The 127003-nt window shown below is 50.2% G+C and overlaps 9 protein-coding genes across 12 annotated transcripts in view; 4 read left to right on the top strand and 5 right to left on the bottom strand.

Annotated features, from left to right (window-relative positions):
- SCNN1A (sodium channel epithelial 1 subunit alpha) overlaps window positions 1-4079 on the top strand; it is a 6572-nt gene extending 2493 nt beyond the window's left edge. The window contains 9 exon segments of the mRNA XM_082485414.1: window positions 173-363; window positions 1014-1177; window positions 1297-1395; window positions 1565-1682; window positions 1932-2010; window positions 2324-2381; window positions 2502-2557; window positions 3102-3177; window positions 3395-4079. Coding sequence (XP_082341540.1) covers window positions 173-363; window positions 1014-1177; window positions 1297-1395; window positions 1565-1682; window positions 1932-2010; window positions 2324-2381; window positions 2502-2557; window positions 3102-3177; window positions 3395-3721 — 1168 coding nt within the window. The 3' untranslated portion in view covers window positions 3722-4079.
- Window positions 4080-12538: 8459 nt separating this feature from the next.
- VAMP1 (vesicle associated membrane protein 1) lies at window positions 12539-15190 on the bottom strand (the record flags this gene model as incomplete). Its single annotated transcript, XM_082485293.1, has 5 exons — window positions 12539-12622; window positions 12871-13029; window positions 13856-13985; window positions 14693-14866; window positions 15099-15190. 5 exons carry the CDS (start codon window positions 15188-15190, stop codon window positions 12539-12541), a joined length of 639 nt encoding a protein of 212 aa, XP_082341419.1.
- A 1995-nt stretch (window positions 15191-17185) lies between these two features.
- MRPL51 (mitochondrial ribosomal protein L51) lies at window positions 17186-18026 on the bottom strand. Its single transcript, XM_082487613.1, has 2 exons — window positions 17671-18026; window positions 17186-17481 (listed from the first exon to the last, which is right to left on the bottom strand). Exons 1-2 carry the CDS (start codon window positions 17924-17926, stop codon window positions 17285-17287), a joined length of 453 nt encoding a protein of 150 aa, XP_082343739.1. The 5' UTR covers window positions 17927-18026; the 3' UTR covers window positions 17186-17284.
- Window positions 18027-18252: 226 nt separating this feature from the next.
- Window positions 18253-44103, top strand: NCAPD2 (non-SMC condensin I complex subunit D2; the record flags this gene model as incomplete). The annotated part of the gene is made up of 31 exons (XM_082485646.1): window positions 18253-18376; window positions 18515-18590; window positions 18739-18797; window positions 19256-19437; window positions 19912-20051; window positions 21360-21487; window positions 21572-21695; window positions 21777-21924; window positions 22481-22678; window positions 23130-23264; window positions 23819-23903; window positions 24520-24694; window positions 24958-25079; window positions 26057-26266; window positions 28227-28401; window positions 30115-30199; window positions 30352-30485; window positions 31852-31984; window positions 33552-33636; window positions 33740-33901; window positions 34147-34364; window positions 35553-35664; window positions 35970-36093; window positions 36309-36464; window positions 36670-36847; window positions 37893-37987; window positions 40825-40905; window positions 42973-43159; window positions 43358-43484; window positions 43631-43789; window positions 43970-44103. 31 exons carry the CDS (start codon window positions 18253-18255, stop codon window positions 44047-44049), a joined length of 4197 nt encoding a protein of 1398 aa, XP_082341772.1. The 3' UTR covers window positions 44050-44103.
- A 5184-nt stretch (window positions 44104-49287) lies between these two features.
- LOC309686063 (C-type natriuretic peptide 2-like) lies at window positions 49288-51130 on the top strand (the record flags this gene model as incomplete). The annotated part of the gene is made up of 2 exons (XM_082498591.1): window positions 49288-49386; window positions 50858-51130. 2 exons carry the CDS (start codon window positions 49288-49290, stop codon window positions 51128-51130), a joined length of 372 nt encoding a protein of 123 aa, XP_082354717.1.
- A 2425-nt stretch (window positions 51131-53555) lies between these two features.
- GAPDH (glyceraldehyde-3-phosphate dehydrogenase) lies at window positions 53556-57614 on the top strand. 2 transcript variants are annotated; one of them, XM_082479402.1, is made up of 12 exons: window positions 53556-53605; window positions 54113-54156; window positions 54732-54831; window positions 55083-55189; window positions 55275-55365; window positions 55546-55661; window positions 55779-55860; window positions 56020-56171; window positions 56305-56383; window positions 56621-56704; window positions 56838-56935; window positions 57309-57614. In XM_082479402.1, exons 2-12 carry the CDS (start codon window positions 54134-54136, stop codon window positions 57376-57378), a joined length of 1002 nt encoding a protein of 333 aa, XP_082335528.1. In that variant the 5' UTR covers window positions 53556-53605; window positions 54113-54133; the 3' UTR covers window positions 57379-57614. The 2 variants fall into 2 exon arrangements, with proteins under 2 accessions (XP_082335528.1, XP_082335527.1); XM_082479401.1 differs by lacking the exon at window positions 53556-53605 and having other exon boundaries at window positions 54003-54156.
- Window positions 57615-69616: 12002 nt separating this feature from the next.
- IFFO1 (intermediate filament family orphan 1) lies at window positions 69617-80193 on the bottom strand (the record flags this gene model as incomplete). Of its 3 annotated transcripts, none has more annotated exons than XM_082483967.1 (9): window positions 69617-70363; window positions 70997-71127; window positions 71322-71411; window positions 72137-72263; window positions 72749-72933; window positions 73835-73975; window positions 74228-74323; window positions 74412-74472; window positions 79466-80193. In XM_082483967.1, 9 exons carry the CDS (start codon window positions 80191-80193, stop codon window positions 70261-70263), a joined length of 1662 nt encoding a protein of 553 aa, XP_082340093.1. In that variant the 3' UTR covers window positions 69617-70260. The 3 variants fall into 3 exon arrangements, with proteins under 3 accessions (XP_082340093.1, XP_082340092.1, XP_082340094.1); XM_082483966.1 differs by having other exon boundaries at window positions 71322-71414; window positions 72143-72263; XM_082483968.1 differs by having other exon boundaries at window positions 71322-71414; window positions 72143-72263; window positions 72749-72909.
- Window positions 80194-88753: 8560 nt separating this feature from the next.
- Window positions 88754-94942, bottom strand: NOP2 (NOP2 nucleolar protein). Its single transcript, XM_082497234.1, has 16 exons — window positions 94781-94942; window positions 94651-94696; window positions 94488-94573; window positions 93584-93849; window positions 93246-93289; window positions 92421-92602; window positions 91437-91636; window positions 91243-91332; window positions 91076-91163; window positions 90839-90979; window positions 90509-90648; window positions 90141-90230; window positions 89736-89858; window positions 89554-89651; window positions 89326-89456; window positions 88754-89215 (listed from the first exon to the last, which is right to left on the bottom strand). Exons 1-16 carry the CDS (start codon window positions 94884-94886, stop codon window positions 88962-88964), a joined length of 2085 nt encoding a protein of 694 aa, XP_082353360.1. The 5' UTR covers window positions 94887-94942; the 3' UTR covers window positions 88754-88961.
- A 396-nt stretch (window positions 94943-95338) lies between these two features.
- On the bottom strand, window positions 95339-117443 carry CHD4 (chromodomain helicase DNA binding protein 4). The gene is made up of 40 exons (XM_082480943.1): window positions 117292-117443; window positions 116054-116224; window positions 113915-114042; window positions 113536-113727; window positions 113018-113136; window positions 112336-112577; window positions 112122-112249; window positions 111853-111988; window positions 111227-111408; window positions 110853-111092; window positions 109706-109909; window positions 109394-109599; window positions 109020-109151; window positions 108620-108716; window positions 108044-108235; window positions 107755-107955; window positions 106644-106781; window positions 104437-104558; window positions 104152-104325; window positions 103688-103829; window positions 103068-103199; window positions 102838-102955; window positions 102506-102630; window positions 101978-102215; window positions 101636-101808; window positions 101297-101477; window positions 101110-101196; window positions 100851-100939; window positions 100631-100764; window positions 99996-100140; window positions 99640-99805; window positions 99143-99252; window positions 98776-98911; window positions 98442-98519; window positions 98193-98330; window positions 97988-98096; window positions 97530-97662; window positions 96352-96547; window positions 96072-96247; window positions 95339-95955 (listed from the first exon to the last, which is right to left on the bottom strand). The coding sequence occupies exons 2-40, from the start codon at window positions 116148-116150 to the stop codon at window positions 95938-95940; spliced, it is 5754 nt and encodes a 1917-aa protein (XP_082337069.1). The 5' UTR covers window positions 116151-116224; window positions 117292-117443; the 3' UTR covers window positions 95339-95937.
- Window positions 117444-127003: the final 9560 nt, after the last annotated feature.

Here is a 127003-nt window from a genome sequence, read left to right as displayed (position 1 = left end):
GGTACTGGCAAAAACCCATTTGGGCTCTCAAGAGTTAGCAGGATGAAAACCTGGTGTAAAAACCTGTCCAGCACCAGGACATTTTTTACAGCACATTTTAATTGCTTTTCCCTGTTCAAGCAAGTTTACATAACAAATACTGCCCATCTGCTTTAAGCCTCTCTCCCTGAAGGTGGAAAACAGAGTTGTTCCTTTCAGAAAGCCCTTCCCTTGGTCTCACAGCCCTTCTCACCCCATGTGAATGTTTCTGTTCCCATCTCAGGAATTATACCCACTTCCACCATCCATTGTATGGGAACTGCTATACCTTTAATGACAACAGCAGCAGCCTGTGGACCTCCTCACTGCCTGGGATCAATAATGGTGGGTGAGAGGCACTCTGGTGAGTAAGGAGGACAGCTCTGCTCTGTTTTCCTAGGAGGAGTTATGGGCATGCTGCTGTGCTGGCAGGTTGCTGCCCTGCTCTGTCTTGCCCAAGCTCTGTTTTCACCCATGTGGAGATGGCTGTCTCACAGACATGGCTGTCCCTCACTGCTGCCCCACTGAACTCTCTCTCTCCCATCAGTGCTTGATCCTTATGTTTGTTGCTACCTCTGGACCAGTGCTGGCCCTTCCTGAAGTCCCCTGTTGAGCTCCAGTGCTGTGCTCCTCCTTCCTGTTTCCAGCAACTGACCTGCTTGTGTTCCCAAACCTCCTGGAACCTCTCTACGCCCAATCTTCTGGCTTTTCTTCTATCTTCTATCCGGCTCCAAGTGTCTCCAGGAAATCTCTCTCAATTCCTATTTCTGCTTTTTCTAAGCCACACGGAAGAAATCCAGTTTTCTCCTGGAGCCTCCAGCTTTGTTTCTGGCCTCTCTCCAGCCACCCTCAATTACTGCCCAGCTTTGGTGCAGCCCTTGGTGATGTGTCTCTTCCTTTGTCTCTTACGGACTCACTTCTTAACCATTCTGGATGCCCTCTTCTCCCGCACGATGGCCGGCCATGACATCCCTTGCTCTGTGACGTTCCCTCAGGTCTCTCTCTGGTGGTGCGCACCGAACAGAATGATTTCATCCCTCTGTTATCCACGGTGACAGGAGCCAGGGTCATGGTCCATGATCAGAATGAGCCAGCCTTCATGGATGATGGGGGTTTCAATGTGCGTCCGGGTATTGAGACCTCCATCAGCATGAGAAAGGTGAGGAAGCAGCAGGGGTAAGCAGCGGGAATATGAACTTCAAGCAGCGACTGGCGTGAAGCATAGAAGGAAGACAGCAAAGTGCCAATTGTTGTGTGTAATGACTATTTGTATTCTAGGAGATGACTGTGCGCCTTGGGGGCAGTTACAGTGATTGCACAGAGGATGGCAGTGACGTGCCAGTTCAAAATCTGTACTCATCCCGCTACACTGAACAGGTAACTCATTATCACCGGTTCTGTGTCGGCTTTTTTCTTTACTTTTCTGAAATGCTTCAGTCCCCTAACAGCCACGCGTGTCTGTGGGCACTGTTAATAATATGATGTGATACAGGCTGCAGTGGGTTTGGTTCCCTTGTTCAACTTTTTCTAACTTGTATGCCTCCAGGTCTGCATTCGCTCCTGCTTTCAGCTCAACATGGTAGAGCGCTGTGGCTGTGCGTATTACTTCTATCCCTTACCCGCTGGAGCAGAGTACTGTGACTACACAAAGCATGTGGCCTGGGGTAAGTGGACAGGAGGAATAGTAAAGCTCATGCCCACCTGAACCTTTCTGGTCCACCTCATGTACATCTATCTCCTCATTGTCTTCAATGAGCTTCCTGGTGTGGGACATCCAAAAGACACTGTTGTCTGGGATGGTTAGTCCCTCTGAGCTTGTGGAAGGAAACCTTCTCTGGATTTTGCTTGCTGTTGCACATCATTTTTTGTATACAGATACTGTATTTACTGGATTTACTTTCTCTGCTGCTCAGGCTACTGCTATTACAAACTCCTAGCTGAATTCAAAGCTGATGTGCTGGGCTGTTTCCACAAATGTCGGAAACCTTGCAAGTAAGTTTGATCGTCAATCAGGTAGACTGGGAACTCTTTATTCCTAGAGATGTTGGAAAGCATTAATTGACCAGGGCAAAAGCTTGAGTCAATAGTGGAGCTGCAACCCAAAATGATATTTCTCCCATCAGGAAGCCAAAATGGCTGAGGAGCATCAGTGTCAGCTTGGGGGTGAGCTCCTGAGGACTGTGCAGAAGCTCACTGGGAAGTAGGCAGAACTTCAGCATGGGAGGGAGTTTCCAGGTGTCCCTGGGGATTGAGAAACCTGGCATTCCTACAGCTTCAACAGCTAACACGGCTTCTTGTCTTCCAGAATGACTGAATACCAGCTGTCAGCTGGATACTCCCGATGGCCTTCTGCTGTCTCAGAGGTAAGGAGAGGGTTTCCCCAGTACTGCTCCGAACTCCCATTTAGTCTTTCTTTAACTGGTACTAAACCTACAGGAGGTGACTGTGGTCATGTAACGCAATTTATTGCACTTTCATTTCAGGACTGGGTTTTTTACATGCTTTCACAACAGAACAAATACAATATCACATCTAAGAGGTGAGCGCCCCTTAACAGAGGTTGCATCTGAACCAGAAATCATCCCAGTGGAGTGTGTACGTTGGGGGGTCATAGTTCAGATTAAATCACTTACGGGAAGAGATTATGCATGGGACCCATGGACAAGGCCAGTGGATTTGAGACAGAGTAGAGATAAACTAAGACTTCAACAAGGACTGGGAATCCAAGTGAAGAGTCTGAAAAGGGTCAGCTGCTAGTATGAAAATAAGAAGCCCCAGGCTGCTGGTCTGGAGTCATGGTAAGGGCTAGTGGAAGAGTGGGAAGGAGAGCCATGCATGACCTTGTACTTAGCCAATGTAACCCACAAACATTTGGTTTCACAGCACAGTCTCAGAAGTGCACTGTAAGTACCAAAGATTGTATTTAGTGCACAATGAGGTAACTGTGGAGATGGGGAAGCCTCTGGGTAGTATACATAGGAGGAGGACAGGGGGCAGAAGGGGACAGAGAAGTCAATTAAGCTTGGTGAAGAAATGCAGGGATTGCAGATTTGGGGTTACTGAGCCCCATCTTTCATTTACAGGAACGGAGTTGCCAAAGTGAATATCTTTTTTGAGGAGTGGAACTACAAGACCAATGGGGAGTCGCCAGCCTTCACGGTACACACTTTACTGCCACGTCCTCTCTAGCCACCCATTCCCCTACGATGTCCCTCTGTATTGGCAGGCATTCATTCCAGCAGCATTGCTGGCTATCCAGTCTCTTTTCCCGTGGCAGGGTGGGAGGAACCCCACACACACTGCAAGTGGGAGCAGGCAGGGAGGCAAAAGGCTGGAATGAGGGCTGTCTTCACTGCCCTTTCTCTGTTTCTTGCAGGTAGTGACTCTGCTGTCCCAGCTTGGGAACCAGTGGAGTCTCTGGTTTGGATCCTCTGTCCTATCTGTGATGGAGCTTGCAGAGCTGATTCTGGATTTCATCGCCATCACCTTTATCTTGGGCTTCCGCTGGTTCCGCTCCCGGCAGCAGCTCTCCCCACCAGGACCCCCTCCGAACAGTCACGATAACACTGCTTTCCAAGACGAGGCACCAGGTCTCAGTGCTCCACACCGCTTCACTGTTGAGGCTGTAGTGACCATGCTGCCATCTTACAACAGCCTGGAACCCCGTGGGCTGAGCAGGGACGGTGAAGTGGCACATGAGTGAGGCATGGCTTATTCCACAGTTCCGATGGGTGGCAATTGGAGCAAAAGTTGCACGCTTTCTCTGCGGGACCTGCATTTCCTTATTCCTGGGGTGCCCTACCTGGACCACAGCGAAGACTGCACTGTGGTTGGTCTGGGTTCATTGCTTTCACTACTGTAGGTGAATTCTTCGGTCTCATAAAATACTATCACTCTGGGGATCACCAGGGATGAGAGTTGATCTAATGTATATATTGGGGAGATGTCAACTTGGTTTCCTTACACTCCTTGCACGTGCACACTACGTGTGCGTGCGTGCTTTCTTTTCCCTGCAACAAGGATGCTGCCACAGTTCTGGTCTGTTGTTAATTAAAGAGGTTTGGCAGGTGTGACTGGCCTCCTGTGTGGTATGACAAGGGACAGGAATGGCGTTTCAGCTGGGGTACAAGTCTCTCCACAGGCTGAGTTTGTTAAGCTTTTCCTAAGGTTGGAAACTGGTTGCTCTTTCCTAGTTCTTAATGTCCACCTTTGATCCAAAGACCAGGCCACCCACCCTCCCCTCCCAGAGAGGAGAGGCTACTTGTATAGCCCTGAGAGATGACAGCCATTGACATAAGCTCAATTTATATTATGGACAATACTCTGGGGAGGTGGTTGGTGCTTGCTGCCACTCTTAGGTCAGGACAAAACACCCCTGGCAGAATAAGGTCTCCCTTTATTAAGCTGCCTGTGTGGCACTGGTGGATCTTAGCTGTATAGCAGTGTCCTTCCTTGTGATAAACCATACACATGTACGTCCAGCTCTTTGATCATTTGCCAGAGTATTCGGGATAAACTGATCTCTACATAGGAGCTATGGAACCAAAGTGCATATGCACACCCTCGGAAACATCCCAAACAACATCTCTGCTGCCATGAGATCCTGCAAAAGAGGCTCAGAATAGCATAGGTTATGCAGTGCCTGCTCTGCTCCACTCATCCCTTCTCTGGTTCACCCACAGAGGCTCTGCTGAGGACTGTGAAGCACAGAAGTGCTGCAGGCTTTAATCTAAGATCCTTTCAGAGAAAGCTTTAGTCTATTGGAATGGACTGCATAGGTAATCAAGGCTGGGACAAAGATGGTCCTATTCTCAGGAACTAATTTAGGGATCTTCGCATAAAAGCACACATCTTATTTCTTGCGGTAAGCTTGCCATTCTATTTTTTACAAATACGCAGACTTCTGCTGCAATGCTGTTTACACAGCACTTTGTGTGGTATCAAGAGAGCAAGGGTGATGTCCTTAACAAACAGGATTATCTGCTTGACCAGAAACAAACACAGATACCAGAATTTAAGCATATAGCTTAGGCAAAGACCTGTGATAGCAAGTATCCAGTCACATTACAAACAGCCTCTTTTAAATTTAAAAACTAGTTAATCATAACAAAAGAAGAACTTCAGATATTTTAAAAATGAAGGTAGATGCACTGCTGGAGGATTTTACTGCAGTATATAAACTGTTGCCTAATTCTTCCCTTTGAGATGTTAAACACATGCTTGTTGTACTGCTCTTGCCTTGATTACCTAAATGCACTTTTCACTTCCCAGCAGAGAGGTGATTTTCTTCCTCCTCACGGACTTGAACACTATATTCTTCATTACACAAATATGCATGTTTTTTCAAACTTTATCCCAGTGCTCAGCTGATGACCTTTGTCTGAAAGTGAATGAGGTCTCTGCTGGAAATAGAAGCGATTCAGGTAGTGTCCTTCAGCAAGAGGGGCTGTCAGGCGGGAAGGAGAAGCCTGCAACCACAGGCACTTAGAGGTGTGGGAACCTGTGTTCCCCCTGGGAGGCCCCCACTTGAAAAAGTCAGGACTTCCACAAACATGGGAGGAAAAAAAAAAATCCACTTGCTGTGTTTATGGGTGATTTTAAATGAAGTAAATGAGGGTGAGTAATGAAAGAATGAAATCTCAAAGTTGCCGTAATGAAGGGACTTTCATGTTCTGTAAAAACACTGCCCAAGAGGCAGAGTTAAAAGCTAGGTTTAGTGGCTAAAACAAAAAAGTAAGTTTGGTCACAATAAAAACAAGGTAAATAGAAGAGTAACTGCGCCCATAGCCCAGCGCTTGGTCATGAATTCAGTACTACAGACTGCCACCTTGGGTAGTTTCTAGGACGTGAATGAGCAAAAACCTGATGTTGGACACAAAGCTGTTAGCTTCTCAAAACCACCTCCAAATCAAGAAAGGACAAAGAGCAGGTGCAACACCTAAAACAGTCTCTGTATATCATAAACGTATGATGATTCATACATTGAGCATGATCTTTCCAGAATAGCCAAAGAGTAAGACACGATTCTTCACATCACACGGTACCTTGTGATAAAATTGATGTGACCCACTGCATCACGCATATTAAAGTGGGTAATTAAGGAAGATTAATCAGAGGCATAACTACTTGAAACATTAAATTCTCTTCAACATCATAAAGAAATAGAGCTGTAGAAGAACGTGATGTAGTCCCCAGGGGAAGCTTACACCATAATATCTCTGCTCTGTAAAAGTGTTAAAATGCAAAAAATGGGCTTTGACTGATGAACTCAAACTAATGGCCCCATTCTGGGTAGCTGTAAATCCAGAGTTAAAAGCCTGTACAAACATGAAGTCATTATACAAGTTGGTAAATAGATTAGCCCTTCCTGTCCTAAGGATCAGTGCAAAAATTGCCATCTTGGGAGAAATCCGGTGATCCTCCCAGGAACATCCCTATACTTCTTGTAGGCTGACAGGACCACAAATTATTGGCTCAACAGATGTATAGTGAGCTTGGTCTGGCTGAAAACAAGAGGCAAGTCCAGCTGTCCTGGAGTGAGAGTGTGGAAAATGGAGTGTTTTGCTGAGAATGTGAAGTACTACAGGAAAGGGGAGAAAGTATGCATCTAGAGATTTGTCAGTCAGCAAAAGGTAAATTAAAGGCCTGAGATGGGGTGAATTTGTACAAGAGGAGAAAGTTGAGGGTATGTAAATGCTCAGTAGTCATAGGTATGTTAGAAGCATAGCACAGTTATTTGAAGGACATAGAAAAGACGCAAGGAACAACTGTAGGTCATACAACACTGAAGAAAAGCAAGTTTTGTCTTTTTGGACTGGAAGCATCTGTCATGCAGGAGGAAGGCACGGAAGTAGGAATAAAAGTGCTTGAAGGGGGAAGGGAAGTGCAGGAGGAGAAAAATAATTTTGTGGGTAAGTTGAGAGTATTAAAGTGGTTTGGTTTGCAGGAGTAAGCAGCATGGAAGTGAGTAGTTCCATGTGCTTAAGAGGAATGAGGATGAGAAAAAGGAAAGTTTACACGATGGGGAAATTACAGAGGGAGAAGAGGGATGAGATCAGGAGCTTAAAAACAATAGCAGAGGAACTGTGGAAGTGTTTGTTGCTGCTGAAACACAAGGAGAAATGTGAACTCTTTCGGGTTGTGGAACAACCCACAGAGATGGGGTATAAAGGGCCTGTGGGACCAGGGTGGTGGCAGACATTTGCCAGTTGATTGAGGGCTAAAAGCATTTGGAAATCACGTGCTAGCAGAGAAAAGGCATACAGACAGTCTGGGCAATGCAGGGATGCTGAAGTCTGAGGGCTCCAGTTGTGAGATCAGATGAATTTGGGGGATCTGAGAACTCTAAAAAAACTTGGAGTGTAGTGGGAGTGGAGGAACGGAAAGAAGTACTGGAAGAAAGGGAAGAATGGGCCAGCCCCTCCAGCAAGGAGAAAAACTAAGCAGAGGATGGTTGAGAAGGCAGGGAACACAGGGACAGAGAGCCACAGGCAGGCATGCCCTGCTATCTGCTGAAAACTTGTTTCTTAACAGTGTGGCAGTCACAGTTTGACAGATACCTTAATTCTTATTAAAGAAAAAAAAAAGGTAATACTGGAAATGCATGGAAGTACAGCATAAGTGTAAGTGTCTAGAGAAGCTAGAAAGTGACAAAACAACCACTTCAGAAAATAAACAATACCTTTAGAAGAACTAAACTCTGCTTGCTGGAGTGCTTGGAGAAGCCGGACAGATAAATGCGAGGTTGGCCTGCACGGATTGAGGTCAAACCTAGAAGGAATTTGAGGAGAGGGTTACCAGTTTCTTGGGACAGGTTCAGTAAAAGCTAAGGGGTGGAGATGTGCTACGTCAAGAAATTAAGAGCAGCAGCGCTGCTGGTGAAAGGACAGAGGGAACCCACAGAGATCAGGAACACACCAGAGGCATGGCTGTGTTCAGTCCTGCAGTTCTTTACACTTACCAATGTGCAATATTTAAAAGGGTCTTGTGAGCATAAGAGACAAAAGCGCCTTCAGATTCCAAGTATATCCTTAAAGGCAACGAACTAAAAAAAGCTTAGTATTTGGAGATTATGGCAAATTTATATTAAAAAAAAAAAATAGCGCTTTTGGAAAAGAAGCCTGGCAGGAGAGAATGTGAAAAGTTATTTTGGCCTCTGCAAGAATCATTTAGCAGGTCTATGCACTGAAAGGACGTTATAGGGCTGTTTATATTGGAAAACCGGGGAGCAAATAAGGGTGTTCTGAACAACTCTCTCTGGCAAAAAAATAGGTCAAAGATTACCAGAAGCATGGCAGCTGAAGTGCAACTTTATTCTGGGCTGTAAACAGGGGAAGTTTTGTGAAGGCACCCACTTACATGTCCCTAGAGGGAGCATTGTAGGGAACCTGGAAGAAACACTGGGCTGAACTCACATATCCAACAGGCACAGCTGAGTTGCCTACTTTGTAAAACCTATATCCTCATCTCTTACATGTTTCAGAAAGTAATTATTTGCTTAGAGGTCAGAACAAAGATAAAACCTCTATACTTCCCCGTTATTGCCTCTTTCGCCAAGTTAAGGCTTCCAACCCCAGTGGATACTTCAGAGCAGGAACCTCTGTCGCTTCACAGGGAAACCAGGTCTGTTTAACAAGTGTTGATGCTGCATTCCTACTCTGAAGAAAAATGTTGTGTCTTCCCCACTATCATTTGGTTATTCTCCAGCTGAGCCAAGAAACCAACAGCCCACAGGCTGATGAGAGCATACGTCCTTCTTCAATCAGTACATAGAAACCTCAAGAAAGACCAGAACAAGGCTCAGGGCATCTAGAAACATGAAGGTTTAAGACACGTCCATTTAAGAGCAGTAAAGTTGAGGCCCCACCAAATCAGAAGGTGTCAGGATGAAGCAGTTGATATGGGAGTTGTATATGTTTAAAGGCAGGGCCTGAATTTCTAATTATACTTTTAAAGAACTACAACACACACTTGGCAGGAATTGTAGCGTGACTAGTTCATTCAGGTTGTGCAGGCCTGATCTGTGCTGAAGTTTAGACTGTACATGCTGCTTTAATCCACCAGCCAGTCCAGTCTCCCTCCTTTCCCAGGAAGGCTTTCATCTTTTGAAGAATTAGCCTAGCTGCACTGCTCCAAATTCACAATGGCCATGCCTTGTTCTGGTATGATTTTGGTGATGTTTAAGACTGGACAAAGATTGGTTGTAAGGGAACCACAAGTCACAGGGACTACTGTTTTACAACCTGAAGTTTGTAACAGCAGGAGCAGATATGAGGGCAGAAGTACTTTGTTTTAAAATAAGTCCGCACTGGACAAAGCTCTGTCAAGTCTTTTTAATGAGTTTCAAGTATACAGTGAAGCAAAACAAGGGGGCATTTACCTTTATTCCAGTCATGCTCCAAGATACACTGTGAACAGCATCCTACTCTTAGATCGTGAACACGTGTCATAACACCAATGGAGAATTGTTTTTTCTGGGTTTAAGGATCTGAGGACAGGCTGCTGAAATGCAAAAGCAGCAGAGCCCAAGGAACTACAGCTACCAGCAACACACCCTCCCATTCAGCGAGGTGCCCCCCAGACACCTCCCCATGCATTACTCAGTGTCTGGACACTTGGTGAACAGAAGTAGAGTTGGATTGGGCAGCCTCTTTCCCCAGCGCTGCTGGTCCATACATCTTGTTACAGACTTACCACGAAGTCAGTCCAGCACACGGTTGCAGTACAACTGGAACTACCACCATTGCAATGGAAGACCACCTGCTGTTTTGAGGGCCAGAACTTCAGGTGTGTGTAGAGTATGGAAGTGACAAAAAAAAAAAAAAGAGTTCCAAAACAAGTTTGGTATCCCAGCCCTTCCCCATCCACTGACAGACCAGACAGACTCAATAAGGTGGTGAATTGTGTTTCTTAGAGACCATTTAAAGTACATGAGCTGATTACTATAACATGCCAGAGATTACAGTTGTGTTTATAGAGGAAGGAAATAAACTGCACGTGCGTGAGTGGCTATAATGCTGTGGACAGCAGAGTCCCTTGCTTTTACTCAGAGGGCCTTGGTGATTTTTCTTGCCCATGCAGAGACACAAAGGAGGGGAAAGGGAACAGAAGAAGAGGCAACATACAACATCTAAGAGAAAGAAATGGAAGAGACAGCCTAGGGGGACCTTAGCCCCCAGAGGAACAGGAGGAATGGGGCACCAAAGGCTTGTTTAGAAGAGTTCAAGAGAATTGCTGGTCTGGGGGCCTCAAGCTTGTATGCCCACCCCCTAAAATGATAGCAGTAAGTAGTAAAAGCAGGCCCTGGCTCCTCTTCAGTAGATGCACTTCTGACCGTCCATCACATCTCAGTTCCACAGGGAATTAGGGAAGTGCTCAGGGGACGAGGGCTGCTTCACTCCAGATCTTCATCTCTGCCCTCACCCAAGGTGGAGAGGGATGGAATTGCAGGGAGATGAACTCAGCGCAAATGAAATGCTGGGGCATGGAAGTGAGCATGCAAAACCTAGCCCCTTCCCAGATGCCCTGTGAGGAGGAAAGGGGCTTCCCTGGCACACCCAACAAAACTAAAAGCTTTTGGTCCTCCCAGCTTTTGTACTTCACTCCCATCCGGGAACTCCAGTGATGTTCTCCCCTGCCTCCCTGCATCTTCTTAAGCTTAGACAGATCCCAGTGTATTCTAGAACAGAGGTAGAGCTTCCTAAATTAAAGGAGTGCCCTCTTTCCAGTCTAGATTACAGGCTACAGCTCAGCTTATAAAAAAAGACAAGATGCACTTTCCTCAGAAGACTCTGCAGAAACTGAGGAATGAGGCGGCTCATTTAACCCCAGGTTTGACAACACACAAGCAACTCGCATCTCTTGTTATTTTTTTAAGGAGAACAAGGGTATTGCTTACAGCAAGCTGCAGCATTCCATGCTGTAAGTTTTACTTCCAGCAGAGACCATCTTGGATCTCAATTCAAGAGAACCCATAGCAAGTAGGAGGATTTCAGTTTGATAGGCAAGATCCCTAGAGATCTAAGCTGCCAAACTGGGACATCTGATGTCACTTTGCAATACCCATGCCCAGAGCAGCATTTTCCTTTGAATCCCTAGCTAACCATTCCAAGTATTTTCTAACTCCTGCTGCAAGTTAGGACTTTGTAGTAGCAGAAACAGAACAGGTATTCATAATCAGAAAGCTGTGTGGCTCCTTCAGTCTCATCTGGAATACCTCCAGTCTCCTTCACCTCTATCTGCTATATAGTGAACTTCCTTTGACATTCCACCCAGTAGCACAAAAGCAAAACATTCCCACTCTGCCACTACCCCAAGGTCTTCCAGAAGGCTACAATATAGTAGAAAACCACTGGGTCCTTGCTTGTGTCTGCACAGATGAAAGGAATATTTGACACCCCCCACCAGACTCCTTACTGTTGTTCTTTTGTTCCTTCTGGTAGGAGATTTTACTCCTACACATGCCTTCTAGATAGTAACAAAACTCCTTAGTCTGTTGCACTTGACTGAGGTAATCATGTAGGCTCTCCTTTATAATAACCGAAATGGCCATGTTCAGACAGCAAGTCATCTGAAAATAAGGACAGGCAGAATAAATCATTTAAGTACTCATCTCTCCACGGCTAGAGAAATCTAGATGACTATCTAGCTCAGTCAGATGGCTCACAGTCACTGACCAACACAAACTAGCCTTTATTTCAGAAGCTCAATGAAAAGCTTAAGTCATGCTGCCGCTCTATTTAGGCAGAATACTGAATCTCACATGCTGAAGTCCTTCATCCCCAAAGGCACTGCATTAAGGCATTCTTATTTTGCTAGAGTCCACACAGGCACTATTTGACAAGCTCACACCCAAAAACAAGCCACAAAAATTCCCTGCAGAAGAGCAGGAGCATTAGCTACCCGCTCCTCCTCTACTTCCCTTTCCTCTACACTCAGATGACCCTCCCTAAAGCTGCAGCAGCTGTTGAAGAGTCTAACCATGTTCAGTAGAGCGCTTCAGAGTCCCATACAGAAGACAAATTAAAACCAAGAAAGAAATCAATGAAGAAGCTAGGTGGAAGGGAAGGGAAGGAAAGATTCAGGGGCAAGAAGAGACAGGCAAGGTGACAGGGGACAGTAGGCTGCAGACTGAAGGAGCTACATTCAAGTAAAAAAGTAGACTGGAGACAAAGCAATAGGGAAAAAAAAAAAAAGAGGAAAGAACAAAAGGGCAAGTTACACCAAAGGTCCCTCAGAGACTTCCAAATCCCCCACCAGGGAAGGGACTTGCCAACCCACCCACTCCAGGGTAAACGCCCCTCATACTCACAGGTTTACCTGACCTGGCAGACAGCGTTTCCCATTTCTACAACAATGGCCACCCCCAGTTCCTTCCATTATTATGTAAAGCGTACCATTTCCACAATAATCGTGGGAGTTCCAGCACCACCACCTCCCTTCCCCAAGGACTGAAGTTAACACTTATGCAACCAAGACCCTCCAGATCTCAAACCAGAAAGAGTTTAGAGTTGGTGCTTCTTCACCTTTGATCCTGGACTTTTCGGTACTTACTTACAATCACCACCACCACAATGGCACAAATCACTCCCATCATGATCATCATCTGGAGAGAGAGATTGTCAAAGAGAAATACTCAGAACAGTTTGACAAGTCCACATCTTCCCTGACAGACAGGGAACATAAGACAGACCCTGAAAGTAGGACAGCCAAGGCCTCAAAGTCTTTCCACAGTGAAAGAATTCTAAGCATTTGAAATAGTTATTAAGCCCCAACTATCCTCTCAAAGCCCTGCGGGAGAAGACTATCCCAATTTCCTTCTGATTATGGAGATCATGGCACTAGGAAACTCACCTTGCAGTTCTTCCACCAGTACTTCCTTTTCAGTTTTGCCGCGCTACTTTCAAATTGTGAGGCACCGGCCTGAAGTGCATCTGCCCGGTCATCTAGCTCTGACAGTTTCTGGTCTCGTTGCAGCACTTTGTCTACATTTACACGCATTATATCAACCACCTGCAGAAGGAAGAACAGTAGCAGCAGTTATATTGGCAAGCTGAAAAAGTAAGAACAGTAACTTGGCCAATAACTAACACTGAGATACTAACAAGTGAAAGCCCCAAACAACGCAAAATAGTCAGGATGTGAAACAGCTTTCAAGTCATTGTCCACTTTTAAGAGGGGAAAAATTCCTCGACACCCTGCTAAAGTATTAGTTCAAGTACCCTTAAACCAGGTCCTCGGCCCCACATTATCACCTGCTTTTAAAAGCTCTCAAATCCAGCAACCCTACGCCGCCACCCCTCCCCCCCCCAAACATAATCATATGCTCACCCCCTGATAACAGCAAGGATAACTTAGAGCTACATGTTGCTGCCACAGTGAGGCATAAAGTCGTTACTGCACGACAGCAGCCACGCCACAGATACTGACCCTGGAAAGTCAGGCAACGTTCGTTCCCCGCACATCACACGTTGAGCCCGCACACAGAGGGTTCCCTTGAAGCAGCGGGCAGGGATTAAGAGCTGTTCTGAATGCTGTATAGCTTTATTTCTATAACAGATGCACGATGCAAAGTACCAAAAATTTAACAGGCTTGCTCCTTAGAAGTCATATCTGGAATTAAGCAGCTTTCAAACATAAAGCAATTTCATCTCTGCTCCAGCCTCTTTATAGGTGTGCCACCATGCTTTTGAGTATTGACTATTTTCTGACATCAGCGTGACAAGAGCATCCACCCCCTCGGCAACAGACGCCTGTCAAGAACACCGCTGCTGCAGAGCAGTAGGAGAAGAGTCCAGGCAGGCTTCGGGAAGGCAGGGCGGCTGGCAGAGCTACTCACCTCCTCCACTTGGGCCTGCGTCTGCTGCAGCCGGCGGTTACTGCTCAGATTTGGGGGTGGCCCGGGGGGACCCCCACCAGGGGCTCCCCCTTCGGGAGCCCCGGGAGCAGGCTGTTGAGCTGGGTCAGACCTAGGGAACACACATACGGGCAAACAGAAAACCCAGTCAGCCGCTCAGGAGAGAAGAACCCCCACACACACACCCCCAAATCTACCTGAACCCCAGTGTCCCCAGGCTGGGACAGTGCTGGCAGCAGCCCTGAGTGCCTCCATCCTCCCCGGGTGCCCCCCGGACCAAGAGCAAGCGCAGGCCCAGGAGGGCAGCGGGGAGGGCCAGCACCGGGGGGGTGGGGGGGGGAGGGCTTTGCGGGTGCGGCCGTGCCCGGGGTGACAGCCGCCTGGCCGCGGGGAGGTGACCGGGAGGCGGCCCGCAGCGTGCCGCAAGCGCTGGGCGGAGGGAGGGGGGACGGGGCCACACCGACAGCAAGACAACGCGGGGGCGCTCCGGCGAAGGGGGAGGGGACGGGACGGCAGCCCCCGGGCGGTTGGTCGCAGCGGTGGCCACCAGCCAGGTTGGCGGCGGCTGGAAGGGGGCGCGGCGGCCCGGAGCTCCCGCGCATCACCGGTGGGGGGATGGCCCACGCACGCACCCCCTTTCCCAGGCGGGGGGGGCGCCGGGTGGGCGAGCAGGACCACCCGGGGCGGGGGTGGGGGGGAGCGCGGTGCGGGCAGCCCTGCCTGCGGCTGCTGCAATGCGCCACTCGGCCCCACCGCCGGGCAGGACACAGGCTCCGCACTAGCCCGTTCCCTGCTGCTCCACACCCCCCCGCCCAACACATCCGCGCCCGCCGCAGGCCGCCCACGATCGGGCGGGCACTCACATTGCCGAGCCGGACCAGGACACCCGGGCACACCGCAGCGAGAGAATCCCGCACCGGCAACCTCACGGCTCCGCGCCGGCACAGCAGCAGCTGCCGGGGCCGCAAATTTATAGGCGACGAGTCCCCGCCCCTAGAGCCGACAGCCAGTCAGAAGTAGACATAGGAAGGACTCTCCAGGAACGGCAAATCAGCACCGCCTGTGGGTTCCTCCTCAGCCAATCAGCGCTCCTCAGCCCTGCGGGAGCGAGGCGCCCCGTGAAGACGGCGATTTAGCCGAGCCCCGCCCCCCTTCCTCTCTCCGGACTACGGAGGGGACAAGCTCCTCCCCGCCTTTGGGAACGCCCAATGGGAGCAGAGCCCACCTCCCCCTTCCCCCCCTCGGCGTGTGCGAGTCGGGCGGTGCCCGCCCCTGCGGAGGGGCCGGTGGGCGGCGGGGTCGGGCGCGTCCCGGCATCTCTCCCGGTCCCAAAAGGGCCTTGGGCGGCCGCCGGGTCCCTCCCGCTGCCAGGTGCTGAGCCCGCCGGCCCCGGTAAACGGTCACCCGCCCCGTCGGGTATTTCCCCTTGGACCCCAGCCCGGTGCTGGTGCCGGTTACAGGCCCGGGCTGCGGAGGGCCTCCCTAACCCCCGCCTCTGCAGCGCGTTTGTTGGCTCCGGTGAAGCCGCTGTCCCTGCAATTAAAATATGGCGTGGCTGGCCCACTTCCAGCGTACGGCGCGGCATCACGCTGCCGGAGCAGCTGACGGAGGAGTCCCTGAAGCAGCTGCTGCCTGCTGGGGGAAGGGGGGCTCCGGCGGCAGCCCCTGGGAACAGGCACCTGTTTGGGGCTGTTGAGAAGCCTGCTGGAACCGAAGGGAGGATTCTTCAATTCGGGGCAAAAAGGGAAGCAGGAAGGTGCTGGAAGAAGTCCCTCCTCCATACAGCATTTGGCATGGTGAGTAGGGTGGCAAGCGACTGGTTTACAGTGAACTTCAGTGGCCTTTCATGAGGTGGTACAGGCCATCATTAAAAGCTTTTAGTGTCCAACATGATAAACTAGTAGATGGACAAGATTTTGGCCTAGGAACCAAAAAAACACGACTACAAGGAAGGTGAAGACTTAATACAGCGCTGTGACTAGAGCCAGATGATGTGCAGATAGGGCTGTTGAGGGTTAAGGAGTAACCTAGCACCAGCCTCGGTGGAACCGAAGGTTTTTAAGCTGTGAAGGGACAAGTAATGGATAAAGCTTCTGTAGCTTGGCGACCTTCCCACCGCAGTTTGAGGACTGTTCCAATAACCATTGCAAATAGCAGAAGGTGGAGCTTGTGGAACTACTGGCCCACAGAGCCCTTGCCAAGTTGGTGCTTAGGGACTAAGAGCTGACAAAGGATCCAAGATACTTTCCTCTGGAACTTCTCCAGTTTCTGACATACTTTCAGCCAAGGATTTGCTACACTTGTGGTTTACATATGTAATAACCCCCTGCTACTCTCTTCCAGGTGCCTGCTCAGTCTCCACTTGAATCTGTGCACATTTCCTGAATCCACACCACCTTTTGGCGAGAGTCCCACAGGTTTGCCACCCTGCTCCTGAGAAACATGGACTTCAGCTGCTAGAACAGAGACTTTGGCTTCACCTTCCTGAGTCATAGGCCAAAAGGAAGCTCTTTTCAATCCCTGCAACTTCCAACCAAGTGCTTTTAAAGACAAAGTAGCCTTGCTCTGTAACAGGATACATCAAGTCAGCAGATAACTCCCCAGTTACCTAGCAGTCAAATTAACAACTAAGGGAGAAAAGATAGCTAAATACCTGCTCACCTTACAGATTTTTCTGAAGTATATAATAGTCTTTGTGATACTGGACTAGAGGGATGCCAGCTTTGACTCACCGTACCTTCTCCTCTAAAGGAATCAACAACAGTTATGGAAAACTAGAAACTAGAGTTTTTAAAAACAGTTAAGTGCCTGAATGACTTTTGCAAATCCTGACTAAATTATAAACAAAAGGCCACTTGTCGTTAGTACGGGGTTATGTCATCATCAGCATGAAATAGACACAAATTCTGTTCTTAAGACAGGTTTTGATACATTTCAACTAACATTTGGATCATTCATGTTTAACATTAATCACAGATAAATGGAGGACAAGGGAGCAAACAGTGACCAGGAAGATGTATTGGCTGGCACTCTTAGCACTAACTTGAGAACTTGGCTATGAGGAAAAACCTAAGCTGGAGTCTACTGAAGTTGTGAAGTACAATGTGAGAACCTAGGGCTCACAGAGACCGAAAGGATGCTTGAAGGCTGGCCAAGAAACAGAGGACTCTCAAGTCAAGTTTAGGGATGCAGGCTGGAACAGATGCCTGTGAGAAGTATGTCAGAAGTGATTGAGGGGGCAGAACGTGCACAAAGGAGCTCAGGCCTGGTGCAGCAGGACCTTGGGACTGGGCCAGAAACGCACAGCAAAGGCTGCAGAAAGCACTTGGAACCCAATTGTGTGAAAGCTGGTTTTATTCTGATCGCAATGCCACAAAACCACAGCTCCATGTGCTGAACCCACGGTTGCTCTTAGCGGTGCTTCCCAGTACGATTGAAGCGCCTATACAAGTACCGGATCCTCTTGTTGAGTTTGTGGTAGTCGTCTACAAACATCCTATCTCCCACAACCTGCTTCTTGCGGATGCACCTCTGCAGCTCATTCCCCCGCCAGCCTCGCAGCCACTTGGGCCCCACGATGAGGTTCTTCGGGTGGATCTGGAAGTCGCCTGAGAACAGAAGGGCAGAACAGAGAGGATGAAGCCAGGTCTTAGAAGAGGCTGTTCACAGGGCAGCTGGCCCCAATTTCCCCCCAGACCTCTCGCTGTTGGAGGAGCCGCTTGCCCACAGGTGGGTTCAGCCTTCCTCTCCTCCGGCCCTGGGGCTGCCGCGGGGAAGGGACGGGGGGGGATTCTTACCCAGGATTCCGACGTTGTCGTAGACCCCGAACAAGGCCCGTTTTTTCGTCCACCGATCCACCTGCTTGGGCTTCGGGGGCTCCTTGATGCGGAAGGCCCGGGTAAGCCCCGCCAGGGGCGAGGAGAGGGGCACGGGGAGACCGGGCCGCACGGGCCCCCAGCGCGCTCCGCCGGCGCTAATGCTCCGCTCGGCCTGGAGCAGGGGCGCGGCCCGGCCTAGCAGGGCTCGCCCCGCCGCCCGTACCAGCGCCTCCATTGGGGTGACCCCGCGGGCGGTCCCCCCGCCGCCGATGGGGGAGGAGTAGCAGCCGTTTCTGTCGGGCCGCCCGGCTGCGCTTTAGCCCCGCCCCTTCCGGTTGCTGTGGCCGTCGGGAAGCGGGAAGACGAGAAGGTGACGTCGCGCTAAACGGTCGAAGAGGGAAGGGAGCTGGTGATTGGGCGAAGCGCTGCCGCGCGGCTGCGCTGCTGGGCGCTGATAGGCCGGGGAAGGGGGCGGGGCGAGCGCAGCCCGCGCGCGCTGTTTTGAGTGCCCGGGACTGAGGAGGAGGAGAAGGCGGCGGCCTGTGGGGCTGTTCTGGGGTTATGGCGGCGGCCTGGGAGTTCAACTTGCCCTTAGCCCCCGCCGACCTGCTGCGGGACGGTGGCCCTGGGCACTACGTGGTGCAGGAGGTGCTGACCATCCGCGAGCTGCCGCCCGCCCTCACAGGTATGCGCCCCGCCTCTCCCGGCCTGGCCCGCTCCCACCGCTGGCTCACGGCCGTGACCGCGTGTGTCCCCATGTCGCGTTCCCCACCCCTCGTCGTCCCGTCCCTCTCTCCTCACCCCTCTCCGTGTTTTCCTGCAGCTTTCCGGACCGCCTTCCGGGCGCGGGGCGCGCTGGCAGTGCTGCAGCACTTCGACTCCCTCTACAGCTTGCTCCAGTGAGTACAGAGCTACGAGCATAGAGCCGGGGACGCTGGGAGCGGAGGGGGTGGAGGAGGGTTGCAGAGAGGCTGGGGCGCCCAGGCGCACACGCCTCTCCCTGGTGGCGTTTACTTGCTGCTCTTACACACTGTGCTTGCCCTGCAGCCACTTCCAAGCTGTGGGGACTGCTGTCAGGGAGGATGCCCTGGAGCTGATGATGCACGGTGAGTATCTGCTGTTTCCATCTGAAGCAGGAGTAATAGGTTGCTCTCCTTCGGCAGCTCGATGATGATATAAAGGCTAATGTGACTTGACCAGCAGGGTTGTACCCTCAGCCCATTCCATTAATACTGGTCTGTAATCTTGGTGGACAATGCAGAGCTGTGCGTGTTCGCTGTAAGGGCAGACCGACATGAAATCCCCTTCCCTGTGTCCCTGGAAAGTACATCTTTGGGATGCATCAGCTCTGAGTGAGTGTTTCTATGAGTTGACAGGGGGCTGTGGGGATAGGATAGGACAGGACAGTGTTTCCAAGGTTTGGGTTGCAGGGGGCAGCCCATATTACAGCTGGTGAGATGTGAGCACACATCTTTGGTAATCTGATGACTGCTCTAAGTCTCCAAAAGAGAGGATGGCTGAAGGGCCTGGTAAGGAGTGCTCATGACTTTCTGCCTCTCTTCAGTGGTGTCTCAACATTCCAAAGAACTTTCTGCCATCTTGGGTGATTCTGGGCTGATCCGTGCAGACCGCACTGCTCACCTCAATGCTCTCAAGATGAACTGCTATTTGCTGACTGGCCTGGTGGATGCCTTTGAAACGGAAACCTACAAGAATGGTCTGTTGGAGGCAGATCCTGGTGGGAAGGTAGGTGAGGGGACTGGGAGGAAAACAAGGTGATTAAAGTAGGAAACGCTTAAGCTTGCTGAACTCTGTAGTATCTGTCAGATGTTATAGCTGGGTTTGTTTAAACATCATGCTGTCGAGCAATGCGTAATGGAGAGTACTGGGATTTTTGTGAAACTGTACATGGAAAACAGCCACAGGGACAATATGTGTCTAAACATCAGCAGGGACTCAGATGCCTAGGCCGCCTCTCTGTTTCAGTTTTCAGTGTACTGGCTTAGTGTGCCAGTAATTTATCAAAAGTTCTCTTGTGTGGTCAAAGATGACAGCAACAGCCATTTGATGTGTGCTTATAAGCTTCTCGTACATCTCACTGTATTTCTCTTAATGCTGTAGAATTTGACAGCCATCTTTTTTTGAGCAAAGCAGGGTAGAGAGAGTGGTTTTTTTGTTGTCAAGCTTCTGGTGTATCATATCATGTAATCTCCTTTCTAGAACAAGAAGAATCGTACCAAGTCGTCTCAATCCTCATGGGAAGAGGAGAGGGAGCCGCTTTTACGACTGCTTATGCAGCTGCTGCAGCTGGATCTCCGTCAGCTTTGGGCTGGTTTGACGGTGGAAGAAGAGTTTGTCAGGTATGGGACGGAGTAGATGCAGAATCAGAGAATATTTTGGATTGGAAAGGACTTTTAAGGGTCATCTAGTCCAACGACCCTGCAATGAGCAGGGACATCTTCAACTAGATAAGGTTGCTCAGACGCCTGTCCAAACTGACCTTGAATGTTTCCAGAAATGGGGCATCTACCATCTCTCTGGGAAACTTGCTCCAGTGTTTCACCACCCTCATTGTAAAAAATATCTTCCTCATACCTAGTCTAAATCTACCTTCTTTTAGTTTAAAGCCATTACCCCTTGTCCTATCGTAACAGGTCCTGCTAAAAAGTTTGTCACCATCTTTCCTGTAGGCCCCCTTTAAGTACTGAAAGGCTGCAGTAAGGTCTCCATGGAGTCTTCTCTTCTCCAGGCTGAACAACCCCAACTCTCTCAGCCTGTCTTCATAGGAGAGGTTTTCCATCCCTCTCATCTTTTTTGTGGCCTTCCTCTGGACCTGCTTCAACGGGTCCATGTCTTTCCTGTGCTTACAGCTTCAGAGCTGGACACAGTACTCCAGGTGGGGTCTCACCAGAGCAGAGTAGAGGCGCAGAATCACCTCCTTTGACCTGCTGGCTACACCACTTTTGATACAGCCCAGGATACAATTGGCCTTCTGGGCTGCAAGAGCACATTGTCTGCTCATGTGCAGCTTTTTATCCACTAGTACTCACAAGTCCTCCGCAGGGCTGTTCTCAATCCCTTCATCCCCCAGCCTGTATTGATACTGGGGTTTGCATGTCCCTCTGGATGGCATCCTGTCCCTCAGGCATGTCAACTGCACCACTCAGCTTGGTGTCATCCACAAACTTGCTGAGGGTGAACTCAATCCCACTGTCTGTGTCGTTGATGAAGATATTAAACAGTACTAGTACCAATATGGACACCTGTGGGACACCACTTGTCACTAATCTCCATCTGGACATTGAGCTGTTGACCACTACCTTCTGGATGTGACCATCCAACCAGTGTAGAGGTGGAATGGGTGACAGTGGTTTTCTGGAAGGGAGGGTTAAGTGTTAAATCTCCCAGTGATGTGGTATTACAGCCCTCTGCAGGGTGCAGGTTGCTGGGAAACTGAGGAAATCATCTTCAGGCAAAAGCAATGTGTTTAGGAACCACTTCCTTTCCTCATGTAGGCCTCTCAAATTCAGGTGTTCTTTGATAATTTTTTTAAGGATACTGGAGAATCTTTCTGGTTTGAGAGAAACGTTTGTCTAGTGCAGTGTGCTCGAATGATGTGGGATGAACTTGTGATACTGAGGTTGACTGTCTCTGTTCTGTGGCTTTAGCTTAATGACAGGAAGCTGCTACCGTATCCTGGAGAATCCAGGTATTGGTCTTCAGAAGTACCGGGCCACACGGGAGACTGTGACACATCTGCTTGCTGCAGCTCTGATTCACTATGATCACATGTTCAGTGAGTTCCTGCTCTTCTGCCTTCTTCCTGAAGCCATTCCCAGTTACTTTCCCTGACCTCTTTCTTCCTCCTCGAATGCAAAAGGTGCTACTCTGAAGATCACGCAGATGCTGCAGCACTTTGAACATGTAGCCACAGTGTTTGCGCAGGCTGTGAGCCTCTGGGCTACAGAATATGGTCTGAAAAGCCTGGTGGGTGAATTGCTAAGGTGAGAAAAATACCCTGAGACTTGTCCTTCTATCCCTAGCAACTTGAGGCACCCCATTCCCTGTTTCATCTTTCTGTGCAGGGAAATCGGACAGAAATGTCTGCAGGATCTGACTCGTGATGCTTCTGGAATCAAGGGGTATGCTACCTTTATAACTGAACTGGCTGAACAGATTCCAGCTCTGGTGCTATCCAACATGAGCGTTCTCCTGCGTCACTTGGATGGAGAGGTACATTTCCACAGTATTACCTGTCTGGAGAATTCAAGTGGTGGAGGTGCTGCTATCCAGTTTTTCTGTCTGAAAACAGATCATTTTTCACAGAGATAAAGTAGCCAAAACCTGCCCTTTGGAATAGGTTCTGCCTTTACCTAAAAGATGCAAAGGAAACTGAAACCATGATGTCTAATGTCTGGTTGTCGCTCCCAGATATCAGAGAATGGGAGGCTGCTTACTGGTCTGAGATCCCAGCTGTTGTCCCTTGTTCTTCAGTACTTAATGAGTTTGTCATTGTGTTACATTTTCTTAAAGTGCCCTTAAAAGCTGTAAGTGTTTCTCATATCAGTTCTTGACTTCTGTGGACTTAGCTGGATAGCAGGGTTGGATTACTCTGTCTTGCAGGCACAGCCATGCTCACCCAAGGTTAATACAAAGTCCATAATAGAGAAATTCACTTAAGGCTGGAGCCCGGAACTTAGAAGGCCCAAACTCTGGGCCACCCTTCCCCTTGGCATATCAAGTCATGTCTTCTTGTCTGTTCCTGGTTCAACGACTCTTCTTTTTGCAGAGTTACACGATGCGAAATGCCATTCTGGCAGCTATGGCAGAAGTGCTGGTGCAGGTGCTGAATGGCGACCAGCTGGAAGAAACTGCCCGTGATACTCGAGACCAGTTCCTGAATATGCTGCAGGCCCATGTCTGTGATATCAGTGGCTTTGTGCGTAGCCGTGTGCTGCAGCTTTTCACTCGAATCGTTCAGCACAAGGTAAGTCTGTGCTGGGGAAACAGCATTGCCTCAGTCACACCTTCCACTGTTGTGTTTTCTAAGGGAGTTTCTGTCACCCTGCTCTTTGATTGCAGAGACTAAAGTTTAACAGAGAAAGGTATTGTCCCTGTGTACTGTGGTGTCTGCCATTCCTTTTTGCCAAGAGACCAAAGATGTAGGGGCAAGGCAACTGGGGAAGAGAAATTAAATGCTGCTCTTTATTACCGGGACAGATTAGAAGGAAGAGTGCGGTATACAAGCTCTTTTTGGACATTGGTATGGGAAAACAGAGATTGAACCAGAAGATATCCAGAAGTCACTTCAGATCTAGACTTCTCTATCAATCTATAATGTGTGCCTTTTAGTACATTAATATGTCTGCAGTAAAATAACTTTTCATGAGTCCCTAGGCCTTCCTGATAACTTTGTCTATGCTCTCATTGTGTGCTAGGCCCTGCCTTTGACTCAATTTCAATCTGTGGTATCACTGGCTGTTGGGCGTCTCAAGGACAAATCTGTGCTAGTAGTTAAAAATGCGATCCAGCTGCTGGCTGCCTTTTTGTCCAACAATCCCTTCTCCTGCAAGGTAATTTTGACTGGTATGATGGATACGCTAGATGTCTGTTTGCCGGCTGAATATCTGCAGTGTGCTATAGCCAGGGCAGCAGCCTTTCTGTGTCTTGTGGGAGGGACAATGTAGCCTTTGACTCTGCAGGTGGTTTTCCCAAATTAAAATCTTGCTTTCTCTGGCTTTTCCCTGTTTTGGTGTAATTGGTAGGTATGCTGAAGGCCAGGGGCAATGTGTTTGACTGTGGAAAAACCTGCAGCAGTTTGATTTGAATCTGCTGTGGGATTTCATTCCTTAGGATCAGAATTAGTCTTTTAGAACATTCTGCACAGAGCTGCAGCTCTTTGTGTTTAGGCGCACCTCCTCCTGAGCTTCTGAGTCTTAGACTGGCAATTTACAGCAGTTCCCATTCTAGGATGGTGGCCAGAGTCTACGATTCCAGTTTCCAAAACCAGGGTTATCTGAGGGGACTGGCATCTTAAAGCGGGGAGTGGGAGAGAAAGGAGAATTCTAGCATTTCAGAAAAAGGAGGATAAGTAACATATTTCTTCTTCTCTTCCTGGCATGTTCAGTTAAGCTGTGCTGACTTGGCCAAGCCGCTGAAGAAAGAGCTGCAGAAGCTGCAAGAAATGAGGGACCGTGGCAGATCCACAGCAGGCAATTTCCCTTCTTCCTCTTTCCCCTTCCCAGGGCATACCAAGGCTTATTTTTCTTCATCTTAAATTTGCTCCCAGGTTGTGGTGGCTTTTGTCTCAGATCTTAGGGTGAGACAGTGAGGCCAGATAACTGGAATTAAACTCAAAATGTTTTTTCATACAGTGGCATTATAAAAAGGACTGTATGAATGTCCTTATCTACATCAACAGTCCATTTAGCTGAATATCCTGTTTTCAGGATAAGAACTGAAAATACCTATGAACGCCTCCTAGGTTTACATTTTCAACCATTCAAGGGCTGCTTGAGCTGTAATTTTGGTCAGGTATTAGTTTCAACTTGATTAGCCTTGGACCTGGTGATGCCTACAAAACAATAAATAGCAAATTATGGTTCTCTCTTACCCGTCGCTTTTTTATCCTCAATGCTTTCTTTATGCCAAAGAGTTGTTGCCTATTCTTAGTGCAGTCTGGGAGGGATCAGTAATGGGAATATAGTGCCTGCCTATGGTGGGGGAGGGGGGGAACTAGAATTCCTAAGTTCCAAATGAGTTTCTCTCCCCATTTACGGTGTCTCTGTGTTCATTCCCTCTGTTTGGTTGTTGTTTTTTTTTTAATAGCTCCAGCAATCACCCCAGAGGAAGAGTGGGAGGCAATGCTGCCAGAAGTTAGGGCTGCCACACAGCAGCTCTTTCAACCACTGGAGGAAGGGGAAGAAGAGGTGCTGGAAGTTGAGGAAACAGTGGAGAGTACATTGGAGCAAATCACTGGGCTGCTGAGGAAGCTGAAGTACAAGTAAGAAGGCTCTGTAGTTTGAGAGTGTTTATCCCCAGGGATGTGTTGGTCTCTAGTTCTCTATTCAAGAAAGGTTTGAGATCCAGGGTAGAGGGATGATTTCCAGTAACATTGCTCTGTAGGAAGAGATTGACAAGGGCACCAGCACAAGATGCTGTCAGGAGTTGCTTTCCCAGGTGTTCAGGGCAAAGTTGGATGGTTTCCCTTGTGTCCCACCCTGACGGGTTGCTGATGTTCTTCTCTTGGGCAATGTCATTGTCCAGGAGTGCAGCCCGCCTTACGCAGAAGGCCCTGTGTCACTTCCAGGGGAAGGAGCCCTTCAATGGCCCTACAGAGGAAAACCAGGAGGCAACAATCTTGAGTGTTCTGAAGAGACTTTACACAGGTAACTATTTCAGATCATTCTGTCTCTTCCCTAAGTCCAAGCTGATCCCAGAGGTAGACCAAAACCCTCTGGAATGCCCAGTCCTTCCTTCTGACCCATGGGGCTCACTGCATGTACTTGACAGCTTGTAGAGCTGCACCATGTCTGGATCATTTGCTCATCCAGTGGCCTGACATCTTGGCTGGATCACAGGAGTCCTGTTATTTAATTTCTGGTCAGAATAGCTCCACGTTCCCATTAGAAGTGCATTTCTGATGCTTTAACTCACATATTAACTGCTGAGGGGGGTGAAGCCAGTGTTACCCACTCACACTTCTGTCCTGTCTAAATTTGTCAGGAGTTCTGCTTCCTGAACAGGTGGTGGCACATAATTCTTACCCTTAGAGGCCTTGACCAAGTATCTGATTCAAGCAAAGTCTTGCTTATCTGGGCTCAAGCCTCTGGGCATATTCTTAAGACTTCACATGCTTTATATTCGGTGTTTGTTTCAAAATCAGGTTTCCTAGCCAATCCCCTTAAGCTCATTTCTATCAAAAGGCTACCGCCTAAATAATTTAATCTTCTTAAGTTTGTCAACTCTCCACACTCGCACAAACTTTGCTAGAGAGTAGTAGTGTTTGCCTTCTTCCTATTCTGCCCTGATTCCCTTTTAGGGCCTCATCCATCTCTGGGGAGCTGTCAAGTTCAGATTAACCCTTTCAGCATTTTAATGGGGTTTACCCCAACTGGACCATGCCTTTCTCCACCCCTGTCTTAAGCTGGCATTTCTGTGGTGCATCACATTGTAGTACTGGAACTTGCTCTACAGCATGTTGATATTTTTGTCTTTTCTAAGTCTGATGGCAGAATTTGGATTTTTGTGGAAGTCTGGCTCTTGGAAGGTGTCACTATGGAGTGGAGAGCGAAGGGTTAAAATGCCCTGAACTGTGCCTGTATCTCTTGTACCTTCAATACAAACAAGTGTTCATGCTGTGCAGATTCATGCCCAGGTGAGAACAGTGAGGATCCTCCACATGGCAACGGTAGTCTTAATACTGAAGAAGTTGTACCGGAAGAGCAACTCCAGACAGAGCTCGTCAAACAGGAGATGTTGGTGCAATACCTGCAAGATGCTTACAACTTCTCAGTGAAAATCACAGAAGCCATAAGCCTGATCAGCAAAATGATGTATGAAAACTGTGTCTCAGGTGTGTGGAATAGCCATGGGGCCCTTTTCCTCCTCTTCAGTGTTTCCAGGTCTTTCCCCTTGCTGAAGAGGGGCTGTGGGAGTGGTGGAGCTCTGGAGGAAGGGGAAGAGGTTGGAGGAGCTGCTCTTCACTGAGTAGATGTCACAGGCACTTCCAGGATATTAGAACAGCAAGCACCACCTAAATGGGTTTCATGAAGAGGTTGTGTTAGGGTATGAATGGGCTTTTTAGGAATCATTTTTTTTAAATATGAAGATGGAAAATGTTTTTAAAAGCCAGGTGACCAATATGACTACATTTATGGAGGCTCCCCCCAGCTCCTGTGGGAGGGGATGTGTGTTCATCGTCTCAGCTGAGGTTCTCCCACAGAAAGCATGGCCAGGGAAGCTGGGTTCTGTTACCTGCTCAGTGCCCTCATGCAGCTTCAGATGTTATGCTGGCCACATGAGGGGATCTCAGCAGCTTATCTCATCCACCTCACCTTTTCTTAAACTTTATTCTGTAGCTAAAAGTGATCGTGATCAACAGGTTCTATGGGCTGGTCCTCTTCAGTACTGTAGCTAAAGGTGGTTGAAGAGTAAGTGTTTGAGTTATTTCAGGTATTCATATTTAACGTTAGAACTACTGTAACCAGTCAGACCTTTTTTTAAGTGCTTGTCCTGAGTGAGCACCCCCAAGGGAGCTAGGGCACGGAGCGGCACAGCTCCCTCCTCTCCCATCATCTCTGGCAGATCCACTTGCCAACCACTCACAGAGTTCTGCAGTACAGATGGGTCTGGGCCCTACAGCGCTGTAGCTTCATTCAGAGTCTTCTGAGCCTTCATCTGTATCAAGAACTCATACGTTACCCGTGATAAGCATGTGGGCTTCCCCAGCAGGGTTTGGATGTCATTAACTGCACACACAAAAAATGAACTCCTGAGTTCAGTGTCTTTACAGGTCGTGTGCAGTTCAAGGCTGAGAGGGTGCCCCCTCACCTGATACTTAAACACGTGGGGTTTGGTTTATTTTTTGGTTTTAGGGCTGTGCAGATTTTACTAACTTTCCACCTCCCTGTTGTAAGGAAGGAAAGTCGGATGTCTAGACAGCCGAGACATTTTGAGACATTGTCTCCATTTGGAGACAGTATGCTGCTGGGTGAGGTGGATAGTGATAAGGGATGTCTGTGGTCAGATTTGTTTTTTTTTTTTAATTAAATATAAAAGATCTAAGATTTAATGATTTAATTTTATTTTTTCTGTTGCAAATATGTATCTTCTGGTGTAACTGGAGGCAGGGGAAGCATACCAGCTTGTCTAGATACAAACGTGTGTCTGCTAAGGGATCTTTATCAGGTCTTTATCCAGATTTATAATTTGGGGCTTATATTGGTGTAAGCTCCCACTTAACCAGAGGTAAGACTCTATGAACTGTTCGTTGTACAGTCCCTCTAATCGTTACTGCAGCTCTCTTGTGAATGCTCTCCAACTTAATGTTTTTTCTTGTCTTATGAGCAAAAGGCTGGACAGTATATTTCAGGATTAGTTAAGCTGGAATCAAATACATTATTCCTTACCCCATTTATACATCATATAGCTTAGTTATTCTGGCAACAGCATTGCACCGGGACTGAATGCTCAGCTGCTTTTATCTGCTGTGACCATGATATCTTTTTTTTTTTTCCAAAGCTACTGTTTCCGGGAATTTTGTGCTTTCTCAGACATGGCCTCTGTGCTCTTCTCCAAGATGTATCACATTTACATTTAGCTGTAATACTTTTAACCTGTACCTGTTTCCTCCAGAACATCTATGTCTTTGTACTAGTGACCCCATTCTGACTTGAGCCCTCTTCAGACAGTAGCAGTGATCTTAGATGATTGTAGGGCATACTGTGAGAGCAGCAGGCCTATGAATTTGTTTTAATGATATTTCTAATGGGGATTAGAAAAGAACTATATTAACAGAACTGTTCTCTCTACAGTGGTACAGGAAGCCATTGAGTTCTTTGTGACAGTCTCGAAGTTTGGTGTGCCCCAGGCACTGCTTGGAATCCGCAGGATGCTCCCCCTCATATGGTCAAAAGAGCCTGGTATTAAGGAGGCCGTGCTGAACGCCTACAGGCGGCTCTATCTGAGCCCCAGCGGGGATTCGGAGAGGTATGGGTCTTTGTAATCAGAAGGGTTTTTTGGGGTTTTTGTTTGTTTGTTTGTTTGTTGGTTTGGGATTTTTTTATATGTTTTTTCTCCTCTGTTTCTTCTTGTGGGGAGCTGTTGGGAATGGGGTATGGACTGGAAGAAAAAGTTTTCATGCTGAGCTGAAACGTAAGGCTTGTGTCTACTAGTAAAGATGCTTTCTCTTTGAGCTGTTACCAACACTTGTGCAGTTCTTTTTTTTTTTTTTTATATATATGAGTATCCCAATCTTCCCGTGGGACCTACTGCTAAGCTTCTGCTTTTGGTTTGTCATGGTGTTCCTGTGTAGGAAATTAATACAGCAAAACTCCACATGAGACCTTACAGAAGGAGAAGCTGGGAATTATTTTAAATGAAACTGTTATGAGTCACACACACTTAACATGCTCATAAATTTCACTCTCATACAAAACACCGCATCAAGGTACATACAAATGATCTGGGTGGGGTCTCTATGTGATAGGGTACAAAGGGTGTCAGTTACGAACATTTGTCATGTAAGTGAGGTTCTTGATTGGCAACAGTGAACTGATTTTTTGGACAGCTATTTCGACCCCTTTGGGAGTCGACTGTTGTTATGGGGTCATCCTATGTTAAGTGTCTTGCACACTTCATCCTTGGTGGACAAAGGTGTTGCGTAATATCTATTCCCTCATTTTGAGTCTCTTGTGGCTGTAGCCGCTCATCCTATTGGGATAAGAGGAGTGGTATACAGTGTGGTCTGAAATTAGAGCTATCTTTCTGTTAGCAGAGCTCAGGGTTTTTTTTGCTGACAAGTCATGCATGCTGTGGCCTTATCTGAGTGTAGGCATTCTACTTCTGATGTACACAATACATTTCTCAGTGTTTACTGGTTTTCTCACTGTCAGTTGTGTCCTTGATTTTTCAATATGCACTGTTTCTTTATCACTTACACTAATAGACAAGGTTAGTTGTTATTATTGTTTGCGTGCTTTCACACACATTTCTATTTGTATTTCATTCAGACTGATCTTAAATCTTTCAGTAACAAATCTCTATGCATGGCAGATGAGAGAATGTTAATGAGCTCTTTGTTGCTGATTTTTATTGAGGATTTGGGGTGGGGTACTGCTTGCATGCTTGTTTGTTCCACACTGGAGAGGAGATGTGTCTCCTCTCTACTGTGGCACTTGCTCACTTGTAAATCCTGTCAGATACACATTCACTAAGATAAGCGTGATCCCTGGTGAGATGCACCATACCTCACCCTTGTTTGTACCATCAGGACAATAAAAAGCACCCACTGCTTCTTATTTCTTCTTGATAGTATTGCCTGGAGATGACTCTCCTGCAGTTTGAGCTCTGGCCTTATTTGTTCATAGAGAAATTTTCAGTTTCTTATGCTCTAGTACTGTGACTTGTGGTTGAGAGCAAACTGGGAAGTGGCTGATGAGTGCCTCTTGTTGGGTCTTTGAGCACTGTGAGGAGCAGCAGGGCGCAAGGGCCCACGTCATGCTCATTGGGACTTGAGCTGGGTGACTTGGAGAACTCCAACTTGTGGAGGGGGAAATTTTCCTGTCCCCAGGGATCAGCTCTGTTATCCAATAGATGTCCTCAGCTCTCTGTATAGGAGGCTAATTGTGACAGTGGCTTTTTCTTTAACTTTTAATTTTTTTTATTTCTTATTTCTTATTTTATTTCCCCCCTTCTTCAAAGGGCCAGGGCCCAGGGCCTGGTGCATTCTCTCTCTCTCATCATGGTGGATGCATCGCTAGGAACAATACAGTGCTTAGAAGAAATAGTGAGTACTTGCCTTTCTTGGGGTTGGATTGTATTTGTGATCTTAGATGTCTGTTATATTGAAATGGTAGTGATTGCAGTTAATGTCTTTGTTGGTTTGAAATCCAACCTCCTCTGCCTCTCCCTACTTGTTTTATTGCATTTCTTTTCCAGGTCTCAGAGTTTGTGCAGAAAGATGAAATAAAGCCTGCTGTGATCCAGCTGCTTTGGGAGCGGTTCACAGAAAAATCCCAGTGCTCGTCACTAGAACGACGTGCTGCTGTGATGCTGCTGGGGATGATGGCACGGTGAGCCCAGGGCCTGGTCTAATCCTGTGGGTGGGAGGATGTACAGGGAATTGATTTTTATCGAAGAACTGTGGGTGCTGCATCAGCTGACCCTTTGTTCTGCAGCTTCAAAATTAGTAGCGAGGTCATGAGGTAACGAAGCCTGGAATTAAACATAGTTGTGCTGGGTCCCACCAGCGCGGTCTCTGAATGAGTATGATGACATTACTTTCTTTGTGTTCTGAATGTCTGTCCCTTCTCAGGGTTTACCATGTCGCAGCTCTGCAGCCTTGTCTGTGTTTGGATAAGAACAGTGAGAAGCTGCTGAGTAAAGATGTCTGGAGTCTTTAGCATGGTGGGGAGATGAATCTGCTTCCCTTTCTGGGAGCAAAAAGAGTGTAATTACACTATAAGGCATTCATTTCCTCAGTTTCCCAGCCCAGTAACCCTTTGGCATTTAACTTATCTGCTGATTTCTTCTCTCTCTCCCTACTTCAGTCCTTCATCTGTCAAAAATAGGCCTGCATAATGATGATCTTGAAGTTCTTGGCTCTAGAGTTGGAGCCATTTCTGGAGCTTACAGCCAGTTCCACAATTTGAGCATTAGATATTTTTCCAAGGTATTTCTACCCCCCTATCCCATATGCTTGTGTCAGAATTGTAGACGTTGTCTCAAAACTAATATCCTTCCGTAAAATTGTGGGATATAAAGAAAACTGTAGGTTTCCGGGGTATCCCATGAGATCCTGTGTTGAGTCCATGGGTATGCGTGGGTGAAATAAGAGCAGTATTGCCTGATTTTGCTTTTGTCCTATAGATGCCTGTTACAAACTTTTTTGATTCTCGTTTAAATACATTAGATACTGTTCTTGTCTTCTTCACCTATTTAATTGTATATTCTTCAGATCAGGACTGGTCTGAGGAATATGTAATTCTACCTTTCACAGGTAGAAAGGATGTGGGAGTGGGTTTCGGGGTTTTTTTTTTGTTGTTTTTGTTTCCCAGAGTAGGGAAGGAACTGTCATGTCTCACCAGTCCTGAGCTGCTGGACTCTTTTCTTTTTTGCAACGTTTTGCTTTGTCTTACCCTTTTAAGTTTTGTTCCTTTCTGATAAAAAAGAGTCAAGAATCTTCCTTCTTTATGAAGAGGCAGTATGCTCAGTGATGTTTGCTTTGGAGAACCTTGTCCTTAACTGTCTGGATTATACTGGCTTCTGTGGAATATTGCTTGCTGCTTCTATAGCTATATTTTGAGTCATTGGGTGAATTTGTTTTTCCCTGTCTTACTCAAACCACTGCCTTCCACAAAGAGTATTTCTCTTGGTTATCCATACTTCTGTAAACTTTCAACAGCAACTTGTGTAATACCTCCATGCCTTCCATTCCAGAGGGAAGCCAGAGATCATAGGTAGCAACCTGGATGTCTTGGTGACGTTAGGGCTGTCTGAAAAGGCATGTGAAGATTATCGCCTGGCTCAAGAAGTGTGCTATGCAATCTCCAAACTTGCTGGTAACCCTAAGGTAAGACTTAGCTTGTTCTTGAGGTCATCCAGAAACACAGTTATCCAGAAATAAAGAAGGGGACTAAAATGGCTTGTATTGAGAAGAGAGAGAAGTGATTAAATTTTTACGGATTTTGAAATTAAGTAGATTGAGACCATTCAGCAGCACTGTCTGGAAAGCTTAGCACACATCAGTGAACATGTAATAAAAGTATTTTCATTAGGCAACAGGCTGAATTCAATTAGTAAAGAGTTCAGTGCACAAGAAAATCTGTTTTCCTTTCAATTCTCTTCCTCAGGCTCCTGGTTCTAAGCTGATTTGTGTTTCCTCAACCATGAAGTCCTTTCCCCTACTGATGTTTTCTGATGGTGTGATTCTTTTGCCCTCCTTATTAATTGATATTTGGGAGTTGTCAGCTGTACAGCTGAATATAAAACATGAAAGGTTTTCAAACCTGTCCATGTTGTACTTAAAACAACATGATGGTTGCCTATCAGATGGCTTCTTTGTCTGTGGAACAGTTTATACTTTTTTTTTTAATGCACTTGGGAAAAAAAAAACCTCTTTTGTTTTGTTTTTTTTTTTTCTGACTCAAGCATTTAGGGCGTTTTGGTTCAGGAGTTCCAGCATAAAAGCAGCCCTCCTTCACACAGCACTGTCATTCTGCGTTTGCTTCTTCCACTGGAGACGTTATTGCAGTACCCTCATGAATTAATGTATATCACAACATTCTTAAATTTTCTGAAGGTGTTTTTAATTCAATTTTAGGTTGAATTAACTCTGCAGTTAAGTTTATATGTGTGACAAGGGACTAAACTGTAGATGAATGACTGTGGTAGCTCTTCTTCCACCTCCACAACCAGAAATTCAGTACAGAGAGTAGGGTTGTAGTGAATTGAGAAATTTTGTTTCCAGCTACTGAAAGCTGATAAATCCTTGAGCAGTAGCTTGTTTTGGACAAGTGTATTTTAATCAGGCAGCCACAGATGTGCTGGGATTTCTCAGGCATTGTCATACTTGGTTTAGTAGCTCTCTGAGTTATTTTATTCCCAACGTAAAATGTGGTGGGACTGCAACAGCTTAAGTGTGAGGTGGGTGTTGGATCCAGAGCTATCCTCTGTTATTTCTACTGATGATGTTTTGCTTTTAAACAAAACTTCGTGGTTCTGGAGTACCCTCAGGCGAGGGCATCTAGCTGACTTCCTGTTGATAACTCTGAAGACATTCTAAAAGTTTCCCTCTTTGTTCGTTGTGGATAATGAGTAAATAATATCAGATTTAAAAAGAGTTATTTTGAGATTTCAAGAGAGTTACTTTGATTTAAGGTGAAGTGTAGTGGAACTGTCTGGGTTGGCCTAGGATCATCATTTGGCCAAGCTTTAAATCCACTCAGTGCTGCCACCGTGTCTTCAAAAGTGACAGTAATGTCCCTGCTGTGTGTTCAGTTGCAGAGCAGTACTGGATGTCCCTTCCATGGGCCCAGCATAGGTTTGATTAGCATTGTGCACACAGCAAAATTAAGTACCAGGAAGGGCATGGGGAGATCTCTTATGTGGTAAAAGTAACTTGTATGTTCTCTCTGCAGCCAGCACAGGGGAAGAACAATGCACCTTTTCGACTGCCACAGAACCACATGCTCTTTGGTTGCCTAAGTGAGACTGTGAGTAAAGGTGAGCTCAAGTCAGCAGTAGGTTTGGAGGAGATGGAGTTGGGCTGTGAGACAGCCTGTGTTGTCGCTGGTGTGTGTGGTACATTGCTCCCTCTTCTCATCAGGCTTTGCCCAGCCAAGCAGTCACTGGATCCCCTTCATGGAGGCAGCGGTAATGCTCATCTACCAGCTAGCAGAAGGGGCAGAGGAGATATGTGCTCACATCCTGCAGGTGTGCAGTCAGCAAGCTCTGGAGAAGCTGCAGGAGGCTGATGGGCAGGAAGCTGGTGAGGAAAAAAGCTGGTGAAGGAAATCTGTACCCATGATTTCTAGTGCTGCGATTGGGTGGGCTGGAGTAACTGCAGGAGGAGAACAGAACTGAGGGGCTAGTGGAGGTGTTGGCGTGGAAGGGTGCGAGTGCTGTGAAGGAGTTTGTGGGGCATGGAGATGGGTTATACAGTGAGAATTGGCAGCAACTGATGGGGGAAGAGGTCTAGATCAACAATGAACTGTAGTAATTTTTCTCCACCAGATCCAGGGGTTTCTCCCAGCAGAGTTTCTGATGGTGCTAGCAGTCTCCCCACATTCCTGCTGATGCATCTGCTGTCCCTTGTGGGACAGGTGGCACTGCAGCAGGTAGCATATTTGGAAGTATCAGTCAGTGCAGAGCTACGCAGACGCCGCATCCTTAGAGACGAGGAAAAGGCCAAGAAGCATTCTGACAGCAGCACAAAGAAGCAGAGACCCCGGGTGAGAACTGAGAGGATTGTTTTTTTTTTCCTATGGGCAGCTCTTCTAGTGTCCCAGCTATTGCCACAGCAAGCTTCTGGAGAATGCACTCCTGACGATGCACGAGGTCTAGGGTAATGCATGCTTGGGAAATAGAAATGGACATGTGTTGTTCAGGATTGAAAGGGGAGAGCTGAGGTTCTTGAGTGACCCTCTTCAATAAAACTCTCACACTAATCTTGGGTTTTGAACAGACAGAGGAGAGGGAATGAAGGGTTATGTCCTGGCCATGCTTATCTTCCTGCTTCAGGCAAATTCTTTCTTTCCACTCATTTGCCTCCTTTCTTACCAGCACAATCTTTTGCAATTGCTGCTAGCAGTGATAAACAACCATTTGTGCCCTGAGTTTTGGAAAATGGCTTCTGGAACCTTGATCCATAGGGCTTGAGGGTCCTATCATCTCTCAGGTAGTAATGATGAAAGTTTAATTGTAGCTTTCTTAATAGGACCTGTATGATAGAAATACCCTGCTTGGTTAAGTCTACCTCAAAACGTTTTCCAGAGTGTAGTGAGGCTGACTTTCTTGGGTAAGAATAGAGAAAAATGTTATGTGTCTCTAGGTATGCAGTCTCTATTAGATGCCTACACTGCTATGTCCAGAGAAATTTGTCTTTCATTTCCTCATCTGCCCTGCTTATCAGTGTCACTACCATTTCCCACACAGGAGGAGGTTCCTAGGAGATTTTCCAAGAAGCAGCAGTTGGATGCAGATTTGGTCCCCGTGCAATACCCATGTCTTTTTCCTTCCCTTGTGTTGCTTTTGCCTTGCTATAAGGTTTTCCATGGTATTGCTTGCATGACCAGCAAAGGCCACTTTGAACTTCTTGCTTTTAGGATTTGCATCTTCTTTAAGTTGTGCTGTACTCAAGCATTGATGCCAGATGTGTCCTATGTTTGTCTCAGTTCAGTAGCTTCAGTAGCTTAGGCTTTCTTTTCATTGGTGCTCTGTGACACGTGGACTGGCAAATCCTGGACTACCCTTCACAGCTCCATTCAGTTCCCAGGGAAAAAGTGAGTTATGAAATTCTCCATCCCTCTGTTGTTCTCAACTCTAGTCGTGCTGCACCTCTCGCCCAGGAGAAGAGTAGTTTGTGGAGGAAGGGGTTATTGTTGCCTGTCATCTTTTTGACAGTCTTCCCTTCTGCACAGAGCACAGAAAATGAGGCTACTATGGAGGAGGAGCTGGGCCTCGTGGGAGCCTCAGCTGATGACACAGAGGCTGAGCTCATCCGCAGTATTTGCGAGACAGAACTTCTAGATGGTAAGTGTGGCTGCCACTGAGGGGCACTGGCTCTGTCTGCCGGTGTGAAAGCACACGTATGGTGGGTAACAGATTCAGGACAAAGGCTGTTTGCTTCAGAAGGAAGTAATGTCGTTTTTGTCCACTGTCAGTTTCTGTGTAGGCTGTCTGTTTCTTTGCTCTGCCTTGCTGGAGGTGGTTTTTCAATGGTGAGTCAACCAGTTTCTATAGTCTGCAGGAGTTCTAGGATAAATTGAGTAATTGTTCTTAAAGAGGGATGCACAAACAGTGCTTGCATAATTGCCATCTTCATCCCCACTCTCTAGGGAAGCACCTGTTCTCTCCCTTTGTTCCACTGTTGCTCAAGATCTGCAACAACCCTGGGCTCTACAGTGATTCGGCGCTCTCTGCTGCTGCAGCCTTGGCTCTTGGCAAGGTCTGCATGATCAGGTAACACCTAGCCATGCCGGTATTCTCTTCCCAGCCTTCCTAGTAGTAAAGCACAAGCAAACATTGCAGCTCCTTTCCTGTGGAGAGAACAAACACAAAAGATCGTTCATAGATTTGGTGGTGGTTTGTTTTTTTTTGGTTTTTTTTTTGTCTCACTGCTCTGAGAGATGAGATTTTGGTATCTATGCCTTCTTTTCTGTGCCCTATCCTGTCAGCTCTGAGTTCTGTGACTCCCACTTGCGCCTGCTGTTCACTATGATGGAGAAGTCCACTCAGCCTGGTGTGAGATCCAACCTCATTATTGCAGCAGGAGACCTGGCCATCCGTTTCCCTAACCTGGTGGAGCCTTGGACAGCACATCTCTATGCTAGGTAATGCTACACTCATTGCTGAGAGAGGACAGGTGACGAGAACTCTGTGGGAGGGTAACACTGGGCCTCTGGAAGGGGGGAATGATCCAGGAAATAAAATTTTAAAAGTGTCGCTGCAGTGGGACAACAGACCATGTCTGTGGAATAGGCTGTCATGGTATCACTAACTCAGCTGTTTTCTGTGGTAACTATATGCTTTTGTCAGGTTGCGGGACCCCTGCCCAAGTGTGAGGCAGACAGCTGGACTGGTGATGACTCACCTCATCCTCAAAGACATGGTAAAGGTGAAGGGCCAAGTGAGCGAAATGGCAATTCTGCTTATAGACCCGGAGGAGGCAATCGTGGGAGTGGCTCAGAACTTTTTCAGTGAACTCTCCAACAAGGCAAGTGGATGCTCAGGGACCTTAATTCACAAAAGTAGGGAAGGGCTGGTGGAGGCTTGGTCAATGGCACAAGAGTTGAGTCCTGGAGAAGGTGTCAGTGGTGTAGAGCAGCTGTCTGTTCCTCTTTGCCTAAATGAGGGACAATAAAGGAAATTTTGCAACACAAGTTTTGTTTCAACCCTTCTGTTGCTGAGTTTGGCCTCACCCATTCACACTGGAAGGCAGGCTCCAAACCAGTGCCTTGTCCCTTTGCTTTCTTGTGTACGCCTAGCACAGGGTTGGGAACAGTTTTCTGCATTTTACCTTTAGGCCTTACAACAGAGTTCTCTGACCTTATGGCTCAGGCAGTGCACCATCTCTGAAACCTTTCAAAGATGTTCATGGCTGTGTGACATTGACATGCTTAAATTGAAGCAGTTGCAGCCCAAGCAGTAAGAACAGTAGCAGCGTTACCCCCTATACACTGTTCATTCAACATGAAGGCTGCTGGGGCCCCTTCAGAGTTTCAGATTTACTGTCTGAGAAGCTGCAATGATGCTGGGGCTTTACTAACTTGGCTTGCTCTGTTAAAAGCAGAGCTGGCCACCTGACTGCACTGACTTACTATCTCTGCAGTGTCTATGACAAAACCATTAAAAAGCAGTGAGAGAGGGAATCTGGATTGTGCCTTTTCAAGCAAGATGGGAGACAGTTCTTTGACCTGAACTGCTGTGTACGTTTCCTTTATCAAGAAGCTTTAGTGTTGGGTTGTGACAAGGTTGGAAAGCAGAAAAACTGCATCCAAGTCTGCCAAAGAACAGAGCTGTTGCAAACCAAGGGTTACAGTTGTTGTTAGGTTGGTTGGTTGGTTGTTTTCCCCCTTAGCCTCAGCCAAGTAATCTAGGTTTGGCTAGCTGTGTATAGCTCATTTCAAAAAGCTGATGTTTTCAGTCAGTAGATTTGGGGTGAGGGGAAAGGAGGTAATTTTAAGTAGGCAGCTTATTGGGCTTGGTTGAACTGTACTTTATAATTCAGTATCTCATGTAGAACTTTGCATTCTGCACAGGATAATGCCATCTATAACCTGCTTCCAGACATAATCAGTCGTCTCTCAGATCCTAACTGTGGTGTAGAGGAGGAATCCTTCCACATTATTACGAGGTATTCTGGGGTTAAAGAAACCTTTTTTCACCAGGACTATGTTTATGCAAAGGGGGTGCCAGATCCCGGGAAGAGAAACTACAGTGACATATACAAACTGCTTTTTCAATTGTTCTCCTTGATCTGACTTTTTCAGTCTGCATCTGAAATGGAGTCATGCTGAGGGGAGTCTATTCTAAAGCCACATAGTTGGGGATGAGGAGAGACTCCACAAAGAGCTTTCTCTAGCTCATTCAAAATCACTTTCCCTCTAGAAAAGGAAAACAGTTTGGTTTATGCATGGGAACATGAATATGCAACATTAGGAGAACACAACAGATTTTAAAGGCTCTGCTGCCTTTGTCATTTTGGTGGCCTACTGGATTTTTGTAAGGAACTTTAGTAAAGCTGTAAAGGTAACAGATTTAGGTTTGGAGGGGTTTTTTTTGGTTGGTTTGGGATCGTTTGTTTGGTTTTTTTTTTCTTTAAGAAAGCCTTACTCTGTAGTGTAGAGACATACCGGGATATTTCAATCTGCTCATAAGCAGACAAAGAATGTATTTAATGGTAAAATAAAGAAATTTTCTTCTCATATCTGAAACTTAACCGCGTGAGAGGGTTTTTCTGAGTTGCTTGAATCCCTGTGGCTTACAGAGGGGAGTCTTGGACAAAACAAAAGTATTGCTCTTGCTGAAGAGAATAACAGTAAAATCTCCAGTGATTATTTTTTTTTCAACAAGTCTTTCCATGAGACTGCAGTGCATTTAGGAAGAGGGATGAAATTTTGGACAGGTAGGAATTGCAAGGCACAGAAAAGGTCTATTATTAGTGAGGCTGAAACTGAGACTGAAAGTAATTTATGGCTGCAAAAGTATATGGATGTTTTGGTGCAGCTTTCAGTAAGGAAGGTAATGTGAAATAATGGTAAATTCAGCACGTGGCTACTAACAACACCTGTAGAAGGGTAAGTTAGTGTCTGAAGTTGAAGCAAACCATCACAGAGAAACAAAAAGAGTGCATGTATAAAAAGAATGGGACATAATTAGGGAATTTGCAGTACAATTGTTAATAAATGTCAAACTGGAGGTATAACCACAGACCTAGAGAGTAATAAGTATAGCACTTGCATTGAAATGTGATTAGGGTGGTTAAGACAGCTATAAATGGAATTTTCTGACTTCCAAAAACATACAGGGAGATGCCTGGCAAATAAGACAAAACGCAGTATTGACTTCAGAAAGTATAGACAAGGTATCAAATTAGTCTAAAGCTAATTAATTTTAAAGAAGACCTGATCATCAGTTAGCACACCACATCGTATCCTTTGAATGGGGAAAAAAGGGAATAGTAGTTGAAACTGAAATATTTCCCCATGTAGCACTATATGAAATGCTTACATTGTGGAAAGAATCTGGTTTAACTCAGAAACCGTGATGGACAAAAACACAAGCTAGGAGGAGCTTATGCTCCAGGGATATTTGCCACACTGGAGAATAGGGAGGTGTAAAAAAGATAGGGATAGTGGGGGGAGCATTGCTGTTAAAGGACTAACTCATGCAGAAAGAGAGGGTTACAGTAATAACTGAGATGAAGATTAGCAGAACAAAGTATAAGGCTGAATGTTTAGAAATTGTTTAACCCCTGCTGTAAAGCTATGGCTAAAGTTAGAGATGTATTCCACTTGCTATTTTAGCGGTCAAGGTGTTTCTCGTTTACGTATAGGGAAGCTTGGTAGTGCTGGTGAGACCTTGCCTGGAATGCTGCCATGGTTCTTGTCACTTAAGTTGAAGAAAGATGCTGTAACAAATGCAAAGGGAGGACTATTGAGGGTACGGTCTCTTTTCCATATCTGAGAAAAGCAGCTTGGTGTGGTGGTTGTAGACATAACAAAGACTGAACAAGGATGTACTCAGAGCAGTTATATCAAGGCCAGTGGCAACATAACTGAGCTTAAATTAACAGAAATGTTGGTACAAGAGAAAAAGAGGCCATCAGGACCTTCTTACTTAATAAATAGAAGTGATTTTCTATGAGGACATCCTGCAAAATTTAGAAGTACTTAACTGTGTGAAAGTCTCTTTTCCTCAAGAAGCTAAGAAAAACACGGGATCAAGTTAGCATTTAAGTTCTGTTAAGTTCTGTTCCCACTTTAGTGCAAAGTAACACTTTCACATTGATCCAAAATATAGCAGCACACCTTCAGCAAACTAATAATGAAAAAAGTCACAGGAGTGGTTTTGAGCAGGGGAAAAAAATACTGCGTGCTACCCCACTCCCCTCAAGGTCTGCTTGTCAAACATTCTAGTCTGCCAGGGCAACTTGTGAAGTGAGGAAATCATCTGGAGGCGTTGTATGCTCTTAAAACTGGATGAAAGAAACTGATCAGAAGTTGACACTGCGGCCTTTTCAGCATCCCTCCTACCTCAGACCCTGCACAGACATTAGCTCTTCTTACTCCAGACCTACCAGAGTCTTTGCTTTAGCTGAATTTCTTAGTTTCATCCTAGACAAGTGCTATTACACAAACATGCAGTTTTAATTATATGTTATGTCACAGCAGTTCTCCCCCCACAGGGACTGTGATTAGTATGTGAAAAATACATATATATAGGTATATATATATATATATATATATGTATATATGTATGTGTATATATATATATGTATATATGTATGTGTATATATATATATGTATATATGTGCTCATAGCTTCTCCTGAACCAAGTCTGAGGCATGCAGAGCAATCTTGTCGTCTTTTCTTCTGATCACTGGATAGGATAGCTGCAGGCATCCCATGGTGTAGGCAGAATGAGGTTTCCTCTCTGGACTCTCAGCTTTCCCATTTGTTTCCTTTGCAGGCATCTCTTCTCCTATATTACAAAAGACAAACAGACAGAGAGCTTGGTGGAGAAACTTTGTCAGCGATTCCGGACTGCCAGGTGGGTTGTAATCCTAATCCTCTTGAGAAGCAAGTCTGCTTCTTAGGAATTGTTACAAGAAACTAGCTTGTATACAGTGGTTGTGACAGGTTCCTATCATATTTTTCATGTGGCAAAGTGACAAATGCTGAGATAACCTGGATTAGGTTCCTTTGGATTCCACCCCCCCCATCATCATCCTAAAAATACATGAATAAATATGTGTAAATTAAGGCTTTTGGTCTTATTACACTGTGATTGGCCCCTCTCCCTTGCCTCCTTTCTTAGGGAAAAGGTTTTGTTACAATTTACATCTGCACTACAGCTGAGCAAGGAGACATCCCACGTGTGGGATGTGTTTTATGTATCTTTGTGATCCTTCTCCACAAGCTATTCCCTTGTGTCTCGGCTAAAAAATCAGTGTGAGAAGTTGGCGGTGATCTCAACTGTCTAGTTGATACAGGTCTGCACTTGTTCTGCATGCATGGGCTGCTCAGTACTAACTATGCCTGGGACTCCATTTTCTTATTTAAGTGCTTGTGCCACTATACATGTATACCTTTGCTCTGCTCTGTCTGCAAGAGGTGTATACCTTGCTTATGGTGCTGATTACAGAGTATATAGTGCAGGACCCATCCCATGAATCTGGGATATCATTTTGCTTCCTGGGTTTTGGGGTGAGTTTTTTTTGTTGCTCCTTTCCCCAAGCTGTAACTTCACTGACACAGACGTATACTTCTCCCCTGACCCCCCAGTAAGACAGTAGAAACTTATCTGCCTCTGTCATCTACTTTCAGTGATATCTTCATTTTGGTGCACCCTGCCTTCCTCCGTTCCTGTGGTTTTCCTTCTCCATCGTTGTGACTTTGCCCTTGAGGTTTAAGCTGTGTCTGTTTATCTTGGCCATTTGTACACAATGCCCAGCACGTGACCTGCTCAGCTGCCTCAGGGAGTTGCATATTCCCCAGAAATATTTGGATTTTGTTTCCTAAGCTGGAGTGGAGGGGTGGCCCCTCTCTCCAAAATTGCCTCTCAGGAACACCGGTGAGCTCTTCACACCACAACTGTAAAGAACCATCTGTGTGTAAACGATGTCTAGCCTTTACTAAAATATCCTAATATTTCTGTACCACAAAGATGATCAGTTTAATGCACGCTAGCTGTAATGCTAGAGCAAGACTTTCACTCCAGGATAAACCAGGAGTTTATCAGAAAAGATTTTGAAGTCACTATCAGCCTTCTCAGCATTTCTGGAGTTCTAAACATAGCAATATGCCAAGTATCATTCAAACTTTAAATGTGGAAGCACCTGGATGCTGCAGCTTTGTTCTCCATCGGTCTGTTTGGGCAGTGCATTCTGACAGGGTATATGCAAGACAGACTTCTGGCCCTCTGCTTTGTATATATTAATAATAGGGGCTTTGGCTTTGGCCTAGTTTTTTTTTCTTCCCATTCCATCACAGTGAGCTACATTAAGGATGTTAGTCTGCATTTTTCTTTTTTCTTTTTCTTTTTTTTTTTCCCCAGTAACTGTTGCTGGAATTTGAATGTAGTCCTCCTTTGAAACAGCAGTTGTTATTTGTTCACTTTGTATCTTAATGAAAATGGCCTTCTTTTATGCAACTGGCCAGGAAAGAGAGAGAGAGAACATCAAATGAAGCTTCTGCTTGAAACTGTCTCAAACATGCAAAAATGAGCAGCCAGGGTTTTTTTATTATTCAGTTGAAATGAGGCCCTTCAAGAAGAGTCCTCACCTCACTGGCTGTATTTTTTCATCCTAGTTGGCAATAACTTCTGACACTTCTGACACTTTTTGAACAAGTGACTGTGTTCTTTAACAGTGAAGCCTTCATGTTTTTCTGACACTAAGTCAGTGTCCGATGGAATGCAGTGATGGTTGTGAAGTGGTTGGTATGGCACGTCACTCTGTAACTGACCTGTCACAGAACAACCTGAATCTCATGTTCTACAGGGCAGAAGCACCTGCAGGAAACACTTTATCCTCACATGCCATAGTTTTCGGTAAGATGTGCTCATCCTTACACATCCCTTTTCATAAGAGCTAATGGTAATCTTTGTCTTTTCCAGAACTGAGCGTCAATATCGAGATCTGTCCCACTGCCTGACTCTGCTTCCCCTCTCGGAACGGGGCCTTCACAAGCTGCAGAACAACTTTGACTGCTTTGCAGACAAGCTCCAAGACCCAGCTGTCTACAGTTGTTTCCAAACCGTGCTGGCTCGATTCCACAGAGCAGGCGGCAAACCTGAGACTAAAGTAAGGATGGGGGCAAGTGTCTGGGCCAGGAAAATGACTGGTTTTTACACACAATGGTTGGAAAACTCTGCAGTTCTCCATATTAAGCATGCTACTCCTTACCCCCAACAATGTATCAGACAACCTGATGGCAGTTCTGCTATGGATGTAACACTTCTCTCCCCCCATCTTCTCCCCCCCCCCTTACATCTCCATCAGGCTCTGGCTGACGAGCTGGAGCAGAAGCTGGCTGCCTCCCATAACCGAGGGCTGGATTCAGCAGAGACATGCCAGGAAGGCACTGGAACTCCAATGCCAGAGCCAGCCAAGCGGAAACCAACAGGAAGTATGTTCCTTTTGTGAGACTGCAGCCTTCCCCCTGATCCTGCAGTCCAGCAGAGACACCTAGGGACTTTTTCTCACCCTGACAGACAGAATGGCTGCTACCTTTCTCTTTTTTGTGTGGTTTTTTTTTTTTTTTTTCCTCTGCAGGTTCACGTCGCCAGCCCCTGAGCACAGTCAACAGGGATGAAGATTTTGTCACACCCCAGCCTCGCAAACTCCGAAACCATAAGCGTTCCCAAAAGCGCCTTCCACCCAAAAAAGCTGTTATTGCCTTCTCCAGTGATGAGGAGGACAGCTCTGAGGACGGTAAGGACTGTATAGGTATGCTCAAAAGGTGAAAGTGGAGAAAGATTTGGCCTCACAGGTGTGTTCCTTCGGTAATGGGCAGAAGGTGTGTGGGGCTTCAGAGCACTGCCTAGGTTGCCTGTAGATTTCTCTGTTCAAGGCGGTGGAGCACTGGTTATTGATAGGTTTTACTCTCTCTAGAGCTATCAGCAGAGTTAAAAGAGGAAGAAACCCCCACCAAAACAACCCCCATCACCAGATCTTCAGCCCGCCGGCTGTGATGAGAGAACCGTCTGCCACTGTCTTTAACTAAAAATAAAACTTGTTTTATGCAGCAGTTGTCGTCTTTTGCCTGAACTACCCCGTAATGTGACAGTGCTTTAAATGAGGACAAAATGGAAGTTACACACCAGGCTAAAGCAATTCCAGTCCTGTCTTTTGATACCTCCACAAAGAAAGGTGGTGGTGAACATAGCTGCTGCTTTGACTGGTTTTCCTCTGGCTTTGCAGATGAAAGTAAGCTGTTCTGATTTAAAAAAAAAAAAAAATCTTTGGAAGAAAGTCTCTCTAAGAAGAACCAAAACTAACCACCGAGTACAAAATACTAATTCCCTTCCCATTTTATACATAGTTATAAGTACACCATTCAACTTCTCTTAACACAGGACCAGTACAATTTCGCTGGGTTTAGGCCCTTTTATGTTTGATCTTTTTTGAAGCTCTTGCCCTGCAAAGCCCAGCAGGGCTTTGAGGGGAAGTTACCTGAATCTGTTTGTTCTACAGATCTCCTCAAAGAAGAGTTGAGGGATTGGGTGGTGAGGAGAGAGGGAGAAAAGCTGACTTAGACTATAGCTGGAATTCTTCAACACAGAATATGCAAAGTGAATAGGAAAAAAAAAAAAAAACCTTTTAAAAGTTTGGGGTTTTTTTAAGGAAAAAAACCCTAAACATACAAAAATTAGTATTATCTTTGCCTAACTGTGATTTGCTCGAGTTACCAAGTACACTGGTAACATTGGTTCTCACTGCGCTTTTTGGAATGTATTTGCTGCCAACCCAATTATGTTTCAAATAAGACTGGTGCTTAAGCTCTTTCCTTCCGGCAATGCCACATCAGTGTTCAACTCCTTGGACTGCCCTGTGAACATGAAGTGCCCTAAATTTGGATTTGTGTTAATCACATAAACAACCTTTAACCTCCTGTCTCACAGGCAAATTGGCATTTGTCCCAGAGCTATTACTACAGAATTATTTCCTCCCACCTGTCAGTTGCCTAGAAAGCAGACTAGTCACTACTAGGGCAGGAACTGGAAGGGTCTTCCTATCAGTAGGTTTCTGCAGATCTTCTGCATTCTCCGTCTCTCAGGATCTACCACGTTCCTGCAGTTGTCGTCACCCTTGGTTTGCCGGCAAGTACAGCCTGCTGCTCAGTTCTCCCCCTGATAAAAGACTGCTGTAGCTTATTTTGATCCCAATTTAAACAAAGAAGTATTAGAAATTGCATAGCTTTCCATTGACCTAGGAATACTTTCTTTTATGCCAATAGCATAAAACAACAATAATGCGTTATATGCTTGTAGAAACAAGTAGATGAGGGAACAATGGGGTAACAGGTGCATTTACTGGGCTGGGACACATGGACCAAACACCACACCATGACTCAGTGGAAAGATTTGCCCTCTCGCCACCACTTGTGTAATAGCCCCAACTCCAGAGCACACCAGTAAGAACAGAACAATCACGTGAAATACAAAGATCAGAAAGCTACAGCAATATTTTCCCTCTCTCCTATCCTCCTTGATAAAATATTCAGAGAAGGCTACAGGAGACAGAGGCAGCAGCCACGGCATTACCAGTAAATATGACACACAGTTGTGCATACTGTATAAGATTCCCCCAGAACCACCCACAGGGTATGTCACTCACAAACAGAAATGAAAGAAAAAGGACAGCGTATATGGATTTCTACCCAGGCTTAAGGCTTTACAAGTCTGTGCAATAAATCTTGCGTATATATGAGGTAATATGTTGACAATACTGCATTGAGGGAGATATGAATGGGTGGATGGAAGAAACAAGGTGGCCATAAAACTGCCTAAGCATTGGCTTACCTTCAGGCTATGCTTTTCCACTATAAGTGGTTAAACTGTTTTCCTTCAGGAGAGCCGCATAGCTGCCTTTCTGAGATGGAAAAAGGGTTTGGCAGTCAATGACCGGACTGACATGGTAGCTTCTTCACTGCTTTGCAGTTTGTCTTTTGCTCTTTCCTGGGCACAGCACTGCCTGGTCAAGTGATAGTGGAAGGTCAGTGAGCTCCTGGTGGTCCCTTTCTGCTGTTCAGGTGGAGCATCCCCCTCTCCTCACTGGCCTCTGCTGGCATTGGAGGAATTGGCAATCCTGTGTCATGGACAAAGGAAGTCCCGCAGAAAGATGAAGCAAAAACCAAGAGGGGTTTGAACAGCTATATAGTGGGTGCTGCCTTAGGCAGCTGGTTGCTGCCCTTCTGTTCCTCACAAGCAGCTATTTTGGTGGCTGACACAATGACCAGGAATTGCTACTGAAGGAGTAATCCCATTCCTTCACTTCTGAGGCAGTGGGATTACTCAGTGCCAAGATTGGTGGTGTTTCCATTCTCTGAGGGACTCCTGTCCACGGTGGGCTCCAAACTCCTACACATGGTACCAGCAGAATGACGTGAATATTGTCCTTGCTTCTAGAACCTGCAGCAACCATCAGCTCTTTCCATCGCCATGGGGCGTTCCCCCATCATACTTGACCCAGTTCCTAGCCCTCCCACTACCCAGTTGCCCTGCTCCTTTCCTTTATAAGCAACTGCTTGCATAAGACTGTGATTCATCAGGAGACCACTTTTTTGGTGGTCCTGCAAGCTCTAGAATCAGTGCCCCAGCATCAGAGGGGGAAGGGTTTTTAGAGAGGAAACTTGTTAGTGCCAGAGAGGAAAGAAGGACAATAATCTATTTGAGTCTGGGAAAACTGGGGCAATTGGGGACTCGTTATCTGCCAAAGCCTTTTCACTTCACAGTCATTGCCAGGACATGTCAGAGCAGCTATTCACTTCTACTGCCGTCCCAGCAAGGATCTGGGACACAGAGCAGCTGCAGCTTCACAGCACCTGAGTCATCGACCAATTTATCCAGGCTTTGCTGGATTTGCAAATTTGCAACAATTTGCAAGAAAATTTCCGAATTTTCTACAGTCTCTTAAGTGTCTTGCTTGGTATGGGACAGTGATGACTCCTTCCCTCTTGTTAGCCCCAGCTTTTGCTGGACCCAAGGAGAGGACTCGTCACTTGAAGGCTCAGAGCCTTTCCATCCCTGCAGGGCTCAGTCTTCGTGCAAGTGGGCTGGAATTTGGAGAAGTTGCAAACACATTTCTGGCATTCTTCTTGCCGTATGAGGGCCACCACATTCAAGGGATGCCAGATCAAACCACTGCTACATTTTGTATCGAAAACAAAGCATTGTTGCTTTTGTACTTACCTTTTACTCAGGACAGAGCTGACTCCTGGAACTGGTGCATTCAACCTGAGATGCACCTGCCTGCGGCTGTCTTGCCGGGAGCATGAATGCTGTAGCAGACTGACTCAGCTGCTTCTGGATGGTCAAATGTGACTAGGACGTACAGAACAACATTCTCTTGAGACATCTTGCATGTGGGATGAACACGTGCTCTCTTCCCATCCTCCTTCCTCTCTTTCCCACCCCTCTGAAATTTTCACACCGCAAAGCTCCATCCATACCCTACCGCATCCCGCACACGGAGGGGCTGGCTGTGTGCACACATCCTACACTCAGTTTGTGCACAGGCACCCTGTCCGAACGCCCACGTGAACAGCACGTCCTGTGACTCTCCAGCAGTCACCTGTGCTTCATAGTTTAAAAGGCTGGTATGAAAGTAAACCCATTCCCCACAAAATGTCTTGTTGGAGGTCATTAGCCAGGGCCTAGGGAGCCCCTCCATTTGCTGGCACGCCCTGGATAGCTGGCCCAGGGGAGGGGGTGACAGGGGACTGCCAGACAGGATCACCAGAGCATTGCTCTGGAGCCAGCAGCACCCACGGGTCGCAGGTATCAGGTGGACCTAACATACTTGGATTCCCCCTCCTGTGCAAAGTCTCTCCTGCTTCCAGCGTCAGTGCTCCAGACTGAAGCCCCACACTCACTCATCATGCGAAATGGTTTGCAAAACATTCTGGCTCCTTGGGCAGGGAAGAAAGGGACCCATAAATCTGCATCTGCAAGGGCAAAATGCTGGGAAGGAAAAGAGGGAAGAAGGGAAAGAAAGACAGGGCAAATAGCTGAACTGTGACTCTTGTTATCTCTGCAAAAGACTTTATTTTTTTCTAATTTTCTTCTTTCCTTAAAAAAAATAAAAGCAGGCAGCAGAACACTGCCTGTCAAGTTTTGACCCAATTGCTTTGTGCAACAGTACCAAAGAAAGGGATGTTTAAGGTGTTTTTAAGCTCACTCAGCACACCCACTACTAATCCTGTACTGGGGTACAGTCCCCCATTCCTCTGCCCTGACAAACTTTCCTGATTAGTTTCTGTCTTCACACCCGGGCTGACTTCTGCACCCTGATCTCCAAACAGTGACCTCATTGCCTTGTTCAACTGGTGAGAAACTACAGTAAAATGGGAGAGGTAAACAAAGGAGGGGGAACTAATGGGCAGAAGATTTAGGAGGTAGGAATCTGCTCCTTGCTGTCCCGCTTCCATTGTGCGCCTGAGCTTGAGAAAGTGCAAGCTGAGCCTCGACGAGCTCTTTTCTCTGCTGGTTCCTCTGGAAACTCAGCCCGGCCCTCCAGATGGTGACTCAGGACAACCAGCTTGCAAGTTATATGCCTGCTAGTACTGGACCCACTCTCCCGTCACCACTACAAATCTCAGAGTTAGTGCTGGAATTTGCACACCTTCTGCAGCAAGAGCTTTTCATTCCCAGGTCAACCGGCTCACCAAGACATAAATATTAAAAATGAAAGCCTGTATTATCACAGAGCTGAATTTGTCTCAGCTCCGCGCAGCCAGCAGCGTGCCTACCGCTAGCTGAGCTACAGTTCATGCACATGCCGATTAGAGAAATAGCATTAACAGCACTGTGCCTACGAGGAGTATATTCAATATCACTATACAACACAGCCTTCAATATCCTCCTTTGGGACGTGTTTCAAAGTGTCACCCCATTCCTGACCCTGACAGATACCTCCAGGTCCTGGCCAGCAGCAGCTCAACTCACATTTGTCTTCCCAGACACTCAGTAAACACCTTTGTGTCCTTTTTCTTTAGAGGAAGGGGTCTTGCTGAGCTCACCCTGAAATATATCACCCTGGACAAAAGGGCTGAAAGGTTAAGGAGCTCCAGGGGGTAGTTCGGCAGAGAGCTGGGGGCCAGGCGCCTGCCAGAACCAAAGCTATAAAGGCAAAGAGGGGCTAGGAACTGCATCTGACACGGATGCTGCAGGTCCTGCCTCGCCTCCCACAAGCCCTGGGAGAAGAAGAAGATGCTGGGGCTCCAGTCGTGGCGTTGCTCGCTTTTCCTCCTCTTAGCTCTGCTCTCTGCCAGCGTTCAGACTGTGTCCTTATCAGGACAGAGGCTACAGGTAGGAGGGACTGGGAGAGAGCTGAGGGAGGTTTCAGGAGCGGAGGGGCAATTTGGGGAGGTCGTGTTTGAACCTGGAATGAGTGGTGGTCCCAAATTCCAGCTACTGGAGGCTGCTGTCTATTCTCACTGCTCCCTCCGCTTCAGTCCAACAGCCTCAGCTCTAGGGTGACTGCATCTTTTATAACCCAGCTCCTAAGGAGCACCAGCATTACAGCATGGCAGACAAATGCTTTTTAGCGCTCCTGGCCTGGGGCAGGCTGCCTGTGGGACTCCCCATGTTGCCTGCAGAGGCTTTTAACAGTAAAGAGACGGGTCCTGTCTAACTCCGCCCTGCGTCAGCAGCCACCAGAAATTACAGTCATGTCCCCCGTCATCTTCAGTGCCTGGTTCTGACGTTTCAGAAGGAAGATGCATACTGTTAGGATTTTCACTCTTAAGCTCAGTACTACCCCCCAGTAGCCCCTCTTTAAGGCCAAGAGCCCCTGTCGGGATGCCAGCTGAGGGCTTCTTCACTTGGGTAGATCTTTTATCCTCAGCAATTACAGCAATAATACTTTTGGCTTTCAAATCTACCCAGCTTCCTCTTAGCCAAACCCTAACCTGAGGCCCAGCACCTTGCCTTCACGTCACCCTGGGAAAGCTACAGGGAAGTAGTTAGGACGTGAACTAAAATCACAAGACCGATCCTGCTATGACTCACCGCTTTCACTCCTCGCTGAAGATGCCTGTGTCCGCTTCAATTAACTCACTACCGAAAAGAGCTGCACAAAGGCATCTTCAGCCTTAGCTCAGCACCCACGTGAGGGACAGATGTGGAACGGCTACTGCAGGCTGCTTCCCTGGGCAGCCATGCCATGCCTCCACTGCGCCCAATGCACCTCCCAACCCTTGTCTCCCTACAGCCGGAGGCTGCCGGCAGTGCCGGGGGTGTACCATCAGCACACGCCCTCCTGCACAGATAACCTTGAAGATTCCCAGCAGATGAGGAGTCCCCCTTCCTCATACCTGCTCTGCTCCTGCATCCCCTTCATCTTTCGCAGCAGGTATTTGGGGTCCATCCCTCCACCAGGTCCTCTGGAAAAAAAAAAAAAGGGACATAGCAGCTTAAGCACATGGAGGTGCTCAGCATCAGCAAAAGGAGCAAGGATTGAAGCCTGTTACCTTCCAAGTACAGTGGCGGGGGGACAGTTTGACAAGAGCAGGGCAATCTGCACACAGGCAGAGGCTCACAGCAGCTGCCTCCCTGCTTTTTAGGACATCAAAATCCTTTCAGCCGGCAGGAGCTGCTGGCGTAGCCCTTCCTGCTGTCTGGATGCAATGTCACAGGCACAGTGCCTCTTCGCAGGCACCATTTTATGTCCTGCCCGAGCCCTCAGGAAGGTGTGGGCAGTGAGCTGCAAAGGGGTACAAGGCTTATTGCCTGGAGCACAGGCAGCTCCGCTCTCACCCCCCTCTCCTCTCTGTCCCAGATGCTCCTTTCCCAGTTGCTGCCCCTGGAGCCCAAGTCCACGCTGGCCGAAGAGGACACGAAGGAGGGGTCCAGCTTTGGCCCTCAGCTGCTCTCCTCCACTCTCCCCTTCCTCCCGTCTGGGGCGAGAGCTGCCCGTCCCTCTCTCTGGCGCAAGACCCTCGCCAGTCGCAAGTGGGCACCGCCTGGAGACTGGGCCTGGAAGGCCATCCCCAGGGGCTGCTTTGGGCTGAAACTGGACCGGATCGGGACCTTCAGTGGTTTGGGGTGTTAACCTTGGGAGGGGCTCCGAGGTGAGAGGGTTAGCAGCGGCGACTCGAACAAGCGGGCAGGGAAGAAGGAACGGGAGACCTGAGAGCAGGGATGGTGGGGGAGGACCAGGAGGGAGGGGACGGGGGGCAGCGGGGCAGCCTGTGGGGCCACCACCTGCCAGCAGCCGGGGCGAAGGCCGGGAGGCGGCACCCCGCACCGTGTGCTACCGGGGATGTGGCAGGGGCCCGGCCGGGGCGCAGGAGCAGGCGGGCCGCACGCCGCTGGGCGGCTCACCAGCCCCGCGTCTCCGCAGCCAGAGGGAAACCCAGGCGCCCTCCGCACCGGCTTGGGAACCGGCACGGCAGAAGCCCTGAAGCTCCTGCCCTGAAGGAGAGCAGCGGCGGTGGGGAAGCGGTGCGCCGGTAACGAGGAGAACCTATCCGGCTCTGCCGCTGCCCCTCGGCCACAGCCCCTTCCCCTCCTCCTCGTGCTTGAGGACTCGCTTGCTAATTAAACAGAGCTGTATTAATTGCCGCGTCCGAGCTGGGCAGCAGCGCCTCCGCGAGCGTCCATGGCTGCCCCCAGGTCGGGAGCGGGGTGGGTCTGGCAGCGGGGGCAGGGCCGGGAGATGGCGGCGGAGCCCGCTGCCCCCCGGCCCCCAGGCGCGGGGCCATGTTGGGTGCGCGCCGCCATTCCGGGTGGGCCGGGCAGCACGCACGGTTGCAGCGCGGCGCTGCCGGGGCCGGGGCCGGGGCGGCGGCAGCGGTGGCGGTGGCGGGGGGGTGGAGCGGGTGAGGTATCGACCGGGTGCCGGGGCAGAAGGGCCGCGTTGGCTCATCCCAGCCGCACTCTGCCCCCCGGCGCTGCGGTGTTTGCCAAGCAAACACAGGGGCCTCCTGTTTGTGCAGCAGCTGCCCCTGAGAGCCCCCACACCACCACCCCTCGGCAGGTTGGGGCACCACGAACCCCTGGACGGGCTCGCACCCCTCCGGCCCCACCGCTGTACCACGCCAGCCATCATCCCCTGGCCTTTAAGAAAAGGTCGTAACCTCGGCCGGGTCTAAACATAGCCACCGGCCCCCCGGCGGCACCGGGAATAGCAGTGGTATAAGGCGAGTTGGGTTACGTTTGAGCTGCGTGACCCCTCTCCGCCTCCGGTACCTGCGTGGCACCCCCATCCCACTCCTGCCTCCTCATCCTTAAAGCCCTGCTGGAGACCTGCTCAGCCCAGAGGCACAGCCTTGCTCCCCACACCCCCTGCCAGCCCAGATCCGCATCCCCACCGCTCCCACACCTTCCTCCGAGATCCCCTGCCCGAGGGACGGTGGCTTTCGGGCGTGCTCTGGGCCTTGTGCCTAATGCGGGTTTGTCTGGCAGCCCTGTGCCAAGCTGGGTGGGGGGATGCAGCCCGGCAAGGCTCAGTGAGGGAGCCCGGCAACGTGGAGGCAGCAAGCTGGGCAGCAGTGGAGGCCATGCAGGGAGCGCTCCCTTCTCGCAGACTGCCGGCAAAAGGCAGGCGGGCGGAGGCAGCAGACGGGCAGGATTTCCGCCGTCACGTCGCGCGGGTAGCAGCAGTGCCGCAGTGCCTCATTACGATGGAGCTCACGCTGCAGCGCATGGCCTGCCGGGCAAGCGGATGGGCCAGCAGCCCCATCCACAGCACGCATGGCTAAACCCACCCAGGGGAGCCAAAAACAGGGGGTGGTGATGCTCCCCAACCTGGGGGCAAGAGAGCTCCCAGCCAGCACCCACTGCCTCCCAGCGATGGGGGAAGTGGGAGAGGCTTAGGGACCCGCTGCTCCCTCGGGGTGTCCCCAGCATCTCTGCGGCCCCTTTGCCCTTGCCGCCATGCTGGGCGAGCAGGCTGCAGCTGTGTGTCGTGGGTGTGTGTGTGCGTGTGTGTCTCTCCTTTGTTACCGGGGGAAAGCAGCGCGCATGCCATTCCCCGGGGTGCTGGCGGCAGTGAGCCCCGAGAAGGCAGCCCCTCACCGATCATCACCGGGGGGGGGGGGGGGGGGGCGAAGGGGGGGGCGCCTTCCCGCCTCCCCATGCAAGGGCCCGGCCGCCCTTTCCCCGCCCTGGGGACACCTCCCCCCCGCGGGGCGAGGACCCGGTTTCCTCCGGGACCGGCGCATCTCTCACCACCATCACCGCCACCGTCTGGGGGGGGTGACTCGGGGGGAAGGTGCGGTGCGCACCCCCCACCCCGCGGGGACCGTTGCGGACCCCACACACACACTCCCGGTGCGGGGCCTTTGTTACGGGGGCGGGGGGGGGGGGGGGGAATGAGGGAGCGAAGGGGGATGGGGAGGGGGGGGGCACCGAGGCAGCCTCACCCGCAGCGCGGCCGCACGTAGCCCGGCCCGGCCCCCGCGCTCCCATTCGGCGGCGGCCCAGCGGGGCGGGCCCCAGCCCTTCCCCTCCGCGGGTATAAAGGGCCGCGGAGCGGCGCTGCGCCACCTTCTCACTGCGCGCCGGGGCGGCTTAGAGGCAGCAGGTAACGGGTGGGGGCGGAGGGGGGGGTGAGGGGGGGAGGAGGAGGAGGAGATGCGCAGAGGAAGAGAGGGGTCGGGGGTGGGGTACCCTTACGCCCCCCTCCTGGGGGGGCTGGCGCCGCGGGAGTGGGCTGGGCGGCGGCGGGCGGCAGCCCCCGGGCGGAGCGTGGCGGCGGCGGGGCCCGCGGGCACAAAGGCGGTGCGGAGCGGGTGCGCCGCAAGATGGAGGCGGCGGGGGCGGAGTGAGGGGGGGTGGGGGGGCGATGAGGGGTTGGGGGGGGCGCAGTGCCTGGGGGTGTGCGGTGCCGCGGGGGGTGGGAGGGCCGCGGTGAGGCGTCGCGTGGGGGGAGGGGGGCGGGCGGGGCGGGTTTGGAGCGCGTGCAGCTCCCCTCGCCCCCGCCCCCGGCAGTGGGCGAGACGTTAACGGTGCCGGCGCGAGACGGCGGCGGCCGGTTGCCCTCTCCCCCGTCCCCGCCGCGGGCGCCTCACCGGCGGTTTACTGCCCGCAGGAACATCCCGAAGAGGCAAAGATGGTGAAAGTCGGAGTCAACGGGTGAGTGGCGGCACCGGGAGGTGCCCGGCGGGGCGGGCGGGGAGGGGGGGCAAGGTCGCCTCAAGGGCGCGGAGGGAGGATTTGGACGCGGGGGGAGGCTGTGATCCCGGTCGGTACCGCTCCACCGTTGCCCCCTGGGCCAGGCCGGGCTGCTGAGTCACTTCCCCCTGCAGATTCGGGGTGACTCACCGCGGAAGCGCCGCCGCTGCCGGCCTGCCCCAGCTCCCCCTGCCCCCGGGGGTCCCCGCACTCTGCCGGCGGGCTGCAGCCCCCCACCGAAAGGTCGTCCGGTGGATCGTGTGTCGGTGGTGGCACCGGGGACGTGACCTTCTCCCACCGGGCCGAGGAGTAACCGGATCCCCGGGGCCCTCAGTAAATTTAGCGCTTGACCTTTCCTGTGTGGGGGTCGCTCTTAATCTTTAACCGAGGTGCTTCGGCCTTTGGACGCGCCTGCTGGGCTCCCTCCCGCCCCGCCGGGCAGGGAGCGGTGGATGCTCCCGAGGGAAGGCGGTGGGCCGTGCCCAGCTCAGCAGGTTCCTTCTCGCTCCTCCTCATCCGTGTCTCTCTCTCCCCAGATTTGGCCGCATCGGCCGCCTGGTCACCCGGGCTGCTATCCTCTCTGGCAAAGTCCAAGTGGTGGCCATCAATGATCCCTTCATTGATCTGAACTACATGGTGAGTTGTCTTGCAGTGCCCCCTTTGGGTCTCTCAGAGTAGGGCTCCTCTGGCTCTGTTCTAGTACCTTCTCAGGAAAACCGGGTGTGGGGTAGAGGCACAGGGCTGGGAGGTTTGGCACAGCAGAGTACAGCGCAGCAGTTGGACAAGGTCACTGAGGAGGTGGGGAGCTGAGATTGTGGTGTAGGCAGAGCAAGGGTTAGGGAGATGACAGCTGGGGTGCCTGACCTTCCCCCATCTCTCCTTACTAGGTTTACATGTTCAAATATGACTCTACTCATGGTCACTTCCGGGGCACTGTCAAGGCTGAGAATGGGAAACTCGTGATTAATGGGAATGCTATCACCATCTTCCAGGAGTAAGTATCTTGCTCCCTTTTGCCTCTTTGAGGGATGAAAGCAGATGTCTTGCAGAGTGGCTCTTACAATTTTGTCCCTCTTTAGGCGTGACCCCAGCAACATCAAGTGGGGAGATGCTGGTGCTGAATACGTTGTGGAGTCCACTGGTGTCTTCACCACCATGGATAAGGCTGGGGTGAGTATACCACACACAGGAGAAGGGATACCACCGCTCCTGCCTGTGGGGTTCATTGCCGTGTATGATGTACAGAGTTGCTCAAGATGGGGAAGAGGCGGGGCTGGGAAGGAGAAAAGGTTATCTGAAGAAGTGAGCTGTTGGAGAGATTCTGGGTTATATAATCTTCTCTTTTTCCAGGCTCACCTGAAGGGTGGCGCTAAGCGTGTTATCATCTCTGCCCCCTCAGCTGATGCTCCCATGTTTGTGATGGGTGTCAACCATGACAAGTATGATAAGTCTCTGAAAATTGTCAGGTAAGGAGAGAGGAAGATGCTCTCTGGCCTGGAGCTCTCACGAGCTGCGTGGGGGTCTCATCTCACCTCTGTAGATATGTTTTCTCTGGCTGATGAGCTCTTTTCTCTCTTTTCCAGCAATGCCTCTTGCACTACTAACTGCCTGGCGCCCTTGGCCAAGGTCATCCATGACAACTTCGGCATCGTGGAGGGTCTTATGGTAGGTGCAGAGCTTGTTCCTCAGGAGGGTGCCTTATCCACAGGTCCCCTCATGTGAAAGGAAGAGCACCTGTGCGCCCCGTGATGGGGAGGAGGTGTTTAGGATGCTTTCTCTGGAGAGTATTGGCTGTGGTCTTAATCCTGTGCGTTCTTTTCCCAGACCACTGTCCATGCCATCACAGCCACACAGAAGACAGTGGATGGGCCCTCTGGGAAGATGTGGAGGGATGGCAGAGGTGCTGCCCAGAACATTATCCCAGCATCTACTGGGGCTGCTAAGGCTGTGGGAAAAGTCATTCCTGAGCTCAATGGGTGAGTGTTGTCCCTCTGTGGGTGTCAGGAGGTGGCAGCTGGTGCCTGGCTGTCTCTGACCCATCCCTAGCAGAAATGGGGGCTGGCAGAGAGGTGCTGGGTGCTGTTCCCTGCTGACTCACCTCTCTCACAGGAAACTTACTGGAATGGCTTTCCGTGTGCCAACCCCCAATGTCTCTGTTGTGGACCTGACCTGCCGTCTGGAAAAACCAGTAAGTGTGGACAAGGCTGTAACAACCTCCAGACCTGCCCCTGCCTCCTGAGCTTCTTTTGCCTGGAATTGCCCTCTCTGCATTTATCTCTTCCCTAAGAAGATTTGATCTTGTTTAAAATGGCACCTGCCGTGCATGGTTGCTGCTGTGGTGCTCCCATGTGTCTTCCCTGCACCCCCCGGTGGACATTTTGTGTGAGCTGACATCTGACCATCTTAAATGTGTCTCTCTTCTCAGGCCACATATGATGACATTAAGAGGGTAGTGAAAGCTGCTGCTGATGGTCCCCTGAAGGGCATCCTGGCATACACAGAGGACCAGGTAAGTAACTTCTACTCTCTTGGCCTGTGGTTATTGGTGCTCGCCTTGAAATTTTTTGATGGGAGCAGCCTTCCTGGGATCCTGGTTTGGGCACGTCTGGTTCAGGCTATGGGTACAATTTTCTCCGTTCCAGGTTGTCTCCTGTGACTTCAATGGTGACAGCCATTCCTCCACCTTTGATGCGGGTGCTGGCATTGCACTGAATGACCATTTTGTCAAGCTGGTTTCCTGGTAGGCACAGTCTGGGGGATGGTGGGGGGGAGACTCCGGGGGGGTGGGAGCTGGCACAGACAAGTTACAGACGTCTGTCTTGTTCATCACTGCCAGGTTGGCAATGCAGGGTGATATGTAGACTCCTGCTGAATAGGGTGGCTCCAACATGTTAAAAGTGTTTGTGGAACGAAATTGCTTCTTATCTGAAATGACTATAGACTACTCATTCCTGTATTTGGAGGCTGTATGCAATGCTTCCTATTTTCTTTACTGGAAGTGGATGGGAAGCTGCCTGGTTCAGCTGTGTGGGATGGGGCAGAGGAACAGGAAAATGGCAGGAAGAGGATGCAAGAGATGGGTCAGTCCTGACAGCACTTCTTTCTGTCCCCAGGTACGATAACGAGTATGGATACAGCAACCGTGTTGTGGACTTGATGGTCCACATGGCATCCAAGGAGTGAGCCGAGCACACAGCCAGCCCCCCTGCTGCCTAGGGAAGCAGGACTCTCCTTCGTTGGAGCCCCTGCCCTTCTTCACCACCGCTTAGCTCTGCATCCTGCAGTGAGAGGCCAGTTCTGTTCCCTTGTCTCCCCCACTCCTCCAACTTCTCCCCGAGCCTGGGGGAGGTGGAGAGGCTGATAGAAACTGATCTGTTTGTGTACCACCTTACATCAATAAAAGTGATCACCATCTGAAATGCCTTGTCTATCTGTCAGTGGGAAATGGGGAAAAGTGGTGGGTAATGAGCAAATGTAGGTACCTGCTTTAAGATGGGCCCTGCCAGCCTGGCTGCAATTGCTGTGACAGCTCTTGTAGGCAGTGCCATGTGGACACCATGTTAAGGCTGCGAACCCAGGCAGCGTGGGAGACACGGGAAGTGCCGGAAGAGTTGTTTGGACAGTTTGGGTTGTGTGTAGGCATGGTGCAGCCCTGCCATACCTGGCTTTGCAGAGAACAGTGAGTGCCCATCTCTGCGCTGTGCCAGGCTGCAGGCAGTGGAGCTGCTGAGTGCAGACTGGAGGGCAACCTGTGCCAGATGCAAGAGGCAAGGCTCCTGCCTGCCCGCTGAAAGCAGGCATGGTGCAGGACTGCTGTGTAGCAGACAGAAAGGCAGCTCGCTGCTCCATCCACCTTGCCCTCTGGATTTGCTTGTCTGATGGGTATATGCAGAACAAAGTGCTGAGCAGATGACTTTTTTTTTTTTGCACTTGGTTTGGCAAAGGGGCGCAAGAAGCGAATTCTTTCTTCTGCTTCCCCCTGGGGGCACAAGAAACAGGAATTATTTCTCCTTCCCCTGTCTTAGTAGAAATGTTACAAGAAGGATTTTTATTTGCTTTTTACCTCTTGAAATGAATCCACTTGCCTGGAGGAAATGGCTGCCTGGGGACGTGTCAGAGGCCGGTGTCACCATGGTGGTAGCTCATCTTAATTCTGGCTTAATTCTGTGCGGAAGGAGGAGCAGCTGCAGTTAAGCTCCTGAGCAGCAAATCTCTGCAAGGTGAGTGTCAGCCCTCTGCCAGGGACTGACTGCATTTACCTCCTCCTGCGAGCATGAACGAATGCTGCCAGGCAGGGGCTGAGCCTCTGTGACCTATGAGCGGTAGGTCAGATAAGCGATGCCCTGCACAAAATCATGTGGCCCCTCTATGGTTTGTGTTGTGTGTGTGTTTTTTTTTTTTTAATCAGCTCAATTGACTGTCTCAGGGGTGATGAGTTGTTGCCTCCCTGGCGGGCAGTGTTGGAGCTGTTGTCCAGACCTCAACTGCTTTAGACCCTGAGCTGGAGAAAGGACTTAAGCTGGAGGACTTAAACTCCTGGGATCAAGGTATGTTGGACATAGTTTCCCGGGAGCTGCTTATCTCCAACAGTTGGGCTGCGTAGAAATCAAATGTTTACTGGACGAGAGGGCGATGACTCAAAATTGCTTTGCAAAGAGAAGAAGGTTGAACAACCTGCCTGTGTATAGGAGCTGGGACTCTGAGCAGCTCGTTAGCCCTGGGACAGTGGCAATACTGGGCTTGCCCCACAAATGGCCCTGTAGGAGCATTGGGTAACTATGGAGTTAAATGGGAGCTGCTGGAGCTAACTGGAGGCAGCCCTCCTGTGGTGCTGGGTTTCTGCTGGGGATCGGTGTGGCCTGCAGGCCTGTCAGCCTTACAAATGAGTCTTGGGTTGGTCCCATCCTGTCCTCGATTGCTCCGCTTGGGTGCTTTGAATGGCTGTCCTGTGCGCTGCTGCCCACATATTTGTGTGCGCGCCAGCAAAGCGTGCCTTGCTTGATAATCCAGAGGTGCAGAGAGACTACAGAAACACCTTGTTGGGGGGGGGGGGTTACCTCTTTTCCCACACAAAACAAAGATATTTAGAACTGAGTTTAAAGTAGGAACGTATCAATAAGTTACCTTTTTCCTCTGAGAAGCCTTATGTTTCCTGAGCACGGTAAGGCTGCCTGAAAATCCACCTACAGCAAAGAACTTGAGTTACTTAACAAGAGCGAGCCCTATCCAATCTGAGATCAAATTGCTGTGGGAATGAGCAAATTCATACAAGCTGGGGGTGGGGTAGGTTGGGTGGAGGAAGAGTGCGTGCTCTCAGACCAACAATTGCTGTGAATGTCTCCCATAAAGGTTCACTGTGTTTTAAAACGCCATTTCAACCGGTTTACAATCTTGCTTGAAATTCTTGGAAAAAGCGATACGGTACCTGGGCGAGGCAAGCTGGGAATGCTCTTGTGTTGAGACAGGGAGAGCAAGCGTGGCAAAGGAGTGGTGCAGCCTTCGAACCGCCTGGAGGGCTGGTTTCCTGTTGCATATAAGCTCCCAAAAAGGCACAGCTCTTCTCCTGAATCCTCATTTTGTATCCAGACACCGTGCCTGCAGATGGCACCACAGCAAGGCTCTTCCGGACAGATGGAAAAGCTAGTTCAGTGGTCAGCCTGTCCAAGGGCTGCAACACTGTCCTAAAAATCTTCTTTTTTTTTTTTTTTTTTTTTTTTTTAAATTTTTGGGTCAATTTTTCAAACTGATATATATGAATGTGGGTGGCATTGGAATAAAGATGGGAGATGTGCTGGGGCAGCTGCTTCTCTCTTTGGAGAGGAGTTTCCTCCTAAGTAGGGGAGCTCTGGGTTTGCTTTTAAAGCATTTCTCAGGAAAACTAATAGAAATGCTTAGTCAGGGAAGGATGTTGGCTCAGACAGACATAAAGAGTCTCTTGTTCATCAAAGGAGCTAAAAGCGATCGTGATACTCTGCTGGGACAAACCGTCTCTGAGAGCAGCTGCAATAAGCCAGGATCCATCCTGGTTTATGAACGCCTTGCAAGGGGAAGGTATGGAAAGCCACTGATCCTGGCCAAAGGTGTGACTCTTGCCTTCCTAGCCTGGCCAGGCACTGGGGCTGGTGGTGGTGGGCTGTCATGGGAGAGGGATGCACCTGAGATACGGGTTCACTCCTTCGCAGGGCTGTGCTGACACAAAGCTCCCCGGCCAGCTCAAGGGACATCTTCTCTGATGGGCAGCCAACCATTTCCAGGGGTGGTGAGCTGCACTTTTTGTTTCATTTTTTTAAGACGGAGGAAATTCAAGTGATGCTGCGGTACGGTAATTAGCAGTGATGTTACAGGAAAATTCCCTTTTAGGGCAACTTTGAATCTTTAGAGAAATTATTTCATACTTCATTGGCACTTGCACACACCGCCACGCGTGTATCATTACTCCCCCAAGAAAGGGTGAGTTGCCCTCAGCCCGCCGCCTTCTCAAGATGTCAAACTTCAGCATTAAGGAAGAGGCTGTGTAGCGATAATAATTTTGAGCAGATGTAGAAACTAATTAAGCTTGCTTGCAAAAAAAAAAAATCACACCAAAATGTAACAAAATGGTGACTGTATAAGCACAGTAAAAAAATCCTCAGCCATTTAAAGCATAATCTGTCCACTTCTAGAGTAAATGAGTCTTTGAGCAAAGCAATCCACAAGGTCTGTGCAAGGAAGATGAGAGACAGGGCTCCGATGGGAAAGACTATGAAGCAAGGCATACATTGGACAGTCGTATATGAGAAATATCTTAAACAATAATGTTCCCAACTCTTCTTTGTCACAGACGCCGTTCACAAACTGCAGGTTCTTGACTTAAAGTCAGGGTATGCAAATGCCACTGCGGGTTTGGGCAGTACTCACAGAAATCGGGCATTTAATCAAAAACAAGCTGCCTACCTTTGAGCAATCGTACTGTACACACACTGCAAAACCAAATAATTTGTTTCTTGCTCTTCTGAGCTGAGTATAATTTCATACTAGTGGACAGCTAACTTAACCTCCATATATTATCTTACTATAGAAGTGTCATCTTCTTGAGTTAGTCTCAAATAAATGTTCCTAGAAGGGACAATAGTAATGGGTTACTCTTTACTGCATAAGATTTGAAAAGCCAGCCTTCAAAAAGCTGAAGCTGTAGTCAAATGAAAATAGAAGAAAAACTTGTAAGTACTAGCAAATTAAAATTAAGAGCCTAAAAACGGCAGATTTTTTAGAAAACTATATGTGACAAATAGAAAAGGTAGTATGAAAACCTTTTTCAAATGCAGCTTGGAGACAAGAAAGCTGCCAAAAAGTCATAAGATGGTGGGAGAGTGATTAGGGAAGCTAAGGCTATAGCAGAAAAGTAAAAACAATGTCTTGTCATCAGACAAGCTTCGGGGTATTCCCAAACAAGAAATTTTCATTTTCTTTTTCCTCAGCAGCAATGAGACGAAGCCACTGTTGCAAACTGAAGTGCCAGGATGTGAGAACATGTCTGTGACATGAAGGGCAGCAAACCCTCAATACCAGCTGCCAGACTCAGATGGTCTCCAGCATGGAATGGATGAACAGGTAACCACACTGTAATTCGCTGTTCACATTGGCTCCTACATCATGAAGAGCAACCGGATTTAGGAAAAAACAGACTGGCAAAATTTTTCCAAGAACCTGAACTGCCCCATGACAGGGAAGCCCACCCTTTCCAGGCTGAAAACTAGTTGCAAGGCCGGTGGGGACTGGGTGAGAAGGTGGGAGCAGAGAGCGTCTGAGCACATCTGCCCCAGGGTTGTTTCCGTTCAACACCTTTAGAACAATTTGGAGCATGGGGTGCCAAGGTTTGTTGCTTACGCAAAATGATGCTGAACACTCAACAGTGAATCAGCCTGTGGAAAAGCTGCAGAAGGATCTTGTGACCAGGTGACGGGGTTATTAAAATGGTGGGTGAAATTCAACGTTGCTAAATGAGAATACATCTAGTTGAGGGGGGGATGGATAACACAACTCTGACATTGCAGGTCTCAAAGCCCTCCTGTAACGTTGCCCAACTCTCCCCCAAACAAACAAGCAACATTTGTTGGCCTTGCTCTGAGTCCTGGGACAGAAAAAAAAAAAGAAAAAAAAAAAAAAAAAGGTGGTCTGTAATCGCTCCAGCTTTTTAGTTACTGGGCTGGGTACAGGTTTAGGTGCTGGACCCCAAGCAGACGCTGAAGTCTTACTGAATGCATGTGGCCTCCAGCTTCCTCATCTCAGACTCCTACTATGCCTTTTTCAGCCTGACTAAACTGCCATCGAGACCAACATCATTAAGTGACTTCAGGCACTGGGCAAAAATAGTCACTCACTTTTTTTTTTTTTAAAGGAGAAAAAGGTTTTTTTTCTCCTGGGGATGGTTAGTCACTAGTATTTCTTGCTCTTGGATGTACCTGTGCATAGCTTAAATATTGGCTACATATGTATGGCAACAGAACCTATGTTTTGACTCTATTTAAAATTATATTTTAATGCATCTTGGCATTTTTGACTGAGATATTTACTCTTTTTGAGTGTCTATAGCATTTTTATGTATCAAAAATGATGTCAAATCCTTGTCCTTCCATAAATCTGTGCAGATTTTTTCCATTCCTTTGTGATTTCTACGCTCCTCCCCCCCTCCACTGGTTTCTCATTGGTCTTCATACATGGCCTGTCAGGCTAATCACTGACGTCATCCATTCACCCAGTCCTTTTTAAATGTCTTCCCCAATGCATTTAAAAATTGACGGCAGCAAACCATGGATTTCAGCAGCTTTTTCATCACCACCAAGGTTAAGGTGCTTTGCAAAACACCGTTTACAGGAACGCAGCGACAGCGCTGAGCTTTTTCTTTTTTTTTCTCCTCCAGCATCACTTACTCCGTCTCCCCAAGCAGCCTCAGGCTTTGTGCGGTGGCTGCTTCACCGCTACGGCCCCCCGTGCACCCCTCCACATTAGTGTGCTCTAGGTCATCTGTGCCTGGAAATGTAGAAGTGTGTTTTCTGAGAAGATCCTGTCAAGGATCCTCCTTCATTGCTAATGGCCTGGAAAGTGCTTCATCATTTGCCTCTGACCACATTCTGCTATTTCCAAATACAGAACAGACATATCTGGTGAGTACTTCTCTTTTTTTGCCTCATTTTAATTTTTTTTTTTACCCAATTTCAACCAAGAAAAAAGGTCTCTATTACTGCTAGGACTGGTTGTTTTTTTTTTTTTTTTTTTTAAATATAACTGGAACAACTTGTTAGTGTCCTTAGGCATCCAGCTACTGTTTTTCTTGAGGTGATGCTGAAGATCTTTTTTATACAGCTGAATTATTTTGCTGTCCCTCTATTCCTTTTCTCCCACCTGCAGTTGCTATATTTGTTACAAGGTTTATTTTTATTAATTAAGGGAAGGCTTTATTTTATTAGTTATTCTTATTTTTAAGTACTATTGTCACATGGCCACTTATTCAAGGAAGTAGTTTACTGAAAGCTATCTTCTCATGTGTACTAAATCACAGCTTTTTGGATAAGTGGAAAACTCTTCTTTACAAAGGTCTCCCACTTAATCATAATTTTATTAATACTTCTCCTAAACAATTTCACCATAAGGAAAGGCTACATAAGACCACGCAGTTCTGTTATGGCATTTTTGTCCTGGGTGATGTCTTGATTTGTTTCTCAGTTGATCCCTTGGCAACCATCAATCCTAACACAGTCTTCATCTGTCCTAAGAACATCTAAAATCATTGCCTTACTTGGGCATGCCACCACTTATAAGTTGATGAGAAACTCTCCACAGCACAGCATATTCTTCGGTATCCCCAGCCAAAGTCTCCCATGACAGGAGAATTTTCCTTTTCACGCAAAGCAGGGAGGTACCCACAAAATAAATCACCACATTTTGTTTTGGGATTCAAGAGGATATAAAAGACCCTTCAATGCCTTGATGAAATTGTGTGTCAGAGCATCTTGTTTGGCTGTTAGCTCTAGACTGAATGTGAATTTTAGCACAGTTTGCAACCTCAATTCACAATTGTTCTTGCCTATTCCACCTTTACCCAACAGGTTAGACTGTTGAGCTAGCAGTTCTACTATGTGGCCATTAACACTAAAAATATCAATTAACCACATTTCTTCCTACCCTGAGAATTTCTATTTCCTCTTGCACCTTACTCAGATGCAGTCTGCTGCCGAAGCTGAAAATGCTGCCTCTTCCCATCTGTTGTGATATTGGTCCAGCTTGATCACAATGCCTTTTGGTGGCCCCTTGAGTCTCCCTTTCCATTGCATTACCTTAGTACCTTCCCAGCTCTTACAGCTGCTCTCCAAGCTATGAAACCTATACCCTCCTTTGCCAGAGGACCTACAGCTTCCTCTCCTTATTCCTCTCCCAAGAGAAAGTGGCCCAAGCATTTAGAAATTCATATCTAAACCACCTCTCAGTCTCACATCCACTGCAAGATTTTCAATGGTGACTGGGCTTTCCTAAAGCTGTCTGTAGCCCATCCAGCTCTCCATGCTGTCTTGCTATCGCACCCAGCATTAATCACCACACGTAAGGGCTTGCAAGGCGTTTTCAGGAGTCTGTGCATTATCCAGTAGCATCTCCAAGGAGACAGCACTCCACTGTGTTCTGTCTTAATTATGACCTCTCTTCTCGAAAGGCAGTTTCTTACCTGTAACCAGAGTATTTGACATACATATCACATGCAAGTTCTGGGGCACTCTGTGCCACAGTTACCTGAGACAGCAACAGCCATAAACATATAAAGAGTATGGCCTTCTTGAGAACAAATGAGGCTTTTGTAGCAGAGGTATGAGGCTTAGGAAAGCCAATCTCCTAGCTTAAATCTAGAAACAAGAAAAACTTTCTATGCAGCTTTGATCTCTCCTACCTCTTGGCTAAGAAACAAGATAAAGAGAATAATAAACAGGTTACCAGGGAATCAAAAGTTGCTCCGGCGAAGGCTGTCAGTGTAACATTTAGGTCCATCTAAGGAATCCTGAAATGGGGAAGAGCTAATTCATGCAAAACAGAGTCATGTGCAACAGGTGACAAAGCGTCTTCAGCAGAAGGGTGCTGGGTGGAAAATATGGGACCTGAACTGAACAGACAGAGAAGTCAGACTCAGTCCTGAGATATGATCTAAAACAGATGGGATCCAAGAATGAGTGAAGGGAGGGAGCGGGGAAGAAGACCCGGGCTATGTAGTGGTTAGGCTGACTGAACCCTCTCTAGAGCCAGTAAGAACATCCCACATCCATGTAGTGAGGTGCAAGGAGGCTGAGATTCCTCTGTGAGAAAAATCTGGTAGTCTTCATCTAGAAACTCAGTGGCCCTAGCCTCAGAGTTATCTTGCCAGACAGGGTCTCTGAGGATGAGAGCTCACATTTCAAGTAACTTCACCAGGGAAGGGGCAGGGGAGGCCACTCTGCATGCCACAGGATCAGAAATGCATTCAGCAGGGAGGCAGGGCTCAGTTCTGGCACCATTTGTTGAACTCCCTTGCCAAGAGGCACAGGGGAGTGCAGAGAACTGCATTGCTCACCCCAGCTCAAAGGCTGATCATGTCCCTCAGCGCCTCATGGAGGCAGGATGCTGACAAGTGGATCTGTCCCAGCCAGGGGACAGCTTGTGCCTCAAGGGAGGGTTTTTGTGCCACTCCTGCTGCTGATATAAAAGTTGTCCCTGTCACCTAGATACAACAGTCCAAATGTTGGAGACTGAGAAGCCAGAGCAATCACTAGCATGCTCTTAGACTACCCAAGTAAGTCTCCACCGACATGGACTTCTGTAGGGCAGGGAAGCTGAACCAGCTTGCCTAAATATTCAATGGGAGGACCTGACTGTCTATCCAGAGAGACATGATCCTAAAAGGATGATCTTGGACAGATGTTCATGGAGGTGACCAGAGAGCAGCCGCATGTGAAGAGTCCCGACATGGATGCTGACAGAGGGACCGCCCAGATACATCCTGCCATGGGACCCCCATTCAGTAGGACACATCTGTGCTTGGACTGTACTTGGGCAATAAACATTCCCGTTAATGCATGAACACTGAGAGAGACAGGACGTGCCAAGGTATGCTCTAGCGCACTAAGGACCACACCAGGCGCAGCTGCAACATGCTCATGGGTAATCACGGTCAGCTGGAAAGAGTAACTGACCTGTTCCTCCAAAGTTCATTTCATCAACCGTATCCTGGGCTGCATCAAAAGAAGTGTGGCCAGCAGGTCAAAGGAGGTGATTCTGCCCCTCTATTCCATTCTTGTGAGACCCCACCTGGAGTACTACATCCAGCTCTGGAGTCCCCAACATAAGAAGGACACGGACCTGCTGGAGCATGCCCAGAGGAGAGCCACAAGGATGATCCGAGGGCTGGAGCACCTCTCCTGTGAGGAGAAACTGGAAGAATTGGGGCTGTTCAGCCTGGAGAAGAGAAGGCTCTGGGGAGATCTTATTGCAGCCTTCCAGTACCTAAAGGGGGCCTACAGGAGAGCTGGGGAAGCACTTTTCACTAGGTCATGTAGTGATAGGATGAGGGAGAATGGCTTTAAACTGGAAGAGGGCAGGTTTAGAGTAAACATTAGAAAGAAATTTTTCACTCTGAGGGTGGTAAGGCACTGGAACAGGTTGCCCAGAGAGGTTGTTGAGGCCCCATCCCTGGAGGTGTTCAAGGCCAGGCTGGACGTGGTCTTGGGCAACCTGGTCTAGTGGGAGGTGCCCCTGCCTATGGCAGGGAGCTTGGAACTCTATGATCTTCAAGGTCCTTGCTAACCTAAACCATTCTATGCTCTATGAATTCATCAGCTGGCTTGAGAACAGGAAAAGGCCCCCCTCCATCCATGGCCAAGCTGCCCCTGCAACGAAGACTTTGAGAAAGTTTAGGCCAAAGATTTTTTTTAATGGGCTGGAGTCTAAGGATAAATGAGATACATGATTATTCCCTGTGAGATGAATACAGGCCAGCATGTGTTCGAAAGATCAAGCAGCCAAGACCTGGGTGTTTGCTAGAAAATTTCTTCTGATATTGCTTCCTGAGCAGGCGCTGTCTGGTGTCCTGGAAAAGGGATGAGGTTAGGGAAACGAGAAGCAACACAGCACTGAACAGTTCCTAGACACCACAGTTCACAGCAGGGTTCCTGGTGCAGAAAAGCAGGCTAGATACTCCCCAAAGAATGGAGAGGAGCCCACAGAGAAGAGTTAAATAAATGGAAGGTCCGCATCTCCTCATGCGGCATCAAAGATGTGGGGTCACCACTGATGGACAGGCAGATGCAGGGGAGATGGCCCAGCTAACACTGGAGGTCTTGGGCTGCGGTTCCCATACTGAGAAATTGCCGAGGCAAAGGACTAGTATTGTGTGTCCTGCCAGTGATCTCATGGGCTTTCACACTGGTTGGGGAATGGAGCCTACTGCTGGTGATACAGTTCACCAGAGAACAGCACCTTGCACACATAGATGGGGGAAAGCTCAGTTTCACTGCAGATGAAGTTCTGACAACTTGGGGGAGTGGGGGGTCCCCATGGGTCCTGGTACACAGGTGTCTGGCAGCACCAGCTGCTCCTCTGGGCAATGATTGCTCCAGCTGGAGATATTGGTCTTTCTATGTTTCATGCTCGAAATTTCTCAGCGCACATGCTCTACAGTCCTGTGGGTTTCTTACACAGTACCGAGAGGCCAAGATACGCATGTCATGGATTACACAGGGGGAAAGCCAGACTTGGCGACTCACAGACCTCTCCGCAGCAAAGGGCAGAAAACACTACAAAGAAATGTACGGGAAAGGGGATTTACATCCACCAAAATAGCCTCTGGGCAGGATACAAAGCGATCCCTGAGCTACTGCATGCAAGGCATCATCACTAGAAAGAAAAAGCCCAGATATTACAATATTCCCTCTGGCTGTAGCTCTTTTAGGAAGAAAAACAAATAGGGAAAGAGACAGGGTCAGGGCTGGCACCAGGGCTGCCCGTGCAGCCCCTTGCAGCCAGGGCAGGGGTGGAACATGCCTCTGCTGTTACCCAGCACCCTGTGGCTCCACAAAATGCTCTCCTGGCTTCCCTGTGAGAGGTGAAGGTGGCACCCACCGAGTCAGAGCCCAGCCACAGCAGACCATTGGCTGACGAACTGCCATCTCCCCGCACCAGCAGGAATGCCCTGGCTGTGCCTGGGGCAGGGGTGAGGGGCTCAGCTGCCATTTGCAGGGCCTCACCTCCCCACCCCCAGCTTAGCCCATGCTGAAACCCCAACACGTGCCTTGACACATCTTGCGGGCAGAGGACTTCACCCTGCTCAGATGCCAACCCTCTGCTCTGCAGTGCATAGACGTGATGGCGCTCGCCACTCAAGTGCATGGCAGTGTTAGCCACCCAGGCCAAACCTAGGGAGAGAAACTCCCAGCCCCCATTTTATTTATCTTACCTAACCTTAGAGAGGATGCAAAAACTCTACCGCCATCTACTTTCTCCTCCCTTCTTCAGGAACTTTTGTGAGCCGTGTTTTTCTCTGAAGCTTCACCTGCTTCAGCTGTGCAGCTTGGGTCCGCTGCTCAGGGGTCAGCCCTGCAAAACGCTGCCTCTCAGCAGCTGCTCACCCCCTCCTGCCACCCTCCCGTCACTGGAGGAGCATCTGCTGCGGCCACCCAGGCAAATCATAAAACCATAGAATGGTTTAGGTTGGAAGGGACATTGAAGATCATCTAGTTCCAACCCCCTGCCGTAGGCAGGGACACCTCCCACTAGACCAGGTTGCTCAAAGCCCCATCCAGCCTGGCCTTGAACACCTCCAGGGATGGGGCTTCCACAGCTTCTCTGGGCAACCTGTTCCAGTGTCTCACCACCCTCATAGTGAAAATTTTCTTCCTAATATCTAATCTAAATCTACTCTTTTCCAGGGGTATGCTACAAGAGATGGTGGGACAAGGGAACCCCCACTGCAGTTACACCAGGGTTGGACTGGGGGCAGGCGAGAAGATGTTCTGGGGTGCCTTGGTAAAAAGCTGACGAGCCAGAGGCCAGGCTCTGGGAGAGGAAGGTCCACAAGGTGCAAGCCATGTTTGGCTTCATTTTCCCCACAGGATCCGAGACCTTTCCAATATCTCAGCCTCAGCATTGATGATGCTCCAAGGTTAAGAACAAAGCAGACCACACAGCACCAGTGCTACACACGGCCAGTTGAGGGCCAGTGGCTCCCAGAACAGAGATCTCTCCACCATCCCATCTGCCAACCCCATCTGGCACATCCAAGGGACAGGAGTGTCCCACAGGAGGCCCCTCAGTGGCGGTGGGCTTGGGATCTGCCAGAGGCTGCCCCCCGCCTCAAGCCACGCGGTGCCCACAGCAGCAGAGGGAGAGCCCACACCCAGTAAAGCTGTAGAAAAGGAACTGTCCCATTTAATGACCCCTTGCCCCCATAACACAGACGTGAGCGCGCCGCCAACGCGCGGCAAAGCAAAGTGCACTGTAAGCGGGACTCGGCCCCTGCCCTGGAGGAGGCGGGGGGACTTAGGGTGCCCGGCCCAGGGACCAGCCGGGCGCCCAACCAGAAACAAGGACAGAGAGAAAGCCCCGGGCTCGGTCCAGTTGGCACCAGTGTCAGGTCCAGTTTGCAGGGAGGTACGGCTCTTGTTTGGCTCTGTGTGGCGCATGGAAGGCAGGGGGCAGGTCAAGCGTACCAGGATGGAGGACAGAGAAGGTGGTTCTGGGGGAGCCCCAGCACAGGTCCTGGAGAACGCCACTGTGGCAGGTTTGGAGCCTCTCTGCCCCAACCACAGTTTAACCAAAGCAGGGGAAGGGAATAGAGAAAGGGCTGGAGGCTGAGTGGCCCAGGCGAGGGCCCTCGGGTCTATCTAGCTATTCCCATTTGCAAGATATCCAGTGGTGGTAGGGGTGCGGGATCTGCCAAGCACCCCAAAATCGGAGTGAGCGAGCCTGGGCAACAGACGTTTACCAGCGGCTCCACATCCCTCACAGTCTCTCCCAGTAGGGGCTCAGGCACCCCCATGCCAGGAAGGGGGTCTGGGGGAGGGGGACCTCCCCTCATTATCTGATGGAAGCATCGCTGGGGGGGTCGCGGTCGGACTCCTCGCTCTCCTCATTCGGGGCTGACTCGCTGTTGGAGGCCGGGGTGAAGGCAGGAGACTTTCTGTGGAATAGAGTAAAGGGCAGCGGTCACAACACCATCGAGGAAGAGGGAAAGAACCCAGTTTGGTGCAGGCAGAGGGCACTAGAGCAAGGAGGAGAGAAGGTGAAGTGCCTTTCTTGCTCTCCAGGGGCACGCATGGCTCCACAGGAATCCTTGGGTCCTGGGAATGGCGTCCCAGAGGACACCAGCCAAGAGGTCCAGAGCATGAAGCAGGGCTGGGGGAGATGCTGGAGGAACCTGCCCAAAGCAAGACCCTGCCCAGGCATGTGAGACTAAGGGTCACTGAAAGCCCACCACAGAGGTCCCCAGCCTGGAGCCACCCTGGCTCCACACGCCTGTGGGGACCTATACGATGTCCCTGCACAACGGCAGCTCCTCTCTCAGTCAGGGGTGTCCAGCTTCACCTGTCAAAAATGACTCCTGCAGCCAGTCCACCTTTTGCAGAGGTGGCACCACAACCTGTGTGGAGGCTGGTCACCAGGATTTCCAACAACCTCTGTGAACTACCCTCTCTCCATGCCACACCAGGGCAGAGCAGAAGTAGTCCCCCATGCTTCAGCTCCCACTCACCACCACCCTAGCTCCAGTCCTTGCCCACAGCACAGGTACCCTGGCCCTCCCGCTCAAGCTCACCTGTCCCCAGACTGAGTGATGAGCCGCCGGCAAGTCTCCATCTGCACATCCAAGCCTCGCTTCATGCTGCACATTTCCATGTACTCGTGCAGGTGCCGGTTCATGTCATTCTTGGCTGTGGCCAGCTCCAGCTGCACAAGGAAAACAGTGCAGAGATGAGCCTGGGGGACGGTGCGGTGCAAGGCAGGGGACATGGCCAGACCTGAGGCTGCTGCGCCCCATTACCAACTACCTGCTCCAGCATGGTGTCTCCCTCCCTCAGGGACCCACTCCCCCATTTCACCCCCTTCTGTCCCGTGAACTCCCCACTTCCTCCTCCTCCCACCTCTATTTGGTCGATGGTTTCCTGGTACTCCTTCTCACGGCTCTTGAACAACGACTCCGTGTCCTTAATCACCTTCTCCAGGCTGTCATCCTGCTGTTGGGGAGAGCAGACAGCACGTTTAGAAGCAGGGAGGTGTCCAACATGGGGAACAAAAGGCAAGAGAGAGAAATCAGAGAAAGAACTGACAGCACTGCGAAAAGAGGAAGAAACGCAAGCAGTGGGAGCGAAAAATAAAGCACAAGTCAGTCCTTCCAACACAAGGTAGAGAGACCCAGGACTTGCCCCACTGGGCAGTGAGGACATCAGCCCAGAACAAGCCCAGCAATGCACAGAAACTTTAGAGAGCGCAGACTGTTCCCGAGTGCAACATGTCCCCAGGAGACTGCTGAGGACGGAGAGGCAGGATGGCAGGGGCTTTGGCAGACAGTGAGGCCTCTGTTTGGGTAGTGCGGCTGCACAGTGGGCAAGGTGGGCGGGAGAGCCCAAGCAAGGGACCACCAGAGCCCAGCCCAACCAGAAGAGGTCTTCTCTTCTGGCAGGGCTGCAGCTGGAAAAGGGGCCTCTCCCCATGCGTGTCCCCATGCTGTGCCCTCGTCATGCCTTTCAGGCTAGAGGACTTTGGTCTGTCTAACAAGGAGACCTTTGCAAGGATGCAGTAACATATTTACATAGAGGTGGCTGGAGGGAAACATTGTATGGGCCTGCAAGGGATGGAAGGGTTGAAGTCTGGTCTTTGAGGAAGCATCTTCCCAAGGCTCAGGCAGGACAGAGCGTCCCAACCCAGGGCTGGATCCCCCAAGGGGACTAGACACCACCTTTACCTCCCCCTGCGCCTCTGCAGCTGCAATGGCGTATCCGGAGAAGTCCTCCCAGAGGAGCAGCGTTTCTTCTGTCTCCTCCCATGTGAGGCTGTCACAGTCATCCTCAAAGTCATATTCCCTCCTGGGGGCAAAGGAACAGCACATCAGCACCCAGCAGGAAAACCCGGCAGGCAGGGCAGGCAGGGGGCTGTGCCAGTGCCAGAAGCTTTGCCCTGCTTGTAGCAGGGCTGCAGCTTTTGGAGGTCTGGCCAGGGTGAGCTCAGGTGTGCCCAAACCCAACACCTGGTGGGGAAGGGGCTGGCTTTACAGTCTGGAGCCCCAGCAAATTCAGACAGTGGCTCCCAAAAAGCAGGAAGAGGGGTGAGAAGAGGGGAGGCGGACCAGCTCCCACCCACGGCACGGGCTCAGGTCTCCTGGGAGGGCAGTGCCACCACGCCGCAGAGCGCAGGGTGTAAGCACCCTGTGGCAGCAGCTCCCATCTTGCCCTCCCCAGGGAAGGGGAACCATAGCCCACTCCTGCCCACCCCATCCCGGGCACTGGCAGGGAGCCCGGTGCCGGAGCCTTGCTCGACGCCAGCGGCAGAGGTGTGGAGCAGCCGCACTCACAGCTGGTTCAGCATCCTCTGCATTTCCTCATTGATACTCATGGCCGTGGTCTCGTCCTCCTCTTCCTCTTCAGGTTTTCGGGAGGCATCGCTCTCTGACAGCGAGGTGTCTTCGTCACTGACCTGCTTCCGCTCCCGCTTCCGCCCCACCGAGGCTGGGACCTTAACGGGAGACAAGTGCAGAGACTACAGAAACGAGGCCGGGTCCGAAGTTGGGAGCAGGTAGTTGGGAGGAGATGGAGGGGAAAGGAACGGTGGAGGGAGAGAAAGGCGGGGACAGAGAGAAAGAAAGGAAGGAAGAAAAGCGAGAGAGAAAGAGAGAGAGATGGGCTCATTATGATCAGGTTAAAGATGGTGCAATGGATAAAACATGGTTTTAGCATTTTCTAAAATTAAAACTAAGCAACTAAAGATGGAATCTGTGAATCTGATGAGAAAAAACAATGGTTTTACTGCAGAAAAACTCAAATCGCCCACCACCCCAGTCCAGGGACAGGGAAACACAGCAACAGAAACGGGAAAAAAGAGACAGAGTCTGAAAAAGGTGAAATATGTCAATATTTACAGTCCGACCTTATTTATAGAAAGTTTAAAATGTGTACACTTTCTCAACTGAATGGAACTAACCAGTTGCTTCTGTGGGGACAAAGAGAGCGAGACAGAAAGGCAGCAACATCCAGAAAGAGAAGAGAGACAGAGACAGAGAAGAGAGACAGAGAGAAGATGACGGAGAGGGGAAGGGGAAGGAGAGAGATGGAGTTAGAGACAGACACTCAAGCAACTTGTCTCCCTCCTGCAGCTGCTCCCCTACCACTGTGGGGTCCCCGGGCCCAACACAACAGGTCAGCGAGAGGTTGAGGAGGCTCTCGATACCCAAAGCAACATCTGGAGCTTTCCACCTCCTCTCCATGCCCTCTTGCCAGGTCCTCTCGAGAGAGACAGAGAGCAAGGGACCGCAAGGAGCAAGGGTGAGGGTGACCAAGTGTCTCCCCTAGCAGGGGGCTGGTGTTATCTCTTCTACTTCCTTCAGGAACTCTCCTCCCCAGAGCCAGTGGCTGAGCCTGGGGCAGCAGCAAGCGCTTCTCACCTGAAACATCTTGATCATGTCCTCGCAGTTCCGCTGCTGTGCCACGTCGCACAGCTTGGCAGTGATGTCGATACGTCGGCAGATGTCCATGTCCACCTTCATGGCCTTCTCCTGGATCTTGGTGTCCAGCTCTGTGATGTTCTGAACCCATGGCACCGCAGGAAGGGGACAAAGGAGGAGGATTAGGCAAGACAAACAGCAATCAGAGCCCCCACATTCTCCCCTGTGCTGCACAACTTCCATCTGCATCCCCACTTTGCTCACTGCACCCTGGACCAACCCTGCCAGACCACCTCTGTGCTGGACATGCCCCACCAAGCAACTGCTTTTCTGTGCAGCCCCACCGCTCAGGTAGGACACTGCCACTGGGTCGGAGAGGGGTTAGGAACTCACATTGCTCATCAGTCCCTTGAAGACGACAAGCTCTGCCTTGAGCTGCTCCACCTTCATGGCCAGCTCCTCCTGGCAGGCTTCAGCCTCCTGGGCTTCCTGCCCCGGGCAGAGGAAGATAGGCAAATCAGCATCAGCACAGGGCAGATGGGGTGCAGAGGAAGGCAGGGGGGACAGCGATGCTCACCTCCTGCAGCTCAGTCACTCGGTCCTGAAGCTGGACACGCACCGTGTACTCCTCTTCCCATCTAGGGAGACAAATGCGCTGGTCAGATCCCACCAGCCTCACCTCGCCTCGCCGGCTGCCGGAGAAGAGGGAGCGGCAGCTGCTCACCCCAAAGCTATCCGAGAGGGGGTGATGACGGCACCGGGGCGGGAAGGAGAACGTGCCCTGGAATGCATCACCCCTTGTTTCCAGAGGACAGCAGCTGCCAAACGTTTGTCAGGTCCCTCCACCAAGCCACGAACTGCCCCACCACGATCCCCACTGCCCTCGCCATGGGCTGGCTGACAGCTGCCTGCTCCGCGATAGGGGGAGCTGGGGACACCAATGACAGTCTCCACACAGCAGATGCGCTGCATGCCCTGCCATGCCGGGGCTGATCCACAGGCCCGACACAGCCCAACCACCTCTCCATCCAACCCCAAGCCTCTTGGCCTTTGGGTCACATTAGGTTCAGCTCTGTCCTGGTGTGAAGCTCCAATGCTCCATAACAGGCTTGCAGACGTTGCAGAGTCGGCCCCATCTGCATCATAACCATGCTATACACCGACCACGTTAGGGCACATGTGACCATGATGTGCATCAGCATGAAGGGCTGCTCTTCTGCCTGTACCAATGCAGAGGGCTGCCCTGTGCCAGGCCACACTACCCGGGCAGAGGCAGAAGTCTCCTTGCCCATACTACTGCATAACAGGTCGGATTAAAAAAAATTGTTTTGTCCTGCCAGAAAGTGGGATGGATTGTCATGATTTATGCCCGGTTGGACGGTGGGTACTGTATTCAGCTCTGCAGTTTTGCAAAAGGCTGAGCTGCAAGGTGCCCGGCACTGCTATACACAGACACGTCGCCTAGCAATTATTATATTATATTTCACTGCCATGAGATCATCATCTTGGGCCACACTGCGGTGTTGGCCCAGTCCACGGTCTGCTGGGAGGCCACTGGGCTGTACTGCTCTTTGCTAAGTGACTATCCCACATTGCAGATGGGTTGACACGTACCACGGCGCGGTGCAGGGCAGGGCTGCTGCATTCCTACCCGACTCCTGGCTCTTCTGGGAGAACAAAATTTCTCTGAGAAAGCGGGATTTCTCTGGGAAAGCAACCAGAGCTGGGCCCTGCCTGGTGCCGTGATCTCCAGTTTCTATTTAATGCTTGCAAGCACCAACACAGGCACTGTGACCCGGCACGAGGACGTGAAAAATCTCTCCTCTTGCTTACTCACACCAAGTTTGAAAAATAAATCCCAATATCTAGGAGACTAGAAAGTCCACGAAAAGCCCTCACATTTATTATCACAGGGTATCAAGACAATCTGATGACGTGGGAGAGTCATGAATTTCTAGGCTGTTAAGGCTGGCAAGACTGCTCCTTACTCAAAACAAGGAGAAAACATGCAGTCCTCGTGTTGGTGTTGGCTCCATCCCGCAACTACAGAAGGGGAGTCAAAGAGGGTTCCCATCCCTTTGAGGGAAGAGGGAGATGAAGAGAGAGGGAAGGAGAAAGTTAAAAGGTAGAATTGCCCTTATATGGGAACTGTTCAAACAAGGCCTCCCTCCCCGGGGAGAAAAACGCCTTCCACAGCAAGAAAAAATTTTCAGCATCTTTCTCGGTGTGGTATGTCTTCTCTTTTTCGGTCCCCACCTCCCTCCGGGTCTCTATACGGCCCGGACTTACTGGGGAAGTAAAGCATAGCTGCAAATCCTTGGAAGAATCTGTTTCATGCCAATACTATGGAAGACGAGGACAGATGAGACAAACACCGACTTAAAGGCAGGAGGCAACAGCAGTTCGCTCCTGCAAGCCATGCATCTGCACGCGCATCCGTTCCGAACCTCTCTCCCGCTCGCCTCCTGCCTGGCTCCTTTTCTCTGGCTCCCTCCTGCAATGCACCACTCCTAATAATAACAACCCGCCCGCAGCACTGAGCCCGCAGCACTGCACCCCGCAAGCCCAGCGTGGCTGGCCGCCCCTGCCAGGTCGCTGCTGGCTGGGAGCAAGGCTGCCCCACACAACCCCACAGGGAGAAGCGCTTTCTTCCCACACTGCCACAAGGCAGCAGCCTGCCCAAAAGGCTGAAATGCAGGAGAAGGAAAGAGAGCGAGGCCAGGAGGGTCCCAGCAACAGCCAGACCTGGCCACCTCCTGGCTGGCTACAGGCCAGCCCTCCCAGAGCTGGGGACGTGACAAGATGCTGTGCTGTCCCTACAGCCCCCCTTCCTCACCCCACCCCCCAGTGTGTCCCCTCAAGAAGTTCACTTAGCAAAATAAACAACACCACCCCCCCCTCAAACATCTTTAAAAGTCCTGTTCACTGCAAAAGGCACTGGGGTGTCTTACCCTATACTGCACGGTTGGTGCACGCCCATGCTGTGGGAACACCCCTTTGGGCTGCTCAGGGCTTGAGCCTCTCTTGCCACGTTTGAACTATGTTTGAGCTTCACCTTGATGGCGAATGCCCTGCAACGTGGTGCAGGTCCTTGGAGGGCAATTGCGACAACAAAAGACCTTCTTGTGGCCTTTCAATATATAAAGGAGGCTTAGAAAAAAAGACGGAGACTTTTTACCAGGGCCTGTAGTGACAGGAGAAGGGGCAACACTTTTAAACTGAAAGAAGGTAGATTTAGATTGGACATAAGGAAGAATTTTTTTTATGATGAGGGTGGTGAGATACCACCCAGGTTGCCCAGAGAAGGTGTGGACGCCCCATCACTGGAAGTGTTCAAGGTCAGGGCTTTGAGCAACCTCATCTAGTGAAACCCCATGGGAAGGGGTTGGACTACATGATCCTTAAAGGTCCCTTCCAGCCCAAACCATTCTGTGACTCCAACACGCTGCGCCATAACACTAGTCACCCCACACCTCCAGTGTGTCTTTGCAGCATCCAAGATAAAAACTTGGGAATACAGACGTAGCAGACAGCACAAACACGATGATACTCTCAGAACCCCAGCACTTGGCGAGCCCATATGACACCTGCAGGCACCCTTTGCCCCTCTCCAGCCCACCTAGCCTCACTGTGCTCCTCCCAAGTACAGCTCCTGCAAGCCTCTCTCCTGCTGCTGCATGTCTTCTTGTCCCTCCCTATTGCCCCCGTGCCCCTCCTAGATCCCAAACTTGAATTTCAGGCCCTGAATATCCAGAGAGAGAAGCTCCTCCTGCTGCGCTGCTGCGAGTGCCATGGGGTGCATGGTGGCAACAATGCCCTGAAGAAAGCGCAGGCTCGAGCACCCAGGCCATGGGTCGGAGAACTGGGAACTCCTGCGTAACACGGTCTCTTCCCTCTGCCCCCAGGCAGGTGGCAAAGGGATGACGTGGCCCACACTGTCCTCACAGCAGATCAGAGCCCGTCATGGCAGGGAGGTATCTGCTCCCCGGGGGATGCTGGTGTCAGCCCTCAGCATGGGGAAGGGTGTGGAAACGGGATCCTCCTGTCCCATTCCCCTGTTTGGGACCTGGCTGCACCCGTCAGAAAGTTCCCAGTGCTGGAAAGGGTCTGGGGGTGGGGTCTGCTTTCCCCAAGCTCCTGGTAACACCATCCAAAAATAGATCCCAACAACAACATTGGCCAGCAGCAGTCCGTGGTGCCCCCCTGCCTGTCCCCAGCGTCCCCGCTTCCCCCAAGCCCCACCCTTTCCCAAAGCCCACTTGCCAGAGTGGGACAACCCTTTCTCCCAAAGTTTCAGCAGCACTGACAAACCCAACTTGGTCCCCTCTGGCTGACCGTCTTCAAGCAGGTGAGGCTCAAGCCCTGTGGGCCGAAAAGGCAGCTCCAGCTCCCCGGTATCTGATCTGAAAATGCAAGGCAAGGAGAGCTGCCCGGCCCTGGAGGAGCCCGACCCCTAGCTTAACAATAAAGGCGGCAATCGTTGGGAAAGAAGAGATGCCGACTCTCTCTTCCCACATGTCCGTCTCGGTGCCTTCAGAGCATCCAACAGGCAGATCTGCTCAGCCAAAGCCTTATAAAGCCAAAAACATAAGGTGTCATCTTGGATCCCCAGCCTTGATCTTGGAGCCCACAGCTGCTCCCGTGGGCAGCACACCCCGTTTCACTCCTTTGGGTACGCAATTATTTACTTTCTAAAGTGCTTTGAAAAGCATCGTAAAGTAACTTTTCTTCTGCAAAAGAACAATCAGTCACTCGGGTGGTGTCGGTCGCCAGCGATGGTCGCAGTCTGCCCCGCGCCCTGACCCAGTGACGCCAGCCCGCTGCCTGATCTCATCCTACGTGCGGATCTGGGAGCAGCCTCAGAAACTGGCCTGAAACAAAAGTGCTGCCGGCGCGGGGCGAGAGTGGCGGCCACCCCACACGAAAGGGAAAGAAGAACCGGCCAAGAGATTAGCTTTGCATTCTGCTTTGCCCTTCGCCGAGGCACGTGCCAAGCCGCAGCTATTTTGGGTCAGGAGGAAAGCCCCCGAGGAGTGGGGTGCTCCCGCACAGCTCGCTGCTGCTGAGGCGCTGGCTGGGAGAGCGCTGGGGAGGGAAAGGGCTCAGGGGGAGCCAACTGCCCTGCTGAGGAGGTTCTCGGCACCTTCCTACATACCCAGAGAGTCCTCCTCCCAGCTGCCTTTTCCAACCCAAACCCGCTCACTGCCGCACGTTCACCTTCCTCACCTACTTTCCAGCTGCTCCTCCTTCCCTGAGTGTTTCCAGATCCCCTCCCCTTTAAGACGCCAGCTCCTGGAGTCATGTTATTCCTTCCCTGCTTGGAAAATGCATTCCTCGCCTCTAACGGCGGGTTGGTAAGATGGAAAAAGGCGCGGCAAGCATCCCGAGAGAGAGTTCAAGCAGCGGCAGGCGAGTGAGGAGACTCAGGCGCAGATGAATGCTTTCAGGGGTCTATGTTTCTGCCTTACAACCTCACCCCACGCTGCCCGGACCCGGCGCTGCCAGGGAGGCCAGGGCTGCCTGTTCCCCCCCAGTATCGCTGGGTAGAGCCCTGCAGCCACCCCGGCGATGGCTGTGGTCCCCCGGGGTGGTGGTGGGGGGGAACCCTCCCTCCCGCCGGCCCCTTCTCACCTGCGCTTGTACTCGTCCCGCTCCCTCTTCACCTTGGCCAGCACGTTGTAGAGGGCCCGGATCTCCGGGGTGATGGTGTCGATCTGGACGCCCACCCCGTCCGGGTGGACCCAGGAGACCCCCGGTCCTTGCACCAGGGTGGTCTCCGGCCCCGGGCCCAACCGCCGGGCTTGCGAGAAGGACCAGATGGTACCGGGCATGAAGCGGGAGGCGGCCGGGAAGGCAGGCGGCGGCTGGGAGGGTCCTCCGGGCCGGCAGCCGGGGGAACCCAGCGCCCGGGCCGGCGTTAACCCTAACCCCAACCCCAACCCCAGCCCTAAAGTGCGGATGGGGCCGACGAAGCCGGTCTGCACCGCCTGGTCGCGGCGCGGGGGTCCGCGGCCCCGGCCTCCCCCCCCGCCGCCGCCTTCCTCCAGCGCCTGCTGCAACTGCTTCTCCAGCTGCCGGTTGCGCCGCTCCAGCTCGTGCACCTTGGCCAGGAAGCAGCGGAACCGCAGGTTCAACGTCTTCAGGACGCTGATGTTGGAGCCCAGGTCGTTGCGGAGGGCCATGGCGGCGGGCGGCGCGGGGAAGGGGCCGGCGGGCGGCGGTGGTGGCGGCGACGGGGCGGCCAGTTCCCCCCCGAGGGGCTCGGTGGGCCGCGGGGCGGGCGGCGGCAGTTCGGGGCCCGGCAGCCCCTGCTGCTCCTGCGGCAGGAGGAAGAGGTTGGGGCCGAAGAGCGGGTTCATGGCGGCGGCGGTGGTGGTGGTGGTGGTGGTGGTGGTGGGACGGGGAGCGGGGCGCGGGGGGGAGCACAGGCCGCCGGCGCCAATCAGGGGCCCGGCGGGGGTGTGGGTGTGGGGGGGGCTGCGCCCGGCCGGCCCCGGTGGCGGGGGGGGGGAGGGGGGGGGGAATGGGGGGGTGCGGCTTCCGCTGCGGCGGGGATGCGGCGGGGACGGAGAAGCGCTCCCCCCGCCCCGCCGGCCGGCCCCGAGCAGAGGAGGGGACGAGGAGGGGACAAGGAGGAAACCTCCCTTTCCTCTCCCGTGCCCCCGCCCCTCGCTCCGGGAGGGGGGAAGTGTGTGTGGGGGGGGGTGTGTGTGGGGGTGTGGGGGTGAGGGGGCGGCGGCTCGGTTTCACTGCTCTCCGCTCCGGTGGGTTTCGGGGCTCCCCAGGGCAAAGGGATGGGGCATGGGGCGGGGGACGGACTGTGGCCGCAGGGTCCGGCCGCCGTGCTGGCAGCCCCCCCCGGTGAGGGGACCCTTCTCCCGCATCGCACGCTGAAGTCCCGCCGGACACCGATTCCCCAGTATGCCTGTACTTGCTTTTTTTTTTTTATTTATTATTATTTTTATTTTTTTTCCTTTAATGCTTTCCCGGGTGCTGCCACCTTTAAAAATGGCGTAACTTCCTCTCGGCACCCCCAAAACCCCCCGCCGTTACCCTCACTTGGGGCGCCTCTCCGACGGCAGCCCTGCCGCTGCCCCTGCCCCTGCTCCATCAGCAGCCCGCCCGCGGGAGCTGCTGCCAGACAATGGCGAGGCAGAGGGCAGAGGAGGTGGTGCGGAGGCACTCGTCCTCTCAAATGTCATTGCTGGGCTGGCAAAGGCTTTCTCCTTTGTCGTCTTTACAAAGCAGCCTAGGGCCTTGTTTCCTGCCCCCCAGCTTTAGCCTTCCTTAGCTCGTTTCCTACAGTCTCCCCCTGACCTCAACCCCAGGGTAATGCTGCCAAAAACGCTGGCGTGGTGCCTTACCCCTGTTACCTGGTGGGAGGTGACTGCGCACAAACTGATCAATACATAAACGTTTATGGATGTGGGCACCTGTGCCACCTTGCTGTCTGTGCGCTCGTGGCCCGACCCCCCCAGGACTTCCACAGCTGAGCATGGGACGCGCACGAACCTGCCTCCAAGATCTCAGCTGAGCCATTAGCAAGGGATGAGTGTGCAATGGGTTTGAATTAAAGGAGACGTCCATCACTGCACTGTATTGAACTCTGTCTGTGGCGGGAGGTGGGCAGGCTCCAGTTGGGTGGTGTGCAGCCCTTCCCTTGGGATCTGGAGTATGGCTCAGTCCACACTTCCAAAGAGTTCCTGGACCTGCTGAGGACGGCCAGCTTCGCTAGTCTTGGCTGGGAGTCTGACTATTGCTTTTTCCCTGCTGCTTCTCCTCCAGACCTACAGGGCTCCTCCATCCTCTTACTCTTCTGCCTTCTTTGCCTGGGAGCAGACCTAATCAAATTTGTTCCCCTCTGTTGCCTCGCTGCATGCAGCATTTTTTTTCCTGTGACCTGCCTGTATCCCCTGTCCTGCCCATGACTCTGGGCTCCCCACAGCAGCCCCTATTTGCATTTATAACACCTCCTTTCCCATCAGCAACCTGGCTGCATCCTCCCTAGCACACCCAAAACTGCTAGAAGTCATAGCTGGATTTCAGTCCCTCCCATACGGCCTTAGAGTGAGAAATTAAGTGAGCTTTCCTTGTCCTTCTGTCACCTCCTTTTTAACGTTTTCCCTCTTCTTAAGCAGCTGTTCCCTTGCTCTGCCTCTGACCAGAGAGGCTGAGCCATGACAAGCAGTGCTTTTGTCAAGGGAGGGGAAGGCTGGAAGGCTTTCCTCAGGTGCGCAGGAGATCCCTGTCTTCCAAAAACCCTCGCCTGCAACAGCAGGCGCAGCTGGTAGGGAGCCACACACCCCGCAACAATACTACCAAGTAAACAAGCAGGGAAAAGGGTACGCCAGACGGACAAGAGGGATCCCCCTCAAGAAGCTTGTTTTGAAACAGTGGTGGCAGCTCCTGCTTGGAGACCTCCCAGCACGTGCCCTGGGAACCATCGCTGTCTCCGAGATCTCAGCTGAACCTGCTGCCACATCCCTTCATGCACGCCCCCAACAAACGCTGCAGCAGCCTGCCTGCATGCACGGCAACCCATGTTTTCTGCTGGCATCCTCCCCCCTTCCCATACCCCTGATTGTATCCCCCACCCCGTACCTGCTAGCCTGTTCGCAATCCTCTCATGACCCCCCCTGCATCCAGCTGAGCGGGGTCAGGCGGTGGGGTGGTCCGCCGCTGTGTGCAGCCAGCGGGAAATGCGGGCAAGAGCCGCACCGCAAACCGCGGAACGAGCGCTTTCCTAAGATCTGCTTGGCCTGCTTCTGTCCTGCTGGGGGAGACCTGGCAAGTGGAGGTGATTAATGAAACGCCACTGGAGGAAGGCATTGTCATCCGTCAGGAAAAGCTTTTTCACCAGGAGGCCAGCACGGCACTGGGGCAGGTGGCGGGATCTCCATCCTTGGTGGTTCCCAGGGCTCAGCTACGCAAAGCCACAGCAATGTGACCTAGTGCCGGGACAGTCCTGCTTACAGCAGGGGGCTGTGCTATACAGACCTCCCGCGCCTCTTCCCACCAACACCCCTGCTGTCTCCTGGAGAAGGCAGGGCAGTGTGGAGCCTCCTTTTTTTTTCCTTGCTTCCCTTGCTCCAGATCCTTGCTGGGGTAAAGGATTCCTCCTGACCCAGAAGACGGTGGGGGCAAAGGGCCAACATCTCTGAGGAAGCCCAGAGACAATCCTGCTACCCAGGGGACCACAATGCTCCTCCACTAGGCCCTTGGCTTCACCCTCACTCCAGCACAACAGCTCCTCTTCCTCCTCCTCATCTTCCCTTCTTGGTTCAGCAAAACCCCTGGCACTTCTCCAGACCGTCCGACCGCTCTTGTCCTGAGTTTATCAGCTCAGGCTCCTCACTGTCAGTTGTAAACGTGCTCTTAAAATTGTACCTGCAGCCAACGTGAAAATAGATGCTTATGCACAAGCATGCTGATATTTATTTCACTTCCACAGATTTTAAGGCCGAGAAAGAAGCACCGCATTTTCTGACCCCATGCTAAACACACGGCACAAATTTCTGTAGCTCGAGTCAGGTACTTGTGTGGGACGGTGTCTCCAGTTGCTGACAGCATGGTAAAAAGAGATTGAGCCTCTACCATTACCCTTCATAGGCAAATCAAAATAGATTCCCCAGGTGGCTGACCACGTATTAAAATTGTGTGCCTTGCCTTGCCTGTCATTAGAATTTGCTTTGCTTTAACAGCCATTGCCAGTTTGAGATGTTCCCGCTCTCCCAGATCACAGGACCTCTTGCTAGGTAAAGCATCCTCCTTCCAAAGGTACTTCGTAGGCAAAACCTATTCAAATAAGCTCCCCATCTGTCCTCAAGGTTCTTTTTTTTTTTTAAGGTATAGGTCACATTAGTGTGTGTGTACCCCGCCTCCCTGCTCTCCTTCCCTCTGAGTACCCCAGCGCTGTCTTCTTCCTTGCACCACCCTGCTGGAACCTTTCAGTGTAAACTCCCCAAGCCTTCCAACTTCCAGGATGTTTTACTAAAATCAACCCCTAAACATTGCTTCTATCCACAGCCAGAGGCAGATGCTGCAGTGAACACACAACTTTTGGACACCCTGCTGCCTAGCCAAGCTGGCAGCGCAGAGTTAGCTGCCTGGACTTGGGTGCGAATGGGGACAAAATGAGCACAGAGGAGCAGCTGCCAACAGAAGCTGGGCAATTATCACACTAACCAACACAGAGAAACGTCCCTTTCTAACAACAAAGGTGAGAATGGTTTTTCTTTTTAAAAAAAAAACAAACACACACCGTTCTGGGAGGGAGTTTTGTAGCCTGGTCTTGCATGTGAAGGCAGTTTTAGGTCCTACAGCCAAGAGCCAGAGACCTGACTGACCTTAACTCTTCTCAGCAATTCCCCATGGGTTTGGGGAACACCACCAGGCGGGCAGGACTTGCAGACGTCTTCTTTGGTGGCTCACCACATCTTCCCTAGCAGGGATGGACAGCTTGGGGGCGCAAAACCCACTGATGTGAACTTGGTCGTTTGTGGATTCAGTCCCTACAGAAGCGTTATGTATCTATGGAGCTATAAGCAGCAGAGCACATGCTGGAGCATCCAAGTTTTATACCCAGGGCCCCCAAATGTGCAGCGCAGGATTCCAGTCCCTTCCTCTGGATACAGCCTGACATGAGACAACACAACCGCCAGCCACCTACCCAGCACGGAGCAGACATTACAGCATATGACATCACTGGAATTAATGACCAGCACGCATTGCTCTTGGAGTCTCTTCTCTTTTTCCATTATGCACTATTGTCCCCAGAAGTCGTCGGTTTCCTTCCTCCGCCACGCCGAGGGTGCAGCAGTGCAGTGCAGTGCAGCACAACTCCCGGTTTTGCAGAGGTGGGTGAGCAGGAGCGGCCAGCTGGCTGGCTTAATTGTGCCCTGATAAGGCTTCTCCGATAGACTCATTCCCCTCCATCTGGGGACAAGGGTTTGAAGAATCCCCACCAGATTCAAGATCTTACAACGCGCGTGGTATTGCCCCCACCGTGCTAGCGGCCATTAACGCAGAGCTTCGCCTCTTCCATGAACCAGGTTTGCTTTGCACGCTTCTGGCCTTGTTTAGCCTAAATAACTTCACAGCGTGTGGCAACTCTATTACAGAACTGCTTATCCCCCCCCTTTTTTTTCCCCTCCAAGTCATTAAATGCCACCCCAGAAACATTTGTGCACAGCACAGTGGAACAGATACTATGACACATTACGCTGATTTCTCTCAACCAGCTTTTAATTTATGGCAGCATTTTTACTCCTCAGATCTGCTCTCAACCCTTGCTTTGCCTCAGTTCTTGCTTTGCGCTGCCTCAGCTCTCATAAGCCATGTTATCAGCAGCTTTCAGATATACAAATAAATTAAAGGAAGGTACTGAAAGATGATCCAGTAGTCTGATTTTTCAAAAATCTCAAGCTTTCAGGTAACGACAGACTCACAGAGTAGGGCGGCAGCTGCAAATATTAAGTCTAGTGTGACCAGCAGCTTCATACCAGAATGCAGAGGGAAGCCACCAACCTTCATCTCCAGCTGCCACATCCCCAGTACTGCCTCCAAAGCTTGATGGCAGCATTTCAATGTCATGCTCAACATTATCCCTCTGAGCAGTGGTAACTGCAATGGCTGAAATAAAGAGCAAACTACCAAAGAGAGCTGAAAGTTTCCTCTGTCTCTCCCCAGCTACAACGAAAGGTTTGCAGACAAGCAAAGCGAGTGCAATGACTCATGGTAAGTTTTATTGACACGGTTAAAGCAGCATCTGTTCCCACCTTTTAGAGAGGACTGACATAATTTGGAGGTCCACTACAAGCCAAACTGTTACACGGGGATCCCAACCAAGGACTTTCTATCTCCGCCGCTGGGGTTATCAAGACAAACTGGTCATCAAGCAGAGACTATACACTAGCGTGGGAACCTCTATAGGTGGCAGCAGCAAAGTGGGACAGGTCAGCATCACTCCCAAAAGGACAGGCTCACGGCTTGCCAGAGGCAGAAGCCCTTCCAGATACAAGTCACCCTATAGTTGGAAAATTACCATATGCCTCCAGTTTTGAGATTTACCCTAAATCTTGCATTTCATCGCTCCTGAGGAAATCCGCTAGAACTGGAAAAGAAAGAAGGCTGCTGGAGCAGCAGCAGGGCTCAGCCTACCTGGAAGCTGGTGTTGGCACAAGCACCACCATGAGCAACACCTCGCCTTGTTACAGTGAGGACCCAGCTGAGGGAAAGGAGGTGCTATGCAGAGCTCAGGGCTCACCTTAGGAGCTACTAAGGGGCAGAGGCAGCAGTGGGATCACCTCCCAGGGATGCAAAGCTGGGTCAGACCGATGGTCCATCCAAGCCAGGAATCAATTTCCAGCGCAGGATAGGGACATAGGGGTCTGTGACGAGGGCAAATGAGCAGCAATCCCTCCTCACAGAGCTCTTCCAGCCTCGAACAGTTTGTGGCTCATGTGTCTTCTCAGGCAGTTGTGTTTACCAGCCCTTAGAGAAAAAAAAAAATCCCTTGTTTTTAGCTGGGTTTTCAGCCTGCATAAGCTTCTAGCACCCACCGTACCCTGCTAAAAGGACTTTCACAGCCACCTACACCTTTGGTGCATTTGATGGGTCCTAGGGTTTGGGGTTTTTCTGTTTATTGGAAAAGAGCAAGCAGTTGTTCCCCATCCATCTTCTCCATGCCACTAACAATTTTACACACCGTTATATCGCTTCTTTCCCCATGGTCTCTTGTCCAAGCTTAAAGAGGCCTAGACTCTAGCTGTTCCTCTCACAGAAACCATTCCGTAACTTTGGATGTATTTGCCCTCCCTGAATATTTCCCAGTTTTACAATCTTTATTCAGATGGAGGACACTAGAAACACAGTATTGAAGTGCATGCACTATCACTTTATGCAGGGAGGTAATCATAGTCTCCATTTTGCTGTCTAATAATTCCTTTCCTAATAGCACCTAGCATTTATTTAAATTTTCTGAAAGACCCTGGAAAACTTCTCTCGGGTCCTGTGTGTCAGGCAATCCAGAGGTCTTACCACACAAGCCTGGAGTCAGATGGATGCATTCAGAGGCTCCTCCCTGCCCTAATTCACTGGGAAGCGTGGGGAAAAAGCAATTTTCAAGTATAGGGGTGTTTGTTTAATGGCTATTCAACAGAAAAAAAGACAAAGTCACCCCCCTCCAAAACAGAGTTATAATAAATTAAACACACAAATACGTAAGCTCTAAAAAGCAGAAGATAACAGAGGCTGTTAACGAAGACCAGGACTCCTAAAACACTGATAGATTGAAACATGACAGGAACCACTTGAGTGCAACCTTGAAGAGCTTCAGCCAGAAACTTCACAACTGATAAGAAAGCAAAATTATGGTGGTCTTTATGGGAAAGATCAAATTTATTATGGGATGTTTGAGAAGAATTGTGGGGCTGTGTCAAGCTTATCAGGCAATGTTTTAAGGAAGATTACAAGAGCAAAACTTACTATGGGATGTTTACGGGAAGGATTGAAGCTGGGGAAAGGGAGATATCAAGCTAGATCAGGGAGAAACAAGCATGGGAAAATGCAGAGGAGGAATAAATAAAAGGGGCCGGTAACACAGAAACTGGCCGCTGGTCAGTGTGCTTGTCTGGCTGAGCTTTGCAGCTGATTACCGCCATCTGTCCTGGCCTCTTATTAAAACTAATCCTAGCCGTTTCCTCTGCATGCATGCGCATTTGTGATCCGCTAGCAAACTGCAGGCAAGACTAGCCCCGAAGTAGGATAAGAGGTCTTGAGCCACATACCAGACAGACCACAAGCATGAGGACCAGCTACCAGAGATACGTGGAAGTGCATGCACACAATCCAGTAGCACGCTCAAGGTTTGACGGACCACTGAGCAAGAACAGATCAAGCCTTTTCTGCTGTTCGCATTTTGCAAGTGCTGTTTTGAGTTTTGCTGGTCACCCACCACAGCACTTTTCTCTGGTTTCTGCTGATCAGTCTGCATCTAGTTGCATCTATAGTGCGTGTGCATGTGTCCGTAGGAGTTTCTGGAGTTCACACTCGGCCTCGCCACTTGCTTTCCCATGTTACCAGGTTCAGCAGCAGCCTCACATTAGCAGAGCAGGACAGAAAGGATTCCCTGGATCCTACAGTCCACTACATTCAGCTGTCCTTAACACCAAGCACCAGAACAGCACATCAAGTTCTCCCATGAAGCCAAAACTTGGCAAGGAAAACAAATCAAGGCAAAGCCTCGTGTGAGCTGAGCTAGCAAGACAATTACAGAAACAAAGAGTTATGCGTCAGGTCTGTTACACACCCAACTCCATGCACACTGCGGTCAACAGAAGGTGGAGCGCACACTTGGTAGAAAGCTTATTAATTGTCTCTAGAAAGATTTATTCACTGGAAAGCAGAACCAAAGAAGAGAACATCAACTCACACTGACAAGGGAAAGGGACCTGAGCTGACGTTTAAATAGAAACAGCCCAGACCACTGCTTATGTCTCAAGGGAAGCAGCCACATCTAGGTGGATAAAAAGGCAAAAAGAAAGAACGTGACTGCACAGCTCCAGGACCAGCACCAATCCCTGCAGCAGCCTGGGAGGCCAAGAACAAGGGTGAAACAGGGACAATCACACAGTGACAAGGAACTAGGGACCAGCGCAGGGCCACTGGCCTCGGAGCTCCAGCCCTGCCCTGACGAAACACTTTGCTGACAGGCACCACACAGTACAACCGTCAGCCAGGCAGCTAGGATTTCAGCTCCCACTGCTTCTTCACAAATATCCGTGCTGCAGGCAGTAAGAACAGGCACCAGAAACGCCACAGCAGCAGATGAGCATGGAAGGGGATTTTCTGTTGCAGAGGCATAAGGGGACACTGCAGAATTCTGTATTCCGTGTTCAAGGGAAAAGGACAAGACTTGAGTAAGAGTATAAAACGTTTAATGGGTCAGTGCATCAGTCCTTGATGCAGAGGGAAAGGAGCAAACAGGGCTATAGGTGTCCCAGGTGCTCAGTGCTGCAGAGATTATCTGCACAGAGCAGGAATGACAAGGTGGTACGTGCATAGCTGCAGCAGCCCCCAGCCTTTGCCCCTCCAAGGAGGGGACGAACACCTGGAAAAGCAGTTCCTCTTACTGTCCATTCGTTTTCACTCTATGCTTCTTCCTGGTAGGGACTTGAGAACGCATCATTTTGGGAGAAGGCCGGCCAGCCTTCAAGGGTCTCCTCTGCGCCTGCAATGAACGGCTCTTCTTCAAAGCAGGCTGTGGCGGCTTCTGCTCTTTGTCAACTTTTGATCCCTCAAGTTTCTTCTTTTTTGGCTGAGGCTCCGTGGTGGTACCAGGGACAGTGGACAGAGTTGTTGCTTCCACAGCAGGTTCTTCATCTGAAACAAGAGAGAAAGGTGGTGTAAGAAGAACCCGCCTGGCTTCTGCGGGGGAAGCAGCCTGTGAGAGCAGCACCAGGCAGCTCAGCAGAGCTCCAGTACTAGGTTACCTTTCTGGGTCTGGGGGATGGCATTAGAGAATTTCTTGAACTTGGCAATGAAGAACCCATCCATATTGTGCGTGTGGGGATAGAAACGCCGTGTAGACTTGAGGGAGGGGTGGAAGCGACGGTCCTTGAATCTGGAGGGAGAAATGTGGTGAGAAGCAATAGAACACCTCTGCTCAAACCTGGCCAAAAAGGAAGAGTCACCTGTGCAGCTTGTGACCTGACACACACCTGGTGAAGCCTTCCTTGCCAAAGTCCAGGCCTGTGGCCACCAAACGAACGTTGCGTTTCTTCAGGGCATAATCCACAACCCACTCATTCTCCTCCACCTGCCAGAGACTAACCATTAGGATCCAAAGCTCAGCAGTCCCCTGAGTAGGAGAAGACCACAGCAGAGCATGGAATGGACTTACCATGATGGAGCAAGTACAGTAGACAATGTAGCCCCCTGTCTCTGAGGCAGCATTGACTGAATCTATAGCGCTAAGAAGCAGCTCCTTCTGCAGGTGAGCACAGCGCAGGACGTCTTTCTCATCCTGAAAGAGAAAGATAGGTTAGGATACCAGAGCAAAAGAGAAGCACTCCAGGCCTCTATTGTGCATGAAGGGATGACAGGAGAGCAAAGCACATATGGTATAGAAGATTCTGGAGTCTTCTGCAGAGCTAACCTCAAAAAAACTAGCTCTGGTACAACATGCAGAATAGGAAAAATCAGTATCCCTATTGCAGGTGACTCTCAAGAAGAAGGCTGCCTTGAAGTCTTTTCTCTCATGACTCATAACTTGAGTCCTCATTTTGTGTCCACACTGGTCACTCACCTTGTTGGTTTTGACAGCAGGATCCTTGGAAATGACGCCTGTTCCACTACAAGGAGCATCAAGCAAGACACGGTCAAAACCTCCAAGCACCTACAGGCAGATGTGCATTTGGAATTACACTCACAGGTGGGGACTTAGAACAAGACCAAGACTAGAAGGGGAACCAGAAGACTGGGAAGGCAGGAAATACCCCTCACTCCTCCCTGCCCACCCTCCTGTGTCCATATCAAGTAACAGACACACCTCCCCAGCAGCTTTGCTCATCTTCCTGTGACAAATGGCTTTAGAGAACACAGCTTTGCTAAAGGGACAGCACAGCAGCTCTAGATAAACATCGTAAGGACACCCCAAAGCTGGCAGGAACATACCTTGGGGAACTGGCGTCCATCGCAGTTACTCACTACAGCATTGGTGACTCCCAGCCGATGCAAGTTCCCTACCACGCTACGTAGCCGCTCGGCATTGCTGTCATTGGCCAAGATCATACCTGTGTTCTTCATAAGCTGAGCTGCCGGAGGGCAAAACACATCAGCAAGGGGCTGAAAACCTCCTGCGCTTTTGCCCGCAGGGACAGCCACCCCCTTCCTTTCCTTGAGTTCAGTCCCCCTCTGTTCCCCCTTTCTGTATAGACCAGTGGAAACTCATCACTTCACAGAGCATCCCTCCCAAGCCTCCCACCCAAGGCTCCAGGGTGGTACCTATGTAGCTGGTCTTGCCTCCTGGGGCACAGCACATATCCAAGATGCGTTCGTTCTCCTGTGGAGCCAGAGCCATGACAGGGAGGAGACTGGAGGCTCCTTGCAGCATGTAGTGCCCAGCCAGATACTCGGGGGTGGCACCTGGGCAGGGAAGGCAGAACAAAAGAAGATGACACGTGAAAGAGAGGGAGCTAAGAGTGGGTCAGCTCAGTCCTGTGACAGGAAGGGTGATCTCACCAATGGGCACAGAGGAGTCATAAATAACAAGTCCCGTTTTTGACCACTTCCCTAAGGGGTCAAGATTCACGCCACGGTTGATTAGAGCCTGCAAGACAATGAGATGGGACTGAGACACCGCCCCATGTGAAAGGCAGCGCAGAAGACAACCACAGATTCCTGCTCACCTGCGCCAGGTCCCGTCTCCGTGTTTTGAGTGTATTGGTGCGAATGGTCACAGGGCGAGGAACCTCATTGGCTTCCAGGAAGTTTATCAGCTGGATAAAAGAAGGGACAGAGAATAGAGAGATAAAAACAAATACCTAGGGAGGCAGCCAAATCCTCATCAGTCAGCAAAGATATGGGCAGGGCAGGATCCTACCTCAGGGAGTGGGAAGATGTCCATGAGCTTCATGAGCAAGAAGTCACTGTAAGAATAGTAGGCAGCCATGTCCCGGCGCAACAACATGAGGTACTCCTGTCGTGTGCGTCCTTCCTCCCGCTTCACCGCAAAGTCCTGCAGCACCTCCATGTTGCCCTTGATGCGCTGATGAATGATATGCAGGTCAGGTGGCTCAGCAGGTAGAAAGACCATTAAGGAATCACAGCCAAGAAACACGCACATAGGCTCTTTATAAACACAACCGGTCATGCAGGACTCCTGCATCATGACAGCACCCATACCAGAAAGGTCTTGATGGAATACACTTTTATCGGAGCTCAGCAGAGTGGGGATTCAAAGGATGGAACCGGATGAAAAAGGTCAGGAACTACAAGGTATTTAAAAGAATTTGTTTAGTTACTTTAGATAAACAGAAAAAAAAATAGGAAAAAGACGACAACAAAAAAAGTCTTTTAATACTGAAAACGTTACCTGTAGCAAAAAGGAAACTAGAATTTCCCCAAAGGCAACGAAGGGATACAGACAAGAACAAGAAGAGGCAGGATTAAATTGTACTGGGGGGCAGGAAATTAAAATCACCAAAGCCCAAGAGCAAGCACTTTGGATGCCAGAATTGCTGTCAGAGGCTCTAGGAATGGGTTAGACAAACACCTGCCAGGAAAATCAGGGTACAGAGAAATGAACGAGGTGATAAGATATCCACATGCATTTAGAACTAGAAAGGAAATTGGGGCAGGCTCCAAGCTCCATACAGAGCGTAACAGATTTCCTGACTGCACTGTACAGAAGTGCAGCATTGTATACCATCTATTAGGGCAGCTCATCTAAAAATACCTTGTCACACACAAAATACTCTTGCTAAGCAACACTCGTGATAAAGTCCAAATGAAGCTCTTCGGTTGTATCCAGGCCCCGTGCTGCTGCATGCATATAGCTTATACATGTCACAGATAAAAAGGATATCCTCTCTCTCAATCTGTTCATTAGTTGGCAGCTTAAATTCTTCGTCTATATCCAGGTTGAGCTGTAGATCCGGGCTCTCTTCCTCCTTCTGTCCCATTTTCTGCCCGCTTGCCTCCTCTACTGCCTCCTCTGCCACCTCCTCTTCCTCCTCCTCTTCACTGTCATCTTCACTGAGGCCTCCCCTAAAGACAAAGAACAGGACAGGTGTTTTACACAGGAACAGCATCACATAGGCACTTCGCAACTACCTTTTCTTAGATAGCAGGTACTTTTCTTGGAGCACATCCAGAGGAGGGCCACAAAGATGATCAGAGGGCTGGAGCACCTCTGCTGTGAGGACAGGCTGAGAGAGTTGGAGTTATTCAGCCTGGAGAAGAGAAGACTCCAGGGAGACCTTATTATGGCCTTCTAGTACTTAAAGGGGGACTACAGGAGAGCTGGGGAAGACCTTTTTACAAGGGCATGTAGTGACAGGATGAGGGGGAATGGCTTTAAACTAGAAGAAGGGAGATTTAGATCAGATATTAGGAAGAATTTTTTCACTTTGAGAGTGGTAAGGCACTGGAACAGGTTGCCCAGAGAAGTTGTGGAAGCCCCATCCCTGGAGGTGTTTAAGGCCAGGCTGGATGGAGCTTTGAGCAACCTGGTCTAGTGGGAGGTGTCCCTGCCCATCGCAGGGGGGTTGGAACTAAATGATCTTCAAGGTCCCTTCCAACCTAAACCATTCTATGATTATATGGCAGAGAGGACAGAAAAACAAACAACACAAGCTCCTCATCTAACCAGGAAAGACTCTGTGGACCGGCGGTGTTCTCAAATCCTCACCTGTCAGACTTCTGCTTCAGGGCAGCTTTTTCAATAGGCAGCAACTAAACAGAAACAAAACATTAATAAAACAATATCCCTAGGTACCCCCTTACTTCCTGCCATGTACAAAATGTCCGCTCTGTTTAAAAAGGACAACAATCAAAACCACCAAATGTTATGCTGTGATCAGTTGCTAGACTTTAAATTGTTCTTGTGAAGGGAAGAAGGGGAAAGCTCTCTGCCACCTCACCGTCCACTCCCCAGTAAAGTCACCCTTTCTCTCCCCAGGCCTGATGGGTCCTTTCAGCCAGCAAAATCAAATATTTCTTGCATAACTAAGGAAAAAAAGCTCCTACCTCTTCTTCCTCTGACGACGAGGCACCATAATCATCCACCATCTCCTCGCTGCTCCCATCATCCTCCTCTTCTATCTCCCAGCTGTCCTCTTGTATCTCACCGTCACTGGATAACTCCATGTTGTTTCCTTTAGATGCGATTTTCTTGGCTTTGGCCGGAGCCAGCCATTTTGAATTGCCATCACTGAAGCCAGACCGGCCATGAGGAGTTTGTCCTGCTGCCTTTATGTCATGTCTCTCCTCCTGCGAGGATACCTGCTCTTTAACTGCAGAGGCAGAAGAGGCAGTTAGGCATCGTTGTCAAAAGCAGCTGCCCTGTATTTTTAAGCTGATGTACAAAAGAGGCCTTCACCCTAGTCCTGAGCTGCCTGTCAAAGCGAATGGACTGCTTGCCCTCCCCATCAGTTTTCTCAATCATAAACGAGGGCATATTCTCACCTCTCCCCCCATGAAACTTTAAAGAGCTCTAACTAGGATGACCAAAGAAAAAAACAGCTACCAAATTCTTACGGTATTTTTTTCTGACGTGTTACAGTAGGCTCCTTCTCAAATCTTTGTCTATCCTTCCTTCTTCCTCCTGCGACAGCTTCCTAGGCCACGCAGGACATAATGCAGCGACCTTAAAAGCCTCAGCTGCCCAACCTGCCTGCCATAACCCCGCTGCGAACAGAGTGTAAGTCAGAACTGCCTTTAACACATGGAAGAGAGACCTTTTACTGGTTTGTTCTTCAGGCAGCACTACCGCCTATGGCACGGCAAGGACCAAAAATAGGAAGAATTCGTTTAAAATAATTAAATTCTACCTGTCCCACACCATACAAAAAGAGGCCGGAGGCGGGGGGGCGCCCCGGGAGGAATGCAGGGCAAGGGGGGCTGCCGGCCCCCCGCCCCACCGGGCACTCACCTGCCGGCTGCCGCCCTCCTCCGCCTCCGCCGAGCGGCCTCCTGCCCGCCGGGGCGCTGCCCGCTCCCAGTCGTCTCTTCGCAGCCCTAGATCGGGAGGAGAAGCGGCGGTCAGCCCCGACCCGGCCGCCCCCGCGTTCCCCACCCCACCGGACCGCCCTTACCTCCTCCGCCCGTGACTGGACAGCTTCTTCTTGCCGGTCTCCGGCTCTAAGGAAAGACACGCGGCGGTGAGGTGACCCGCACTGGCGGCACCGGGCGCCGCGAGGCGGCACCGGGCCGCGCCGTACTTACCTGGCGGCAGGAAGCGAGCCAGCTCCACCTCGGCCCCCCGCTGCTTGCGGGCCTTGCGCCCGGGGCCGCGCTTCTCCTTCCTGGTGGGGTCCAGCTTCCGCCCCATGGCGCCGCCGCAGCCTCCGGCGGCACCGGACCCGCCGCCGCCACACGTGCAGGCCGCGCCACAGCCCCGCGCCGCCCCTGCGCATGCGCCCGGCCTCAGCTCCGCCCTCGCCCTCACTCATTGGCTGTTGCCGGTGCTCATGCTCGCTGAGTGGCTCGGCCGGCATTACATCAGGCGCCCAGCCCGCTGCGGGGCGGGGGCCTTCCCGCCGGACTGCGGCGTGGGGGAGGCGGGGCCGCGGCGCGGCAGCCTTCACCCCTGCAGGACCGGTGTCGGGGAGGCTGCGGCCTGGGCGAGAGTCGCACCGGGCAAAAAATGGGCACAGGAGGCGGCAGGCAGCAGGGAAAAGGGTGGGCGGAAGCAAAAATGCAGAATGGGGCAGAACAGCCCCAAAAAGGTGCTTTTATACAGAAAAAAGTAAAGGAAGAGGGAATCAGTCATACCAGGAGAAGTTGAGGTACTTCTGCCAAACAGAGGCAACAAGGTAAAATACAAGGAAACTTTATTTTTCAGTTTTTACCAAGGTTTTGCTCTGTTTTTTTTACTTTTTTTTGTTTGTTTTTGTTTTCAAGCTGCTTATTAGTTGACAAGTCCGGTCAGTTTTTGTATTAAAAAGGATCTTGATGGAGGTAGCTTTGTCTCTGTCCTGGCTTTTGCTTGGTCTCACCTGCACACTCGTCTCAGTAAACAAACTCAAAAAAAAATAAAATTAAAAAACAAAATCTGAAGTTCCAGGCGGAGGCAGTCGAGCGATGCAGCCAGGTTCTCCGTGTAACAGACATGGCGCTGTGGCCTCCAGTCACTATGTACAGAGTCCATCATACATCCCCCTCTCTCCTAAAGCACACTCCTCGCTCCGGCGGGCTGGCTGCGGAGGAAGGAGTTTCTTTTCTCCTCCCCGAGACCTGCGCGCAGCAGCTTCCACGGAGGGAAACAGCACCCAGTCAGGAATGTCAGGCAGAGGGGTAGAGTGTGAGGGGGTAGGGGGATCAGGGGAGGGGGGGGTGTCACTTTAGCTTGGCCGAAAGGTCAACAGCACTGGGCCAGGGACTCACTGCTGCTGTGCCACCTGTGGGGCGAGAGAAGATGATCTGAGATTCAATGGCTGATCCGTGGCTACTGGGTTTTCCCCAGGGAGCCCCCACCCCAAGGTAGCTACGCTTACTGACCAGAGAGGGTACGTACTTGTTGGGGAGGTGGCGGTGGAGGGGGCTCACTGCTGCGGTTGGCCAGCCGGCTCAGGATGTTGCGCTCGGACATCTGGAGGCGTACTGCCACAGGTGGGATACGGGCAATGGTGGCAGGCAAACGAGTCACATCTGCCTTCATGTCACTCAAAAGCTCCTCCAGCTGCTTCAGAACTGGAAGGAAAAAGGGACTTGTTTAGAGGGGAAAGGGACACCCTACAGAGAAGAGAACAGAGGGGACAGCAACGCTTAACACCTAGCCCCCCGCTTTTTAACACCTTTGTGCAGCACAGCGTTGGCTGGTTTATTCCCGGCCATTGACTCCTTGGATAGGTGCTGGTGGCTCTCAGCCAGGCATTCCACCTCTGCAAAACGTGTGTTCAGAGCCATAGATGGATGAGATGGGTCTTCTGACATGTTCAGATAGGCAGCTCGCCGCAACTGCTCCTCGATCACCAGTGCTTGCTCCAGAAGCTGCAATGAGGAAAAAACAAAAACGTCTTTCAGCAGTTGCCTGAAGAGCAGCCTGCTGCAGCCCCAGTCTCTCCTGATCCAGTTCTCCACTGTCTCATGAGGCGAGATGCTGCAGCTGAACCCCCCTTCAACAGCTTCTGTTCATATAAAGTAAAACCTGAAGAGCCCAAAACACTAAGGGCTCCATTAAGCTAGGCCAGGTACACAAGAAAACCAGGCTACACCTAGTTTAATAGAAGACTACCATAAATCCTCTAGGATTCTCATTCCTCCTCCGTTTCTTTTTAAAGACCAAGTCATTTGCTATTTCATTCTTTATGGAGCAAAGAGAATGAAGCTTTATCTTTCAACTTGAGTGAGAGGTATCCCATGCTACTTATAGAAAGAGTCTAAAAAAACCTCAAACTGTTGAGCATGCCTATCAGGGGCATTTGGAGAAATCTATTTGAATCCTGTTAGTGCAAAACTGACCAGTGTAACCAGACTACACTGAATTAATGTTTCGCCCCAAGACTGAGAACTACATGGCCTTTATTTCGGTTGGTCTTAAATCACTCCCAGAACTAAGCTATGGTCCCTCCCAATAGGTTGAGGCAGAGACTGAAGACAACCCTTTCACCAATCCATACAGTGCTTCCAGGTTCTGCTTAAGTACACTGAGTAGGTTGCAGCACACCAAGCAGAAGCTGTGATGGAAACAGCCACTTGAATCTTAAGCCTCCTTCATACCAGTTGTTCAATAAACATTTGGAGAGACCACACTGAACTGAGCTCCCCAATACAATTTCTAGAGTAAACAGAGCTCCTATCATGCAGCTACCGCCTGATTCATAGAGATATTGCTTACTTCCCCCAACCCCCCAAATGAAAGGCGCTGCAGAAGCCTTCACTTCCTTAGCAGAAAGTCAGAACAGCAAGCTCTTGTTCTTAAAGAGGTTCAGCTGGGTGAAAGGCACTTATCAAACTGAAGAGAAATCCTTACCTTAAATCTCCTTGCCAAGAACTTATTCTTTATTTCCAGGAAGTTACCCCTGTTCATCTCACCCTTGAAGGGTTCATTGAGGATGGCGTAACGGGGATCATTCTGAATATCCTGCCAGCGGGCATAGCCATGACTGAGATGGGATGAGCTCAGGCAAACAAAGGCAGTGAGAACAAGGGAGTACATAGCCCAGGCAGATACCCTTCTCAGGTGGGGGTGGGGTAAGGGGGTGCAGAGAGGGGAGGAACAGGAGCCAAGGAAAAGGAATGAGAACTATGTCCTGCTAAGTCTCAACTATGCTGGCAGGAAACTCCTCCTCCCACCATCACTTTCACTCTTGTGAAAGAAGATAAAGTGCTCTCTCCCTTAATGTACTCCAGACTGACCCAGGACGGTCACCTTCACCATGACAGTTTATGTACAAGGGGAAGAGAACTGGTCTGTCAGGGTAAGGATACTTGATAATCCCAGCAAGGAGCCAGTAGTCATGACGGCGATGCCAGATCTCATAGGTCTTCTTTGTGACAGTCGCAGCCCTCTCTTCATTCTGCCATAGGGAGTGTAGTTCTGAAAAGGCAAGAGACACCAGAACCATTGAAAGTTATTTCCTGAACACAAGCAGGGGCATACAAACAAGTTCAAGAATACAAAGATTTCTCATACCAGTGAAGCCACCATCTGCTATGTTGAACATGAAGCGCTGCTTTACGGCCTTCTTGTGCCTTTCATCTACTGACTCTTTCAGCATCTCTCCATTCTGCAGCATCACCACATCTCTCTTATCATCATCCTTTTTCTCATCTGTACACACAGGAAATAAAACCGAACATGGCAGATACCACAGCAAGTTGGACCGCAAGGAATCCTTGCAGGAGAGGGGTTAAGAAAGAGAATGGAATTATCATGACTCACCTTTCTCATCCAGAGTGATTATAGGAGGTTCAGGGGGATTCTCAACAGGTGCTCTGTCTTCTACTTTCTCCACATCAGCTGCAGGAAAGGGGTACGTGATATGTAGGGGAACACGGCAAGTCCAAGGTTTTGTTCTTCAGCCTGTGAAACCTGATTCTGTTCCCTAACTCCCTGTTCAAAGCCCTGGAATAGCCCCACCGACTCTCTACATTTACACCTGTTTCTTTAGGATAAAAGTGCTGAAGCAAAGGAGATGCAGCTTTAGGGAAATAGTATTTGAGGGGACAGGGAGTTTATTGCTGTTCAAGGTACTAAACAGCCTCCCTAAAGATACCTTTGCTTTCTACTTCCATTGGCTCATCTGGTCTTTCCTTCACCTCCAGTTCCTCTACTTTTTTTTCATCTGCTTCTGTGGGGTTCATCGGGGATTTTGCTTCCTGTGCTGGTGTCTCCACAGGCTGGGCACACTGCTGAGGACAGAAAGCAATGAGAATCAAGGTAAAAGTGGTGCATGGAAAGAGACGACAGTCACAGCAGTTTGGAAAGCAAAGAAGCACAAAACTCTCAGGCCAATTCTGAGGACCTGAGAATCATCTTTAAGTATCGTTCCCAGAACTCACCTCAGCAGCTGAATGACACAGGGAAGGAGGCAGAAGTAGAGACATTTGCAATTGCATGAGGCAAACAAGCAACCCACTCACCTCCATAGGGACCTCTGTTTCAGTAGCAGAGGCATTGAGCTCTTTCTCCGGTTCAGATGACTCTCCTTGCTCCTTAGCACTGGCTCCTTCTTCTACTTTTACTCCTTCTTCTGTGTATTCCCCACCCCCGAGCAGCACAGCAGACAAAAACAGAAGAAAAGCCATCAGTAAGGTCTTCCCCTCACTGTTACCAAGCACACATCTCCTTTGCTCACAGACATTAGGACCATCAAAATGGGACTAGCATCACTCAAGATGACCCCCCTTTTCCTGCCCATTACAAATGCTGGACTTCTCTTCTTGCTGATGTCAGCTCATCCAAGGAAAACTAGTGTCCTCTCTTGCCTTTAAGAGCTTGCACATGTCTTTGGCAGCCCTCCTAACATGAGAGGTAAGTTGATCTGTGTCCACCCCCAGGCCCCACCACCACAGCTCCGGTGAGGGGAACAGCCAGGATGAGGTCAGGACGCAGGACTGTACAAGAAGGGAGCTCTCACCAGGTGGAGGGACAGGGGCAGGTGTATTTGGCTGCGTATCTCCTGGTGTCGAGGGAGTTGGAGTTTTGGGAGAAGGTGAGCTTGGCTGTGAAAGTTTCTTGTTCTCCTCGATCTCTGCCAGTTCTGGCATACTCCAACGGCCATTCACGTGCTCAAATTCCTGCACCTGCACGGGAAGGAGAGAAAGACATATCATTGGAGGAATCGTACAAAGCTCATCCTCAAACGAGGAGAGACAAACCACTCGGCACACAACAAAAATAGGTGTGAAAGGAGAGGTAAATCACCAGCTCATGACCCCAGCATCTACAAGCTGTATGGAGAGCAAAGGCTACATCGCTCTGCTAGGCACCTACCTTTTTGCGTATAAGTGACATGACACCAATGCGAGTAAGGACATGCTGTCGAGAAAGACCTTCCCGTGGGACCCCATCTGCAAAGGTCTCTGCACCATCAGCTCCAGGTTCACATAAATGGCGCATGAAAAGTGAGACGTAGGCCCTGGAGCAGTTAAGAGACAAGCAATTAGACTATAAACTGTGTTAGCTGGAAACATGAGACACCTTCCAACACATAAGGGAAAACACCCCGAGACTCCTAACCCATAGTAACATGAGTTCTGGGGTTCCAGGCTCCTACAAAGGAGAATTTCCTGAAAGAATTAGTGCATGCATAAAAAACACACAGCTGACTCAGTCTTGAGCCAGAACCAACCATAAGCCTGAAAAGGACCTGGGGAAAGCATTCATTACATGCTTGCCTGGCCATGCTACTCCTCTAAAAGCACTTGCTTTTGGCGACTGATGAGTTGAGTCCGAGGACCAAACCCCCCTAGTCTCTCCCAGCTTATACTCCATTCTCCCACAAAGAATCAACTAATACATTAAGGAAACACAGTCTCTAAGGAAAAGACAGTAAAGGCCCAATTATCATTCTTCCCCAAAGGGACTAAGTGTTGCTATTCTTTCATTCCTGCCTAATGCAGACTCACTTGAACTCTTTCTCTGACTTGCCACGGAGGTCCCGAACAAGCCACTGAGTGGTGAAGGCATCCTGAGGTGGCATTCCATAGCGCATGATAGCATTGAGAAAGGCCTTCCGCTGGCGGGCATTGAAACCCAAGACCTAGAATGGAGGAGAAGATGGACAGATATGGCAAGAGCCATACAGAAGCAGCTAGGATGCAAACATCTAACCCTGTTACTACTTACCTCAATGTTCCCTCCCACGCGGGCAAGTAAGGGAGGCAGAGGCTTATCCTTATCATTTCTCAAGCCTTTGCGGCTAGGCCGACGAGCTGCTGAAGAGAGAAATGCAGCTAAGGAGGAGAGACAATGCACAGTATATTGTTGTGTGAATACTTCCCTTGCAAAACAGCACCACAAAGCGTACAAATCGCCCAAATCAAGTCACAGCTGTTCCCACACTCAAAGAAAGTGACCCAGGAACTCTGGCTTCACCAGAACTTACCTTCAGACCTCTCATCAAAGTCCTCATCTCCTTCTTCAGAAGCAACTGAATAATCTGACTGATTATCTGACTGGTCATCCTGCCAGTCTGAAAGAAAAACAGCACGTGAGCCTGAGACGCTACTCCATTACTTCCCAGCAACGCATACTTACACCCATTTCTCCCTCAGGTTCCTGTGGATTTGTACCTCTATCCTCCTGTGAGCCATCATTGTAGTTGACTTGCTTGCGAATACGTTTGCCCTTGCCCAGATTCCTGGCCAGATCCTCCTGTTGCTGTTCATAATGGTGACGCAGCAGTTTCTCCCAGTAATCAGGATCCACGGACTCCTCCTGCTTAATGATCTCACGTTCAACCTCCTCTTCCTCCTGCCACAGAGAGGTAACAAATTTAGAGACCTACACTCCAAATACCAACTTGTTTGAGCCGATATATGCCTGCTTACCCTTAAAAGCATCAGAGCTCAATTTAATTGATCCTACATCATTCAGCAGAAGATACTAGCTGACATCCACCTCATACTCACCCCCATCTCCTCTTCACGAACCACATACTGGGCCACCTTGAAAGAGCTGAGATATTCATTCATGCCCTGAAGTTCTGTATCTTCTGTTTCATCCTGGTTCCGATCTAACAGACGCTCAATTGCTTTGTCATCATAATGGATAACGCTACTGTCCTCACCTTCTTTGTTATCCCCTAAGGAAAGAGCACAGGCACTGTTGCTGTATGGATCTCATGGGACTAGGAAAGGGAATGGCACCCTAGACTTCCTTGTAGAGCTATAATCAGCACTGTGCCTACAGTCACTCACTAATTAAGGAGCCAGACCTCCCCACCTCCTTCAGTTCTACTCCCAGGCACTCACCCCCCTCAGTAGCCTCATCCTTGAAGAGCTCTTCAGTGCCAAATTTGAGAATGTCATCAAGTTCCTGTTTGGACATGGAGCCTGTCTTGGAGCCCAACCCTGGTCTCACTACCAGATGAGTTAGCATCATTTTCTTCTTGGCCACCTGAGTGATACGCTCCTCCACTGAGGCCCTTGTCACAAAGCGGTATATCATCACTTTCTTGTTCTGTCCAATTCTGTGTGCACGACTGAAGGCCTAGAAAAGAGATGTGCTCAGAACAGTCTGGAGCTACACAATAGTAGGCTGATACACCCCGCCTGCCTCCACAAGTTTCCCAGTTGCCTTCATGTTGGCTCTTAACATTAGTAAAGGCTGGGCCCCAGAAGAACCCTCCACTATTTCGCTTCCCATCTCTACCCATCCTCACTGCTCTGATTTTGCATCTTTCTAGAAGGGAAGTCACACATTCCTTCACTCCTCCTGATTATTTAATTTCCCCTTTTCCTCAGGATTACTCCATAGTGAGACACCTCATTCAGACTCACCTGGATATCATTGTGGGGGTTCCAGTCTGAATCATAGATAATCACAGTATCTGCTGTGGCCAAGTTAATACCAAGACCCCCAGCTCGAGTTGAAAGCAGAAAGCAGAATTGCTGAGCACCAGGAGCTTAGATAAAAGAGAACAAAAGTAATCAAGGGAGAGTACATTACTCAAACAAGGATTTGTATCTGACTCATATCACCTGAGGGGGAATCACTACTAATTTAAGATTCCATGGGAGCAATGGAAGACTTGGGCCACAACAATCCCATGTTGACCGCTAAGCACGTACAAGGCAACAGTTTTCATTTTGTAAAGTAGGAGACTCCATACCATTGAAGCGGTCAATAGCCTCTTGACGCATGTTCCCTGTGATCCCTCCATCAATCCGCTCATATTTGTACCCTTCGTGTTCCAAAAAGTCTTCTAGAAGGTCCAACATTTTAGTCATCTGCATATCAGAAAAACACCACCACGAAAGAGTGAGGGACAAGAGGATACTAGGTCAACAGGCTCCTTTCTCAGAAAAAGAATTCCCAGCCTTATGGATTTTCCCCATATACCTGAGAGAATATAAGCACCCTGTGACCTCCTTCTTTAAGGTTCTTTAACATCTTCTGGAGCAGCAACAGCTTTCCAGAGGCTCGAATAAGAGCACTACCATCATACATGCCATTTGGCATTTTGGGAGCTTCCTGAGAAGAAAAAGAGAAAAGAAAGGGAGTTAAGGGGTCGGGTGGAGGAACAAAACAGCTTGAAGGGATGTAAGTTGGCCTTAGTCCCTAGCTGTCTTCACCAGATGCTGACTCACATCTGATCATTTAGCTTGGCACAACCGCAACACGTAGCACTACTTACATGAAACATCAGTGCTACCCTGTGCCTGTTCTCTTGCAATGTGACTCCTAGATGCCGCACTCTTTCTTACTGACTTAGGCCCTACTCTCACTGTCTTCACCATCTTGCATGAGTCACAAGATAGCATCCTACCTGTCATACAAAGATACTGGAAAAGGAAAGGCCTTCCAGCATGTTGGGTCTACATAAAGACAGGATGAAAAAAAAACATAGAAGCAGAAAGAGAGGAAGGGGAACCCCCTCCATGCTTCATTAGAGAGCTAACTAGCTCCCTGATAACAGCCAGCAGGGAATTTGCTTATACAGAGTAAGTGACTGGACATACCATAGCAGCCACAGGAAAGAGGTAGGGGTGGTTACAACACTTCTTCAGATCCATAACAACATTGAGCAAGGAGACTTGGTTACCACCACCCCGTGCATTCAGTGCCTCAAAGTTTCTTGTCAAAATGTATTTATAATATTTCCTGAAAAGAAAAAAAAAACCAAACAATTCAGACATCCCTCATGGGAACGATTAACATACCTCTTGCTAAAATTCTGCACAGCTCCTGGCATTACCTGCCAGCTACCTAGGCTCTGCCAGTGGCACTCGCTATCTCTTTACGCCTTACATCAGAGCACAGGATTAGTCCTCCCTCAGCTATACAGGCAGCAGTAAATCTTCCTCCTACCCACTGTGTGCAAAGCCCTATAGTGAGGATGAGGCTGCTTCAGCATCCTCTTTGAAAGATCAGAACAGAGCAATAGTAGCTCAACAGCAGGTGCCCTCTTCATCCTCACACTCACTTCTGCATGGGGCTCAACTCCACTCTGACAATGAGTTCAGTCTTAGATGGCATGTTCTTGAAAACATCAGCTTTGAGACGCCTCAGCATGTGTGGGCCCAGCATGTCATGCAGCTTCTTGATCTGATCTTCCTTGGCAATATCTGCAAACTCTTCTAGGAAGCCCTCCAAGTTACTGCAGAGAAACAGACACTCAGCAAAAGCCACAAAGGAAAAAGAAAAACAAAAATGAGGAAGGGGACAGCAGTGACAAGACAGGCAGGCTGACTTGCACTACAAGACATACTGGAATCTCTCTGGTGTTAGGAAGTTCAGCAGGTGGAACAGTTCTTCCAGGTTGTTCTGCAGGGGAGTTCCTGTCAGCAGCAGCTTGTGCTGGAGGGAGTAACCGTTCAGCACACGGAAGAACTGGGAAGCAGAGAGCAGGGAAGAAATGGTGAGGAAAAAACACCCCAACAAGCAAAACCAAAACACACAAACATATGAAAGGCTTATCAAGTCACAGGCCTACAAAAATAATTTCTCCTAGAAAAAACATTGACACCAAGCTGGGGTTCAATTTAAATCACATCAGCTGTTTGGTCAAGAACTCCAAGTAGTTCACATTCCAGTCAGGGTCACTAGACTGATCTCATTGGATCATTGTTCTGCATAGCTAAAACATGACTGCAGCAAATCCTACAAGCCATCAGGTGCTGGTAGGTTTCCTTTGCTCTTTTAAGTTACAAGCTCTTTCAAGACCACCAATCATTTCCAGACTGCTATACTATGTACTTTTTCTTGCTAAATTAGTGTTGCACATTCTTACAATTACTCTGCCTTGAGAATTCTAGAAATAGCTAAGTCACTCTTCCTATTCATATCAATCCTGGCAATGTTCCAGAGCTCTGAACAAGCAGGAGAAAAAGAGCTAAGGGTTTGCCAACGTGTCTTGGAAGGTAATTTGTGCTGGTTTTCACAACAATGAAGTGACTCCAGACAGAGGTAGTGAGCAGTTAAAGTACTGAACTGAAAAGCACAAGTGTACTATGTTCACCAGCTCCAATTGACAATAAAGCAGTAATTTATTTATTAGCTTAGCCCATTTCTTTGCTTATTTTACACTTAGCATGATACAAGATCAAACTTAAGGAAAGTAGCTTGTACTAGATGGCAAACAACAACAACAACAAAAAAAAACCAACAACCCAAAACAAAGAAACCCACCACCACTTATGGTTTGGTTATCACACCAGAAGAATCCTTCTAGTGGCCTCCACAGGGATTTATCCTTCTACATAGTTATAGTCAAAAAACATCCACATTTGATTCCAAAATGAGAAAGTTACTGATTATATCTGCAAAACTTTGGTAGATAACCACAATCTGTCAAGAAGCATCTGACCTGTTTTGCAGCCAAACACCTGAAGCTGTCCCTACGGGACAGGAAACTGCTCTAGAAAAAGGCAGATTTAATGGTGTTGCTGAATAACCAATTGTAACTATTGGTCATAGTGTAACCTTGAGCCTTTACATCCTCCTTCAATTAATGAATATTAATAGCAAGCATTCATTACTACTTCCAATAATTTCAATGCTAAGCATAGAATGGCATCCAGTCTTAATGCCTACAATAAAGATCTGGAAACAACTGCAAGCACAGCTGTGATGTCTCAGAAAGATGCCTCATGCCAAGATCCAAAAAGCTAAAGCCATTTAAACAAACAAACAAAAAAAAAGGAACCAAGAGGCAATTATGTCTTACAGTCTCCAAGAACCTGTAAAACCAGGTTTCCAATAACAATTGTTTTTAGCATACTGAGTACTAGAACCCAGAGAATCCAGCTGAAGACAAACAAATCAATACCAGAATTAAGGCACAAGGGCTTAGGGAGGGGCTGGATTAAGAAAGTACAGTCAAGTCTACTGAATTCAAACAAGCTTAGTTAAGGTATAGCCTCATATGAAAGCAGCTATATGGCTTTCAGCAACTACCCAGGCATTTTTTAACACCTCTGCCCACCTCTACCGTTTAATAACACCTAATTAGTTCTGCTACAAAGTTAGATGAATGCAGAGAGCAAGCCTACTCTGGAAACAAGATAATGGTGCTCATGCAGCTTGTTTTATGCTCAGTATGATAAACCTTTCCAGAATAGAAGTGGTGCAAATATATGATCTGCTTTCAGAGAATCCAGTTTGTATTGGAGAGCAACAACATCATCCAAGTTCTTCTGTTTTCCAACATACAATTGCCTATTCACCCAGAAACAAAGCTGTTTTAACCAGTGATATGTATAAAAGTGAAGTTGTTGCCAATGATGATCACTCTCCAAATGAAAGCTGTTGATGTTTTTTTTAATAATGCATCAAATTTACTATTGAACAAATAACTAAAAGTTGGTAGACAAACTTATGTGCTCAGGAGTAGCTATCTAATGTTCCAAACCCTCTCTTGCCCATATTCCCCAGCAACATATGCCATGCCTATAAATCACTTATGCTTCTCTGTACCTTAGACTGATTGTTCTTCAATCTGTGAGCTTCATCCACAATGAGACAGGCCCAGTCAATAGAGCCTAGTATGGCCATATCAATTGTTATCAGTTCATAGGAAGTGAGAAGCACATGGAACTTCACAGCAGCCTCCTTCTGCAGAGGAAAAGGATGAACATGGTAATGGGATAAGAGAATACCCCAGGACAAAGTAGAGCAGGGTTTCTCCAAGTTCTTCTGTTGCACCCTGGTCAAACAGCACATCAAAAACTCTTCACTCCCACAGTTTCCTGTCACAAGACTCAAAATGCTACCCAAACCATTATAGCCTTTTAATCCTCCATTACTCTCTTAACACATGTAAGTCTCCTCAACTGCCTCAGTACTTGCTACTTCTGAACAGTTGCCAACTATTGTAACAGAGAAGTTTAACAAATGATCAGCAAATAGAGGCATGTTAGGGAAGTGACATTTGAAGAGTAGCAGCTCATCAAAAAGCTAAGACTTAGAGCTAAGTAGTTTATCATGGAACTTTAAATTACGTTAGTACTTAATGCAGTTCAAGGGAAGCAAAGGACTCCTATCTATCTCTGCCAATGGAAAAGCTTTAGTCTTCCTAGTAAAAGCAACATGGGAGCTAAAAGTTCTACAAAACGTAGCCACATTGCTCAGACAGGAAGGAAGAGCCTGATCTCAGAAGGCAATTTCTCAGATGTCTAGGTACGGCCTCAATATCAGCCAGATCCTCAGAGACACTAAAGAATTCATACTTTTTTGTGTGTTTGTCTTTTTCATGCAATGGCAGTTCTGACATAGACTTAGATCTGTAGAAGTGATACACAACTTCACAGATTAAGTGGAAGAGATAAAGGGACCTGCCTACAGCCAATATTACCATAGCCAACTCTTTTTCCAGTACTGAATTAGTTCAGACTAGTAGGAGTGTTTAAATAGTCTAGAGCAGGAGTCTAAACACCCACTAGTCATCATTTTGCAGTTCTTTCCCCTTGGAAACTACAAGTATAATCAGTTCCCAGGGACATCAGAATATCTGAATCTCAGATGCTGAAAACCAGTCTGGTGCATCTCTTCCTTCAGTTCAGACTTGCATTACAGCAGAGTTCTGTACCTTCATTCTGGATGCTTTTTTGCCTCCACGTATGGCATTATCCTCAAAAGTGAACTCATTCTCACGGATGATGGCCCGGCTGTCTTTGTCCCCGACGTAGGTCACTACATACATATCTGGGGCCCACATCTCAAATTCTCGTTCCCAGTTGATGATTGTGGACAGAGGGGCACTCACCAAGAAGGGACCCTTTGAGTGGCCCTATGAACAGAGTCAGTAAGAGCATTAGATGAATGCAACCACTAACACAGGCAAAAATCTCCCTGGGTAGTGGTCTCCCAGATCTCACCTCTTTGTATAAGGAATATAGGAACACAGCTGTCTGCACAGTCTTTCCCAGACCCATCTCATCAGCCAAGATTGTATCTGTGCCCTGGGCCCAGGAGAATCGCAGCCAGTTCAGTCCTTCCAGTTGGTAAGGATGCAAAGTCCCCCCTGTTACATCAAGGTACTCTGGTTGCCGGTCATATTTCACTGTTGGCTACAGTGGAAAGAAGGAAGAGTTGAGATCCTTTACCTTAGCTAGACAGTCATGAAGACTTGTTTCCCAGTCACCCATATATTCCCTAGTGCAGATGAGACTTCACAGATGACGACTAGACTAGCACCAGACAAAATTCCCACATTGCCAAAGATATCAACCAAAAAGCCTTTCTTGTAAAACCCTTTCACCAAGAGCCAGCCAGTGTCTCACCCGATGGAGAAGGTGGGCCTCTGTCTGAAGACTATAACCCATTCATTCTTTGGGCCAGTAAGGAACTCCAAAACCATATGCTCTTCACTCTTCAGTTTCCTCTTTACCTGCCTCTCTCCCCAAAACAAGCAGCTACATCAGATGGCCCCTAAGCAATAAACAGTAACTTACATCTACTGTGGGAGTCTCAGGGGGCCTTTCCAGTTTCCGCATCTTCACTTTCTTTAACTTCTTACCAGGCCTGCCCTCTTCACCTCTCATCAGCTCCCTATGCAGAGACAGTCCCAAGAACACGCAAGTTTAATGGCTTTTGTAACAGATCAAGGGAAAACTATTGCAGAGAGTAGGAGGGCAATCACCCAACTCAAATAGACACAAGAGAACAGGGCTGGAACCTTCATGAACTGGTGGAGAAGCACAAGATCCCTGCCCAAAGGAATACGGCATCAGCAACAAGAAGATGCTCCTTGGCTATCTCCATATATTAATCCAGCCAGTGCTAGGGGCTGACATAGTCTGGTATTTTCTCAAGGGAACGGAAAGGAACACAACCTCTAGATACTTTTCTTACCTGTGATTCCAGTAGGCTTGCTTGTAGAGGTCATAATCTTGGATATCCACATCTTCACTTTCCCAGGATGCCTGGTCATAGGGTAGGTCTCTCCATTTAATCAAATAGTGGACATTGCCCTTCTTATCCACACTGCAGAAGAAACCAGTAAGTTTTAAGCACAGTGAAATTACAGTATTCACCCAATCTACTCAAATGGGAGAGAAGGGAAGGATCCCTTAATGAAGCAAAAGAAACAGAGGAACAATGTTTGTCAAACCGACAAAAGAACTCCCACTGTTTGCCCCAGTCACACTGCAGTTTAGCTCATCCACTCTCCCTTAGCCCTGCTTAAAGTCTTTAAGGTTGAAAATCATCTTTGCTAACTCCCCTACCTATGATTAAGGATCCTGTGGATCATCATCCACTCGGGCTTGATTCCATATCGATAGAAGCGCTCCTCCATCTCAGCATATTTGGGGTCCTTATTTTTTCTCTTTCGGCTTTTCTCCTCTTCCCCTCCAAAGTCCCCTGAGGGCGGCTCATCCATATCATTTTTGCGTTGGTAGTTACGAAACATGACCTGGCAGTGCAGCTCCAGCTGGAGTCAGGACAGAAGCAGTTAGTAGGTGTTTTCCCCCCCAACTATCCAAAATATCTCCCCCCAACTATTCACCCTTATGACATGGTTAGAATCCTCCACTTACCTGCAACTCTGACACCCAAGAGCAGTGCCAGTAGGACATGCCCTGCCATTTGACAAAGAACTGCCTTTCAGGCCGACCCTCCAGAGGCTTAGGAGGAGGAGCATTAGGGTCTGCATCAGGTGGACGTGGTGGTGGTGGGCCAACCGGAGGCTGACCCCATTTCCAGATCAAGATCTTCTGCACCTTTCCTTTCAAAGCTGGGCACTGAAAAGTTAAACACAGCTTGTTACATTGGAGTGTATGTACTCTAAGCACACAAGCCCTGAGGAGCAAAAACAGAGTCACAGTTCTCTTAGTTATAGCTTTACTACAGAGATGGGATTTGCTTTTTGGACTTGGAAGCTCCAGCATTTCTTTGAGCTTTCCCCAATTTGTCTTTTTTTTTTTCTAGGCTTGACAAACCACAAACTGAATTCAGCACCTCAATTTAGTTGTCTCCCCAGGGCCACAGCAATTCAGAAATTCTACATGAAATACACAAATTGCTAGGCTTGACAATCCCAGTAGTCTATCCAACTGCAACTCCAATGAAAGTTTGTACAGAAGATATTTTGCTGTAGAACTATCAGCCCAGCATAGGGATACTTCCTGAAGCAGCTTTTTTGTTCATCATCTTAAAAGTCCTTACCACTTAATGAAAGCACCTAACACCATTTATAATACTTCATTTCTAGAACTTCCTGGAAAAGTATGACATTCCTCCCAACCATCTACTAAAAGGGCTTGGCTTTACAGAGCTTGCAGTGCAAAAAACCCAAAATAATTGTTTGGCTCAGCATCAATTTAATTTTTTTTTTCTTTTTTTAAAGCACTGTTTGCTTGCACTCATTCTCCTGCTTCTACATACATAGAAGATCCAAGAAAATTGAGCCTTGGCATCCTGGACCCAAAACTGCCCGAACTACTCTGCACATGGGCAAACCTCACAAGCCTCAATGGCTGTAACCCTGTGTCTTTCCTGCTGTCTGGAGAAAGCAGCCAACTGACAAGGCACAATCCAGACATGCCTTCATGTTTTATGACAAAAGTGTGAGGCAACATAAGAGTCTTTGGAAGACTAAGCATTTCTGGGAAAATACGATGATTCAAACAGATTAGATTGATCATCTCTTGTAGCAATAGGAGAATGGTGCTAGCAGAAACTCACAGTGCAGCGAGGACACAGCCACTCTCCATTGGGAATCTCTGGCAATGGTGGATTCAGACAGTGGATGTGATAGGATGAAGGACAGGCATCACAGCACAGCAGCTCTCCTCCATCCTTGCAGACTCTACAGAACTCCATATGGTGGTCATCCTCTTCCTCAGCATCCCCCACAACATCCTCCAGGATTTCCTCACCTTCAGAGTTATCCTCCTTTGCTTCCCACTGAATGCCCTCTTTTTCCTATAGGAGAGGGAAATCAGAAAACCGAAGTCATTCATTTGTGATTATTTTACTACTGCAGAACAGCAACCCCAAGTCACTTGACGTCCCTCTTCATGATCTCTCACACAGCGTGGCAGAAATCCAGTACTCACACAGTGTGGGCAACTCCATTTGCCCTCTGGGGCTTTCTCCATGTCTGGGTCCAGGCAAACCATGTGGTAGGCACGAGGGCAGGTATCACACAGTATAATTTCTCCTCCCTGCTGGCACACCTCACAGTAGTCCTGGTGATCAGTCTCATAGCCATCCACAGCCACTGTGGAGTCCTCCTCACCTGCAGAGGGTGGTGAGGAGTTACAGCATTACAAGCCACAGGTACAGGCTTCCTACAGCAAGGGAGGGTAGTCTCCCAACAGCCTATGTAGTAATATAGAGATCCAGAATCCAAAACTCTTGCTTTATCTATGTAAGTAAACATGGCAGGGAGCAAGAACTGGAATAGGAGTAAACCAAGCCCCTTTGTGCCTCCTTCCACCTTAGAAATTGAAGCTGTAGTTGAGGCCAGAAAAACTCAGCACTGCATCTATTCCCTTACCAAGGTGAGAAAGAACTCCTGAAAACCTTTTCCTTATTGAAAATAATACCAGGTTCTTCCTTCATGAAGAATTCTCCTCCCACAAGTGTGCTGTCAAACATCCAAATTCTGCACAAACACTCCTGTAATCTTTCTACACACTTAGCTGCACTTCTGTCTCCAGCTGTCAGGAAGCATCAATACCTTTCTTTTTCTTTTTCCCAGCTTTGAGTTTTTTGCGACTGCGGCTACTACGGCTTGTAGATCCATCTGAAACAGAGTAGCTGTTGATGCTGGCATCATCAAAGTCTGACTCCACATCCAGATCATCATCTTCACTCTGAGGTAGGTAAGAAAAAAGCTACGCTAGTCAGGCACGCATGCTGGGAGCGGCAATCAGACACACATCCCAGCATTTCTTGCATGTCATCACCACCTCCTCCTCAGGTGGTCAAGGAAGGAGCATCACTTACTGATGATCTTTTACGCTTGGAACCAAATCCTCCCAGTTTGATTTTCAAAGGTGCCACCTTCTTCGTTTTAGGTTTCTTGATATCAGGAATACGAGGACTAGCCTTTGGCTTCCGCCGGGCATTGGGTCCTGGGAACAGAGGAGCCTACAAGTCAGAGGGACTACTGCCTTGACAGCACTAACCCCCTGTCATCCTGCCAGATTCTTCATCTCACCTTTGCCTTCCTTAGTCTTGGCTTTCCTGAGTGGAACGTCTACAGGGGGCTGTGGCAGTACAGCATCCACATTTGTCACCATACTCTCCACTACTGCAACAGCTGCCGCTGCAGCAGCTGCCACAGATGCACCTGAACTTCCCTTGAAAGGGTTGTTTGTGCTAAATTCCCTCCATTTGGCTCCCAGTACCATCATCATCTTCGACACTGCTATTTTAGGGTTCTTGGCTGCAATAAGTGGCCTGTGTATAGTTAAGAAAGGAAGAGTTACCAAACCACCCTGAAATCAAGATCACTATTCCTCCCCGCCTGCCACCCCCATCAGCACCTCCATCTCAAACTACATTCCTTTCTAATCTTTGATCTCAACAGCCAATGAATCTTTCCACTCCCATCCTTCATTCTGTGTGGAGGATGCAAATGCTCAGGGGCTTGGAAAGTGAAATAGGATTTAGCATACTAGGGAAGAAAGGGGACAGAGTGAGGACTTGCATCATCTCGATCACTGAAAACAAAAAATACATGAATCAATTATTTTACTGTTGCTTCAGTTTTTGCTCTAGGTAGGATGCTAGTGTCTCTAATGTGCCTTGAGGTTTCAAAAACCAGGAACCTAGTCCTTGTCCCATCTCTTTTTTTTTTTTTGCTCCAGAGTCCTTCCAAGTACAGGCTTGCAGTTCACCTGACAAACTGGCTGAAAGCTTTGTAGTTGGTGAGAGTGCGGTAATCCTCCTCTGTGAAGATATGATCAATATCCTCCATGCCCCAGTCTTCCAAGAGCTGAGCAGATGACTTCGGCTCCTGTACAAAGAAAATTGCAGCAACTCTGAGAAAAAGCTCTAGTTCTGGTCTAGAAAAGAGCAGAACTTCCACACATCTACAGATGACCCAACTGGTCAAGACAGGGGGATTTTCCCCCGCCCTGTCCACTTATCACTGCCATAGGACACAGTCTCAATAGAACATCAGTGGAGGTGGGAAAAGTCTTTGGACTCAATACACATTCTAGGTGTGTTTAAGGCAGAAGAGGGGAAGGAATGCAAGGTGGTAAAATGGTTAAGTCGAGTGGGTCTAGTAGAGGAAGAGGAGACTAAACAGCCCTAACCCCATGTGCCATCACAAATGGAGAGCACAATGATCCCCAAAATCAGATACACAGAAATGAGGAGCAAGCAGCCAGTCAGCAGGGTATCTTCTCACCTTTGAGTCATCATCTTCTTCCTCTTCTTCCTCCTCCTCCTTGCGCTTGGCTTTGTTTTTCTTTTCCTTCTTGGGCCCTAATTTCTTCTTTTTCTTCTTCCCAGGAGTGTAGTCACTGCCCTCACTGTCAGAGCGCAGAACCTCCTCTTCTTCCTCCACAAACTCATTCCCCTCACCAGAGCTGTCCCCCAGCTGGGGAGGGAGGGAGAGAGAAGATCAGGCTGCTGTGAGAAAATACCCTGGGATAAGCACTAAACACACTCTCCCCAAGCTCTAGAGGGTTCGTACAAAGGATTGCTGCCACAGGCCAACAACAGTAAGCACCCTCCCCCCGTATATCCGTATTTTAGAGTGTCACCTTAGGCATCCTTTTCCTTACCTCCTTCTTCTGACGCTTGCTGAGCTTGGGCACTTTGGGTTCCTTTAGTTTCTTGGGCTTCTTCTTCTTCTTGATTTTGGGGGTGTCTGCCTCTGACAGAAGCTCTTCTTCTGGCTCTTCTTCAGGCTCTGGAGGGGAAGAGGCAACATGTTTCATTCAAACCCCATCTGTGCACTACAGCATAGCCCACTTCTCAGAGATCACTCAACTTGTCTACTTCTTGCTACATACTTACAAACACAGAAGCCAACTGCTTACTCTGTTACTGTTCAAAACAGATACTAGGTAATCATATCATAAGTCACCACTGCACATGGTTTTCCCCCTCCCCCACCACCACCTATTTGCACAATATTCCCTCTCCAAGCCGAGCTGCACTCTGATGTTGGGGACCAGAAGTTTGCCATAACCCAACTAGAAGTGGAAAAAGCATAGACTAGATGGCCACATCTAAAGGAGACAACGGTGAATATATTTGAGAACCTGACTAGGATACCATTTCAGTCCATGGGTCTCCAGGAGAGAAACCCACAACCGCCCAGCCTTTTCGGCAGTACAGAGCATCCTACAGCTGCATGCAAAATATGGACCAGTAAGCCACTACTTGTCCTCCTCCATAGGAAAGTTGTTACTCAGCAACTCTATTCCAATCCGGATTTGACACAACCTTCCCCCAAGCACTTCCATCCGCATCAAGAGCTAGCAAGCTCACCGCTCGGTCAGAGGAACACATGCCAGCTCCCCACCACCACAGGCTCCCATCTGTGTGCCCCTCCTTCGCTGCCTGCCCCCCGCCCGAGGGGCAGGGGCAGCCAGGCAGCCCTTCCCTTTGTGGCAGTCTGCAGGAACAGCCTGGCCACCCGCCCTCCCCCGCCGCCCCGCCCACTGCACACAGCCAGAGTCACTCCTTCTCCCTCCAAGGGAAAATGGCCTCCTGACCACAGGAGCTGGGCAGGATAGAGGAAGCCACAGGTCAGAGGAGCTACAGCAGCCAGGGGGTGAAAACAGCAGAGGGTCGAGCTCTCAGAACCTGGGGTCCCGCTCCTGGCCCTTGCCATACTCCCAACCAATGGATGTCCCCTCGCTCCCGCAACACCAGGTCTTTCAGGGAGCCCACTGCTTCTTCTCCCCCAAGTTCTGATTTAGAGCCTCTAGTGTCCCATCCTTTCCAACGTATTACCTAAATCTTCCCAGTTTGCGGGGGTCTTAAAAGTTTTTCTTCACCAAGATTTTCCTTACAAGGCTTACTGACTGTCCCCTTCTGCCTAAGATTTCAGAGGTGCCAGAAAACCCCAGAGTCAAAGCTTAAGAAAACACACCAGACAAAAAAAAAAAAAAAAAACACAAAAAGGCCACAGGACAATTTTCCACTTCCAGTTGCAACATTTCTCTTACACGACACCGCAAGACTACTGCATGAGTTAGTAGGAAAACTCAAACTTGTCTTACAAACCAGCACATCGGGATATACATTATTGCTTTTCACAAGGAAGCAGAGAAGCCAGATGTAGGTCCACAGAGCAAGTCATCAACAACAGCAGCAGCAACAAAACAGAAGAGCACCCAGGGCTCTAACTCAAGTCTCTTATTGATGATGAGGATGCAAACATGAGGGAAAAGGTAAGGTACAAAGAAAAGCAAAGATGAACAGCATGGAGCGAGAACTATAAGAAACCTCAGTAATTGGGTGTGGTGATGAAGGAAAGTGGGTCATGCAACAGCCCAGGGCAGTTTTCTCTGGACGTCAACCGGTCTGAGTTCCCAGATGAAAGAAAGCCAGGTACCCTGTCCTTTCACATACTACCCCCCCTTCCTCCTCCCCATTCACAAAATATGAAATTCGCAGGCATTTTGGTACCCTGTCAGAATTGGATGCTCTGCCTCCACCCCTTACACCTCCTCAAAGCATAGGCCCCAACAACCTGCAATGGCTTGAAACAAAGTCAGCTCCACCTGACACAAAGCCGCAAGCCTCGCACTTTGAAGTAACCCTAGGACTTGGATACCAAAATCAAAAACATGTGTGACTTGTAGTAAAAAAAAAAAAAGTGATGCCCCAGCACATCATATATTTCACATATTCAGCTTGAGACCAGCATTACCCTCATTTCACATGCACGCCCTGCAGGCTCTCCATACCTGGGTGCTGGGGGATAGCGTTGTTCAGCAGGATCTCCATCTCGTCATCATCGCTGCCCCCTGAGCATGGTGATGGAGATCCAATGCCCGATGCCATATCCTCCGAACTGGGGGAGGCCTGGGCTTATACAGGGTGCCGTCTTCTTGCCAGTCAAGCCAGTACTTACTTCACTGAAAAGAAAAAGAGAAAGTTATAGAAGACCTGAACTCCGTCTTCCCAAGCAATAGTGCTACCAAGAGGATCTGTGAGAAAGCTTAGACAGCAACTTTACTAGATTTAGAGCCTATGGATAATAGAAACACTGGCAGCAAGTATCAGCTTAGAGTTGTGATGAAGCAGGCTTTGAAGACACTAGATATTAAACTGAGTCAGCAACTCATCCCTGGCGAGGAAGCCAAAACAGCTGTCCCATAGGAAAATTCTCCCGTCCTCTGCAGCCAGGTGCCCTGGCTTATTTCTACCTTGGGCTGGGAGGCGGTGGCAAAGCAGGGAAGGCAGCCGGGCTTCCAAAGGAGACCCCGGACCAGCCGGGACGCTGTCAGCGAGCCACAGCAGGGAGCAGGCGGTTCGCGCGGGGCCCGGTACGGCGGACAGCGGCGGCACCGGTAGTCCCCAACTCGCCCGCCCAAACTTGGCGGGCCGGCCCCGGGCTGACACCGCAGCGGCCGGAGAGGCAGGCCAGCCGTCGCCCTCCTCCTCCTCCTCCACCGGCCCCACACAAAAGGCAGGGCAGAGGCTCGGCGGCGCCGGCAGCCCCGCTCCGCTGCCCGCCGCACCCGCGCCCCCGCCCGGAGCGGGGCTGCGCGGCGAAGGGCGGGGGCGGCGGGAGGGGGCGGGGGGGGATGGAGGGGGGGGGGTTGCAGCGTCTCGGCGGGGCACGGTCTCCCGGGCGGGGGCGCGGGGCGGGGCCGGGGAAGTCCGGCTCGCATGCGGTGAGGGGCCGCCTCTCCCCAGGGACGTGCGCCGGGGCGGGGGCCGGGCGGCAGGCGCCGGCCGAGGCTGCGGGGGACCGGCGGGGCGGCCGCTCCCCGGCGCGGTGCCGGGTGGGGGAGGGGAGGGGAGAAAACGTCCTGCGGCCGCCCGGGCAAAGGGAGGGGGGGCCGGCGCGGCACCGGCGGGTGGGAACCTGCTGCCGGGGGCCGATGGGGCGCCCGGCGGCGAAGGGCGCCCGGCGGCAGAGACGCCCCAAGAGGCGGCAGAAGGCCCTGTCCGCCCTCGTCCCCTCCCGGCTGCTCACCCAGCTCCAGACCCCGGCTCCTCTCTCTCGCCGCCGCTGCTGCTGAAGGGAAAATGGCTCCGGCCCCGGCACCGCCTCTTAAAGGGGAAAAAACCCGGCCAGGCCCCGCCCCGCTCCCGCCTCCATCCCATAATATGCCCCGGGACCCTGGCAACAGGCCCCGCCTCCGTCTCCCTGGAAACCACCCCCCCCAACCGAGACATCCCATAATACTCGCTCTCCCCTCAGAACTTCCCACTCACTGCCCGGCCCGGCATCCCATAATAATAACCCCTCCCGCCGGGAACATCCCATAATACGCCCCCCCCCCCCCCCTTACGAGAAACATCCCATAATACTCCCTACGCTCGCACCCCTTCGCTTCGGCATCCCATAATACTTGCCCCCCCCCCGCCCAGGACCCTGCGCCGGGGCAGAGCGCCCCCGGCCTGCCATCCCATAATAGGCACGTCCCTCCTGCGGGGAGCGAGCGGGGGGAGGCACACTGTAGTAACCCCCCGAACATCCCATAATAGTCACACCCCGGGCGCACATCCCATAATAATCACCCCCACCACCCCACACCCCCCGCCCAGGCAGGCATCCCATAATAGTCGCCGGGAGCCACCGTCCAGCCAGGCATCCCATAATACTCGCGGCCGCCCGCCCTGCAGCCCGCGGGGCTCTGCCGCGCCGCTAACACGCCCCCCCCCCCCCCCCCCCTCCGGCCCGGCCTGGCGTCCGCCCAGCCCAGCCCAACCCCGCCCCGCCCGCCCCACCTGCCCACCGCCCCGGGGCCCTGCCCGGCCCCCGGCCCGCCGCGCCGCCGTCAAGGTCCCGGGGCACGGGGCCAGCCACGCAGTCCGCAGCTCTCTGGCATCGCCTGGCCCCTGCGCGCCGTCCGCCCGCTGACACAGGCCCCAGGCGGCCCGCGAAGGGCACCTCCCTCCCCCGGCCGGAGGTGTCGGGACCCCACCGACAGCCCCCGATCTTGGGGCGCTTGTTCCCCTTCCCTGGTCCCGTGACCCGAGAGGGGTGTGCGACCTCGGTGGCACGTTTTTGCCTTCACGCATGCAGCGGGATGGGGTCCGCCATGCCCCATCCTGCGATGCTCCTGGGCCCCTCCGAGGCCGTCCATCCCCAGCCCCGCGATACCCTGTGGCGCAGCCACCGCCAGCCTGTGTGTGGGGAGCCCGCGGTGACTCCCATTGCCTCCCCGCTTGCCACGCAAGGCTACGGGTACCCCCAGGTACCCACAGCATCTCCCTGTACTCCGTTCCTCTCACCCCACACCAAGCACTGCACACCACTGCATGCTGCGGCTCTCTGCCGGGAAACTCATCGTCACTTTACACGGATGTCAACAGCTCACAGGCGTAAATATACCCCAATTATGCACACGCTGCCGTATCATTAATTTTCCATTAAACAAAAGCTCACCCCATAATGCCCCGCCTATCCCCCCGTTTAGCATCTTCATAACACCATTAATCTCAACAAAGAGGCACAGTCCTGTCCGTCTCTCCCGGTAAAACACACGGGGGGGGGTCAACGACTGCGCTCGTTCCTCCTCAAAAGCACGACGCCGCTGTCCCGCGCCTGGCAGTCCATGTGCACGTCTCTTCCCACTGTGGCCAAACACCCCAAACACGAGTGGAGGATTTACGGTTACAGACTGCAACAGGTCACTACAGATCCTGTAACACGATCTGTGCTTTGTCCGCCAAACCATGCCAAAAATATGGCCACGCATACGCCGGGCACACGGATATTCCATAACACCATCCCATCACCTCTGCAGTGTGCTGGAGTGTCTCGGGCTATCGGCAAACTCCCCTACCTGCGTGGGAGGCCCCCGACTGCCCACCTCCTCGCGCCAGCACCTCTGTGCTGAGATACCGCCAAGCTCTGCCATCTCCTCTGCATGCCCATCACCACCGTGTGCTCCAGCACCGTCCCACCACGCTGAGCACGTGTGGCCACTCCACAGCGCAAGCTGCCCCTCCTGCGCATGTCCTCCCCGCCTTGCCAGCCAAGCCCAGACCGTGCATAGAATCATAGAATCATAGAATGGTTTAGGTTGGAAGGGACCTTGAAGATCATCAAGTTCCAACCCCCCTGCCATAGGCAGGGACACCTCCCACTAGACCACAAGGCCACGTCCAGCCTGGCCTTGAACACCTCCAGGGATGGGGCCTCAACAACCTCTCTGGGCAACCTGTTCCAGTGTCTCACCACCCTCAAAGTGAAAAATTTCTTCCTAATGTTTAATCTAAACCTGCCCTCTTCCAGTTTGAAGCCATTCCCCCTCATCCTATCACTACATGCCCTAGTGAAAAGTGCTTCCCCAGCTCTCCTGTAGGCCCCCTTTAGGTACTGGAAGGCCGCAATAAGATCTCCCCAGAGCCCTCTCTTCTCCAGGCTGAACAGCCCCCACTCTTTTAGCCTCTCCTCATAGGACAGGTGGTACAGCCCTCGGAGCATCCCAAAATGCTGTTGCGTTATTCACCTTCTTGCATGTGTAGAGATCTCACTAACCCTCCAGCCAGATGCAGTACACACACGAGCGCTATCCCTGTCCGTATACCTTCGCCCAAATGACAATGGCGCTATCATTTGTCTCAGCCCCACAGAGGAAAAGCGGTAAGGAAGAGCCATGCCAATATTCCATGGATGCTATCCATCCTCTGCACGGATCAAACCTAACAGAATATCCAGCGCTACAGAAACGTATGGTGGGTAACGCCACCGCCAAACTCAGGCAGACCCCCGCAGGACCTCTCGTTCCCTATTCTGTGCGCTGACAGCTGTAATCCCCTCTGAGAGGAGCGGGGCAGACAGACACGCCAAACTCCCGTGCTGAGCAGCCTGCCCCCAACCAGTGACCGCCGGACTCCTTCTTCGGTGCTTCTGTGGCATGGTGAGAGGTACGGGGTGGGCAAATATCCCACAGAGGGAGTCAGTGACCAGGGCTGTCTCTACAGGGGCGCCCTGATGCTCTTGCTGGGCAGGGTGATGATCTGGAGAGGGCCGTTGTGCTGCCGGTTAGGCAACGTGCACCCCAGAGCCTCGGTCATGAAAGTGCCAAGCTTCCCTAAAAACCACCACTGCCCCCAAAATCTTTGTCTGTTCTACACCTGAACACGTTTTTTATCATAAATGCCCCCAAGGTTCCCCACCTCATCTCCACCTTCTTTTTCCGTGTAACTCGAAGTTTCTCAGTCAGCAGAAGCCTTATTTTTCACCCTAAAAAAATCCATGCAAGATATAAGCGATTATGATTAAGGTGTTCTTAGTCTTTGTGCGGGCCAAGCAGATTAAACGGATTTAAAAAAATGAGACTTCTAAATGTTTTCCTTTGATGATAACGCCGTGAGATAGATTTCCAGCTGTTCGGCTGCTTTAAACCTGCAAGTTGCCCTACCTTACAGTGGTTTGATTACTTACCCAGTTTAACTGAACCTTCTGAGTTTGTAGCACTTGGCTTGTAAACAATTACAGCAAGATCTGCGTAATACAATCTTCCCTACCTGCTGACGGGCGCCAATGCCCCGAACAACCCCACAGCGTGCTTCCATTGGGGAAAACGCCTGCAACATCCCCCTTGCTTCGCTGCTGCACCCCTGCTAGGGAAATCCAAACTAAGCAGAGGACCCTCCACACGCCCCTGCTCAGCTCTGCTTCCCAGGACAACTGGGTGAAGTGGGCTCTATAACCCCACAGCAACCCGCTGGCATGGCCTCTAAATTATTTCTGTAGTTTCGTGCATGGTCCGAGTCACCCAGGGTCCAGGTCCCAGCCTGGAATCCAGGAGAGTGTCCTTCCCCACCTTGCTCCACCTCATGGGCAGCCAACCCTGCCCAGGCTTTTATCGGGCCCACAGCCCTTTCTCGGTTTCACTTTCAACAGAGGCATGTTTCTTCAGGGTAACAAGAAGAGCAAAGTGTGACTTTGTTTCATTCTGGTGCTCCTCGAGTGTTTTCACTCAGGCCAGAAACCTCCGTCCAGGCAATTTTGGTGCTTCCCAGTGTAGGTGGTGGGGACAGACTGACGGATGATGACACTCCAGAGCATTTTGGAAAGAAGGGAGACTTCCCAGGCTAGCATGAACCAGTTGTGTGTAGGACACAGATAACAGACTATAAGTGTGACTTGCTGGTGCTGCAGACAATGTGATCTTAGAGATCAGTTTATGGTCTCTCAGGTTATTTTTTGTAAGTCCCTTTCATGTCCAATAACAAAGCAGAGGTCTTAATGGGTTTAGACGCTGTGATGCTGCCACTGTATTACTTCGTTTGGATTCTGGGATATAGACATACTTCTGTTTTACTCTTCTCCATTTTTGCTGTTCCTTTGACTGAGGGTTGCTCTAGCCTGACTGTAATATCCGTTTTGTCAGGTTACGTACAACTAGTAACATGAAAAATATCTTTCAGTATCTGTGTAAAACTGGTATCACCCGATGTATCCATAAATGCGATGCTGTTCCTCAAGGGCTGCAGGTACATTTCACCTCTTCTTTTAACCCAGTTTTGACCATTTGTAGCTCATGTGAACAAACTTACCCCTTGTGTTTTCTATTCAGCAGCCCTGTAGGCTCTCCCGATCATATTGATGCTTGCCATGGCTCTGAGTTGAGGTCTTACTGCTTCTGCCAAGTAACCCTGAAGATTTCAGGATATATGAGAAGTCTTGCCTTTTATTTGTCTTTGGTAAGGCAAAGAATTTTACCTGAGACCATTCTGAGAGGGGAGAGGTATAAAACTCCCAAATAAGTAACTTTTGCTTTGCATTTAGTAAGAAACTGACCCAAACTTTCACTCAATATTCGGTTATTGTCCCAGAGTCTGTGTCTTCCCCCCCCCCCAATTTAAACTATGTTGTGAGAATCCCATGTCCACAACCCCAGCCAAGGCAATTGCCCTGAATTCTGCAAGTCTTCCCCAACACTACAAAGCTCTTTCCTCTGCCCGAGATACTCTTCTCCACTTCCAGATTTCTGTAGAATCTCCACAGCAAGCTAAGGAAATCCAAATGATCCATTTTCATTGTTGCTTTCTTCATCCTGCCCCCCACCCCCATTCTATTTTTTCTGTTTGTTTGTTTGTTTTTTCACAGAGAAGCATGAGCTTATTTGTTTAGCACAATGGAAGTATCTTTGCTTTGGTGTCAGACATGGAAGAAAATGACACAAGAAATAGTCTCCTTGTCTTGTGGAGAAGAGACAAGAGCCCCTCCTGCTATGCCCAGAAAGCTGCTCATGCAGCAAACAAATGCCACTGGAATGAGAGGCACAGAGAGCATTTGGGAGTATACAACCAGAATAAAATCAAGATCCACTGAACAGACGATGCGTGCTTCTTTTTTAAGAACAACATGCTAGTGTCGATGGAGGATCCAGTCTCTCTTAACAGCCACCTAGGTGAGGACTGCCCAAATGCCAGCATGACTCTGCGCCTACTTCCCGTTAGGAGAGCAGCAGTTCAGACTTCGCTCGGCGGCACTCGTCATGAGCCTCGTCTCCTGTTTTGCCAGGAGAAGGAGGGGGCAGGGTGAACGGTGCGGCCATGCAGCTCGAGCCACACCGTGTCAGCCAGACGTGCACAGCGCGTGAGGCAGGGCTAGCGGCAGGGAACTGAGGCGGGGGGAGAGATAGAGAAGATTGGGGGCTGCTCGGCCCCCTGTAAAGCTGAACTGCTGATCTCTATCTCTCTCTGCTTTGCTAGTTTGCTTGCTTTAAAAAACGTCACAGACATACTTGGTACTGGCACCTATAGCTAAGGTTACTTGATATTTTCCATCACAAGTCTGTTTTCAGTTACTCAGAACTTTGCCAGACATCAGACATTCAGATTCGAATTTTCCATGTTTATCTTCACCTTTTTTTTTTTCTGAAGATGGAGGCACTTGGTAAGAAACAAATTGTTATTTTGCAATTGTAAAAATTTGACTTTGCAACACTGTATGTTCATTCTATGTCTTTTAACCTATAATTTTATATATAACGAATAATGAAAGCTGGAAGCGATACCACAAAATTAAGGATGCTTATTAGTTATCATTTTTAGGTTCCCATTTCCCTAAAGTGCCTTAGATAGAGATGCCCTGCTCTCCTCTTCATGAAACAAACAGTTGGATCCATTCGGAGAAGAAGCAAGTGGTCTCAAAGGGACTGTAGCAACGACCTGATGGCTTGAGCTGCCTGGATTGCAATTCTGTGATACCTATTTTTGTGTCCTGTATTAAAGCTGGTTCACCCTGGCAAAAATCACGAACACTGAGACACATCTCCCCTTGAGCTGGGTTAGCAGAAATACTGAAAAAACAGGCTGGGACAGAATTCTCCTTCATCTCCTACCTCCAGCTGGATCTGGGAGAGGCGTTCCCAGCACTGCACCCAGCAACAACTGTGCTACAGGCAACAGTGCAAATTAGCCTAGAGGTTGTATACCCCGTTGGATTGGGTGTGAACCCCACTGCCGCTGAGCAGAGCTGATGGACTCGGGTTTGCTTGAGAGGAGGAGGATAGAGGAGACTCAAATCTCAGTAGTGATACCAACTAGGGTCACCTTCAGCTCAAAACCAGCCAGAGGTTTGCAAAGCTGCTCGAGCCACTGGCGTACGGAGGGGGTTTTCTCTTGTCCCGTAACAGGCAACAACCAGACCGGTAACTCTGGGGCTGTGCCCTCAATGCAGAAACCAACGACCACGCACCAGGTCCTGCCCTGAGATGAACTACTCGGGGATGGGTCTTGCTTTGTGCCATGCACATGGCATGTTTCTTGAAGTTGTTGGCTCCTACCTTTGCGACACTTGGCCTTACGCGGCAAGGTGTATTTTGTTTTTTTTTCTTGAAAGAAGATCCATTTGGCACCAACGCTTAAGCGCCTTTCTTATTGCGAGTCACTGGGATGCTCCGGAGCCCCAGTTTGAAGGGCCGTGTGTTGTCTCCCCTCCCTCACCGAGGAAGGGCAATGCAATCTGCCCTGAGAGCGAGCAGAAGCCCGCAGGTTCCTGGAGGCGGGAGCGCCCAACGGCAGCCGCACCGCCCTGGGGACGCCGCCGAGGATTTCTACCAAACGCACGCGAAGTTGGCAGCCATGGTCCCCCCCATCGCCTGTGTCTGCCGGCTCCCCGCACCCCCGCCGGTGCCGCGGCCCCGAGGGGCGGTGGGGCACAGGCCCGCGGCCGCCCCCCCCCCCCCACCCCGGGCAGCCCCACCCTGCCGCGCCGGCCGCATCCCATAATAGTTCACAAAGGCGAGTCCATCCCATAATAGCCACCCACGGGAAATGCTCCATAGCAACCACCCCCCCACCCCCCTCCCCACACCGTGGAGCAGCCATCCCATAATACCCCGCCGGCTTTATTGGTTATGACTGCTGAGAGGCAGGGGAGGGGGAGCCGGGACGAGGGGCCCCGGGGCAGGCGGGACCGGGGTACCGGCAGGAGGCCGCGGGCGGGCGAGCGGCGGGGAGGGTGGTTGTGGTGGTCCCAGCGGGCACCGCCAGGCAGCCGGGCTGGGGCTACAGCCTGCCCCCCGCCCGCCCCGGGCTGCACCGCCATCCCATAATAATTCCCCTTCACCCACACCCCCACTTCCTCTGTCCGCTGACATCCCATAATATTTCCCAGGGAGGCAGCCCGCCCTAGGTACAGCGGCATCCCATAATAGTCGCCCGGTCACACGCGCTGGGAATGGTGCCATCCCATAATACTCCTCTCGCTCCCCTCGCGCCGGCTGCGGCGGGGCCTAGCCATCCCATAATAGTCGCCCGCTCCCCCCCGCCTGACGGGGCATCCTCATCCCATAATACTCCCCCGGCGGCAGGAGGGCCTGCCATCCCATAATACTCCCTGCCACCCACCTGCCCCCCTCCGGTCGCGGGAGGCCTCGCCATCCCATAATAGTCGCGGCTCTCCCTCCCCCGCCGCAGAAGGCCTCGCCATCCCATAATACCCACCACTTGCCCTCCCTTCCCTCCCCTCCCCCCCCCCCCCCCCCCAACCCGGGCCTCGCCATCCCATAATAGCTGCGGCTGAGGCCTGACCCCGTGGGCTGGACCCCGGCGGCCCCGCTCGGCTCGGCGGCCGCCCGCCCGCCCACCCGCCTGCCCGGCCGGACTCCTCGCCGGCCCCCCGCACCCCCGCCGCCTCTCTTCTCCCCCTGCCGCCACCTGGCCGCCTCTCTTCACCCCGGCCTCGCCGCCCGGCTCTGGGATGGCTTCACCCACGCCAGGCGGGCGGGCGGCCCTGCCTGGGCCCACCGCCGGGCTGCCCGCCTCGGCCCCACACCCTCCCAGAGCCTCACCCGGGTGCCCCCAACCTGCGCTGGGCCCCGGTGCCCTCCCTGCCAACCAACCCACCCACCCAGCCCTCGGCTGCCCTGGCCCAGGCGCTGCCTGCTGTCCCCTGGCCACCCTGGAGTCGGCAGAAAAGCACAAAGCTGGAAGAAGTGCCGGACGGTGCTGCTCAACGGCAAGGCGGCTGCATGCCTGCGCGCGGTATGGACAGAGCCCCTGCTGCCATGGGGCCCAGGCTGTGCTGGCATGGCCTTTGTCACTGCCGAGCCCTGACCTAGTTTGCCCGGTGGTGTGCCGCCGTCCGGAAGGCCTCCCACTCCTTGCCCGCGGCCACCATGTGCTGCCTTTCGGGCGGCTCGCAGAAAGCTTTGCTATCCACTCGCATCTGTGTTATCGCGCGTCTGCTGTGGAAGATAACTCCTCATCTTACCCTCCGCTCACATGAGCGTGTTTTACTTCAGGATGCAGTTTTTACTGTTGACATGAGTTTTGGTTTCACTCCCATCGCTGCTTTTGTGCCCCTATTTTATTCAATGTTTATTATGGGCTCATGGTAGTGTTTTTGAGCTACTGAGTGGTTTTACTGGACATATTCACTACCTCTTCTTAGAAGTATGGCTCAGCACCTGCAACATTTACTTCTTTTTAAAGCCAGCAAAAGTGTCCCAGTATCTATGGGAGGAATAGAAAGTGTAAACCCTAAAAACTGAAATAACAACATGTGAAGGGTTTGTATGCAGAAAAGAACCCCAAAACCCTGTAATTTCCCACACCCTGAACGGAGGCTCCAAAATCATAGACTTTGTGGATTAAAAGTATCTAGGCGGCCTGGGAAACAGTAATAGGTGGTGGCAAGGCAGTGCGGCTAAGTAGGATGGGCCGCAGCGAAGATGCCCGCATCCGTTCAGTCGGATCCCCGCAGGACACCACTGCGAGGAAAGGCGGGAAGGATTCTGTTTTCCCAGCAAGAAACCCACCGCCGCTGCTTCAGGGGGAAGGCTGTGCATCAGGCCTCATCCCGGTGAACTTGGAGAAGGGTCTGCTGGGAGCGTGGCCATGGCCACGCGCCCACTGGCAGCCCCGGCGCCAGTCGCCCTCACTGGCAGTACTGGCGAGGTGTGGTTCCTTTGTCTGGTGGCGTTCTGGCGGCGGATGCAGGAGCCCCCTTTGCAAACTCTGTGTTTTACAGGGAGTCCCCCTGTGGCAGATCTGTTAACAGGGAAAGCGCCTGCAGAGGAGCGCAAAGACGGCGGAGGATGCAGCCTGCAAAGTGCCGCGCGTTTTCTTCTGCCTGTCACGCATTTTGTTCGTGGATGATCTGGCCTCAGTTAGAAACAAGCAAGCGAGCGAGCAAACGTACGCAGCACTCCATGGTCTTGGAGAAGGAGCTCCGGACTCGGAGCCTGGAAGCACTGAGTCCTTTTGACAGT

This window comes from Vanellus vanellus (assembly GCF_965231255.1).
Source record: "Vanellus vanellus genome assembly, chromosome: 1".
NCBI classification, from domain to species: Eukaryota; Metazoa; Chordata; class Aves; order Charadriiformes; family Charadriidae; genus Vanellus; species Vanellus vanellus.
This window is presented reverse-complemented; position numbering and strand designations above follow the sequence as displayed.

Coding starts and splice junctions, on each gene's coding strand:
- MRPL51 (XM_082487613.1), bottom strand. CDS start 17,926: ATGGAGGCGCTGGTACGGGCGGCGGGGCGAGCCCTGCTAGGCCGGGCC. Junction 17,482..17,670: donor CGACAACGTCGGAATCCTGG/GTAAGAATCCCC, acceptor TTCTGTTCTCAG/GCGACTTCCAGATCCACCCG.
- GAPDH (XM_082479402.1), top strand. CDS start 54,134: ATGGTGAAAGTCGGAGTCAACGG. Junction 54,832..55,082: donor TCATTGATCTGAACTACATG/GTGAGTTGTCTT, acceptor TCTCCTTACTAG/GTTTACATGTTCAAATATGA. Junction 56,384..56,620: donor CCTGCCGTCTGGAAAAACCA/GTAAGTGTGGAC, acceptor CTCTCTTCTCAG/GCCACATATGATGACATTAA.
- NOP2 (XM_082497234.1), bottom strand. CDS start 94,886: ATGGGGCGGAAGCTGGACCCCACCAGGAAGGAGAAGCGCGGCCCCGGG. Junction 90,231..90,508: donor ATGGACGCCAGTTCCCCAAG/GTATGTTCCTGC, acceptor ATCTGCCTGTAG/GTGCTTGGAGGTTTTGACCG. Junction 89,652..89,735: donor ACTGTACTTGCTCCATCATG/GTAAGTCCATTC, acceptor AGTCTCTGGCAG/GTGGAGGAGAATGAGTGGGT.
- CHD4 (XM_082480943.1), bottom strand. CDS start 116,150: ATGGCATCGGGCATTGGATCTCCATCACCATGCTCAGGGGGCAGCGAT. Junction 111,409..111,852: donor TGGGAAAAAGAAAAAGAAAG/GTATTGATGCTT, acceptor CACCCTCTGCAG/GTGAGGAGGACTCCACAGTG. Junction 97,663..97,987: donor CTCCTTGCTGGGATTATCAA/GTATCCTTACCC, acceptor ATCCCATCTCAG/TCATGGCTATGCCCGCTGGC.